This window comes from Carassius carassius, chromosome 1, assembly GCF_963082965.1.
Source record: "Carassius carassius chromosome 1, fCarCar2.1, whole genome shotgun sequence".
NCBI lineage: Eukaryota > Metazoa > Chordata > Actinopteri > Cypriniformes > Cyprinidae > Carassius > Carassius carassius.
The window spans coordinates 4181241-4320801 of record NC_081755.1 but is presented as its reverse complement, the minus strand read 5'-3'; the positions used below and the strand labels follow the sequence as shown (position 1 = coordinate 4320801).

The 139561-nt window shown below is 39.6% G+C and overlaps 1 protein-coding gene, 1 long non-coding RNA gene and 1 pseudogene across 2 annotated transcripts; 1 reads left to right on the top strand and 2 right to left on the bottom strand.

Moving 5' to 3' along the window:
* The first annotated feature begins 7848 nt into the window (after positions 1–7848).
* On the top strand, positions 7849–9876 carry LOC132139898 (uncharacterized). Its single transcript, XR_009433684.1, has 4 exons — positions 7849–8327; positions 8474–8540; positions 8709–8879; positions 9702–9876. It is a non-coding gene; the product is annotated as an uncharacterized LOC132139898 (long non-coding RNA).
* A 30063-nt stretch (positions 9877–39939) lies between these two features.
* LOC132139888 (integrin alpha-L-like) lies at positions 39940–75033 on the bottom strand (annotated as a pseudogene).
* Positions 75034–87968: 12935 nt separating this feature from the next.
* Positions 87969–131910, bottom strand: LOC132139885 (integrin alpha-L-like). Its single transcript, XM_059548569.1, has 18 exons — positions 131776–131910; positions 121330–121444; positions 121142–121236; positions 114616–114674; positions 114433–114547; positions 114104–114234; positions 113807–113949; positions 111541–111697; positions 111296–111431; positions 111130–111194; positions 97433–97562; positions 97190–97332; positions 95329–95475; positions 94941–95135; positions 94643–94773; positions 93802–93950; positions 93559–93731; positions 87969–88247 (listed from the first exon to the last, which is right to left on the bottom strand). Exons 1-18 carry the CDS (start codon positions 131807–131809, stop codon positions 88131–88133), a joined length of 2235 nt encoding a protein of 744 aa, XP_059404552.1. The 5' UTR covers positions 131810–131910; the 3' UTR covers positions 87969–88130.
* Between the last annotated feature and the right edge of the window lie 7651 nt (positions 131911–139561).

The window sequence follows — 139561 nt, the reverse complement described above, 5'->3', positions numbered from 1 at the left end:
AGAAAAAAATTTACGTAACTAGGCTAATGTAACTAATTACTTTAGAAATAAAGTAATCAAAACAGTAATGTGATTACGTTTAAAAGGAGTAAGTCACTTGATTACATTTTAAAAAATGAAAAGAGATATACGTATAATGTCAGAAGAGAGAAAATTTCAAATTTACTGTTACACAGACACTGTTTTAGAAATATCCTTACTGCAGTGTTAACTAGTTTTTGTATGCGTCTTTGTTTTGGTAACCTGATGCAAAGGTAATACAATTAAAGGTGCTATTAATGCAGATACATTTTTCTAAAATTTTAAATATAAAAGGACTGATGGCTGTTAAAATGCACCACCCAAGTCTGTGAAAAAGTTCCATTGATATAAATACAATGAAAATATTACCATCACTTCTGAAAAAAGTCAAATGTTTAGGTTTATGTGCTACAAGCGGACAGGATATCAGCAGTCAGCCAGCAAAGTAGTCTTATACCCAAAACCTGTTAACAGCAAGTCTTTTCTGGTACCCAAAAGGATTATTGGTGCTCCCCTGCTCAATTTATTTATTAGCAAATTGTTTTTTTTTTCCTATGTTGTTGTTGTCTCTATGTACTGGAAGCTTATGTCACTAAAACAAATTCATTGTATGCGCAAGCATACTTGGCAATACTGTCTTCTGTCAGCCAAGAAGTTCGCTGAGCAAAGCCAACGAAGAACAGAAACAGGAAATGAACTGATGATAAAAAAGCAAAGCAAACTTTACTGAATAGTCTTCGCTGCTTATGTCTCAATGCTCAGACTTCGTCTGACCAGCACAAATTCACCATGTACTGTTATTCCAAAACTGCTTCAAAACATCATCCCCACTTATCTCTTATTCATGAAGACAAACAGCCCTTGAAAGACAGTTATAAGACTAAACAACAATAGAAAAATAATAATGATAATAAAAAAAATAATAATTCTCTATTTAAACAAATTTTACAAAATAGACATGGCTAGATAAAAGCTATTGACACTGGATGTCTTTTAATCAGGTATTGGAAAATTGGTAAAGAGGATGTTGGTAATGTGTTCCATAGACTAGGACCGGCAACAGCGAAAGTTCAAACACACCTATAGTGGAACAGAAAACAGACCAGGATTACTGGATCTTAGCGACCTATTTGTTTTGTGAATGGAGATTGCTTCAGGAAGATATGATGGTGTTTGATTATGAAGAGATTTAAATACAAAAGTTACAATTTTACAAACAATTTTAAATTTGGTAACCGCCTGTGTCCTTGCAGCAGCATTTTGGACCTTCTGTAAATGTCACGGGGAGATGAAAGCCGGAACTATAGGCCGGGAAGTTGTTGTGGCTGGGAGCACTTCCGGTGTAACACAAGGCCGGTTCTGGGGATAGTTACTAGCATTTTCCAAATCTTTTGTGTTCAGCATAAGAAAGAAACTTGTACAGTTTTGGAACAATATGAGGGCGAGTAAATGATGACAGAGTTTTCATTTTTGAGGTGAACTATTTCTTTAATCTACTTATTTTCAAACATTACAATAATATTGCACCTACTTTTCCCCCAGAAATGCATAACTACAACTATTTGTTGCATTGAAGTTGCTGTAAATACTTCCTCATTCCATTCCTAAATATAAGAAAAGACAAGAAAATGTAGGCATAACTTTAAATTATACAACAAAAAACAAATAAGTAAATAACATTTGCATATGTTAACTAAACAATACACTTAACCATAAAATGAATATTGTGGCTATGAATAAAACATACATAGTACATTCTTCCTTATACGCATATACATATATTTGACATGTTCCTAAACAAATATAACTATATAATACACTTACATTGTATCGCGGCCAAACAATTTAAATTTCTCTTTCGGGTGCCAGACAGCTTAAATAACTGTCGAGAAAAAAAACATATATAATGACCCCACTCAGCTCTTCAACCAAATAAAGACCTCTCTAAAAAAGTTCAGAAAACAAGAGTTATTATTTCAGTTCATTCATGCATACAATTAACAAAATTCTTCCAGGCATTCGTAGAAGAACAATAAACATATAGAAAGAAGAAAAAAATCACTTAGATCACAGTCTCATAAAGAAATATAAAAATAATCAATTAAACAAAGTTTGTCAAAAACAAACAATGATATATAGACTTCTGTCTAGGGCCTATACATTTTGTAAAGGAATGAGAGAATGACAAAAGATTTAAAAGCGTGGAAATAGTATTTTATCTCTTCTAGTTTGGTGCAGGAATAATTTGGCCAGCAGTCGAGTTAAATGGGAGTAGAAATAGAAATGCGTTTTGATGCACTCTGCTTCAGGTATTCTGCTTCAATTTCTTCAACTCCTCGTGCAGGTACATCCAAAGATACCAGCGCGATCTTTCTGGTGTAGTCCCCTAGTATTGAAACTCAAGTGATAACAGTTATACTCCAAAGACTACCTCAAATATTCCATGCAGAGGCACCTCAGTTCTTCCATTTCCACCTGACTCCCACTTCCTCGACTCGACTCCTTCACTACCTGTTCTTTTTTTTGTCTTCTTTTGTAGACCACACCCTTTTTTCATCATCATCTTTTATGATTTTCATTCAAATAAATAAATAAGGATAATTAATATAATGACTTGGTCTGAAAATCTGTTATTTATTTACTTATTCGTTTGTTGAAAGTGATAAAGTGAAAAAAAGAAAACCTGACAGCGTCAGTGTAATGATTTGTTACAACATTAATATAGACTGCTCATTGCACATATTCTATACTAGTATTCTTATACCTATTCATCCAAAAAATACATTCTCTTTGTTTATTTTTTATTCGTATTTTCTTGCATGTTTTGTCTATTTTTACTGCTTTAGGAACCCAAACATTAAATTAATTGTAATGTAGTGTTTCCATGTGTAATATCATATCATAAAACCACAAAAGATTAACACATTCAATAAATGTCCATTGACATTTCTGATATTAAACCTGCTAGTTCTTCCTCAATCTGCATTGCAACTGCAACCACTTCAACAAATGTATCTTCATCTAACTCTTGGTCCACAACTGTTGCAATTGTCACCTCATGCTCCTTAGAAATTGCAGGTACTGTACTTCACCATCATTTGAGTCTTCAGTTACTTCTCTCACCATTGAGACTGAAGCTACTTGCTGTACAGAGCCTGTACCTTGTGCTTCTTCCTGAATAGACACAGTAGATGTATCAATTCCCGGTTTCTCTAGAGAAAAAACAGTTGTTTTCTGTTTTTATTTAGCATTTTTCCATGCTCAACAGGTGCTCTTCCACATCTTGACTGTCTGCAAATAAGTGCAAAAGTTTCTCATCATCCAAATACCGTTTCAGCACAAGTTTGACATCATCTTCACCAAACCTGCCTGCTAGGGACACTTCCCTTTTGCAATACATTCATAGTTGTATAACTATGCAAAAGTGCACATCTGTGACAGCAATGGAAATTTCCTTGAGGATTGAAATCCATTTACCAAGCCTGGCATTTTCTGCACTTTTGAGAAACGATAATCTCGACAGCATTGTTTTCACCAATGATTGTTTTCACCGCATCTTCTTCCACTGCGAAATCTTCATTATGACCTCTTCAATCTCAGTACTACGTGAATTACTCAGAAAGAGGATTCCTGCATATTGCCTAGTGGATACATTTCGGATGCAATAAGTCTTTCCATTGACTAGCTTGCCTACTAGGCTATCCCACAACTGAATTTGTATGCATCCTGTTATGTCTTCAATATTTATATATAATATTCTTCAATATTTTATTCAATATGTCGGCATTTCAATGTATTCACCTCAAACTTCCACTGATTCAGTTTGGTGGTTTTATATGATTCACTCGAATCTCCAGACTGCCAATCTAAGAAAAAAACAAAACAAACATTTTTTTAAATTGCAATTAACCAATAATTTGTCATGTACAAACAACACATGCGTAATGCACTGTGTAAACATAAAAAAAGTTGTTAATGTTCACTTTTCTCCATGAATCTGTAATTTTTTTTTAATATATATACTTTAGAAAAAAAACATGTCACAATATCTCTGCATGTCTTTCAGAAAATAAGCAACTGTCTGTAAAGACTAATTTAATAATAATCTGTAAGTACAAATATAATTCATAATAGACTGTATTCGAATGAATTTACATCTTTATCTTTCGTTGATTTGAATATCATACTTCAAAAAAGACAAGACTACATCCCTCTACTTCCTGCAGTAATGACCTCACTAAAACAGTTTTTTGACTAACCTCTGCCCACAGGAATACACAAAAAAGGGGGCGTGGTCTTGTTGCTACGACGGAGAAGAGGAAGAGCTGCGTTTGTGTTTGTCACCATCGTTGAAACGCTGTTATTTTCATCTCGGAGTCCAATCATCTTTGTTTGGGCTTCCCAGGGACGCTGTACTTGGAGATTAATGGTTACAATTTATGTTTAACTCAATTCCCGAAAATTATAATCCACATGTAAAACTATGTGCAGCACATTTTGCTGAGGACAGCTTGCTCAATCTCAATCAGTTTAATGCCGGATTCGCACAAAGATTATTCTTGAAAGATGGCGCAGTTCCCTCTTTTTCTGGAGAAGGCGTTGTTTATGGACCACAACCGGTAAGTGTATTTTATTATTTAAGTTGGTGCGTTCAACAGTTTCTGTAACTTATAACACAAAGGGCAACACTGTTTATCTTTGTTATCTAGATGTTAGGGCTGTGCACAAAAATCGAATGCGATTTACATGCGCATCTTGTCAGTAAAAACACTCCTGTGATTATAAGTACATCTCCAGAACGTGCGTTCAGATCAGGATTGACAGGATTTCAAAACAAATCCTGCCGACTTGCTTCTCAAAACTAGTCCAATCACGTTTCCAGGAGGGCAGCGCGCACTCAGCTGGTGTCGAATCACAACACAGGAACCGCTGGCACAATCACAACTCGTTACGTATTTCTGCACTGTTAAAAATTACCAGCATTTCACAATAATTAACAGTATTAATTTACAGTAACTTGTTGTAATTAAGTTTCCCTGTAATATCCTAATGAATACCTGTAAAAACTACATTATCCTTGGATTTTACAGCATTTAACTCTTATTTTACAGCAAAATCTTGCAATCTAAAACCTACTGTTATATCACAACAAGGTCTGTAATATCACAGTAAAAAATAGTGAAAAAATAGTAAATTGTATTATTACAGTGAAATATTGTATTGAAATATGCCTTTGGAAGTCACATGACATAACCGATCTGTTTTGAATTGAAAGCGCCATCGTCGTGTCCCTCTTCTATTCCAGGCTAAATGGAGAAGGTGAGCAGTATGCATGTTTGCAGCACTTACACCCATGTTATTTTAATATAATTATAATATATACTTTCAAATAAACGTTTATCGCATGACACAGTTCACATTTTGTTAGCAAGTGCCCGGAATTGTTGAAAGTTCTCTCACAGCATTTGCTAATAGTAGTAACTTAATGTTAGTAATGACGAGAGTTTCGCTATAATTTTTCATGTCACTATTTTATACTAGTTTATAAAACCAATGATGGGACAAACATTACTATACGTGCACATTTCTATAATTAGTCAAGGTTATCATAGATTAGCAGGCCTAACCGTTAGCTGTTTAACTTTAATGACTTAGTGATTCAAACCGATTTTTTTCCCCAGCGGATATAGTTAGTTACAACCGTTCACATTTTGTTAGCAAGTGCCCGGAATTGTTGAAAATTCTCTCACAGCATTTGCTAATAGTAGTAATGTTAGTTATGACAAGAGTTTCGCTATAATTTTGCATGTCAATATCACCGTTAAAACAAATCTGGTATTTGTAAAGTTTATAAAACCAGTAATGGGACAAACTTTACTATTTATGTGTGCACATTTCTGTAATAAGTCAAGGTTATCATAGATTAGCAGGGCTAACCGTTAGCTGTTTAACTTTAATAACTTAGTGATTCAAACGGTCCATGAAATTTTTTTTTTTCCCAGCAGATATCCTAGTTACAACATAACTGAGCTAACTGGAGTAAGTTAGTCTCACGTTGTGTTCGACAACGGGAGGGTTTTAACACTAGGGTTCCCACTTGTCCTGATATGAATGAATAATAATTGTAAAAGTTGTAAATGCAATTTACATTGAGTTAGCAATCTCAAAGTGCTACAGAAAAAAAAAAAACACTATATATATACCACTATCATTTTTGACATACGGCTAAAATTAAATTACAATGATAAATGATCATAATCTGCATTCAAACTGAAATTCTTATTGTTGGTTGCCTTTGTGTAATTTCTCCTTTTTCTTTCCTTTTCTTAGTTCTTTCCTTTAAGTAATCCTTACATTAGCTGTACGCTTCTGTCATAGGTGCCACAATGGTGCCATCCAAAATCATTTGGCGACATTGGCAAGCACGATGATACTGCTGGAGACGGATGTCACTCTCTTCTGCAACAAGTAAAAACGAGAGTGGAGTACAAAAATAGGAATAAAACTCTTGCTCAACGACGCAGAGAAAGAAGACCGCGCATGGGAATGGCAGGAGAGGCCAGACTGGCAAGAGGTCCTGTTGACCAATAAGGGTATGTGGCAATATGTATGTGGCAATATACATGTAAAGTCTGTCAATATTTGTTTGAAAGCATTGTATATGACCATGAATAACCCTGAAACAGGACAAAACATACTTTTCTCTTGATTAGTTTATTGACACTTTGACATGTACCCCTTTTCACAGCAATCATGTTGCGATGTTAATAGTGTAGTAAACACAGGTGTAATGACCTGTGATTATGGCCTTGTTCCATTTAGGATTTATCTGAGCCAGGGCGCTGATATTGTGCATAGTGGCTCTCTGGCATGCATGGTTGTGGTACACTAAATACATTGACCTTAAAGGGATATTCCACCATTTGGGGAAATAAGCTAATTTTCCACCTCCCCTTGAGTAAAACAATTGATTTTTACCTTTCTCCCGTTCATCCAGTCATTCCCTGAGTTTGGCGATACCACGTATAGCTCCATCCTAGCATAGATCATTGGATCGGATTAGACCATTAGCATCTCGCCCTCAAAGTGACTAAGATTTCAAGAATTTTTCCTATTTAAAAGTTGTCTTTTCTAAAGTTAGAACGTGCAATAAAAGTAACGGAAAATGAAATGTGGCGATTTTCTAGGCTGATTTGACATGGAACTATACTCTCATTCTGGTGTAATAATCATAAACGTTGCTAACTTACCATGGGCGCAGTGATATCACGCGGCAAGAAACAACTTTTAAATAGGACAAATTCTGGAAATCTTAGTCACATTGCGGGCGAGATGCTAATGGTCTAATCTGATCCAATGATCTATGCTAGGCTGGAGCTATACATGGTATCGCCAGACTCGGGGAACTGCTGGATGAACGGGAGAAAGGTAAAAATTAATTGTGTTTTACTCAAGGGGAGGTGGAAAATGAGCTAAATTCCCCAAATGGTAGAATATCCCTTTAATTAGTTTGATAAAATACACCTGTGTTTACAACACTATTACACTTTAACATAACTTCTGTGGGATGGGTCTATTTAGACAGTCACAACAGGGAATCAAACTGCTGACCCTTCAGTCATGAGACGACTTGCTCCACCTTCTGAGTTATAACCGTCCCCAATAGTATTGTTACTCTGTGATGCCCACTCCTAGGTGTGTCAGGTGGGGCCCAGCAGATTTGCCAGAGGGGGAGACCGAGGCAACGTTGGAGAATATAAAGAGGGATCTGCTGAACATCTACTCAGGCATGCCATCTACTGTCTTTTGGGGTAATTTTCTTTAGAATTTAGTAATTGGTCAAGATCTGAACACTGTGTGTGTTGGGCGGCTACAAGACCAAATTGTTACTTGGGTACTAACAATACATTTGTATGTCTGTATACACAGAGGAAGGAATGAGTGGGGCAGAGAGAGCAGAGCCAATGATGGTAAAGACATACGTCATCCTGCGGAAAAAATACTTTAACAAAGTGCCTGCTGCAGCAATGTCTGAGATCAAACAGGAATGGCCATTTCTCTTCTCTCAGAAATGCCTATTCTCAAACATTGGCCTCCTGATGGACGTTGATGTCCTTCAGAAGCTACAGGAGGCAATTAGTCGACGAGGACAGACCATCCTGGATTACTGTGCAACACTGGACAACCCCAAGATCCGTGATGTTCTGGCCTGCTATGATCCAGACTCTGACAAGGCTGCCTGCATTCTGCTGCTCCTAATGTCGTAATTCAAAGAGCCGAACGAGAGTTTGATGCTTGAAGTTGATGTAAGATTTTTTATTCAAATATTTAAAATGCAAAATGAGTGATTAGATTATCAACATTTACCTTGCATGATTTACTACATTTGACCAATGAACAATATTTATCCTTTATCCTAAATCCATGCTATTGTGTGTTAACTATGTTACAGCCATGTGCCACTGCTGTGGACGTCAATACTGCAGAACTCCCCGGAACCCCCTGCTTGATCATTCAAGGTAATGTTACTTTGATCTAGTATCGACATTTCTAACTCATTATTTTGTTTTCATTCTAGAAATCTAAATGACCACAATAAATATCAATAATTACATTTGTATAGCCCTTTGTATCTTAAGCAGATCCAAAGTGCTCATAACACATAATGTTGTATCTGTTCATTTCAGGTGACATGATGAAGCCCTCTGGATGGCTTACTGTATATCCATTGTGGGACATGTCGTGATGGGCCCACACCCTTTATTTTTACATGGAGTAGCTGCTTTCTTCAGCAGCTATTGCGTATTCAACCTTGAGTATCCTACCGCTGGATCTTCGACGCTGGAGTTCATTCAAAGGTATTTTATAAAGATCACATAATCTTGTAATTCACATTATAGTACAGGCTTCCAACTCAATGATTGTCTTGAGGTCGAAAATGCTGACAAACTAGGTACATGAGGCTAGCCTGGTGAGACCATCCTGATCTCGCGAACTCATTCAATTTCGCTCTGCAGATCAGTCTGGGTTTCTACACGTTATTCTGACAAATACCTGCTGGTCCAATCACAGCTATTTATTTTGTTTTGCTACCTCTCATAGTAAAAAATCAACCACTTTGCCTCAGGCAAACCTAACCTGAGGCACCTTGGCTAAAAATGGCAAAAAAAAAAATTATGGCGAGAGTAAGATCTAACAAGTTTTTAATTATAAATCTATTAGGGTTCTATGTGGGGAAAAAGCACAGCAAAAAGCACACCTTGATAAATGCTGTCTGCAATACATACCGTAAAGGCCAATTCACACCAAGCATGATAACTATAAAGATAACGATAAAGATATAGTTCTAAATATCGTTCTCAATATTAAAGAATAGCAGAGTCCAGACTACAACTATAACGATAAAGGCATAGAGAAACGGTATCGTTGGAATCATTTTCAGAACTATTTTTTTCCAGCCGATGAACTATACAAACATTGACATCCAATCAGCACCCTGCTATAACTAGCTCGAGGATTTAAAGCGGCAGACGCATGTGCGCTCAGAATAAACAGACGATATGGTTCGCTGGTGTGGACGCTAATATCATTATCTTTATAGTTATCATTATAGTTATCGTTCTTGGTGTGAACGGGGCTTAAGTCTATTTAAAACTGAAACTATCTTTGCTTATTAACAGATGCTTCCTGGGCATCAATCCTGAAAGAGGCTCAAATACCAAGAAGTGGACAACAATGAACCCTCATGTGAGCACCCTTTTGAGGAAACTTATTGACTTTGAGTGGGCATCATAGTTTTTTTTTTTGCAGCAGTAGTTGTCAGGCTCAGTTTTGAGTAGCCTTGTTCTTTTTGTAATTTTTTCAAGACAACTTTGCACTACAAGATTTTTACACAATGCTGTTGCGTGTGGACTCATTATAATGTTTGAGACTGAAAGGAGCAAACTGCTGTACAATTGAAAAATATTTTTTTTGTTAATAAATATGCCATTGGGCTAACGTTGACTTTACCTCAGAGTTGTTTGTTGGGGGGAGGTGGATAATTGTACAATGATTGTAAATTCACAGTAAATGGAAGCTGCATCTGCATTACTTTTACAGTAAGTTATTGGTTAATTTTAGCATGACTTCCACAGTATACATTGTAAATTCACAGTAAATTACTGTCAACTTGTACATTACTTTCACAGTACACACTGTAAAAGTACAGGGCCTTGTTGTAATGATGTACAGCAAAAGATTGTAATTCCCCAGTAATGTACTGTAATATCACAGTAATTGCTGTGTCATTGAAGCTGTGAAGTTACAGTATACAGTTGTGCTTTTACAACAATGCATTGTAATATCACAGATATAAAATTACAGTAAATTGCTGTGACTATGTTTCACAGTTTTAACTCTTTTGAAATACTTCTGCTAAATGTTACACTGTCAGACATGCAAAAGAAGTCTAATGTATCTCTTGCTCTGGCTACTGTGTATAGACCACCAGGGCCGTATACAGAATTCCTAAAAGAATTTGCAGATTTCCTCTCAGACCTTCTAGTTACAGTTGATAAGGCGCTAATCATGGGAGATTTTAATATTCACGTTGATAATGCAAATGATACATTAGGACTTGCGTTTACTGACCTAATAAACTCCTTTGGAGTCAAGCAAAATGTCACCGGGCCCACTCATCGTTTTAATCATACACTAGATCTAATTATATCGCATGGAATCGATCTTACTGCTATAGATATTGTACCCCAATGTGATGATATTACAGACCATTTCCTTGTATCGTGCATGCTGCGTATAACTGATATTAACTATATGTCTCAGCGTTACCGTCTGGGCAGAACTATTGTTCCAGCCACCAAAGACAGATTCGCAAATAACCTGCCTGATCTATCTCAACTGCTATTTGTACCCAAAAATACACATGAATTAGACGAAATTACTGACAACATGGGCACTATTTTCTCTAATACATTAGAAGCTGTTGCCCCCATCAAATTGAAAAAGGTTAGAGAAAAACGTACTGTGCCATGGTATAACAGTAATACTCACTCTCTCAAGAAAGTAACTCGTAGTCTTGAACGCAAATGGAGAAAAACTAACTTGGAAGTTTTTAAAATTGCATGGAAAAACAGTATGTCCAGGTATAGACAGGCTCTAAAAACTGCTAGGGCAGAGCATATCCACAAACTCATTGAAAATAACCAAAACAATCCAAGGTTTTTATTTAGCACAGTGGCTAAATTAACAAATTACCAGACGCCACCTGATTCAAATATTCCACCAACGTTAAATAGTAACGACTTTATGAATTTCTTCACTGATAAAATAGATAACATTAGAAATACAATAGCAAATGTAGATTCTACAGCGTCTAACACTTCAGTTTCATCCATCGCACCCAAAGATAAACTGCAGTGCTTTACAAATATAGGACAGGAAGAGCTAAATAAACTTATCACTGTATCTAAACCAACAACATGTTTATTAGATCCTGTACCCACTAAATTACTAAAAGAGCTGTTACCTGTAGCCGAAGAACCGCTTCTCAATATCATTAACTCGTCGTTATCTTTAGGTCACGTCCCAAAACCATTCAAGCTGGCGGTTATCAAGCCTCTTATTAAGAAACCAAAACTAGATCCTAGTGTACTGGCAAATTATAGGCCTATTTCAAATCTTCCATTTATGTCTAAAATTTTAGAAAAAGTTGTGTCTGCTCAATTGAGCACCTTCCTGCATAAAAATGATCTGTATGAAGAATTTCAGTCAGGTTTTAGGCCCCACCATAGCACAGAAACTGCACTTGTTAAAATTACAAATGACCTGCTTCTTGCGTCAGATCAAGGCTGCATCTAATTTCTAGTCTTACTTGATCTTAGTGCTGCGTTCGACACCATAGATCATGACATACTCATAGATCGATTACAAAACTATACAGGTATTCAAGGGCAGGCTCTAAGATGGTTTAGATCCTACCTGTCCGATCGCTACCAATTTGTTTACTTAAATGGGGTGTCATCTCATTTATCATCAGTAAAATATGGAGTGCCACAAGGATCCGTCCTAGGTCCCCTTCTATTTTCAATATACATGTTGCCCCTTGGTAATATTATTAGAAAATACGGAATTAGCTTCCACTGTTATGCTGATGATACTCAGCTATATATTTCAACGAGACCAGATGAAACTTCCCAATTATCTAAGCTAACAGAGTGTGTTAAAAATGTAAAAGATTGGATGACAAATAATTTTCTCCAATTAAATTCGGATAAGACAGAGATATTAATTATTGGACCAAAAAACACCACACAGAATCTTGTAATTACAATCTGCAACTAGACGGATGTACTGTTACTTCCTCTACAGTCAGAAATCTGGGTGTTATATTGGACAGCAATTTGTCTTTTGAAAATCATATTTCCAATGTTACAAAAACCGCATTCTTCCATCTTAGAAACATTGCCAAGCTACGAAACATGTTATCTGTTTCTGATGCAGAAAAGCTAGTTCATGCTTTCATGACCTCTAGACTGGACTATTGTAATGGACTTCTAGGTGGTTGTCCTGCTTCGTCAATAAACAAGCTACAGGTCGTCCAAAATGCAGCAGCTAGAGTCCTTACCAGGTCAAGAAAATATGATCATATTACCCCTATTTTACAGTCTCTGCACTGGCTACCTATTAAGTTCCGTATCAGTTACAAATTATCATTACTTACCTATAAGGCCCTAAATGGTTTAGCTCCTGCGTACCTAACTAGCCTTCTACCACGCTACAACCCATCACGCACCCAAAGGTCACAAATAGCTGGACTTTTGGTAGTTCCTAGGATAGCAAAGTCCACTAAAGGAGGTAGAGCTTTTTCACATTTGGCTCCCAAACTCTGGAATAGCCTTCCTGATAATGTTCGGGGTTCAGACACACTCTCTCTGTTTAAATCTAGCTTAAAAACGCATCTTTTTCGCCAAGCATTCGAATAATGTATCTCTTAAATTGTGAGTGTAGTTGCATCTGCATTTTTATTCTTTAGCTTGGGTTAAACTAATTTTACTTTGTTGGATCAGCAGCTATGCTAATGATGTCTCTATTTTGTTTCTATGTTTTGCCACGGGATTTACATCCCGTGGTAACTAGGATTTACACAAGCTCCAGTCTGGATCCAGAACACCTGAGAAGAGATGATGCTGACCCTCAGAGGACCCCAGATGATGCTAACCTTGAATCAACAAACAGAACTAACAATTATTGCTACATGTGTGACTGCATCCTATAAATTACTATTAATTAATCATATTGATAGTTCATCATCTAGCTGACTACGTCTTGTATTATTATTATTATTATTTTTATTTTTCTAAAATCCTGTCAAACGTGCACAAACTACTAGCTACTACTAAATATTGTAGAAACATAATTTTCTGTAAAGTTGCTTTGTAACGATTTGTATTGTAAAAAGCGCTATACAAATAAACTTGAATTGAATTGAATTGAACAGTATATTGCTGTAATCCTTACTGTGAAAGTCATGCAAAATTTATCCAATTATTTATTGTAAATTTACAATGAAAAATTTTGCAGTGTGAAGAAGGGACTTTATAGAACAAGGAAGACATCAGCCCGTTTTTATGACAGTGAAGATAAGTGATTTATACAGATAAGTGAATTGTGTGAAAATTACTGTTTTTTTTACATGCGAAAAATGAACACGTTGTATTGCACACTGTAAACACAATCAAAGCTTCAAAAAAAGCATGAAAAACGGGACCTTTAATAAATATTTACCATGAAATTACTTTCCAAATAATAAATAATGTACTTTTGAAAATCAATTATATATTTTAGAAAACTAAATATGAGAAAGTCAATATATCAAATTAACTTAATTAGTTATTTTTAAAAAATAACACAATTAAGATATTTTAATACAGTCATACAGACCTGTACATCATCTTACATTTTATACAGTTGACTGTTAATAAATATTATGCAGGGCAACAACTCCATTAATACAGTAATGCCATAAAATTCAAGATATTGGTGTAAAAAAAATGCTCCTGAGTTTTTGTCATATTTATATTATATTATCCATATATCATAGGCAATATCACATGACTACTATTTTTGTCCCGAATGTCACAAATTGAAATGCGATTCTATTCAACAGTTCAGTAAATAAATGTTGTTATATTTTTGCTCAATTTTCCAATAAAAGTATCTATACAGCAACAGCAAAACTTAGTTCTCCAAGCAACTCAGAAATGGTTCGTTTGTGAATGAATCCATCTTTTAAATGAATCAAAGAACCAATAATTCAAAGACCCATTCATAAATGAATCCGCTGTTTAAATTAATCAAATGAATGTATGACTCATAAAGACATTTACTGCCACCTGCTGAACATTTTAGTTTCTAATTTAAAATATTATTTAATTAATAATGAAGACATATTAAAGTAATTTTTCAGACAAAATGTTTTAACACTAACAGTAGAACATTAAATACAGATAAAACATAAAGTACAACTATACAAAATATATGATCCAACTTCAAACTTGTATGACTTTCAGTCTTTTGCAAAACAAGGTATTTTGATGGTTGGTAACATAACCAGTTACTTTACCAATGACTCTTATTGCATGGACATACAAATTGGAGATGTTTCTCACTTTCTCTCTTATTTTTTCATTCCAAAGTTTATATTAGCCTGTTATAGTCTACATTTTTCTAAATCTTGATTTAAATAAAATATTTCTTTCTAAATTTACTATATGTAACCCTTACTTGATACTTTGCCATTTAACACAATAATAGCTTTAAATTATTTTCTGTGCCTAATTTAGTCAAATTTAACACATTCAATTAACTTGTTCAGGTTTCCCTGAACCCAGGTGTGCATTCTGATTCAGAAATGGAAAAGGACAATTGAGGCGAATCCCCTCAGATACGGGACAGAATGCCAGGAATAAGTAAAGGAGTTGAACTGTTGCTGTCATTTTGGCTGCCAATTCAACAGCTATGTGAAAAATTCATACAAAGACCAATATAAAGGACACCTAGTCAATAAATAACCATGCAGATCACGTTAGAGATGTTTGTAAAGGTCATGGACACTAGATAAAGGTCTGCCAGTATTGCTGTTTTCCGTAAGGGGTTTGCAGGGTAAAACTTAAAAAAGGCTTTTGACTGGCTGAGCAAAGATCGTATTGATTTGGCCCTGTGCCGGAGACCCACTTACTGTAAATGACAAGGAGCACTTTAGCCTTAAACATAATAGCACTGGTCAAGTTTATTTTTCTTCCATTACGAGTAGTAGGGCTTAGTTATCTTTAATAAAAAATTAACCCTTTGAGATTTTAAAATGCTTTAAGGATAAGCAGCGTTATTTATGTATTTACATTATGATGAGTGGTGTATAGATCCGCTGCTGCCTCCTCCTGAAGTCCACAACCAGCTCCTTGGTTTTGCTGACATTCAGAAAGAGACTGTTTGTTTGGCACCATGATGTCAGACTCTACCTCATCAAGGTAGGCAGCCTTATGGTTGTTGGAGATGAGGCCCATCACCACTGTATCATCCACAAACTTGATGACAGAAGTGGAGGTGTAGGGGACACAGACTACGTTTACATGCTGTTAAAATTCGGGTTATGGTTGGGTTAAGGTCACCATTCGGGTTTCTGAAACATTCGGGATAACCCGTTTACTTGCGTGAGCAGAGAGAGTTACTCCTGTATACATGGAATGTGTAATCAGTCGCCAATATCCCGATCTAAACGGCGACGCACGGTTAGCGTCTGGACGTACGGACAACAAAACGCAATATGCGTCATTTCTGATTCTTCTTCCTGTATCCAAAGACAACAACAGCAGCAGCAGGCAGATAATGAGTAGTTTGGGGCAGATAGCAATAGTGTTTGTTTTCGCTTTGGCGCTGGTCCTGATCCACCAGCAGCAGTTGACACTACTGTGCCTCATGGTCTTTATTAATAGAAGGAGAGAAATTGAGCAAGAGATGGGAAATGTAGCTGGAGCTGTGCCACACATATCCACGATACCCGTTACCACCAGAGCCAACCGGACACTCTGGATGAGGGTGCGCAGTCAGGACTGGTGGGAATGGGTTGTAATGATAAAGTTCACCGACACGGACTGGCGTGACGATTTTCGTATGTCACGCCAATCTTTTGTTAAACTTTACCGTATGATGGAGAGAGTGATGGAGCCCTGTGAAGTAACCATTCGCACACCAGTGCCTATAGGGATGCGTGTTGCCATGGTGCTATACAAACTAGCAAGCTGCGCAGAGTATCGTGTGATCGCAAACCAATTCGGAGTGCACAAGAGCACCTTGAAGAAGATGGTGTATTTATTTTGCCACGGAATGGTCGACTCTGTCATCAAAACACTTATTAGAGTACCCACTTTGGAGGAGGCATGTGCCATCGCAGAAAGATTTGAACAGACCCACTCCATTCCTCAAATCATAGGTAAAAATATTTCCTGCTCTTTTGTCTTGATAATTTCAGTGCAGTTTTCTAAAAGTAGGCTAAATGTGAACTGTACTATGTGTGTAGGCTACACTGCTGTGTAAACTTATTTTTATTAAAAAAAATTTTTATCATAGGCTGTGTGGATGGGAGTCACATCCCTTGTTGGCCTCCAAGTGATGGCTACAGGGACTTCATAAATAGGAAGGGATGGCCCTCCTATATCCTCCAGGGAGTCTGTGATGACAAATACTGGTAAGTGTTTTGCCATTCCCAGCTTTTATATTTAAGTTTATGATGATAATAATTTGTATAATGTTGACAGACATACTCCACTAAGCTATAATAGAACCCCTCCTTAGCATCTATTGAATGTTTTACAGAGTTTTTGAAATTAGAGTTCAAGGAGGTCCACTGTTAAAAAGAAAAATAGAAGTTTAAAAAAAATATCACACTCTTCATGTTCAAATAATTATGATCTCATTATTGACCTGAAAGAATTGGGATTATAATTTTTGCCATAATCAAGCAGCCCCAATTACACTTTGATTCACTGTGATAATTTTTCGATAGCTTCTGGAATGTGAGCTGCAAAATGCCTGGTTCTGCGCATGACGCCAATGCACTCAGGCAGTCCCATCTGTTCCAGAATGCCCACTCCTTCCCAAAGGTAGGTAATGCATGAAAACAGCATTTGAAATCTTGTTTGGTTGTTAAATGTAAGAGGTATGTTATTAATTTTCATTATTAATTTTTTTTTTTTATTGTTATTAATGTTATTAAACCAGAGATTTAGATTTTATACTTGCGACAAAATGAAAATGTGTGATGACATAATTTCGGACACTAATATTTATATCTCAATGTCCCATTTAGAGAGCAGTGCAGATCGAGGGGTAGGATGTGGATTTTTTCCTACTGGGAGATCCTGCTTACCCACTAATGCCCTGGCTAATGAAGGGCTATCTGCAGTCTCCAAGACTGACACCCCAGGAGGAATCCTTCAATGTGTATTTGAGTTCTGCTAGAACAAGTATTGAGATAGCATTTGGTCGACTGAAATCTCGTTTTCGTGTTCTGTTGAAGCGCAGTGATTTCCCTTACACATTTGTGCCATACATGGTAGCAACATGTTGTGCTCTGCACAATTTTTGTGAGATGGAGAAGGAGCATGTTAATCCCAGATGGGCAGAGGAGGCAACATCTGCAGGAAGGCAGTTTCCACAGCCTGTGTCACAGGCCAATAGGGCCAATAACAGTGCAGCCACAGCCATCAGACGGGCATTAACAGATTACCTTGCTGCACATGTCCCACTCCGTAGGCACTTATAGGAGGAGAACGCAAGAGAGTAAGATGAATGGGGGGTGATGGGAAAGAAGCGGATCTAAGCTAATGATTTGTTACTTGCATTGCATTGTTTCAAAGGTCTTTAAATATTGATCTGCTCTCTGGAGTGTGAAACCAGCTTGAGTTTGTTGCTCCCTACTTAGGAAAGACAGAGAAGAGGTATCTAAAAGTTGTGTTTACAATTTTCAAATAGAAGTTCAGCACATGCAAGTTTAAGTAACTTTTATATAACATTTGTTATTCAAAATAAATCATATTACATAAAGTAACAGCTTTGTTTGTTTTGTTTTTACAATGAGGTAAAACTGAGGTTCAAATAAGGGTCAACTTGTAGTAGCTTTAAACATAAAGAGCAAGTGTGTCACAAAGTGCCTCTGAAAATGTTTTGTAATAAATAAAAATTGTAAAGGTGTAAACCTTTTACAAAAATACTTTCAAGAACATCGTAATAAAAGAACAAAACTGACACAATGGTCTCAATTTTTTACTTGTCTTCTACAGTTGGAAGAATCTTGTAAAACCTTGGTCACCATCGTTGTGGTCATCACGTTCAGGCTGAGGTGTTTGTGAGTAGGGGACACGATGTGGAGGAGTAGGGGGTTGCCCATAATTGTCAAAATGTTTGTTGTATGGATGATACATTGGCTGGGGCTGGGAATTGGTAAAGACAGGTTGAGGAGTTGGCCGCTGGAATAAGGCACCTAACACTGTGAGGAGTTGGGTTATTAAGACACTTGTTGAACGGGTTGTTTCTGCGATCAGTTGAGACATGAGTGCTTCAACCCTGGCATGGCTCAACTGCCTTTGCTGCTCTCTCCATTGGTTCTGTGCGTGCTTCATTCTCTCCATGAACTGTTGTTGTTGAGCCTGGACCTGCGACTTGACCCACCTAAAGCAGACAAGACAGCCCTTAGCTTGCACCATCAGCTATTCTACATAATATCTCTTATTAATCACTATAATCAAAGTGACCATTAAAGAAACTGATTATTTTCAGACATTACACAAGGAAGAGGATTGACTTAGTGTTACAATACTATGCTCTAACCAGTTATGCCTTAGTAATACTATTTAGAAATCCTACCAGGAGTAGCTGCAGTTGGATTCGATGGCTGTGTAGACTGAGGAGGCGCAGTGGCATCCGATGGTTGTGTAGGAGGTCCACAAGCTCCATTCTCTGCATCTGGCCAAAAAAGACACCAAAAACAAGCAAAACGTTAAAGCTTGATGTTAGAAAAGTAGGGAAGGCAATTGTTTGGTGACTTCTCCTATTAAGCTACTATTAAGCTACTTCTCCTATTAAGATGATGATCCACACCATCATCATCCTCTCCTTCAAGATCTAGTGAGCCACTTCCACTTGTTACGTTGCTTGCTGCGTCTGTCAGGTCAAACGTTGCATCACTCTCTGCAAAATAGCATAAATACTATGTGTATAAAATTAACAAAAAACAAGAGATGTCTTTTTACCCATCATCATTAGGAGACCGCAAAATAGCAATAGACACTGACATAACTTTACATTAATTTGACTTTTATTTTACTTATTTATCAGGGACAGTGCATGTTACTCATACACCAAAGAAATATATTTAAAATATATTTTCAGTATATATTTTGGAATATATGCAAATATTTGAAATTGGCCCAATAATGATATATTTCACACTCAACATCATATATTTTTGTTATATTTCAGAATATATTTCAATGTATTTGGAATATATGCCACATATATTTTGACACTTTTGGGGACCCATACAGATAAAAATACATTGAAATATATTCTGAAATATAACAAAAATATATGATGTTAAGTGTGAAAAATATTTATTGGGCCAATGTCAAATATTTGCATATATTTAAAAATATATACTGAAAATATATTTCAAATATATTTCTTTTGTGTATGGGTAGGCAGCAGTTGTGGAACTAATGAGTAGCATTACTATTTATTATAACAATTGACCTTAGTTACGTAGCTATTTTGCTAAGATAAGGCGAGCTAACCTACCTTGGTTGTCAGGTAACTGTTCCTGTTCGTCCTCAAAGCCGACATCTACCCCGCTGTTTTCGGCAGTAGTGATGGGCCTATTCCTCAAAATCTCATCCATTATGTCGAACTGGGGGAAAGAACACGGGTCGGACCCGCTTGTACCGTTTTGTTTCTTCGCCTTGAAGTATGCCTTTTTCAGCGTCTTCCAGCGGTACTTGATTTGGTCAGTGGGTGCAGTAACCAGTGATGCACCCACTGAGAAACCTGATGAAAGTGCTCTAGTTATTGGTGATTCTATTGTACGGAACGTGAATATAGAGACACCAGCCACCATAGTCAAATGTTTACCGGGAGCCAGAGCGCCTGACATCTTGGCAAATTTAAAAGTGCTGGCTAATGCTAAACGTAAATACAGTAAGATTGTTATTCATGCCGGCGCTAATGATGTTCGACTTCGCCAGTCGGAGATCACTAAAAATAACATTAAAGAGGTGTGTGAACTTGCAAGCATTAGGTCAGACACTGTAATATGCTCTGGTCCCCTCCCTGCTTACCGTGGTGATGAGATGCATAGCAGATTGTCATCACTCAATGGCTGGATGTCTAAGTGGTGCCCACAGAATAACATAGGTTTCATAGACAATTGGACGAGCTTTTGGGGCAGACCTGACCTGTTTAAAAGAGATGGTCTTCATCCCTCCTGGGGTGGCGCCGCTCTTCTCTCTAGAAATATGACATGTGAAAATTAAATATGAAATATTTCATAATAGTCATGAAATATGACTTTATTAGTCTAAGAGTTTATACTTGACTAACTGGGGCCCAGGTCAGGAAGCAGACAGACTGGCTAAACCGACCGTCTGCTAACTGCCTCACGTCACAAAGGTCAGTTAATTCTCAATACATAAAGACTCTTTCACCTAGATATCACACTATAGAGACTGTGTCTGTTCCCCGAACTAGAAAATACCAAACATAATAACAAATAAACAGTCTTTGCAAGACCCTAATCCTATCGTGGAATACTGTATATCTTGAAAGTATATGAAAAGCCAAGCTTTAAAAATGTAACGGGACAAATTTATAATATTCTAAATAATAGTAATGATGACCAAATTAATAATATTTTAAAATCTTGGGAGAAAGACAATGGAATAACAGTGACTGAAGAGGAGTGGAGTCAGGCATGTAAAAATGTTTTCTGTTATGTAAAGTCCCCCTATTGGCAGGAATATGCTGGAAAATATTGGTTAGATTCTTTAGAACACCCCTGAAAATTTGTAAATATATAAACCAAACACAATATTGTTGGAGAGAGTGTGGTGAATGTAATGTTGATTTGGCTCAAGTTCTTTACACTTGCTCAAAAATCCAGCCATATTGGGTTAGTGTGTTGGAATTAATGAAGCAAATTTGTGGTCAAAATGCTAATTTTGAACAACTACATGCCATGCTTGGCATAGAGCCGAAAGGTTTAAACAAAGAAAATTATTATATCTTCTGGGTGTTGAGATACTGCTTACTATTTGAGTAAATGAATCAGTTCGATTTGGTTAACTGGTTCAAGAAGAACCGGTTAAATCAAATGATTCGTTAGCGAACCGGATATCACTATACTGCAGTGAACGCGCTGACAACAGACCCGGAAGAGAAGACAATGTTGAATAAAGTCGAAGTTTTTGTTATTTTTGGACCAAAATGTATTTTCGATGCTTCAAAAAATTCTAACTGAGCCTCTGATGTCACATGGACTACTTTGATGATGTTTTTCTTACCTTTCTGGACATGGACACTATACCGTACATTTTCAATGGAGGGACTGAGAGCTCTCGGACTAAATCTAAAATTTCTTAAACTGTGTTCTGAAGATGAACGGAGGTCTTGCAGGTTTGTAACGACATGAGGGTGAGTTATTAATGACATCATTTTCATTTTTGGGTGAACTAACCCTTTAACACTGAAGAACATGGCTCTAAGTTCAGTCAGGATTTGAGTAGTATGAAGCTGCAGACTCGGAGCCTGCTGCATCTACAGTCCCGCACCCAGAGTCCCGCATTCTCAGACCCCTCGTTTTTCGAGACAGCGCCACCTATCAAATTGGATCGGATAAACACATGGATAAACACGTGAAGAACCGAAACACGGTGAGTATCGTCAATTTTATTCAATGATTTCTTTTTTAATCAAACTGCTTTATAGCTCATCGATACACCAACATATGAACAGTCTATTTAATATTTGTGGAGGGGAAATTGTGTCTCATTAGAGAGGAGTTATGGAGCTTGGGTTTGCTGAGGGATATGGATTCACACGTAAGCAGTCTGCATTTGGAAAGCTATATTTGTATTTAAACATTCACTAATGAGTGAGTAATTTAATTATTTATTGCAGATTGGAAACGCCTGCATGCAGCTTATTATTGAAATGGCTCGGAATATTGTATGTATATAAAATATTACAATGTAAACTCTCAAAAAGTATACATGTGTCTGAATTAACCTGCATTTTTGCTTGCTTTCTTTTTCCATAGGGCAAAGATATATGCATAGAGAACTTTTATGTTGTTCCTACTTGGAAGGAAACCCCAAACATTGTTACAGCATTACCGGTGAGTGTATATAGTGAGTGGGAGGTAAAAACTATAAAAAGGCATAAATTCTTATTTAAAAAATTTCATAATTTCTGAAATCAATTTTAGGAGGATGCAGATATGAAAGACTTGATAGTCTTTCCAGCATGGACAAAAGCTAATGGCCCTGACCATTACATTGTCTGTGTAAGGAATTATTTCTTACTAGATATTGAGTGTCTCATAGATATGTTGATTACAGCGTAATTGTTGTGTTTCTAAAACTAAACTTATCATCAATGCTTCTTCCAAGAACTTTAGAAATAAATCTTGTTACACCTTAACACATTATAGATTATGAGGCCACTTCGAAGGGAGATAGTCTTTTTAGACTCTCAGTATGCAGAGCACGAATCCGGCTTTGGAGATGTGGAATACAGAGCAATTTTTAGGTCCACCTATGAATTTAGACATGCAGTTTCAGGCTCTAATTTTGGCTATGTTCCTTTAGCCATTTCTAGCTTTTGTTCTACTATACAATTAGCTTTGTTCAAAGTTTAAAGGCCATGTTCTATTGCCTTAACTCTAATTTTTGGCTATGTTCTCCTAGCCATTTCTTGCATGTTTTGGCTACGTTCATTTAGCCTGTTTTGCATGGTGTGTCTGACACTGTTCTCAGGTTACAGATGAGCTGTCATTTAAATTTGATCAGTCATATTCATGTTTTTTTGTCTACAGACAAATTGCCAACCAAATTGATCCAGGGATCTGGACAGAAATGACTGGAAAGGATTTTTCGGTGATAATTCTACTGCACAAATTATTATTTTGCATCCGTACCTTTTATCTATTATTAATTTCTAAACTGACTTTCTCATTTTCTCAATCATAGGCTTTGCCACGTCAGACAAGAGGGAATGACTGTGGTGTTTTTGTGCTGATGGTAGGGTCTTTCATTTGTTTATAAGTAAGGTCTAGTGAACAGTGTTAACAACAGCTTGTCTCCTGTATTTCAGTACACCCTCTCAATGGTCTGTGACATCGAGTTCGATTTCCAAGAGGTAAGTTAAAAAAAGGAAATTTATGTTTATTTTATTTACTTTAAGTTTATTTGGTAAAAGTAGAAAACAGTATGACCTTTAACTGGGCATTTCTTTCAGGTTGACATGCCCATGATTAGAAAATGGTGGTGCCTTATGCTAATGGAACGATTTCAAATTGACGGGTATGTCAAAAAGTATTGTACATTTTGGTAAAATATTATTCAGAGGTCCCATATATGAGTTAAATTTATTTAAATTAATTTACTTTTGAATATTTTTTCAATACAACATTTTATTTAGCATGAGTAACTAAACACCCTTAATAACTCTCTTAAGCGACAATTTCTTTTCTTTTCTTTTTATTATTATTCCTATAATTTATTTATTATTGTTTGCAAGCTATGGGCGCAGGTTTGCCTTCTGGACAGACGAGGCAAAATGCTTATTGGAGGCAAAAACTCAACCTCTGTATAGGCTAAAAAGAAGCAGAAGCACCACACAAGATGTCCCACAGCACGTCCAAGCAGTCCAAGATCGGACAAGAACTGAAGAAGCACTGGTGGACTGCATTGTGTCTTCAAAGGGAACAGAGCAGCATTTAGTGGTACTGAAATGCTCATTTTTCACCATTTAAAGATTAGCATTCCTAAATGACTCACCCAGGGCTGTGATCATTGTCAACTACAACATTGTCAATTGATTATCCAATAAGCTCTTTAGCTATATTTTTAATGGTTATGCCAATTATTCATTGATGGCTTGTGTTTATATAAAACAACACTTTTTGTTTGCACCGCAGGATGTTCTCAATGGGAAACCATCAAAGTGGTTCCCCCTAAAGCCACGTGTGCCAATCTTCATGGACAGTGAGCAGCAGTGTGCCATTCTTTTTGAACACCTAAAAGCTCTGCTACACAATTGTAAAACTCAACTGAACTTCACAAATGAAGTGGAGTTCATTTGTAGTTTTCTTTTTCCTGAGGTAGGCCCGCACATGTTTGTCAATTGGATTGTTTCTAATATTGCCATAAGTTGAAATGTTTTATACATTAATTAATGTATTTATTTATTTATATGGACAGGCCATCATTCATGGCCTATGTGAGCTGCAGGCATTATCCTGGCAGGAGGCTGAGGAGGTGTTCCTTCGTGGCCCTACTTATCACCTTAGGTATGCTTGTAATTTGCATATGCAAAAAATATTATTATTACACAATATTTTTGACAATGGCATTCATCTTTTATTTTAGTGAAGTTGAGGAATTTGACCGGGTGATTGCAAAAAGAATGAGAAAAGAAGCAACATTTGCCCCCCAGAAAGTAATTATTTTACCTTATGCATTTACTTTACATTTTACATTTATTCATTTAGCAGACGCTTTTATCCAAAGCAACTTATAAATGAGGAGTTTTTTTTAATTGCAATTGAAGAAGAAAATAAAGTCACTAACACAATTCTTTCTTCCCTTTTTCTTTGCTTTGTCCTGTTTACAGCAAGATGACAGTGATTAAGGTGATCGTTAAACTAAGTACAGAATTGTTCATTATTGGTGTTTTGTCTGTTATTTGAGTTTTGCTTCACATTCAAAATATCAAAAAACAGGATTTGTAATGTTAGCATGGTATAATGTTAATTAGACCATTATATGTTGAGCTGAAAAAATGTGAAACATTGTACAAAAACAAACTAAAACATTGTAGCAATGTAATGTCACATAATATTTTTCAGATGATAGTTCAATTTGTATTTGTATCGGTTGCATCAGTAATTTCCTTTCAATTACACCCACGCTCAAAATATAAATACTGGGTAATTAGTTAGTTTGAGAACACAATGATTTTTTTTGGCACATGCATTAAGCAGGAAACACAAATATTTATTTGGATAACTTTAAATAAAAAGAGACCGTAATATTGCATTCTGATATGTTTTCAATGGCATTTGGATAAGGGTGTTATACGATCTTCCGAACAGCAGGAGGCGCTGTCTCGAAAAACGAGGGGTCTGAGAATGCGGGACTCTGGGTGCGGGACTGTAGATGCAGCAGGCTCCGAGTCTGCAGCTTGATAATATTGCAGGATTTTTTCAAATAAGTGAAATCATTGGCGTTTTAGTACACAGATAAATATGTGATTTTGTGGATTTTGTACTTGTGTGTGTATAATAAAGTTTAATGATGATGATGATGTGAAGAAGAAAAAAATTCACACTGAAGGTCTTTGGGGTCCCCATGCAACAAAATGTAATTTTGTAACAAATTAATAGTTTTTTTTCTTCACTTTATAATATTCACTTTATAAAAGACACACATTTCTAACTTTCATTCATGGGGATAACATGGATAATTTGACATGTTTTGGTGTAAGATCTTTTGGAAAATGCAGTTTTAAAAGTAAAAAATGGTTACTTTTACCACTGAATGGTTGCAGAGCTCCACTATTTGCTATTTGACTAACTTAAAGATATTTTTCCAAGGTTTTTTTTTCAGTTGGGTTCATATCTACATATTATGAAATCACAATTTTAACAATTTTTTTTTACATTTGTTTCAAAACCTATTATTATTTTATTTTTATCTTTCATTAATTTCATGTCAGTGAGGCAGGTGGCAAAAGTTGCAAGGAGAACACAACACATGCTTTTTTTTTTTTTTACTGAATTTTTATAACCTCCAGTTAATTGCATCCACACCATTTTCCTGCCTCACTGTTGGTTTATACTCACAGTTTTGTTCATGTTCATCTGTTTTGTTTAAAGTCTATCAATCATCTGCTCAGTCATGTTCTCAATAAATTACTTTGATTTTATTTTATCATTGTTGTCTGAGTCAGCCTAACACTGATTGCTGTGTAATAAATCCAGTGTTTCAATGTTATCTGTAATCTGTACACTTTTCAGAAGACTTGAGTGATCTCTGTCAGTTCTGTGGGGGAGACATCAACCCAAGTGATCCAGTGTTGACACCTGCTTGGGTAACCTGCTTTTATTTTAAAAGGTTCTTAATGAAAAAATAAAATAAATTACATCTATCTGATTGTCCTTTGTATTGCCCCATCAGATTGCGACAGGTGGTACCACAGTCATATGTTGGCAATCCACCATTAGTGGAGGACTTTTAGTGCCCTGTGTGTATACTGAAGACCTAGATTAAATGTTGAAATTTTTAAATGATATAAAACTTTCCAGTGGATGTCACGTTAACTTTTCAAAATTTGTTTTTGTAATAATTGCATGTTGTTATTATTAAATATAATTGTTAAAGTCTGTTCTCCCGATGTTTTCGGTGTATGGGACTGTTCTGTAGATGAAAGTTGTTACACATAATGAAGACCCTTAAATACATCACCAGCATCATCTAATCTAAAACCTAATGGACACACACACACACACACACACACATACATACATACACACAAAGTTACTGAAGAGAATGATAACTAATTTGAATGAAGTCCCAGGAGTAAGTTATTAATTAGATCGCAATCTGGACATTTCATTCACTCCAAGTTTAAGCAAATAACGTGAGCTTTCGTTCAATACTAAACTTTCCATATCTTACACACATTAACAGCATTAAATGTTGTTATAAAACATTAAAGTTGCACCGATTACCTTGAGCACATCAAACATATATAAGACATAAAACATATTATTTTTGAATATAGTTAAACCTTCAGATTTCTCAATGGTTGTCCTTTTGAGATTGTTTATTGAAAAGTTCAGTTCGTAGAAAGAGTAACAAATAGGCAGGAAGCAGACTCATAGGACACTGTATGGGTCCTTTGTGTTGAGGTCCATTAATTAGACGCCAAGCACTGAAGGTCACCGAAGGTGCGAGGCACCTATTGTATCCGTTAGCGTCATTTTTTTCTTCAGCCGCAAGTCTATGGCAGCCCATAGAACCGCTTGTGTGAGAGTTGTATAATTTGGCACACTGATAGAGGACAGTCCCAACATTAACTATAGCAAATTTAAAGTCTCTAACTCCAACTCTCTAGTGCCACCACTTGCCACAATATTTTTATGCTAATAACTTTTGAACTGTAAGCCAGAAAATGAAAATTCTTTTTTCCTTTGAAACCTTGGCTCATGCCAAGTCGAATTAACCCCCCAAATTTAAAAAATTGCAAGGTTTATTTTTTTCGCTATTTTAAATTTTTCAAAAAAACTACTTTTTCGTACTCGTCCTAGACGGTTAGTCCGATTTTCACAAAAATTGGCTCAGATCTTCTTCAGACAAAGCTAGCAAAAAGTTATGGAATTCAAATTGATTCGTCCAACCGTTCTCGAATGACACGTGAACAAATTTGACGAAAAGCACGCAAATATGCATGTGAGGCTATATCTCGGCAACGGTTTGGCATACGGACCAAACTTGGTGCGTGTTAGAATAACCACGACCTGAGACTACCTGCAGTGTTTTGATACAGCGCCACCTAGTGGTCAGTAGATATGAAAAATGCATATTTCTGCTTATAACTTCTGAAAAGTTTGGCCAAAAATCACACAACTGCTCTCTTTAGATTCAGTGAGTAATGCTGAGTCGAATGATATCCATATTTCCCGTATCAGCCGTTTTAGGTGTCTGCCATTTTGAATTATGTTTTAAAATGCTGTATTTTTTGAACGCATTAACGTATTGTTATGAAAATAATTACAAAAATATTCGGCTCCATGCCCTGAAGGTACTCAAAAAGTTTGGTGGCAAGAGTTATAATGAAATATCAAAAAATACTAATAACTTTTCAATAGATTAGACTATTGAAATGAAAATGGTCTCCCTATATTCTTTTTGTCATGCCGAGAATATTGAATACCAATTATGCCAAAATTGGCCATACTTCCTGTCCGCCATTTTGATTAATGTTCAAAATCTACTTTTTCGAACTCCTCCTAGACCGTTAGTCCGATTTTCACCTAATTTGACGCGGACCATCTTCAGGTCCCACTGGCCAAAAGTTATGGATTTCGTGTCGATATACAAAACAGTTCTCCTTTAGCATCAATGAATTTGCTGGAAGGATGCCAAAATGCATTTGAGGCTGTATCTCAACAAAGCTTCGACATATTTGCACCAAACTTTGTATGTGTCACACTGACCATGCCACATCAATTTGGTAACAGAGCCACCTCTTGGCCAAAAGTAATAAACCATTCGTTAACCTTCAATTATGAAATTTCCAAAAATGCTAATAACTTTTGATTGCATTAGGCTATTGTAATGAAACTGATCTCAAAATATTCCTTGGGTTGTGCCGACTATAGACATACCCATTTGTTAAGTAGGAAATCTGAACTCCCTGTCTGCAATTTTGATTTATGTTAAAATCCTACCTTTTCTAACTCCTCCTCAACTGTTGGTCTGATTTTCAACAAAATCGAGTCAGATCACCTTCAGAGAGTGCTGACAAAAAGTTAAGCATTTTGTATTGATTGACATAACCGTTTTCATACAGCACCGTTACAAATGTTAGGCACGGTGCCCAAATTCATTTGAGGATATATCTCTGCAAAGCTTTGACACATTTGCATCAAACTTTGTATGTGTCACTGTCACTTCACACTGACCATACCTCATCAATTTAGTAACACCTATTAACGCCACCTATTGGTCAAGAGTGATAAACCATTCATTAACCAGTAATAATTACATTTATAAAAATGCTAATAACGTTTTATTGCATTAGCCTATTGTAATGAAACTGGTCTCAAAATATTCCATGGTTTATGCCAGCAACATAAATATCAAATATGCTAGCTGGACTTCCTGTCCGCCATTTTAATTTATAATGAAAACATACTTTTTTGAACTCATCAATCATTGGTCCGATTTTCACCAAAATCGAGTGAGATAATCTAGAGACTGTGCTGACAAAATTTTATGGGTTTTGAAACGATAGACAAATCCGTTTTCGCATACTACAGCAACGAATTTGAGGCATGATGCTAAAATGGCACTTTTAGCTGTAGCTCTGCAAAGATTTGGCATATTGACACCAAACTTAGTGTGTGTCAATGTCAGTCACACAGAACACACCATATCAATTTGATAACAGCGCCACCTATTGGTCACACTTGATAAGCCAATAAATCATGCTACAAGAGGTTGTATTTATGATTTGTTCACCATTTCGATTACAATCATCCTAAAATTGCTGTAATTGCTCATTGTTGCATTTGGTGTGATGCTCCATGCCAAGCTTAGCTCCTCAATTTGCCAGTGGAGTGCTTGGCCCCGTAATTGCTGCTTGCAGCTATATTTATTAATGATTCCATTACCATACATTGTGGTCATGAGATGCTTCTTAAAACACAAGTTCCTTGTATCTTGTGCAAAGAATTAATGTTGTCAACTCTTTTAATTGGAATACAACAAGGCTGACAGGAAACCAGCCCAGGATTTTGATGTCACATGGTTAGCTCAAGATTCGTTTTCTGATGAATGGGACAGACGTCCTCTGTTAGGGAATCACGTTATCAATGCTGACATAGGTTTTTTTTTAGCAGTTCTCATTGACAGGAAACGGGTCCAGACAGTCTAAGCATTGTCAATCTTCAGCTAATCATTAATGGTGTTCAGATTTGTGCAGTTAACTTGTGTGATTGTTCACTCAGGTCCTACAGTTGTATGGGACTGCTCTGTAGATGAACGTTCTTCTAGAGGTAAGAAGCTTCATAATAATAACAACAAAGTATTGTACATTGCAATATGGTTTATTTATGGAAAGCATAAGGTTGTGTGAGAACCTTGACACACACCACCAACAACAACATAATAATATAATAATGTAAATGACCATCGAAATTTGTTTATTAAACAACGCAACAGCTGTTTTATAGTGTTTCTCAAAGGTAAAGTTAACTGTAGCCTAAACCAGGAAGGACTGAGCTATTAAACCTCAAAAAACAATACATTCTTCTTATGTTTTTGATGTTAAGTAGGAAATAACATAAAAAACTGAAGCTTGAGATAATAAAGCATACAATTTTTTTCGCATTGAAATCATGATGTTGGTTTTTCACAAATGCGCGCCGAAGAGGAAACAGGGAAACTGAATTCACCGGAACAACAGGTGTTGATCAAACAGTGTGGGAGGCACACCATACACAACTAAATGTTGACAGGATTAACAAAAACACCTATGTTTGCTCCAAGGTAAGAACATGCTAATATAAACTAGCATAATAATAAAAGCTGATGACCATGGATTGAATAAATATTTTTAAATAAGAACTTATTTTAAAATATTTGTCGCAGGGTAACATTAAAAATAGGTTATTCTTATTAACAATGAAAAATATTACATATAAACATTTACTAGTTGTCATAGCATACAATGCTGTAAAATTGTGCATGTGTTGGAGAAACAGCATGAGTGTGGCAAAAAGGGGTTTGTGATGATGGATGCTTGCCACATGCTGAAGCTGGAAAGATTCTGCTGTAGGCTTACAGTATAATAACCAGTGGCACAGGCCAGATTAACAATATTCATCTAAATGATGTCAAGTCAAAGATGGACTGCATGCAGTTAACAAGGTAACAGACAAACGTGTTCTTTAATTTGTGTCCTTGGCTGCACAGACACAAACTCATTAGCTACACTGTACAAAATGTCAACATTGTGGATCGAGTGGCCCATGGTGGCGGTGAGGTTATGGTAAGGGCAGGTGTATGTTATGGACATTGAACACAGGTACATTTTATTGATGGCACTTTGAATGATACCGTGACGAGATCCTGAGGCTCATTGTTGTGCCATTCATCCATGACCATCACCTCATGTTGCAGCATGATAATGCATGGCCCTATGTTGCAAAGGAACTGTACACAATTCCTAGAAGCTGAAAACATCCCAGTTCTTGCATGACCAGCATACTCACTGGACATGTCACCCATTGAGCATGTTTGGGATGCTCTGGATCGGCCTATACGAAAGTGTGTTTCAGTTCCTGCCAATATCCAGCAACTTCGCACAGCCATTGAAGAGAAGGCCACAGGCCACAATCAACAACCTGATCAACTCTGTGTGAAGGAGATGTGTTCCACTGCGTGAAGCAAATGGTGCTCACACGAGATACTGACTGGTTTTTGGACCCCCCAGTACAGTAAAACTGCGAAACCATAAACGAAACTATGGTGACACGGCGTGTGGTGTGGACTGACGTGATGGAGGGAAAACTTGTGGAGTTATGGCAAAGAAAAATTAAAGAGGCAAGAAAACGCTTCCTTCCAAGTTCGCGTTGCAAAATGGATAAACCATATTGACCACGTCTTCCAAGCCACCTGTGTGTCCATTACGCCGGCGTCTTTTTTTTTTCGGGCCGTTTCAGCACACAGAATTGCGCATATCACCAAAGCAGTTTGTTTATCCCGGGAAAGCATGTTTATTCTGAAACAGCCACAAATATCCGGGTTCTGAGGGATTCTACGTGTTGATTCCCCATGTATAGTGTAAGCAGTCAAATCACAGCTCGACGATCTGACCGTACAGTGAGCGCATAAAAATCGTGAGCTTTGGCTTTACATCGCATGCGATCTACTTGTACAGTGTGAGTTGGTACCTTCCCGAAATCGCACAGAAGTCGCACAGTGTATGCCCGGCTTAACACAGATTTGTGAACAACATTTGAGAGAAATAAGCCTTTTTGTGTAGGCTACATAGAAAAAATCTTAGATCTTTGAGTTCAGCTGATGAAAAATGGGGGCAAAAAAAGTGTTGCGTTTATAATTATGTTCATTTATATTACTGCCCCTTAATCTGCATGTTTCTACCCACTGCACCATCACTTTGATTTTGCAAACTACAAAATTGTAGTTCTAATACCATGGTGAAATTTTGAGCAAAGCATGCCGTCTGTTCTGTCCACTAGAGAGCAGAGTAATTGATTTATTTACTGTATATTACGCTGCTGTCACTAGAGTTGGGTAGTGAAACCCTATGTAACCGGTATGAACAAAATCAAAACGCAGATTTCGGTGCCTGCTTGATCAGTTGAAATATTTGTTCTGTTTCTCCGAAATGTACACAAGAAGCATGGGCATCGCTAGGCTATTTTTAGTGGGACTATAGTGTTTAGCTCCATAAACTGTACACAAATTTGTGATCACCTCAGGGTCAAACTGCGGCAGACCTGTCTCTTCCCCATATTTCAGTGCACGCCTTAACCCGCAGCACGAGGTGACTCAAACAGAAACAGTGAACACAAGATGTGTTTATCAATAGGTTGTTACAATATCTGTATCTGTGCAGTTCTTCTAAGGTCACAAGGGAGCAATCAGTTTCTCATCTCTGTACAGTTTTCACTGCGTTCACTGCTCATCACACCACAGCTGTTTCCTCCAGCAAAAATCTAGCCCTTAACTAATATTAATGCATACTTTATAAAACAATCATGTTGCTACTTTATAGGGCTGTGTATTGGCAAGAATCTGGCGATACGATACGGTTGCGATACGGTATATTGCAGTACATTGTGATACTGTAAGTAAGCTCGACATGAGCACAGCTTCAGCTGCACAAAACACCACCACCAAGAGAGAAATCTGCAGACATCTGAGGTTCTGCACCTGGCAGAACCGAGGTGCCATCCACGCTGTAGTCCCAGGGCAGACATTACCACAAAAGCCCAATTGACGACACAATTGAAACAATTCTTTCATCCTCCATTACTAGCAGCAAACTATATTAATGCTAATGATGGTGGCGTGCTTTAATGCTAGTATTTCCTGTCACTGTTTAAGTTCAGAGATAAGAAACTGCTATCTAGCTGTCGGGATACAAACTCAAAATGAAATTTCAAGAATCTTGTAAGATTAAAATATTGATATTAAATTTTTGGAATCGATACAGATAAAATAAAAGCAACAAAATATTGTGATATGTTAAAAATAAAAATCTCGATACTCACGTGTATCGATATTTTCTTACACCCCTATTACTTTATTAATAATGCACTCATTTTAACTAAATATGAGAGTGATTTGACAGAGATACAGTATAAACATTATGTGTGGTTTCATATTAAATAATGACCCAGATCACAAAATATATTAGTTTATATCATATAAATTTATTAGTCTTATTGAAAGGGTGTAACGACTGGGTGAAGGAGTGGCAGGAAGCAAGTGCGAGATTAACACAGTTTAATGGAGACAATGATACAAGACAATATTGGAGACACAAAGATGAAGCTGAGAGGAATACACAGTCCAGGATGATGGCGGTGGTGAAGTATCTGGAAGGCGAAGGTGAGTTGGCAGCAGGAGAGGGTGACACAGGAACTGCGGGGAAGCGAGCCGAAGGTAAGTGGTGTTGCGTAGAGTGGTGGTATGCGTAGAGTGGACGGGGTTCCGGGGAGACACGGACATCCAACGCAGAAACACACAAGAAAGCAAAGCATAGGTCACAAACATGAAACAACGCTCTCACGAACACAAGACGCTAGACAAGCCAATATATAGGGATGAGTAATGAGTGACAGCTGTTGCTGATGACAATTAACGGAGACGCCCACAAACTAATCAGTGCTGACGCGTAACACACAGACTTCACCCACATAGTGCAAAACCCTGAGATTACGGTTTACCAACCGTGACAAAGGGAAGCACAACTACGGATGAGAGCATCTTAGGAGCATGTGAATGCTATGTATATTTATTTTAAAAAAATTTAATTGTTCTTTAATGCACCAGTAGCATTTTAAAAGTATCGATATGGCACCGTATCGTAAAAAAACAATTGACACCCTATCCTAACTGTCACATAGATCTAATATAAACATGCAGTTTGATAGCTAACCCTTTAACAAAACACACTAATATAGTAGTGTACGTATATGGGTGTGTATGTTCAGTTGTTATAATGTAATGTAGTTGATGTAATATCTTCTGTTTTTCCAGCCATCCAGTTAAATTGAGGATGTTATGAAAGGAATTGAAGTGGGCATTCTGATCATAACTGAGGAGCCGCAGTGTGATGTGCTTCCCATGGAAATAATCGACATCGCTCTCGTTTTGCAAGATCTTATCATCACTGATGTGTCTCCAAGGCATTTGCACTCTTAATGGATCTTTTATATGTGGTGAACATCCACTACCCTAAGCACATGGAATATAACTTTGAGGCTCTGCAAAAACTTGTCATGAACATTGGTGGGAGAAGCTGTTCTTCACATGTTCATGGGCTCCGCAACAAGCTCTTTAGTAAAAAGTAGCTCTTTTTTTTTCTCCAAAGTGCTGTAGGCTCTTTTAGTGCCTTTGCTACTTCAAGAACACAGATTTAAAGTTTGTCATGTTATGACTTCGATGCTTCACATCTCCTTTTCTTAAACGGTAATGTAGTATTTACATTACTTTGCCTACAAGTGTTTTCCTCTTCCTGTTTCTTATTTTATGAAAACTAAATTGCATTATGATAGGGGTAGAGTTAGAACATTTTCAAGTTTAATCTGTGATGATGTCTTGTCATGTTGTGCTGTGAAATTTACAATCAGTTTTGTGCTTTTTATTGTATCTTTTGCAATAAATGAATGTGGTAATGTAACATTTTAAATTTTAAATGTGGTAATGTAACAATTTATTTGGTTGTTGAATTCTAAATGGAAGAAATTGTTTTGCTGTCTAAGATTAAGGCAGTGTTTAAATGCTCTGTTTTAATACACAGAGCCATAGTTCACTGACAAGCTATATCTAGTTCAGTATTGAAGGAGATTCATCTTCAATAATGAACTCGATATAGTGTATCTTCTCAGTGAACTACGGCTCTGTGCAAGGCCGGACTTACCATTGGGCTTGACTGGGCTCAAGCCCATGGGCCCCGCCCAATAGGGGGCCCCGCCCGTTTACATCAGATTTTTTCAATAATATATCAGTCATTTAATTTTTCATTTAAAGTTTGTTGATTGGTCTAGCATTGTTACCCGGTCCTGCCCTGCAATGAAAAATGTAATTTAATTAGCTAAATTAAATGTCAGTCATCTTGAGGTTTGCTGATTGGTTATTGGCAGTTACGCAGTGCCTCGTTTACTGCCGTTGGAAAAACCTGTCTGCATTAGACAGTGATGTTATGGTGGACAAACGGTATCAGAGTGGCGCGCTTAAAAAAAAATTAAAAAATGAAAGACAGCAACGCAAAAAGGAAGTTATCAGTAAAATGAAAAGGATTACTGGATTTTTACACCCATGACACCACAGCTTGATGTGCAAGTGGAGAATCCAGAGGACAACAACCCAAACCCGCTGGAAGGAACGTTTGGAGACGATTTGAATTCACGAGCAGGGGAGCCCATCAATGAATCCTCATCTCTTCAGTCAGAAACAGCGACTGAACAATGTCCAACTACAGATTCTTTATCCACTGATCCTGCTCGCTGGGGTAAAATTGATGAAAGCGTGCGTGCTTATTGGGCGCAAAAAGGTCCGGAGTCCGTTCAAAATAAGGATGCTAATGTCAAGGCTTCTGAACGCCACTACAAACATCAGAAGAGACTGTTTTCTAAAACTCATTTCAAACGCAAGCATTTGAATGGTGAGTACTTGCCCAGAGAATGGTTGCTCTAGTCACCATCCACCGGTTGTGCGTTTTGTTTTGCTTGCCGCCTTTTTGGCGAGGGTGACGGTCAATCCCTCTTTGAGTCTTGCTATAATGACTGGAAACATGCTACCAGACGCATTGCCGAGCACGAGAATAGTGACAGTCATAGAAAGGCTATGTTTAATTACATCAACAGAGCAGCAGCTGAGTTATAGATTCTCAACCTAAAAAGCAGTTCGAGTCGCAATGCAATTATTGGAGTGAAGTTTTGCACAGAGTGGTTGCAGTTGTAAAATTTCTGACAGAGCGGGGATTGGCTTTCCGAAGCTCCAGTGAAATATTTTGGTCGAGCTGACAATGGGAATTACATGGGAATCCTGGAACTGATCAGTGAATTCGACCCAATGAGATGACATAAATGAAGTCATAACCTGATTACCTTTCTCTCTCTTTCTCTACCTTGCCTGTTGTTGTTTTAAATGATCAGCCTCTGGATTCTGTTGTAGATGTCTTGCTTTCATAAGATATGATAGTGTACTATTTTTATTTTATTTTATTGACTGTACATTTCTAATTTGTGTGCATAGTTTAGATTTTTCACTACAACACTTACGTACTGCACACACACACAATTTATCTTTCACTTTGTTCAATGAGTTATTTTGCTATATTCTTGCAATTGAAGGCACTTCCTATATTATAATTGCTATCTTATATTAGCCTACCACTAAATTTGAACAAAGTTAGGCATGTGCTATGAAGTTCTATTTATGTATTTTTGCTAGAGTACTAAATTACATCTAATGATCTTTAAAATGCCATGGTAATGAGAATTTTGCTTATTTAATTATGTTATATATTATTCTCTAAGATTGTAATTTATGTGATGTAGTAGACATACTGTAGGTCAAAGTCAGCCTAACACTGCCTATATGTATACTGGAGATGTTTTTTTTTTTTTTAAGATTTAGGCCTAGTCCACACGGACACGGGTATTTTTATAACCAGAGTTTTTCCTCCTGCGTTTAAAAAAAAAATCCCGTCCACATGAAAACGCAAAAACATGCTATCAAGCGCTGTCAAGAGCATGCCACACCAGCAGGCGGCGATATAACCCAAATCGTAAAGTCACCTTGGCCAATCAGAAGCAGTCAGCAGCACACAATCTGACGTCAAACACAGCGGATAACGGCGCACACTCTGACGTCGCAAGGCAAAAACCCCGGTTATACTGTCCACTCGACAACACTGCAACCAGCGTTTCTGAAAATGCTCACCCTGGCCGTAGTTTTCAAAAATGTTCGGTTTCGGTGCCCTGAAACTGCGTTTTCGTGTGGACGAAAGGCCGAACCGCGTAAAAAAAGTCACAGTTATAAAAATACCCGTGTCCGTGTGGACAGGGCCTTATACACTCATAGATTTAGCTATTTATATGTAATACAAATGATTTGTTATGATTCCAACCTTACAAGGTATTTGTTTGTTTGTTTGTTTTTCAATGTTTTCCAGGTAAATAAGTGTTTTATTCTCATTCTGACCAAGACATTTGTGCATTGCAATAAACACATGATCACTTTGAACTTTTTGTATCATTATTTATTTATTATAAAAAAAAAATCAAGCTTCAATCAGTGGTCATATAAATAAATTATAACGTTTTTTAACATGTAACACTGTATACTGTACTAGTCACCTTTTGAAAGTAGCTTTGCACTTCAAATAACGATTGGATTGATTATATTATTACGCCACCAGATGGCGACAAATGACTTTAAAAAAAAAAACATTTGTCATTGAATCGTTCATTCAGGAGATTCGTTCACAAATGCTGATTCATCTATGAAACAAGTGTATTTGATTGAGGAATTGAATCATTCATTCAAACCCAAGTTTTTTTTAATAAATGATTCAGATTAATTAAACATTTTTATAGACTTCAGCAATTAACATAAATTATGTTATTTTGTTTAGTTGTTTGTTCTCAGTTTATCCAGAATTGTGTAGCTCTAATACATAGCTTGTGTATGTATCATTGTGTTCTATTTAAAGTAATGTATAGAAGGTAGGGCCCGAAAGTGACTCAAGCCCAGGGGCCCCCACCAACCTAAGTCCTGCCCCGGCTCTGTGTATTATATGCTGCTTCATTTGGAAGCTGGTGATGGGGATTTGCCTGCTAATCATGGAACCGGCTTTACTGACGAGATGCACATGATCATATTGTTCGATATATTGTCCAGTCCTATGACCAAAAATCATTCCATCTGCTGAAACACAGAGAAAGTTGTGGCCAAAATAAGACTCAACTTTACCCCCCTAGTGGACGAAAACATCCCCAACAACGCATAAGAATTAACTGTGAGCGTCAATATGAGTCAATATCATTTTTTATTTTTATTTTGGGGGGGGGGGGTTATTGTAGAAATTAATACTTCTATTTAGCAAGGATGCTTTAAATTGACAAAGACATTTATAATGTTACAAAATATTTCTATTTCAGATAAATGCTGATCTTCTGAACTGTCTATTCATCAAAGACACCTGAACAAATGATATTCAGTTTTCAATAATAATAATTATGTTTTTTGGAGCAGCAAATCAGTATATTAGAATGATGTCGTATACAGTTAAGATGACAGAACAAGACGACGAAAGAGACGACAGTTAAGACGAAAGAACAAGACGACGAAAGAGACGACAGAACAAGACTACAGTTAAGATGACAGAACAAGACGACAGAACAAGACAACGAAATAGACGACAGAACAAGACGACGAAAGAGATGACAGAACAAGGCGAAAGAAAGAGACGACAGTTAAGATGACAGAACAAGACGACAGTTAAGATGACACTGAGGACGACAGAACAAAGAACATACACATCAACATTTAGTAATTTACCTGAAAAAGTAGGATCAATACAGTAAGGATGACAGAACAAAATGACATAAACAGAGCATACACATCAACATATACTAATTTATCATTTTTGGCACAAATGGAACCCCATAGTGAGCACTTATTTAAGATCAATTGTTGTTAATGTGTTTTATTGTAATTTGCTTGTTGAGCAGATGAGTGTTGTTTTTTGTTAAATAATTGTTATTATTGTATTAATGTTTACTTGTTATTATTAAATGAACGTGTTACATGTATTAATGTAAGCTAGTATTTTCATGATTTTCATCATACCAAAATTCAATGTAGCTGTCCAGCATTCCACCCAGGTGAACAGACTACCATCCTTAACATCTATTACCGTTGACCAGCATAGTTTCCAATGTGTGTAACCAGCATCCAATGTTGGTGCTTGTGTGACATTTAATAGATGCATACAGCAAGCATACCAGCACATCAGCATCCCATGCTGGTCACCAGCAAACCAACACCAAAACACAACATATGCTGGTCTAGCTGGTATGACCATCTATGCTGGTCTGTGCTGGTTTTTCCAGCAGGGAAACGAACAATCTAAAAGTGCCCACGCTGCCACCATGTTTTAGGTGTCATCCCTATTCAATAAAGACATACTTCTGCAACTAACTTGACTTTTCTTTTTAATAAACTTGAAAGCCTCTACACTCATTTACATATGCGTTTACCCATAGCATACTTATAATTAGCTTATTTTTATATTACAGATTTATACAATGTTTATTTAATTATTGTCTTAAAATGAACACTAATACTCAGTATGAATGTTACTCCCAGAATACTTTTCTTTGATATTTGAGAAAAAAAAAACATGAAGCTTAAAAAAAGATTCAGTCAAGACAAAAACTGTTTAATGGAAAAAAACACCATAAAATGTAACTTAGGATATTATAAATAAACTATAAAGACACTGGAAAGAAGAAGTGGAAAAGCCATTACAACACACACTGAACATCATTAAACTAAACATACTGAACACACTGAAAATTAAGAAAACCTTTTTATTAACTTAAAAAAGAAACTTCAGTTTTGAGGCCTCCATCAAAACACTGACTCAGACTTCAGTTTTCTTTATTGCTGAATTTGAGGAGAACCACCATCCTATTTTCATAAACTTTGGGGGACTTTACTGTAAAAAACACACACTACACACACACACACACACACAAATTGGATTGAGAATTTGAGAGGTGAATGATGAGATCAACTGCAAGGTGACTTGATTGGTTCTTACTTTCAGCAGAAGGATCAATATGATGAGGAAGATAAACCCGCCCACTACACCAGTGCCAACAATCAGCATTCGACTGGGAGGAACGACAAACTCCACCTTCACTGCAGTCTGAGGAAAATCATCACAACCACTGGCACTAGTAACATTTTCATACTTAATGAATAATATATAAAATCACTTTTAAAATGTACAATTTACGTTGAAGATGTAAAAGATGAATGAATTGCTGAAGAAATGAGATGGCAGGTACCTGGGATCTGTGGGGATCATCCTGCAGAATGGAAGAAATATTTTCTACTCTAAATTGTAATATTATATATGGTGTTATAAACCTGTAGATCTCAGAAGTGTCTGCAGCAAACTTGAGATAACAGCGGCTTATTATTGGTTCATCTCCGATTCACCTGCTTGTTTGACATCCGATTGTGGCGGCTTGTGTTGAATTTGAGCTCAGCGCTGATGTTGAACACGTAATCCCTCCTGAACTCGTAGAAGGAATATTTCTACAGCAGAAGAAACAGTTTGGGATCGGAATCAGTTTTAATCTTTGAAACTCTTAAACACCCTCCGTTTGGGACTGTTTCTGTCAGCCGAATGACAGCATGTGTGTGTCTGTTTGTGATTGTGCTGTGCTGTAGTTCAGAGGGACATCCTAAAAAGCTGGTTATGTGATATACCTGGGTATGTTTGAGGATAAGCAAGTGGATAACCTTAGCTGTCGGTTGTATATATATATATATATATATATATATATATAAAACAATATATTAATAATGAAGCGTTAATTTAAGTAATAAATAAGGCAATATACTAATAAGGTTTTTAAATATATATTGTGGTGCTGTAGTTCAGGTGTGTGTTTCACGTCTTTGTGACTGTGCTGTAGTTCAGGTGTGTGTTTAACACTTACACTCTTGAATTCCTTGACATTTTGTAAAGCTGCATGTGCCATCAGGTTGAAGTGAGCTACTGAAGATTTCTGCAGAAGAAACGGATGACACTCAAACTTCCCGCAGTTACTGTCCTGAAACATCAACAAAAAACCGAGTGCAATAAACCAGAGTTAAAGGGGAAATCAGTTAAACAGTGATGAAAAGGAGGCAATAAACATGAATGTAACAGCTCACGTCAATAATGTGACCTTTTAAAGAGTCAGAGGTCACACTGCTGCCCTCTGTTGACTGACTGAAGAACATCATCTTTGATTGATATGAACAAAAGATCTGCATATTGAAATGCGTCTCATTGTCTGTTTCAAGTAGGGATGTCATAGTTAACGCATTAATGCATGCGATTAGTTTTACAATCCTTAACGCATTCAAATAATTTAACATAGTTAATTAATGAAGCACTATTTATATTCTAACCCTTTAACCCAATTTTGCTTCTCTGCTTGTGATTAGATAAATTTAAGCTGCAAACCTCTGGAAAAGTTTTCAGTTCAATGGTCCAGGAAGCGAATGCATTCAAACAAGCAGTCCAAAACAGCGCTAATATAAAATAATCCAAGGGTGTGAGTTTGAGTCTTGAGCTGGCAGGTATGGTAGGTGGGAAGAATGAATGTACAGTGATCTCTCCACCTTCAATACCATGACTGAGGTTCCCTTGAGCAAGACACCAAACCCCAACTGCTCCCCGGGCGCCCACTGCTCCATGTGTGTGTGTTCACGGTGTGTGTGTGTTCACTGCTGTGTGTGTGCACTTTGGATGAGTTAAATGCAGAGCACGAATTCTGAGTATGGGTCACCATACTTGGCGGTATGTCGTCACTTTCACTTTTTACAGAAAAAAAGTGATAAATCTGATTAAAATATTTTTATCGATTGACAGCCCTAGTTTCAAGTGTGCAGCTGAATCACTCCTAATGTGTCGTCATCTGATCACTGCCAGCTTGGTGCATGCTTTTGTTTACGATTGCCAGCATACTCTAATTTGATGCAATAAAATGTTAAACATAAAACATCTGATGCAGTGTATAATAATATAAGTCTTCAACTTAAGCTATACTTCTACTGTAAATCATTTAAACATGGTTTGGTTGTTTTTGCAACTCCTGTTACAACAGCAGCATAGAAAAAAAGACATTCATTATTGGTTCCAAAACTATGCACTGCTAATGCTTCTATTTAAGGTCTCTCACACTAAGGAGAACTATAACTATAGCTATAACATTTGGATGCCAATACAGTTTTCATTACAGGTATCATTATAGTTATAATTGTCATCACAGTTATTGTTATTTTTTTTAGTGTGAATGTGTCACGGTGTCTCGTCTATGTGTCCCTGGGTGTCCACTAGTGGTCTCACTTCCCCATTGGCACCCCACTGCAGGCACTACATTTCCAACAAAGCCTTGTCCCTTCATCACGGTTAATTGCACACCTGTTAATTGCACTCAGCTGTCTTCACTTTCATCGTCATCACCTGTCCATAAATATCGGTCTGTTTTCATTCTTTTTCTTGGAGTCCTTATTTTCCGTCACCCGGTTTTCTCGCGTTCCTTGTGTTTTCTAGTTTCTTGTTTGTTTTGTTTCTGAACTGATTTCTTGGTTATGACCTCTTGCCTGTTTGGATACTGTATTTTGGATTACCCATTAAACACACTGCTTCTGGATCTCTCGTTTCCTGCGATCAATCGTTACAGAAGGACTCCATCATGTCCAGATCCAGCGGTGTGGGACTTCATATCCGTTCCCCAGCCAATATGAAGGAGCGGAGGGGGAGATTCCTAAAATTAACCACCTTCCGTCAAAAGGGGAATGAAGTGGGTGGTGTGGCACAAGAATTCTGAACCCTGGCGGTAGGATTGGGGTATAATGATGCAGCCTTGAAAGACATTTTTAATGCCTGCCTAGACAACCCTGTACCTGAGCGGGAGATGGATGAGCTGGAGATCTTTGATTTTTGGGGGTTCATACTGTACCTGCAACATCGGTCTCAGTGGGATACCCCAGCCACACCTGTCTCTCCAGGTGGGATGGCCGACTCTAGACCGGGGTCTCCAGACAGGAGGACCGCCAGCCCAGCGCCACTGCACAATATGGCCACCAGTCCAGTGCCACAGCACAAGGTGGCCGCCAGCTCAGCGCCACAGCACAAGGTGGTCGCCAGCCCAGCGCCACTGTGCAAGATGGCCGCCGGCCCTGAGCCATTGCACAAGATGGCCGCCGGTCCAGCACCTCTGCACAAGATGACAGCCACCGTTGGCCCTCCAGAGTCGAGTCAGGTCCCCATTGACACTCCAGAGTCGAGTCAGGTCCCCGTTGACCCTCCAGAGTCGAGTCAGGTCAAGTCACCATTAACACTCCAGAGTCAGGTCAAGTCACCATTAACACTCCAGAGTCAGGTCAAGTCACCATTAACAGTCATGAGTTAAGCACTACCTCAGTTAGACCTCAGGAGTCAAGTCAAGTCACTGTTGATCTTCATGGGCAAGGTCAAGTCCCCAGTGTTCTTCATGGGCAAAGGCAAGTCATCGTTGATCTTCATGAGCAAAAGCAAGTCAGCATTGATCTTCATGAGCAAGGGCAAGTCACCGTTGATCTTCATGAGCAAAGGCGAGTCACCGTTGATCTTCATGAGCAAAGGCGAGTCACCGTTGATCTTCATGAGCAAAGGCGAGTCACCGTTGATCTTCATGAGCAAAGGCAAGTCACCATTGATCTTCATGAGCAAAGGCAAGTCACCATTGATCTTCATGAGCAAAGGCAAATCACCAATGATCTTCATGAGCAAAGTCAAGTCACCGTTGATCTTCATGAGCAGAGTCAAGTCAGCGTTGATCTTCCTGAATCCAGTCAAAACACCACGGATCTACCAGTCTCTCCGCGTCTCTGCTGAACTACCAGAGTCTCTCCACGTCTCTGCTGAACTACCAGAGCCTCTCCACGTCTCTGCTGAACTACCAGTCTCTCCACGTCTCTGCTGAACTACCAGTCTCTCCACGTCTCTGCTGAACTACCAGAGCCTTGTCACATCTCAGCCGAACTCCCCGAGCGCTCGACTTATCCTGTCGTGGCCACGGAGGCCATCCAGGAACTCACCGCCTGCCCTGTCATGGCCATGGAGACCATCTACCATCTTCTCAGGGACACGGAGTCCACCCTTAACCTGTTCTCTATTTCAGACTTACCTAACCAGACTTGCTCTCCTCTGCCAGGGATCCCACTGTGGTGGTCTTCTGCGCCGCCCTGGTGGGATTCTGTCTCGACCGCATGGCTGTGGTGGTCTTCTGCACCGCCCTGGTGGGCTTCTGTCTCGACCGCACGGCTGTGGTGGTCTTCTGCGCCGCCCTGGTGGGCTTCTGTCTCGACCGCACGGCTCCAGTTCCACCTGATACACCCTGGATACCTGCCCTGTAGGCTCGGCCCTGGGCCCCTGAACTTTCTGTTCCCTCCTGGCCTTGTGTTTTTGTTTTGTTTTTTGCACTTCCGGTCTCTGTTGCCCTCTATGAACCTGGCCCTCCGTCCCTCCCCCTGGTCCTCCGCCAGTCCACCTCCCTCCTGATCTCCTTGTTGTTGTTTTGTTTTTTGCACTTCCTGTCTCTGTTTCCCTCTATGAACCTGGCCCTCCGTCCCTCCCCCTTATCCTACACCAGTCCACCTCCCTCCTGGTCTCTGTGTTCCTTGGTTTGTTCTTGTGTTCAGGTGGAGCATCTGGTAGCTGCTCCGTAGAGGAGGGGGTAATGGCACGGTGTCTGGTCTGTGTTTCCCTGGGTGTCCACTAGTGGTCTCACTTCCCCATAGGCACCCCACTGCAGGCACTACATTTCCCACAAAGCCTTGTCCCTTCATCATGGTTAATTGCACACCTGTTAATTGCACTCAGCTGTCTTCACTTTCATCGTCATCACCTGTCCATATATACCGGTCTGTTTTCATTCTTTTTCTTGGAGTCCTTATTTTCCGTCACCCGGTTTTCTAGCGTTCCTTGTGTTTTCTAGTTTCTTGTTCTTGTTTTTTTTGTTTCTGGACTGATTTCTTGGTTATGACCTCTTGCCTGTTTGGATACTGTATTTTGGATTACCCATTAAACACACTGCTTCTGGATCTCTCGTTTCCTCTGATCGATCGTTACAGTATGACCTTTACACCAACTAGCAACATCTGTCTCGGGTTCTTTTATACTGTCTATCAACATCAAATGACAAGCAGTCATAGAATACATATATATGACCTCTTACCTGTTGTTCTGGCTTGAAGTTGCACTGCAGCGAGTTCTGGAGAGAAGAACAGAAGAGGTTTATTCAACATTCAACAATACATGATGATTTGATGGTATGAGCTGATGAGCGAGTGATGCACCTCCTGCATGCTGAAGCTGTGAGGTCTTAAAATCACATGGGTAGTCTGACAGAGCAGGGTGAGCGTGACAGACACCGGCAGACCTTTAACACCCAGATTCTCCACCTGCAAACACACAGATACACAGCAATCTGATCATTCCAAATCACTTTGAGTCACATCTGTAAATTAGTTAATCTGTAAATACTGGTGAAATCTGAAGCCTGTTTCTGATTAGTACTTTATTTCAAATAATTATTGTGAAGATACACACTTTATTACAATGAACCAGTTAAAAAAAACCTTGTAGTTGATGTTGAGAGGTTTTGGACCTCTGTCCTCCAGAGAGAAGTTCAAGTACGTCACAGAGTCTTCAGCCACTCTGATAAACAGACAATAACATTTTTTTTAGTCACTTTCTCCGTCTATCATTTTTATCATGTTATTGTTGTAGTTTGTTGACTGCTGGTAATAATGATGTTTGTCTCTCTAATGAAGCCATTAAAACAGAATCTACAGGAGAAAGTGAGTAAGATAAGGACAGAACAGAGCAAGACATTTTGATTTTAGTTTAATATCAAATGTCTTGTGTTGAGATTTCAGTCATACAGAGGTGAAGAGCAGATCAAGAAGGACAGATGTTTTTGATAAATGTGACTCACAGACTGATCGCCAGATCAATAAAGAACTGCACCGGGACGCTCTTCCTCACAACCGTATCACTCATGTTACCATTGTTATCACTGTGAACAAATACAGAATTTACTCACAGATGAACATGAACTGCAATAAAGTCATTCTTCTTAACCTTCATGACATATGGTATCTGCAGAAGTATGACAGAGTCCTAACAACAAATTAGTTAATGAACTTGATTCACCTGTTGGCAGTGATCATCATCTCCATCCGGTCAGACCAATCGTTATCCCATTTTGTCACACGGAAGGTTCCCAGAAACTGAGTCTAGAATAAAGTAGAAACCAAAGATGTTGGTAACAACACCAAGGTCATGGGTTCATGGGCTGTAGTAACTATAAAGATATATTCTGTTCATTTTGCCACTATTATAACACCTATAGCAATAATATGCAGAAAATGTGTATGAAAAGAAAACTGGAATCTGTTACTTACTGTGGTGCCGCTGCGGTACACTGGTAGATTGATTCTGCAGGTTGTTCTGTTCGTAGCACCGCTGTCTCGATAAGAGAGCTGTCTGAGCTGATAATTCAACACAAACACAATTTATTCAAAGTTCTGTCATGAAACTCTAGATGGTGCAGTCTGCTAGGTTCTAGCTCAATCTGATGTAAATCACATGATTACTCACATGGTGCACCTGACTGATTTCTTTTGCATCAGCAGCCAATGAGCTTGCTGCACAACATTCAAATACTTGGGTTGAGTGCTTCAGAACCCCTCCACCTTCCTCAGCTCCACCTGTATAGATCTGCTACAGGGTGATTTCGTGTATTATATGTGAGTAATATCATATATGTAAAAGTGCAGCAACAGTATTTCCTACATGCTCACAGCAGCATGTCTTAAATTTATTAGCAGTACTAAGTCTCGGTACCTGCTCTGCCCCAGCAGCAGCAGTGTAGCAGATCTATTACAATATATTTAGAATTTCAGAGAAAGTTTTCAGAAAATCTGCCTTTAATTTGTTATTTTTTAGTATTTGACAAATATCTTAATAGCGCTGTATGAGTGCAGAATTGGCTGCCTTTTGGAATTTGAATTGGCCACGCCCCACAGGAAGCTCAACTGAATTTAGAGGAAGAGGAATTTACTAAAATTCAGCACAGGTGATGCATTAACAACAACAAAAACTATCAAACAAGTCTCTGTTGACAAACATTGTTTTTTAAATAAAAGAAGTGTCAAAATACATATTTTTAATTTTAAACTTTCTGATTCTGATTTCTGCAATATTGCTGTTCCTGCAACATCAATTCAAAATCAGCTCATATTGACTGAATATCAGAAATACTTCAAAACTAAACTGATTTAAGGAAAAACTTGTTTTTAGGATGATTAGATGTTTTTACTACATAAGTCTTTAGTTTGACATGCAGACAGCTGTACCTTAATAGCATCAAATTTAGCGAGCGAGAGGCCTTCTGGGTAATGCAGCACTATGCTGGTGTTGAAGGAGTCGTCGCCTGGGTTTGCCAGCGATACGAGGACCGTGAAATGAGCTTGATTCACCACCACTAATGTGTCGTTCCTGCAGAACAAACTGTCATTTCAACATTTCAACCCTCATTTCAAGCAAAACCTGTTGAAGAATGCCAATATTCAGAAGCATTTACAATCATATTTCAGATAACAATAATTTGTGATTTATTTATCAGTTGTTTCTCACATAAAACTTAAGTTCAGCTTCAGATCGGCCACACAGCTGTTGTTTGAATTACATCTCCATTGAAACGGCACCTGATCAACAAAAGATAAACTTTTACAGAACTTTTAAAGTTCCTGAAACATTCAAGAGACAAAAATAAAACGTAGCATTAGTTCTGGCAGGTGGCATCATTCAAGCATAAATCCGCTGACTCTCAGCTGATCCATGTCTACCTATAGGAAATACAACAGCCATCACATTATCCCTATATAAGGTGTATTCAGTATTATTCATGAACTTTATCTCTTTCTCAGGAGGTAATTACCCTCCTCCATCCCCAGCTCCTCCTCATCAACAGTCAGAAATTGGTCTTCTGATATTCCTCAATCAGACTCATTTATGCTGAATTATGTTGTTTCATTAAATTGGCATTAAGAACATTAATGATTTCTGCCAGGGGTGTGCCATATCATACAGTCCACGATAATACTGGTATAAATTTTTACATGATAAAAAAAGTGTCATATCACAATATCAATGACAGTGGATATACGTTCCCCTAGTGCGCACAACACTACCACCGCAAACCCAATAGGTGTGTTCAACTTGAAGCAGCGCTGCCAAGATTGATCGGTGAATGACAACAAAGTATTGCGAGAGCGGTTCTAGAGCATATTTGAGATCACACTCTTACCTTCAAAAATAGGCGAGGAGCATATCTTTAGTAAAACGGTGTGGAGAGAGGGGAGGGGGCCCTGAGGCAAGCGTAAAAAGACAGCCTATGCGTCTTCACGAAAGCTTATCAATTGCACATTTTAAGCCTTTCCACTTTAAAACATTCAAACAGAAGATGCGGAAAAACTCAACGGACAGTTCGTTGTCTAGTTCGGTGCGTGTGCTCAGAGAGCCGCGTAAACACCAAACCAAGTTCTTCTTCATTTCCTCCCATGCCTGAACAAACAAATACACCTCACCAGTTTAAAAATACAAAGACAAAAAGACATGAAAAGGTTAATTCAGCTTTTCGGTGAGTACAGAGAATGCAGAGAGACGCGTCTCCGTCTACAGCCCTTAAACACCGAACTGAGTTTTGTCTCGAGTCTTTGCTCTTGAAATGACAAATACATACAAAATTGTCACCTCAAAAGTATCTTCGAAAAATGGTTGGTTATGTCTTAAGTGAAAGTAAACAGTTGCAAAAGAAATAGAATGTGCCCTAATGGATGTTCTATCTCTTAAAGTGACCACGCCTAATTTACTAGCTTATGTCAATGTCCTTAATGTTAATCCAAGAAATGAAACAGGAGAAAACCACTCACTGCTCTTTACTGTATATACTTTGTATAGTATTTACTGTATAAATTAGATTAATTCTTGTTAAAACTACAAAGTTATTAACATTTGATTATTCAGTTTCTGTACCTGGACACCTACAAACTTGAAAAAAACTTTAACTTGTATATTTGAACATTTACCTGTTAAAAGTTACACGTATATCAGTGATGCATGGCATACAACCTCATGGTTAGATCACTGCATCAGCACAACTGGTGCATATGATTCTGTCATGATCCGGTCACTTAATTTCCGTTAATTCACCACCACAGGTCATTATCCACAACACAGACTCTCGTACTACACAGTACACCCTGTACTACATTTCTCATGCTCCATTGCACCAATCAAGTCACCTGATAACAATCACACCATGCACCTGAGACCTGTCACACACACAGCACAATCATAAAACACGCTTTATAAGCATTAGACTGTTGGTATGACTGCTTCTATTGTTCTCCTGTTTTGTAAGTGGCTTTGGATAAAAGCTTCTGCCAAATTATTAAATGTAAATCATGTAGTCACTTAAAACACACCCATTCCTTAGTTGACTGCAAATCACTTTTAGAACTGCCACCAGAGAAACAACCCGTGTACTCAAGCAATTGCCTGACCTGCACTTTTTTACTTTTTTGATAATCCATTTCAATATGGGAGAAAATATCTGTCACAACCTCAGTCGTGACTTTAATAAAAGAACAAATACAGAAACTACACGTTTAATGGTATTTGTAGATTATATGTATTAGCTTACTTTCATAAAACAATTGCAATTGGCTTGTAAAGGGTGTCTTTCTGTATTTTTGGTCTGATTTCTCACTCTGGACTCTTGTTTGTCATTTTCCTCTTGACAATACCCCACAGGTTCTCTCTGGGGTTCAGGTCTACTGAGTTTGCTGGCCAGTCAAGCACACCAACAGCATGGTCATTTAACCAACTTTTGGTGCTTTTGGCAGTTTGGGCAGGTGCCAAATCCTGCTCAAAAATGAAATCAGCATCTTCAAAAAGCTGGTCAGCAGAAGGAAGCATGAATTGCTCCAACATTTTTTGGTAAATGGGTGCAGTGACTCAAAAAAACAAAACAAAAAAAAAAAAAAACACACAATGGACCAACACCAGCAGATGACATTGCACCCCAAATCATCACGGACTGTGGAAACATAACACTGGACTTCAAGCAACTTGGGCTATGAAATTCTCCACCCTTCCTCTAGACTCTAGGACCATGGTTTCCAAATGAAATACAAAACTTGCTCTCATCTGGAAAGAGCAAATTGGACCACTGGGCAACAGTCCAGTTCTTCTTCTCCTTAACCCAGATAAGACACCTCTGACATTGTCGGTGGTTCAGCAAATTCCTTGACACGTCTCTGTGTGGTGGCTCTTGATGCCTTGACCTCAGCCTCAGTCCATTCCTTGTGAAGTTCACTCAGATTCTTGAATCGATTTCACATGACAAAATCCTCATAAGGCTGCGGTTCTCTCTGTTGGTTGTGCATCTTTTTCTTCCACACTTTTTCCTTCCACTCAACTTTCTGTTAACATGCTTGGATACAGCACTCTGTGAACAGCTTCTTTGGCAATCAATGTTTGTGGCTTACCCTCCTTGTGAAGAGTATCAATGATTGTCTTCTGGACAACTGTCTGATCAGCAGTCTTCCCCATGATTGTGTAGCCCAGTGAACCAAACCGAGAGACAGTTTTGAAGGCTCAGGAAACCTTTGCAAGTGTTTTGAGTTGATTAGCTGATTGGCACGTCACATTATATTATAATTTGTTGAGATAGTGAATTGATGGGTTTTTGGTAAATGTGAGCCAAAATCACCACAATTAAAAGAACCTGATTTGAATTGATTTAATACACAAGTTTTACAATTTTAATTGAATTACTGAAATAAATTAACTCTTCCACAACATTCTAATTTATTGAGATGCACTTGTATTTCTCCCAACACTATGTCTAACAAACCTATATAATTTAAACTGAGATGTGTGAAGATATGTTAAATTGAGATGTCACCTCGACATGCTCCTCCGTCCTGCTGTTGATGTCAAGAACAGCCACAGAGTTTCCAGACAACTTCTCAGTTTGTGAGAAATTAATTTGTATCTTCAGAGGAGATACTGTGTCTGCAACACAGTGCTGAAACAAACACAACGTTCAATGTCAGACCGAGGCTGCTGTGACTGGCTGAAGTTGTGATAGACCACACGTACCAGCATGAAGATGGAGAAATTGGAACAGGAAAACCCAGAATCCAGCAGAACAAACTGCTGCAGAGTCCTGGACGACACATTCCTCTGATCGAAGAATCCTCGACTCATTCCTCGTACCACATCCACATTCAGATTTAGAGAAACATTCAGATTCTTCTCCAGAGATCCTGAGAGACATGAGGGGGTAAGACATATTCTTCATGTGACAGAGACTCTCTAAAACTTCATTGATGTTACCTATGCTGCTGGTTCTCTCGGTAACCGTGAAACATGACGTGAGATTAAATGCATTAAATGTGTTGTCACCCGGACATTCAACGTTGTTCAGACTAATTTCCTTTGGACTGAAACTGAGCTGTGCAGATACAGACATCACAGGCCGAGCCCTGAGAAGAAAGAAAAAAGTAAAAAGCTCATAATACTAGACAGTCAGACTGACAAGGCTAACACCTAATAGATTTTACTTTATTCTCGATTATTCTACAAAGTAAAGATTACTTTAAAAACTGCTCACTGATGTCTAACCCACAGATGATCCTGTGTTGAGATGGTTAGAGAATCTTTACATTATTTCTAAATGTGTTGTGAAATGACATACTTGAGCAGGACGATCCCTCCTTGTGCTCCGATCACGATATCTGTCAGATTATCATCATTCATGTCCATCTGACCGGACAGAGACACTCCAAATTGCTGCAGACCGGGCAGAACTGACCGTGCTGGGATCCGCTGCACACACACACACACACACACACACACACACACAAAGATCTACTGTGTGAAAGTGGCTCATCATTATGCAGGTTTGTTTATCTGTGAACGTCTGGCTCGTCTGGGTTTCTGAGATAAACGTGAACACAAACACAGCATTTAGGATTGATAGAAGCACAGCAAACTCTCACCTGAGGAGTGTGTTCAGGGTTTATGCCATGCGTCCCATCACCCAGGTAGATGTAGACAACGCCTTCATTCTCCAGCGGCGCGCCGACTGCCACATCTGACAGACTGTCTCCATTCAGGTCCTTTAGTGAGGCCACAGATGTAGCAAATCTACCTGTGCTTGACTGGCTCACATCCAGTGTCTTCTGAAAATACTTCTGAAAAAGTGAACAGCATATTTCTTCATCAGCACATGATCAGCACTAGAACAATTTCCACAACTTTCATGTCATAGGAACCTATTACAACAGCAATCCCAATGGAGTAACACAATGGTGACGACTAGCAGACTTCCAGTTACAGGCAGAAGCTTGTTCATTAAGATCATAATAGTCATGAATCTGTGTGTACCTGCTCTGATAAAGTGTAGACGTACAGCCTCCCTTCAGCCTTTGGCTGAGACTGGTAAAATAATGGAGCTCCAACCAGCAGGAAATCTGAGTCTCCATCCGAGTCCACATCCAACAGACTCAGAGACGCTCCGAAATATGAGCCAATCTGATGCCAGAAATCAATCAAAATGAACAGAAACTGCATTCTAGCACATGCTTTTATAGCCTGATTTTTATAGAAGAAATGAAAACTTCATGTTCTTCTGCTTCACAAACACAACGTCACATTATACTGGCAAGAAACTGAAGAGGTCTTTAAAAACTTACAACCCTAAATAAGAAAAAGTTAGGACATTTTGTAAAATGCAGTGAAATCAAGAATTTTAGATTTGTTAATTCTCTTTAACAAACTTATTTAATTGGCAAAAAATGAAAAGATTTCCAATGTTTTCACTGACAAACTAAAATGAGGCTAAATAAGTGTTAAAAGGTTATAGAATATCAACATTTCACATTTCATAATGGAAAATAGCAAAGCATTTAGAAATTTCACCAATTTTATGTTGTTATTAATATTGTGAAAAGATTTGGAGAATCCAGTTAAATCTCAGTCTGTGTGGAGCAAGACAGGAAACCTCAGGTGAATGTGTTTGACCTTTGACCCCTCAGATGGCATTGCATAAGAAACCATCATGCTGTCCTGTGAAATATAGCAACATGGACTCAGGAGCACTTGAGAAAACCGCTGTCACTTAGCACAGTCTGCTGCTGCATCAAGAAATGCAACTTGAGTCTCTGTTACTCAAGGACAGCGTTTCTCAAACTGTGGGGCGTGCTCCACTGGTGGGGAATAGAGACGTGACAGGTGGGGGGCGCCAAATGGGAGGAAATTTTCCTTTTTATGCCTTATATGGTAACGTGAGATCAAATCTTCCAGAATCTGGAGCAAGACCGCACACTAGACTAAAGAGTGACTGCGAGGTGTGTGTGTGTGTGTGTGTGTTCAACACGTCATCTCTGTTTAATTTTTGTATTAATGGTTACAAATGAAATGTTTAACCTTTTGAGCGGTATCTGGTTTGGTCCCATATATAGGATTTTTATTTCTGTGCCCCTGAGAGTACGGTCCCACATATGGGATTTAGAATGTTCAGTGACGTGACATCACTGCCAGAGTAAAATTGTGCTTTCGCGCGTTGGTTGGCGCTGAGCCAGAGACGGACGCGCTCAGCGCTGTGATATATCACAACTATGCAGTGTTTTCAACCTCATAATGTTTATTTTAGGTTTCAGCCATTTTAATACACATAAGCACTAGTGAAACAATACATTTGGAGTTTGTAATACACACTGATGTCTGCGGAAGCAGCAATAACAATCTATTCAAATATAATTTGCCGACGTGTGTTATTCACATCAGACAAACATAGTGGAAGTAACTATAAAGTTTACTCTATTCTTCTCGGAGTTCACCGGCCACTTTCTTGCATGTATTTCGGGAGAAACTGATGGCAGACAGGATTCTCTGAACTGCGTCGCAAAGAAACATTGCAGCGTCCATCTCACGTTATATATCTATATTATTTATAAAGGTTTTTAAACGACCAAACACACTCACTTACACATTTTTGAGAATCGGAATATCAGATAGTTGATGAGATGGTAAGCAAGTTTGTGAATATTTTGAAATAAAAAAAGGAAATTAAGGCGATCTGTTATTGTGGTTGCGGTGTGTCATGTGACAAATGACGCCATGGAAACATTAAGCGGGAATGTTCTAAAATAACAGTCGCCTTGAAAAAAACAATATCAAAACATGGATAAATTTGTGACACGGACCTCAAAAGTTGTCGAGCCAGCGCCAGCAGAGAGACACAAGCCAGACAGACCTAATGAACCAAAAAACCAACCGAAAAGAAAATATGATGATGGGTATCTTGCTCTTGGATTCACGGCAGCGGTGGTGGGGGCAGAGGAGAGACTGATGTGTGTTCTGCATCTTAAACCGCTAGCAGCAGATAGTATGAGACCCAACAAATTAAGACGACACCTAGAGACCACACACCCCAGTCACGTCAATAAGCCACTTGATTTCTTTCAAAGAGAACTTGAAGAATACCGTCAACAGGAGACTCGCATGGTAAAAGCTGCCTCAGTAAACAGTAAAGCACAGATGGCGTCATATAGAGTGGCATACAGAATTGCACAATCCAAAAAACCACACACAATTGCAGAGCAGCTCATTCTCCCCGCTGCGCTAGACATGGTGTCAATTATGCTCGACGAGACAAGCGCAGCAAAATTAAAAGCTATTCCCCTGTCAAACGACACAGTTGCAAGACGTATATGCAACATTTCAAGTGATCTTGAGGAACAACTCATAGAAAAATTAAAAGACAGTCGTTTTGCATTACAAGTGGACGAAGCTCCTGGCAGCAATAAAGACTACTTGTTCATCTCGTACGTCCGCTTCGTGAATGGCGAGTCACTGTGCGAGGATTTGCTGTTTTGCAAATACATAAAAAATAGAGCCACAGCTGATGAGCTGTTTAAGATCATGGACAGTTACCTCAAAGAACACGGCCTTGAATGGGAAAACTGTGTGGGCTTTTGCTCTGATGGCGCACAGACCATGGCAGGGTCAAGAAACGGGCTGCAGGCACTAATAAAGAGGGTTGCGCCAGATGTGCACTGGACGCACTGTGTCATTCACAGGGAAGCGCTCGCGTCAAGGCAGCTCAGCCCTAAATTAAATGAGGTATTGACAGAAGTAGTGAGCGTGGTAAATTTTATCAAAACCCGACCCCTGAAAGCGTGACTGTTCTCCGCACTTTGTGAGGAAATGGGAGCTGATCACACATCTGTGCCGTTTCACAGCGAAGCAAGGTGGCTGTCCCGCGGCAAAGTGCTATCGCGCGTCTTTGAGCTCAGGGCAGAGATTCGGATGTTCTTGGAGGAGGACCCCATGTATGAGGCTGCAAGCAAGTTCAGTGATGAAGAATTTCTGTTTAAACTGGCCTACCTCAGCGATATGTTTGGCAAGCTGAATGAATTAAATCTTCAGCTTCAAGGCAAAGACAAGCACATACCTCACCTGGCAGATAAGATCAATGCATTCAGCCGAAAGCTTGAGGTATGGGGCAGGCGCCTCGATCAGCAAAACATAGATGTTTTTGAGAACCTGAGTGAAGTTGCTGAAAACACTGATTCTGGAGCCACCACAGTTATCCCTTGTATTAAGCAGCACATCTCTTCCCTCAAAGAATTGTTTCAAAAATACTTCCCGAACAACAGTGCTCAGTATGCCTGGGTTATGGATCCATTCAATGGAGCAGGTTGGTATTTTGACATTTTATTGAATATTATACATGGATTTTATTTATGGTATGCTACTTACTAACTGAAATAGACAAACATATTTCTTTGTCTTTATTATGCAATGACAAATAAAGTAAGCCTATTTATTTATATTCTGTCTGCAGCACCTGCTGATTTTGGGTCTGCTGAGGAGGACCAGTTTATTGATCTGACATCTGACTCCACCCTGAGGCTCAGGTTTAAAGCTCAGAATCTTAGTGAATTCTGGTTGTGGAGTGGAGAGGGAGTATCCACTCATCGGGCAGAGAGCTGTGTACAGATTGCAAAGTGGCACTTTTATATCTTATCTATTTTTGAAATTAGTAAAAAATTTGACACAGCTGCACTTTTATTTTCTCTTTTTTTTTATTTCATGCAAGTTATGATTTCACAGCTGCACTTTCATTTTCTTTATTTTTGAACATTCTGTTATTTTATGTATATAGTTTGTATTTTAGATACAACTTGTTACTCTGATAATACTTGTTAGTTCAATAAATTGGAACATGTTAAGCTTGTTGCGCATTTCATTAGCATTGTGTTGGGGCGATGGGGGTAGGTGGGGCTTTAAAATTCCCCCTTGTCTAAAGTGGGGAATGACAAAAAAAGTTTGAGAACCACTGCTCAAGGAGAAAGCAATACATCAGCTGTATGCAGTGATGCCGCAGGCTTCTCTTGGCCAGAGCTCATCTCTGATTGTCAAAAAGTGTGTGCTGTGCTCAGATGAGTCCACCAGGAAAGACTGACATCAAGTTCTCAGTCCCAAAGACCAAAGAGTCCATCCAGACTTTCACCAGTGACAGACGCAATAACAAACGGCATGGGTGACTGCAATATGTGTGAAGGTACCATTGACATGGGGGCATATATTGGGATTTTATAGAGATATATAGTGCCATCATAATGAAATGTCTTTCATGGGAAGTCCATGGTTATTAGATCGAGACAAGGCCATGTCTCATTCTGCATGTGCTCCAACAGTATGGTTTCATAGAGACATAGAAAATGTATAAGACTGCAGCCCTGATCTGTCTCCTACTGAAAGTGTATAACCAGTAATGAAAAGGAGAATTAGACCATGACGATCACAGACTGCTGCGCTTCTGAAGTCTTGTATCAAGCAAGAATGGACAAATTAACAATTAGTATTCTCAATTCCCCAAAACTTAAACATTGTAATTAAAAGGAATGTTGATGTGGCTTAGTGTTAAACATGCCTCTGTCCAAACTTTTTGAGAGTTTGTTGCAGCCATCAAAATGAAAGTTTGTTTATATTTACAGAATACAAATAATTTTTTTGGTTAATTTGGTGAAACAGTAAATCTCATGTGTGTGTGTGTGTGTGTGTGTGTTTGAAGGGTCTGCTGATCTTCTCAGTGGACTGTAGGTTTGGGAGTAGAGCTTAGATCGGGCCCAACAAATCAAGCCCGGCCCGGCACGACACGTTCACTGTAATTATGAGCCCGAGCCCGGATTAAACCCGACCATTTTTAATATGTGGGCCGTTATAACCAGGGGCGGCGCCAGATTTTTTATTATTTTTATTATCGCAGGTGCTGCTGTGCTAGATCATTTAGGCTACGGAGGAGCTGCGCAGTTTTATATATATATATATATATATATATATGCGTGCCACATTTAATTCACGAGACAAAGCCAACACATATGTTGTCACTCCCCACGACTAGTTTAAAATGTTTCCATACCTCCGATTTTCCTCCAAACTTGCTCAAAGTTAATTCTCCTGTTTTAATTTTTTTCTTTGCTTCTTCAAGCTCCATGTTGCAGTTATTCTACTGAACAGCAGGTGTGATGCGTCATGCATGCGAGACTGCGAGTGGACGAGACGCTGCGCATGACACGTGACGTGCTTTATCAAGGGCACGACCCGGGGTCGGGTCGAGCCCGAGCTCGGGCAGAGAATCTAAGCTCTATTTGGGAGCCCCTGATCTCACCGGTGGAGAGAGATAATATTGTGTCTGAGGGATTTTCACTGACTTGTTCTCCATTGATGTTGCTCGTCACTGTCCATGTGCTTTCATTCTTGGTGAAGAGGGTCACAAGACCCCTGTGTTCAGCCTGCGGTGCTCCAGAGAACAGAAGAGAGACGCCGCGTCTCATTCCCAGCACAGTAGAGAAACCTGAACACCATCAGCATCATTAAAACACACACACACTCTTCACATCACAAAAGGACAAACAAAAACTCCAACATACCCATGTACGAGTCTTTATTTAAAGCTGGACCGAGGATCTCTGTCTGTCTGAATTCAGATCCTGATCCCGTCACTTCATACAGAGCTCCACGCCAGTCATTCAATCCGACCGAACCCATGATCACAGAGTCCTGAAACAAACACTGCAGTCTCAGCTTCAGTCTCAGCAGCCAAAGAACACCAACCATTTGCATTTTACACAGCCTACATTAAACAGACTTATGAAAACAGCAGTTCTGATATGATTTGCTGTTTTAATACATTTCCAGGAGTGAGTGTGCACAGATTTACCTCGATTCAGCGGTTTTCATGCAGCACTTGTTCGAGGTTAGTGACCGCTCTTTGAGTTTGGATGGATTTTTAGCAGAATTCATTTTTACAGCAGTATCAGATTTAACATCAGAGACCAAGTGTTGATTATCAGATTGTATTGTAAACAAAAAAAGTCCTTAAAAACAAGTGTATTATCTACATTAAAATTGCTGGCCATTAAGACCCTGACAACGGCCGTCTTTGAACCCCTCTCACTGTAAGACACAGGGCCATCGATTATGAGCCACGATTACAGAGATCGCCAAAATTGTTTCACGATTCCAATCTTTCATCTGAAATGATCAAACTCCTGCAGTGTGTCCCAGGCTTAAGGCAATGGCAAGACTGTGACAGGTTTCCAAATATTTCATACAATCTATTGGTTTTATGCTCTTGGCAGTCAACAATTCGCATCACGTTCAGCACAAGCCATGAGTGTCTCTCAAACAGCTCCGCTTTCAAAGCACTGACTAACAATAAATTACATTCAGTTTTTTGCAGTTCATTGAAGATCTATTCCTTAGCTTTTTTTATTGTAGGAGATAATTAATTTTGGAAAATTAGATTTATTTTTTTAATTTAAGTTTTTATTACAGTAATTACAACATTCACATACAATTAGATGGTACCTTAATAGACATTCAATAGTTGTGTGTATTAGCTGAATGAAAAAATAAATAAATTAAAAGAATAACAAATATATCAAGGTCGCTTACAAATATTGGTAGCCACGGGTCGCATTTTTTTGGGCTTATTTCTAAAGTTTAGTTGCTTATTTTGGGCTTAGAAGTTGTCAAGCAGAAATTACTATTTTGGGCCATAGAAAGTTGTCAAGCAGATATTTTCTATATGTTATTTAAACATAGGAGTTTGTTTAGCCTGTTCTCTCTGTCCCTTCTCTTTTCCCAAACACACAGGAGACATAAGAATTTTTTCCCACCCACATCCTGCTTCTAACTGGCTCTGACCCAGATGGCAACGAGTACTAGCCAATCAGAGGCAGAGCACGGCCATCTGTTTTTTTTTTCTGGTTAAGAAAAGTTGTGAGTGACGTAAACTTTAAATGAATGCACCTGAGTTGCGACTGATGGTGACTGACTGGACTGTAGGAGAGAGCGTTGGCGGGAGAGTTATTATTATGCAATAATAAATAAAGAATTTGTAAATTCAGGATGATATTCATTTGTGTGCAAATTTAAATGATCAGATGTTTACTGTGTATATAATGTACTCGGTACATCAGTCTATATTTGATATCCCATCAGTTTTCTAATGTTAAATAATGTTAAAAGGTGGTTTAACTCCCAGTTTACCAATCTGTCCACATGGATGTAAAGTGACAATCTGTACCCACATTTTAAAATCCGTCACCGCGGATTGTAAAACCATGCACATAGTTGATTTATTTTTCTCTTCCCGGAACCTAGGGGGGCTCCGTAGAAAAAGTTGCTTGTTTTGGGCTTGTTTTCACAGGCCCGGTTGTTTACTTGTCTCGCGAGATCTGGCAACACTGATTCAGTTAGTCACAAGCCAATGTCAGCCAACACATTATTACAGCTGTTTGTGATTTAATCAGTAGTTTGGGTACCTGATCTGATCAGTTTTTTTACAAAAAATAAAATAAAATAACGAAATAAATAATAATAATAAAATCCCTTGAGGACTCTCATTCCCAATGTGGGTATTCTTTCCCCTACCATTGCTTTCTCTTTTTATTCAGTAATATTTTTACCTACTTCCCTTAAAATATCTTAATCTATATACTAGGTCTGGTCTTAGTGGGCGAATATAATCTATCCATTTTCCCCATATCTTGACAAATTTCTCAGACTGTAGCTGACGATTCATTGTTAATCTCTCCAATGTGTAAATTTCGTTCACAGTTCCCAGCCAATTTCACAACAGCTAATTTCTGGTGTTTCAGGTTGCAACCATTTTCTGGTTATAACCTTTTTGCCAGCTACCAACATAATTCTCATTAAGTATTCATCAGATTTGTCTTCTGATTTAAGACTTCTAAGACCAAAGTATAGAGTTAAGAAACTAAATTGGATGGGTTCCATGAAAATACTCTCTAAGCTCTTATGGATTTCCTGTCAATATTTCTGAACTTTAGGGCATTCCCAGAAAATATGGCTATGGTTGGCTTGATTTGAGCCGCACAATCTCCAGCAGGTCTTCTGCTCAGGGGTGAGGAAAAATCTAGTGATATTTTTCCAACCAAATTCTCTCCAAGTTGAGGAGTATGTTGTCTTCCACTGTGATTTAAGAATACTTTCCCAATCTTCCTCTAGGATATTCAGATTTCCTTCCATTTCCCATTTATTTTATATATATTGCGTATTTTCTAATTTTTGGTTTTGTAGACTTTTATACAATTTTGATATTTTTGTCATGTCACCCGTTTTATATATTGCAATAAACATTTTAATTTATACTGTTTTCCTTGTCATTATATTGCCTTAAAATATTATTAATTTTGTGTCTTATTTGTAAGTACCTATGGAAATCCTTATTACACAACAGGTGTTCACGTTTGAGTGTCTCAAAATACAATACTTGCCCTTTATGTAAAAACCTACAGTATGCTGTGAGGCGTCGTTTAGTCCAAGCTTTAAAGCTATCGTCTACAGTATTTGGAGCAAATGTTGAACCATAGGCGGGCCATCTCAAGATTGATACCAAATCTATCAAATTATTTTTTTTAATTGTATCTTGCCAAATCTTTAATAAGTTAGTTGTCCACGGATTTATTTCATGTATATACATTTTATTCAAGTGTTCGTCTGCCATTATAGCTTGGATTGGAGGTCTTTTCAGGTTAGCATTTTCTATTTCTTTCCACCTGGCTTTAAAATCTGGATTACATAGACATAATAAAGGTCGTAGTTGAGCTGCACGATAATATTCCTCTAAGCATGGCAAGGAAAGACCTCCTCTTTCTTTCTGTAATTGTAGTGTCCTAAATTTTATTCTTGTTTTTTTTCCTTGCCATATAAATCGTTATATCAATCTATCTCATTCAATAAAGTTTTGTTTGCTTATCTCTATAGGAAGTGTATGGAAAAGATACAAAAATTGTGGAAGTATATTCATCTTAATTGATTGAACTCTACCATATAATCAAGATATGGTAGAAGATTCCATCTAGCCAAATCTGATTTGATTGTAAAATACAGTGGTTTGTAATTCACATCAAATAGTCTTGTGATATCTTTGGGTATTTGAACCCCTAAACTAGATATTTGGCAATTAAAAGATTATTTAAGATTAATTAAGATTTAAGAAGGGTTTTTTGGACATTTAATTTATAGTCTGATAAATCTCCAAACATAGTTAATGTTTCCATCAAGACTTCTAATGATTCGTTTGGTTGACGTAAATAAACCAATATATCATCTGCGAAAAGTGATAATTTCTGTTCTTCACATTTATGTCTATTCCCTTAATATTTGTATTTAGTTTTATATATTGGCTTAAAGGTTCTAAAAATAAAGCAAACAAAAGAGGGGAACATGGACATCCCTGCCTACACGATCTTTCTAAGATAAAGGCTTGTGAAAGGTTTCCATTAACTTTTATTCTTGCTGTAGGTTTATTGCATAGTCCCTGGAATGCTTTAATAATAGTGCTATGAAATACAAACTTTTCTAATACCTTATAAAGGTACAGCCATCTAACTGTATCAAATGCTTTTTCAGCATCTAATCCCAAAGAATTTATCTTGTGATTCTATATATGCCATAAGATGTGCAATTTTTGTCTAATAGTATCTTGTGCCTGTCTCTGACAAATAAACCCTGTTTGGTCTAATTGAATAAGGTTAGGCAATACATTCTCCAGTCTTTTAGCCGAAATCGATGTGTATATTTTATAATCTATGTTTAAAACCGAAATTGGACGATGGTTTTTTACACTCTAATTTATCTTTTGCGTCTTTAGGAATTATCGTTATTGTAGCTTCCCTCCAGGATAGGGGAATCTCCCCCATTTGGAGAGCCCAATGTTTAATTTGGAGAGCACACGTTTAATGTGGAGCTGAAAAATGTGTATAATCTTTTCCAGTTGGATAAACATTTCTCCAAATATCAATGATACCACTTTCTCTTAACATGATATTGACTTTCTTGCTTACCCGGTTTTGAGGTATAGGATTTTTCCCTGATTTTCAACCGGCTCACGGTTCATGGTTTTAACTCAACAAAAGCCACTTTCTGAGCGTTTTTCTGAGCAAATTAATGTTCACAGTTCTCGGAATAATGGTTAATGTTCACAAATAAATTTAAATTGTTTTCTTTAAAAATAAAATTTATTTTTCTTGATATTATCATTAGCTTTTAATCAACTCACAAACCCGCTGCAGTTTCCTCAAGAACCGACAGAGGCTCGCAAACTATAGATCTGGAGTCCTTGAATCAACAAAAAATCAAATAGTTAAAATGTACTTTATATAATTCATATCTCTCACCTCCTGGTAGACGACACTGAATCCACTCTGTGATAAATCTCTCTGTCTACTTCTTCTGTGAGCTTCTATCAACCCCGAAACACAAAACCAATCTTACAATCATCTGTGGATTCTTCATTAGCTGCTTCGATTTAAAACTTTTATTTACTGTCCATTTTCTGTACATGTACATTTTACCTTCAATATTGTGAATCTTTTCTTGCAGGTTGTCAAGAAGTCCTTTGAGCACACTGTAGTTTTGAGTGAATAAGGTGTTGTTCTGCTTTGGTTCTGATGCCATCTGAGAGATTTCAGTTAAATCAAATTTTCCCACCTGAAAAACAGTGTAAGGTGTCATTTCTGCGTGACTAGAGACACAAAATCACCAAACTATTTGAACATACAGAATAAATGACATGCTTGAGCTTTAGAAAACCGCACCCCGATGACGTAACGGAGTATATTCTGCTCATCACACCTCTTGAGGACATAATAATCATCGTTATCACTGGGATCTCCATCTGTGATGATCACCAGAACTTTCTGAGCGTAGGGGTCGGCTCCAGACGACACGCTATTCAGCAGATTCTTTCTGATGACATAAATCATGACATATGAACAGATTTCAGCCTCAGGGTCAATGTGTCTGCATGCCAATTTTTTATTTTTTTAACTTTTAATTTAAAGAATGACAAACAGTGTTTGATGGAGAAATATATATATATATATATTTTTTTTTTTTTTTGATAGCAACAATTAGAAACTCATCTAGTGAATTCAGTGAATGCTCATGATCATATGAAGGTTTCACTCACAGAATGTAGTTGATTGCTTTATATGTGTTTGAGAGAGATTTCATGTGTTTCTCTCTCATGAGTTTCTCTTCAGCGGAGCCGTTCTGATAATCGTTGAAGTCAAACACAGTTCGGACATCTCCTGAAAACTGAACAGCAGCAAACTGACAACAAACAACAACAACATTATCATTATTAGTCGTAATTTTCACACCTCATTACACATGTTTATAATATGAACATTCACATGCTGATTCTGCTGGTTAGTGATCAGATTTTTGGTGATATTCCACATTATTAGCTGATGTATTATTTTACCTTTATGGATGAGTTAGAAAGTTTTTTCATAACTTCTTGAATTAAATTTTTGTTCATTTCAAACTCGTGTTGTTTCATACTGCTGGATCCATCAAAGAGAAACACCAGATTGACTTCTCTATTGGTGCATTCTGCAGAAACACCACAACATGCACAAACTCTGCTGTTACTTCAAATATAACAAGTATAACATAATATTATCTATTTAATCTTTAATTCAGATATCAACTAATAGATCTCCAAAAGAAATGAAATAAAGCAACACAGGGTTTACAATGTCAGAGTCTGAGATGGTTAAACTGAATGAAGCCTTGGTTTGTGTGAGACCTTGGTAAGCGGCGGTGAAGTTAGAGACGATCTGTAAGCTGCTGTTGAACTGATAGCAAACACTGTTCAGATACGAGTTTCCATCACACTCATGAGGAACATACGGACTGCAGCTCTGAGAAAGAGACACACACATCATTAGCCTCTCATGAAGGAGGTCTGACTGTCAGAGACTCTGAACTTACAGTGAGAGCAGCAGAAGACACAGCAGCAGACATGCCGAAGAAGCGGACGCTCTCTGAACCTGTCAAACCCCAGAGAGAGAGAGATAGAGAGAGAGAGAAAAACTCAGTATACAGGTGTTGGTCATATAATTAGAATATCATCAAAAAGTAGATTTCACTAATACTATTCAAAAAGTAAAACTTGTACATTATATTCAGTCATTACACACAGACTGATACATTTAAAATGTTTATTTCTTTTAATTTTGATGATTATAACTGACAACTAAGGAAAATCCCAAATTCAGTATCTCAGAAAATTAGAATATTGTGAAAAGGTTCAATATTGAAGACTGGTGCCACACTCTAATCAGTTAATTAACTCAAAACACCTGCAAAGGCCTTTAAATTGTCTCTCAGTCTAGTTCTGTATGCAAAACATGGGTTTCAGCTGTCACATTCCTTGTCTATGGGGTATTGTGAAGAGGAAGATGTGATATGCCAGACCCAGGAATGCAGTAGAGCTGAAGGCCACTATCAGAGCAACCTGGGCTCTCATAACACCTGAGCAGTGCCACAGACTGATCGACTCCATGCCACGCCGCATTGCTGCAGTAATTCAGGCAAAAGGAGCCACAACTAAGTATTGAGTGCTGTACATGTTCATACTTTTCAGTTGGCCAAGATTTCTAAAAATCCTTCCTTTGTATTGGTCTTAAGTAATATTCAAATTTTCTGACAAACTGGATTTGGGATTTTCCTTAGTTGTCAGTTATGATTATCAAAATTAAAAGAAACATTTGAAATGTATCAGTTTTGGTGTAATGAATGAATATAATGTACAAGTTTCACTTTTTGAATGGAATTAGTGAAATAAATCAACTTTTTGATGATATTCTACTTATATGACCAGCACCTGTAAAGCAGTGAAAGTCCAGAGAAGTCACTGAGGGGCCGTTTACACCTGGCCACTTCATGCGTTTTCTCAGATCGGATAGCTATCCGATCGTGAAAAGACCAGGTGTAAATGCCCTCCGAAACTCATTTGAGACGGATTTGAATCCGATCGCTCAAACCACTTCAGGAGGTGGTCTGGGCCGCATTCCAGACAAAACTAGACAAGTGTAAATGCATCTGGTTGTTAAAACCACATATGTAAATTTTACTCCTCCCCAAAATGCTAAAAAAATAAACGTGTGAGGGCGTGTTATAGGCTATATGTAATGTTATAGCCAGATATGACGACGCTACTGGAACACGCACCACCAGATGAGAAGCTGAGCATATATTCATTAAACCAACGTGCAAACTATCGCAAATCAAAGTGAAAGTAAGTCGCGAACGCTTAACACACAATCATCATCATTAATAGTAGAGAAACGAAATGATCTTACCAGTGCTGTTGCCGCTCTCTCTTATTACAGTCTTTGATTTTGAAATTTTAGCTGATGATCAATAAAATGCAGCTCATATCTGTTGCTTTCGGTGACGTGCACTCCATTAAATCTGCATATAGCGCGGGAATTGAAGATCGGATTTAAATCCGTTTCGCAAAAACACATTCATGTGACCAGGTGTAAATGTAACCGTTTTGATAAATCAAATAGCTATCCGATCTGAGAAAACGCATGAAGTGGCCAGGTGTAAACAGCCCCTGAGAGATGGCTGTGATGCTGATACCTGGCCGCTGCAGCCGTTTGCAGGACTGCAGATCTGCTGTGCAGCTGTACATCTCCCCTGTTGAGTTTCCTTCCAATGGAGCTCCAACAATGATCCTGAGAAACACAACCAATCAGACATTCAATACCATCAGGAAACACCTAGCAACCACACAGAACACCCTAGCAACCAGTGTGTGTCTGACTCACTGCTTCCTGTTTCCAAACTCAGTCTGATAAACGCTGTAACCAAAGAAATCTTCCGGCGTGCCGTTAAATCTCAGTGGATGTTCAGTGTCGATGTTGAAGGCCTCTGAAAGAGATGCTGGAGAAGCAAGAGAGAGACTGTTGAGACATCAGGAGACGCCTGTGAGATTTCTTCTAAATGATTCTTTCTGGTCTTGAGAAAGTGGTGTGAGGAACGTTGGAGATCTCTTTATTGACTCGCCGGAAAGTACCTTCAGTCAGACTCAAACTCCTGCTGTCTGAGGAGCAGTTGAGCCTCGACGTCAATACTTAGTGCTAGTTTTAAACGGTTACTAGTTTAAGTTTCTCTTCATTGCCCAGCACTGTATACAGTATGCAGCCGTCATGAACTGCACGGTGACACAAAGGTAGAGGATCCAAAGGCAATATATTTCATTAATATTATAATCCCCAATCATACACACAGGTTATGAGTCCAGACAATAACAACAGGGCAAAAATCACAGGCTAAAGGCTAATCCAAAATCAGACAGAGTAACAAGAGCAGGAACCAAGGCTGACACGGTTTTCACACTGCAAGCATTTGTACAGCGTCACAGCAGCTCCAAAGCTACATATTTCTTTACAAAGACAACTATAGAAGGACACACTGTTCTCCGTGATGGTGATTTCAAATAATATAACATCTAAAAACCTCTATTCATTCTCAATAAGAGCTTCTCTAGATGTCCACAGAAATAAAGTCAGTCTGGCTAATAATGAGAAGCTGGGTAAACCCATTTTATGATTTGTTTAATCAGATCTGGAGAGATTTAATGTCTTTTTTTTCAGTTGATTTCATCTGCTGTGTCTGAAGTCAGTTGTATTTCTTGTGTTTCTCTTTTCTTCAGTGATTCTGCAGCTGAACGACAGTGAACAGCAACTGTTCATCATTAAAGCTCAATCATCACATAATCATCTTCTTAACTCCAGCACTGCTTCAATGCTACTTTTCTTTTTTTACTCTGTAGTATGGAAACACATGAACACTGAGCAGTGTGGGACTTTGCTGTGAACTATTACATGAAAATTATCTGTTTCATTCATGTATGACTGACGCATGTGAATCACATTACATAGTTTTAACATAAAATAAATCAACAAACAATCTAAATGAATGGAAAATTGTTATGTAATTGAATTACATAAAATGTAAATTTAGAACAAAACATTTGAGTGTACTGTGTGTCAACAATTTTACAAAGTGTGCACTGAGTCAAATGTCTCAATATGAGCTCAAACATTTCTATCATATGACATGTGTTAATAATACAATTAGTCAAAGATTAATTAATAAGACATTTATTGTGACTAAGAATTCTGTGAGTCAGTTTTGATAAAGTCATTGGGTACATTACTTTCCAACAACAAATGTTGTGCACTGTAAACTGTACAGCTCTATTCTCTTACCGTGTGTCAACAATTATGACTAACGTAACCTTATTTCTGCATAATTACACATCTTAATATAGCCTTAAACTCTGATTTTATTGGTTGTTTCTACATCATTTATTAGATGTCAAGTACTTGAATTGGTGTACACTTTGTAAAGTTGTTGAGATCACCTCTGGAAAAGAGTCAAATGTGACAGAAAAAGTGTAGGAGAAAATGATGATGATGATGATGAGATGTCTTCTAAAGCTTTAAAGGAGATCATTGGGAGAGTGTTAGAGTTTTGTCTCAGGAGACAAGTGTGAGAAGCAGGAGACTCAAACAAAAATCTCTATTTGATAATTAACCTCATTTCTGTCTAGGAAAAATATTTGAGATGTCACTCTAAAAAATGCTGGGTTAAATAGAACCCAGTGCTGGGATAAAAAGGGACCAACCACGCATTTGGGTTGTTCTGCCCCAGTGTTTGGGTTATTTTGACCAGAGGTGGGTAGTCCAGGGGCCAAACACTAAAAGTCCTGATATCTTTTTGTTCCACTCATGAACAAAGTAATTCCAAGTCTTTTAGAGTGGTTCAAGTCTTATCTGTCAAGTAGATCATTTTCTGTAAAGTATGTTAAATTTGTTTCAACGGCAGTGCCTATTACTTGTGGGGTTCCTCAGGGTTCTGTTATTTTCTTTGTACATGATGCCCCTGGGTTCAGTTTTTAAAAGATATGGCATATCTTACCATTTGTATGTGGACAATACACAGATCTATTTGCCTATAAGAATGGGAGAGAATAATGGTTCTAATTTGTTATCTGCTTGTCTAGAGGAGGTTAAGTGCTGGATGATTCATAATCTGCTTCAGTTGAACCAGAGTAAAACTGAGATTGTTTTTTTTTGGCCCTGCCAGAGGATGTTTAGATAGGTCCACATGTTTAGGTTATTTAGGTAGATGAAATTTGACAAGCAGATTAATTTGCAGTAAAGAGTTGTTTCCAGTTTAGATCTATTGCTCGACTAAAGCATATTCTGTCAAGAAAGGATTTAGAGAAGGTTATTAATGCCTTTGTAAAAATATAAAACTCATGCATGTTTTTAAAGCAGTGCATGGGTTGGCCCCTGCTTATGTGTCTGAGCTCATTGCTGTTCGTCAAGCACCTAGGTCTCTAAGATCTAATAAGTTATTAAGAGAGGTCTAACTAAGTTAACTAAGAGAGGTCCCCTCTTTAAATGCTTTTAAAATTGAAGTCAAAAACTACTTGTCTTTAGCCTTTGAGAGGGTGGGCTAGATTTTGTTGCTGATAGGTTGTGTCTTGTTTTAAGTTGTGTGCTTTAATGTGTTTTAAAAGTGTTCTTTGATTGTACAGCACTTTGGTCTGCAGGTGCAGTTGTAAAGTGCTCTATAAATAAAGTGAATTAATGAATTCATGAAATAGAATGCTTTATTAAAAATTTTGAGTTTAGTCTTTTTAAAACACATTTTAATGCATTACGCCATGTTAAGCGTTTTCCTTTAGGCCAATAGTTTTCTTATGGGATGAAAACGCTTACAACATGGCTTTTTCAAGGATGTGCATTTATTACATGGACGGAGTAAAAACATAAAAAAAAAAAGTCTAAAATGTGTGCGCATCACTGATCTCTAAATAGTACCACTGAATGATATATACAAGTTTAACTTAACTCTGTTACAATGTATGAAACTTTTTGCTGAAGTAACCACAATCTTTAAATTAAATTAAATTTATGCATTTAGCAGACGCTTTTATCCAAAGCAACTTACAGTGCATTCAGGCTATCAATTTTTACCTATCATGTGTTCCCGGGGATTCAAACCCCCAACCTTGACAACTTGACAACGCAGTGCTCTACCAATTGAGCTACAGGAACACTATCTTAACACAATTAACATATTAACACAATTTTAACAACTGCACTAAAATAAGAGCACAATGTGCATGAAATTGCTTTTGTTATTATAGCAACAGATTACATGTATATGCTTTCAGAATCATCACTGGCCAGTAAAAATAAATGTTTAGATTTCTTCACTTTAAAATTCTGAGGAGCAGCATATTTTCCTGAAATGAAGGGGAGGAAAAGTTTATGCTTTGCAATTTATTGGTATGGCCGGCAGCCATATCACCCTGAAGCCCAAGACAAGTTTCCCACTGAAGCTAAGCAGGGCTGAGCCTGGTCAGTACCTGGATGGGAGACCTGAGAAAACTAGGTTGCTGCTGGAAGAGGTGCTAGTGAGGCCAGTAGGGGGTGCTCACCCTGTGGTCTGTGTGGGTCCCAGCGCCCCAGTGTAGTGATGGGGACACTATACTGATACCGAGCACCGTCCTTCAGATGAGACGTTAAACCGAGGTCCTGACTCTCTGTGGTCATTAAAAATCCCAGGAAGTCTTTCGAAAAGAGTAGAGGTGTGACTTCGGCATCCTGGCTAAATTCGCCCATTGGCCTCTGACCATCATGGCCTCCTAACAATCCCCATATCTGCTGATTGGCTTCATCACTCTGTCTCCTCTCCACCAATAAGCTGGGGTGTGGTGGGTGTTCTGGCGCACTATGGCTGCCGTCGCATCATCCAGGTGGATGCTGCACACTGGTGGTGGATGAGGAGATACCCCCTGACAATGTAAGCGCTTTGAGTGCCTAGAAAAGCGCTATATAAATGTAATGAATTATTATTATTAAAGAAAAATAAAGTTTCATAAAAATGTAAATGCACACAGCAGACACATTAGCCTATTGCAGTGTTTATAAACTGCATGACAGATAATTATATTTAACAATAATTGTCTTGCGCTATATAAATTAAAACAATACTCATACATCTTTATTTCCTTTCTTATACTCTGATGATATGAAATAATCAAATGTATAAAAAATATTTAATTCCTAATGAATTCTAATCTGAAGACCTGATCCTCCTACTGTGGAAAATAAACCCAATTCATTTATTAAATGTAGTGGGATGTTTGTCTGTTAGCCTAAATATCAGCTTAATTTAGCAAAACAATCATTTTAGGGACAGGAAGGGTTACAGGCTAATGTTTTTTCTTCTTTTGTGCATTATAATATAGGCTTTTGTAAAACTGCACAGCATTTTTAGCTTTTTAAACAACATACCCCATCCTACACAAACTACGATATTTCCTATCATGTATGTCTATGAAAGACAATCAAACCAATCAGAGCAAACTCAGGCCAGCTCTCAAAGCTTATCTCAGCAAATGATAACAGCTAGGATCTCCATGATGGTGGCATCATTTTAACCAATAAAACGTCTTGGTTACGTATGTAACCCTCGTTCCCTGAAGAAGGGGACCGAGACGTTACGAATGGGATCTCGCCCAAGAGCCCAATCACCTTCGAGTGGTACAAAACAAGCCAATGGTACACAAAGTACCTTGGTCTGCAGGATTTGCATCGCGAGCTCCGCCCCGCAGAGCGGGTATATAAGGAGCAACGCGAGCAACTCGTATTCAAGTCTTCGCTAAGGATCTGAGCCAGTGACCCGGCCATTCAGCGGAACAGCAATGTGGCAAGGGGACATAACTTCTCCGTTCCCTCGTTCAGGGAACGAGGGTTACATACGTAACCAAGACGTTTTATTGGTTAAATTGATGCCACCATCATGGAGATCCGTGTTTGCTTTAGTTGATCTCTTGACCCCTGGCTTGCTGTGTTAGATCTCTCTCTGTAGAAATGCACGTGGTGTTGTACATACGTAACCAAGACATTCCCTTTCAGTCTGTCATGTTCGACATTACGAATTACAAAACGCCACATGGCTGTCTTCCAGCAACCTGTGTGGCTGATAGCACCCTGTCGTAAGGCCAGCACGAGTGAGGACCTATAATTTACACAGAATACACTGGGTAGCATATTCCAGCTGGACGTATGCTAGCAGGCTGCCTGCCGGTGGGAGGACTTACAGAAGGCAGGTATCCACCAAGGTGGTGATACATAAGAACTCTGAGGTACCCAGCCCGCAGGGTGGAAGTTTCAACGACAGAGCTGGCAAGGGGCTTGCCAAGGGAAAGATACATGCTGCGGAGAGACTTACTGTGGACATACACACATGGGCTTGCCCAGAAAGGGCTCTATGGCGCCCTTTGCAAGCAGGGTCACGACCTCCGCGCGCATGACAGGGGCATCTTTGCCCACCATCGTCGCGTGGACACCCAAAAAACCTGGGGGGACGCCGGGTGAACTGAATCGCGTATCCGAGCCTGAACGTCCGGATGAGCCAGCAGGAAGGCCTGGGGAGCTCTAGCCAGGCTCCCAGAAACCGAACCAGCGGGGTCAAGGGGACTACAGGCGTACCCACAGTGGGGCAGCGTGGTGGAGCAGACAGCCCCGGCATGGGAGAAATAGCGTCCCTTAGCGGGGACGGAATGCGGGCACTCGTCTGACTCTAAGTAGCAAAGAGGGCATGAGATGGCGAAGCATTCTCGAGCCGGCTTTGCATGGAAACTGGCAAGGGGAGAGGAGAACGAGGGCGGCGAGGAAGCACGAAGCGGCCTGGCCCGCAGGTCTGTAAGCCTTGGCCAAAAGCGTGGATTGCAACTTGCAGGCCTTGGAGAGCAGCTTGAGACCACCACGCCAAGCGGAGGCGCTCTGTGGACACAGTTGCATCGCAACAGAACGCTCTACCAGGGGAATCCCAGCATACCCCTTGGCCGCCCCGCCATCGAAGGCAGTGAAGGCGGAGGAAGTTCCAGAACGGTTGCGGGCAGTTAAAGGTGCCTTCCATGAACCGGTTACTTCCTGATGCACTTCCGGGAAGAAAGGAACCAGAGGGGGGTGCTGGTGATCCGCATGAGCAGCCCCCAGGAACCAATCATCCAGTCTCGAGCTCTCAGGACAGGACGGAGGATTCCACTCAAGCCCGATGCTCTCTGCTGCCTGGGAAAGCATGGCCGTCAGCTCGGGATCGGACTCGGACAACGCTGGCACTCCCGAGGGAGGCAACGCAGCCGAATCCTCATCTCCCGAGGACTCAAGCCCGCCTTGTGATGTGGCAATCGACATACGGTCCTTTTCGCGTGCCCCGAATGAGATGTCAGGAGCCTGAGAGGGTCCAGGAAACTCAACGGGCTGCGGCGTATGTGAGGGGGGTGTGGCCCGAGGAGGTTGGCTCGTCGAGGAAGCCCACACAGTAACCCCCAGATCACCCTGGCCACCAGCCGAAGTAGCCCTCTTATGAGAAGAAGAGCTAGAACGGGGTGTGGCAGAGGGGACTCTATACCTTTTAAGAGATCGAGTCTTGATCTCAACGCCGAGATGGTCATGTCCCCGCAATGAGAACATGAGCCATCCACGAACGCAGTCTCAGCATGCTGGAAGCCCAGACATGTGACACCGCGATCATAGTCATCACGAGGAGCGATGTATTGACCGCACCCAGAAACACACGGGCGAAATGACATCTTTTAAAAGACGCAAATCGGCCCGTATCTCTTTTGTGAAATTTTTTTTGCTCTTTCAGAGGTGTTGAAGCGCTCAGGGGAACACGGGAGCTGTCGCAGGAAACCCAGACGAACCGCTGAATCGTGCCGTCACACCAACACCAGTGACTTTGCTTGTAGCAATCCGGTGAAAGCAGCATGTGCTCGGCTCCAAAGCGAAAGCTTGAATGTGAGTTGCTCCTTATATACCCGCTCTGCGGGGCGGAGCTTGCGATGCGAATCCCGCAGACCACGGTACTTTGTGTTCCATTGGCTCGTTTTGTACCACTCGAATGTGATTTGCCTCTCGGGGGAGATCCCATTCGTAACGTCGAACGTGACCGACTGAAAAGGAACATCAAGATCTGTTCCTCTGTAATTCTCAGTAACAGCAGGCGTTCATCACTAACACACAATCATCATTTAATTAGTCACTTAATTATCTCATTAACTTTAACTCTTTGAGGACTTGGATTTTACTTGAGACTCGTTTATGACTTGGAAGGAATAATTTGGTTCCTTCTCTGGTGAAATCAGCTGCTGAGTTCCTGAGTGGAGCAAAAATATGTCAGGACTTTTACTCTTTGGCCCCTGGACTACCCACCTCTGGTCAAAATAACCCAACCGCTGGGTCAGAACAACCCAACTGCTGGCTTGGTCCCTTTTTAACCCAGCATTTTTTTAGAGTGTAAAGAGATCTCACTTTTGATTTTTCTTTCCTCTGAGGGAATAAGAAGTGTAGTGTTTTTTTAAATATTAACAGTGAGTCTGGTTTTGCAGAAGGTGTTCATTCACACAGAAGAGAAAATGAGGGCATGTAGCTGTTGAGGTTGGTGAGTTTGATGGTTTGAGGAAAGAAACTGTTGTTTTTGGCTGCTCTGGTTCTCAGTGTCCGGAAGCCGTTCAAAGAGGAAAAGCCCTGCTTGTGAGGCAGCCCTGACCTCTTTTCTTATTCTGGGTGTGTTCAGTTCCTGAAGGGTGAGCAGGAGCAACAATACTCGGAAAACCTTTGGAGAACCAAATTCACTATTAACTAAGAGTTAATAATGAATGTGTTTTCAGTGATCCCTAAACTAAAACCTCAGCTGATACTCTTCTCTGCAGTCTGATATTAAACTAATGAACAATCACAACCATCAACATGCTGCAGCATCAAGAGAAGAGCAGTGTGTGCGTGTGTGCGAGAGAGAGACCCAGTGCGTGAATAAACTGTTTCAGTTTCGATATCACTCAGAACAAAACAAAGTTCCACCAGTAAATATAAGAGCTACAATCTCTCCACTGCAGTGAACGGTTTAACAACAGAAGTGCTGCATTACTTGCACAAAGACCGGGATGCGCAGTGTTTGTTTGACACTGATCATAGTGAGGATAACACACACACAGCAGAGTTACGACACCGTTCCATTCTCACAAGAACGAGCTCTGGCTCTAGAACACAAGCCATTCAGCCCCACTTCAACTTAATGTAAATGTAAGAAAACATCTAGATGAACACAAATTGTTTTGCATAAACTTCTCATGACTCAGACCAACACAAACCAACTAAGAAACTTAAACATTATTTACTAATTGATGATTTGTATCTTATGGAGAAATCTCTCACCCCACATGAAGATAATCCAGATGTGAGTCTCCATTCTGCTACTGCTGGTCTGTATGTGATGAGATTGCTCAGATTCCTCACAGCTTCAGGTCAGTGCCGGCACTCCTCCTTCGTGGTTTTAGATGCTATGTATAACCCTGTCAGGTTTATCTTGTACATATTAAAAATTGGTATAGCAGAATTATAAGAGACAGACAAGCCAAGAGCAAAAGTCATTGGGTGATGATAATTATGTTTTAACAAAATCATTGTTTGACCTGAATTTATCTAGAGTCTGCTCTCTGAGTTATGTTTCCTTTATTGACTTGAACAGCTTTGATTCCACAGTGAAAGAGTCTTCGTTTTCGATATTTTATGTAAGGGTCTCTTGCAAGCTGTTCTGATTTTTTTTAAAGAAGTGTTTATTTTAGGCACACACAGACATCAAGAATCAGCATATGAATCTCAACAATAGTGACAAACAGCATATTCAGATAAACAGATCAACTCTGAACATCACAAAACAAGCTACTAAAGTGTCACATAAAAACAGCAAAAATAAAACAATATAGTGAGAATAAAAGGACAACTCAGCTCATAATTTATTCATGCCGCAATGTCCGATGGGAGTCATGGATGAGTTTTTATTGGCTACAACATGCTTTTTTGATGGTTACCATTGTTGTGATGCTCATGCTGATTCTTGATGTACTGTATGTGTGTCTAAAGTAGAGAACTCATTAATTTTTTTTATGATGAGGTAACTTTTAAAAACATCTCTCTGATTATGCCAGAAATGTCAGATCTTGTATTATTTCACCTGGTCTATGCAATCGATAAAGAAAACCCATCTCAGATATTCAGATAAATACATGACAATTAGTTCAAAACATAATCAATACCACATGATCGCCTTTCATCTGGTTTGTCTGGCTGTTATAATTTAGTTATTACAGCAACACAAAATCTAAAGTTAACAACTTAATGGTCAAGATCACAACTAAACCAAACAAACACTGATCTTTATAATGGTGACACATAAATTGTGATTTTCTTCTTTGGTGATTCTGCTTGTTATTATCAGGTGTCTTCAATAATGGTCAATCATTAAACAGTTAATCATCTAATTATCTCATTAACTTCAACATTGCTTCAGTGTTCATTTTTAACACTACTTCAGTGTTTATATGAGTCCACACTCAGAGTGTTAAATTAACACTGGGGATTTTGCTGTGTAAAACTCTGGCAATTGCAGGGAAAGAGTTAATAATAATATTATTTTTTAATATTTATATTTAGATTATCATCTCCTATTTTCTTCATTCTTTGTTTTTGTTTTACTTTTCTTCTTTTTGCTGACCTAATAGACTGGATTCTCACCTCTCTGGACTGCTTGCTGTTATCAGTCTGCTCTGAACTGTGAGTTTTGGATTCCCTGGTTTTGACCTTCTCACCTGTCTGACCCTGATTCTTGTCCTTCGGTTGCTGGTGGACTGTCCTGGACTCTGACTCTACATTCTCCCATCTCCTCCTGGTCCAGAACTGGTCTGGAGCCGTTTGCCTCGTACTGTTTATTATTGTGCTTCAGTAAATTGGAGTTGAGCATTCCCCTGGATGTGTGAACATAGGAAGGTGCCTAGAATGCCTATGCATCAGTCTGGACTAGAGTGTAGATACAATGCAACTCTGAAATCCACACCTCAACTTTAACGATAATGGCACAGAGGAACATTGCTGTTTGAATCTCTTCCAGAGAGTTAGTTTTGTTTTGCTTCCAGCTGATGAGGATAAAAAAAACATTGACAGCCAATCATCATCCATCTGACTTTATAAAGTTTTATATTCTCTGTTGATTAAAAATGTGTGTTGTCTGTGTATTTTATGACATTATAATCTTGAGATTTTTAATGAGAATATGTAATTAGTAAGAATTTTCTTGTAGCACCTGGACAAACCAGACACAGAATAATTTTTTTATACTTAACAAATAATCCCTAACACTCAACCAACAAGTCAAATATGAGAATCTATGAACCCTTCCCCCGAATTTCAACTAACACCTCAAAAAGGCAGAACAGGCCTCTGGTTCCATGGTAATCAAAGACAAATCATTTGATAACACTAGTTTATTGCCCAAAGGAATCTGGGCAGAGCAAAGTTTGCTATATTTCCACATAAAAATAGAACCTTTTCTAATTAATTCATGAACAACTCTTTCTTTGAATTAACACATATATCCTCAGGTCATTGTGTGTATTATTATTGTTCTTGTATATTGTCTTTTGAATTGCATTTTGATTTATGCATGTTTTATGAGTCAAGAACTAGTTAATGTAACCCCATCTACATCGTGTCTCCTATCAAATTAATGCTCATTTAACAATGCACACTTTGCTGTACATCCACCTCCAGGTAGAATGCCATGGTTGTTTGTAATTTTATCAGAGTATGGACTGCCAGATCCATTCGAACCATGCTCTCAGACAAAGGGTCGTAAAACTCACAGTATTTCCAACCTCCCGCATGAATATATAGCATTTAATTGGTCAGGCCCATCCTGAGAGGCGTGACTCTTCCCAGACTTTAAAGGGGTCATGGACAGTTCCAGTTCCCAGTGGGCACTAACATATATGCCACATTCTAGGCAACCCGTAACCCATGTTTTTCCAACCTTCTACCTGTGAAAGTGCACCAGAACGGCAGTCAAACCCCTGATTTCCCACCCGTGAACTCTTACCAGATTGATGTGCTCCCAGTTCCGAGCCCTGACATCACATAGCCCACGAAACAACTATTGGAGCCCCTTCTGATAATATTGCCTGCGGGTGTAATGTTTATGCGAGTGGTACACGGTAGAAATAGACTTTAGGACAAAGTAATATTGCAGTAAATGTAATAATCTAGCTACAATTCCTGGAACGCTACAAAGTCATGAGTCGTGGTTTGAAGTCGTGATTTACGGGCTAAAAAAACCTGCCTGGCACACAGCAATAGAGCCATGTGCATCCATCCCAGCCTGAGGAGATGGCTCTCAACTACAAAGAGTTAGACTAATACCACTTGAGTTCGCCTTCACTCAACCCTGGAATTCACCATCATGGAAAGTCTTTACAAGACTCTCATTCCACAGCCAAGTCAAATGCAAGTATCGTTCCTTTCACCAGACAGACATTTGATGTAAGCTATTTGAATTAGAGGTTGTCGGTTCTCTTTAGATGTTCAACTGGTAGATTTATTGGATCTTAGTGCTGCGTTTGACACAATTGACCACAACATTCTTTTGCATAGACTTGAACACTTTGTTGGCATTAATGGAAGTGCATTAGCATGGTTTAAATCTAACTTATATGACCGCCATCAGTTCGTAGCAGTGAATGAAGATGTATCATATCGATTCACCTGGAATTCACCATCATGGAAAGTCTTTACAAGACTCTCATTCCACAGCCAAGTCAAATGCAAGTATCGTTCCTTTCACCAGACAGACATTTGATGTAAGCTATTTGAATTAGAGATTGTCGGTTCTTTTTAGATGTTCAACTGGTCTCACTAACCCCCACTGCTTCTCTAATGGTTTCATTCATCCATTTCAATTCTCGTTTGTATGTATGTGTGAGAGTGAATGTATGTTTTTTTCTCTAAGACTAGTTATGTGTTCGCGTTTAGTTAATAAAACTTTTTTGCATGAATAATGAAGCTCTGGTTCTGACACCGCTTGTGAATAATGACCCTTTTATGATTCCAATCTAGCTACGTACATGCTCTAATGCATTAATGCTGTAAGAAAGTTATTTTCTGTGGCCACTAAAAATATTTCTTATAGTTGATATGAAATTGCACTGAATGTTTACTGGACAAACAGATTAGTTCAATGTAATAATAATTGTGCTACAGTTACTACTGTCAGTGAAATAAATAATTTTAATGAATTATAATTTACTGTAATTATTTATATTAATTTCCCTTTTAAGCTAATTTGCTACATTTCATTTGTGTAGTCATAGTGCCATAAAAACATCAGCTTAACAATAAACAATAACTCAGTATCTCATTCAGTTAACTGATTTATTTATACTGATTGATTATACATTTATACATTATACATACTTTGATATTCAAAAGATAGATCAAAAATAAAATAAAAAATAATCTAAAGAAAATCAATAAAAGCAATATTAATACAATACTTTTTCTTATAGAAAAAAAAGTCCATATAATTGAATATCAGAATAAAACTGGGTTATTATAAACATGCTGCATATCATTGAACTAAACATACTGAACCTTAAATCATATCTTTATTCAACTAGACCATTAAAACACAATTTTCAGCTCCATCAAAGCAAATATCTTTACTTTTGTTGTTGTGTAATAAAGTGATATTTTATTGGTCTGTGTTTGGAGGATCAGGACTGGGGCACGACTCCTTCACTCTGTTCTCTTTCGCTGTGCTGTTGTTCTCACAGACTCCGTTTTCTTTTGCATTCACGTTCATGAGAGGATAGTCTTCATACCAGTTATTTTCTGAATGAGCTCTTCAGGGAGATTTCGTTTAAAAAAACACACTACAGACACAAAACACACACACACACACACAGAGATTAGATTGAGAATTTGAGAGTTGAATGATGAGAACAGAACAAACGACTCCCTGCCTACACAGACTTCATAGACTTCATATAGCCACAATTATAAATTCTACTTCTTGTTACAAGTATGGTAGAACCATCACTTCTAACACAAAAGGCTGCTTTTTAAGTTATCTTCCTGATGTATCCAAATAATACCAACCAAGATGGCGCCGCACATGGCTGCTTCAGTGCTTGGCTCTCCAGTGTTTGTACTGTTTTTGTTCGTTTTTCCTGTATTTTGTTTAACATACACAATCAGTTTCACCAGGGAAAACTGCTGAACATTCGGCAGAACACACCACATGATATTGTTCCGGATTTCTATTATACAGACGTTTTACTTAACATTGTTATCGGAGGAGCAGCGGCGCTGATCAAGCGCTTCAGGACGCGCAGACGGGGAAAGTGAGCTGGCGCGCTCGTCAGACTCAGGAAGTGCGGATTTCGAATGCCGTTGCCTAGCATCCATATCGCAAATCTCCGCTCTCTACCCAACAAAATGGACGAACTCCTTCTGCTCTCTCGGACAAATAAGGATTTCTCTCACTCTGCTGCTCTGTGTTTCACGGAAACCTGGCTGAATGACGCCATACTGGACAGCGCGCTCCATCTGCCGGGCTTTCAGCTGTTCAGAACGGACCGCGAAGCAGAATCAACGGGGAAATCGCGCGGCGGCGGGACATGCTTTTACATCAATGAACGGTGGTGTACAGATGTAACTGTGTTAAAGAAGATGTGCTGTCCTGATCTAGAAATGCAGTTTGTCAACTGCAAGCCGTTCTATTCGCCGCGGGAGTTTCACTCGTTCATTCTGGTGAGTGTCTACATTCCTCCGAAAGCGCACATGAGCTCAGCTTTACAGAAACTCGCTGATCAGATCACAGACACTGAACAACAACACCCGGACTCTGTTTTAATCATTCTTGGGGACTTTAATAAAGCCAATCTCTCCCGTGAACTGCCAAAATACAGACAGCATGTTACATGTCCCACCAGAGACAGTAATATACTGGATCACTGTTACACCACAATAAAGGATGCATATCACTCTGTTCCACGAGCAGCTTTGGGACGTTCTGATCACTGTCTGGATCATCTTATACCGACCTCCAAGCAGAAACTTAAATCTGCTAAACCTGTAGGAAAGACTGTGAAGAGATGGACCAGCGAAACAGAGCAGGATTTACCATCTTGTTTTGACATCACTGATTGGAGTGTTTTTGAAGCTGCTACCACCGATCTGGACGAACTCACAGAGACTGTAACATCCTATATTAGTTTCTGTGAGGATATATGCATTCCTACCAGGACTTATTTAACATTCAACAATGATAAGCCATGGTTTACAGTAAAACTCAGACACCTTCGTCAGGCCAAAGAGGATGCCTACAGAAATGGGGACAGGGTCTTGTACAATCAGGCAAGGAACACACTGAACAAAGAGATTAGAGCGGCTAAAAAGACCTACGCTAAAAAGTTGGAAGACCAGTTTACTTCCAACGACTCTACTTCAGTTTGGAGAGGACTGAGAGCCATCACAAACTACAAGACACCATCCCCTTGCACTGAGGCTAATCAACGACTTGCTAACGACCTGAATGAGTTTTATTGTAGATTTGAAACCCCCAACACCCACTCTGACCATCTTTCTACACAACCATTAACACCTCCTGCAATCCCCCTCTCCATACCTCCTGCTCTTCAAATCTGTGAAGATGATGTGCGCCAGGTCTTCAAGAAAAACAAAAGAAGAAAAGCACCAGGCCCAGGTGGCGTTACACCAACCTGTCTGAAAATCTGTGCTGAACAGCTGGCCCCCATCTTTTCACAGATCTTCAACAGATCTCTGGAGTTGTGTGAAGTGCCTTCCTGCTTCAAACGCTCCACCATAATCCCCATTCCAAAGAAACCCAAGATAACAGGACTTAACGACTACAGACTTGTGGCTCTAACGTCTGTCGTCATGAAGTCGTTTGAAAAACTGGTTCTGGCTTATCTGAAGGACATCACTGGACCCTTACTGGACCCCCTGCAGTTTGCGTACCGAGCAAACAGGTCCGTGGATGATGCAATCAACATGGGATTGCACTTCATCCTGCAACATCTGGACAAAACAGGGACTTATGTGAGGATCCTGTTTGTGGACTTTAGTTCGGCTTTCAACACCATCATCCCAACAACCCTCCAGACCAAACTGACCCAGCTCTCTGTTCCTAGCTCTATCTGTCAGTGGATCACCAGCTTTCTGACAGATAGGCAACAGTTAGTGAGACTGGGGAATTTCATGTCAAACAGCTGCTCCACCAACACTGGTGCCCCTCAGGGATGTGTTCTCTCCCCTCTGCTCTTCTCCCTGTACACCAACGACTGCACCTCTAAAGACCCCTATGTCAAGCTCCTGAAGTTTGCAGACGACACTACAGTCATCGGCCTCATCCAGGACGGTGACGAGTCTGCTTACAGACAAGAGGTTGAGCAGCTGGCTGTCTGGTGCAGTCTTAACAACCTGGAGCTGAACACGCTCAAAACAGTGGAGATGATTGTGGACTTTAGGAGAAACCCCCCTGAACTTTCCCCACTCACCATCATGAACAGCACTGTGGCTGCAGTGGAGTCATTCAGATTCCTGGGAACCACCATCTCTCAGGACCTGAAGTGGGACAATCACATTGACTCCATTGTGAAAAAAGCCCAACAAAGGTTGTACTTCCTTCGTCAGCTGAGGAAGTTTAACCTGCCACAGGAGCTGCTGAAACAGTTCTACTCAGCCGTCATTGAGTCAGTCCTGTGTACTTCAATTACTGTCTGGTTTGGTTCAGCAACAAAATCAGATATCAGAAGACTACAGAGAACTGTTCGGACTGCTGAAAGGATTATTGGTGCTCCCCTGCCCACCCTCCAAGAACTGTACACATCCAGAGTGAGGAAAAGGGCTCAGAAAATCACTCTGGATCCCTCACATCCAAGTCACCCCATCTTTGAACTTTTGCCATCTGGCCGGCGCCTCAGAGCCGCAAATACCAGAACAGCAAGGCACAAGAATAGTTTCTTCCCCCAGGCAATCTACCTCATGAACAGTTAAATGTTTCCCACTTAAACTTATGCTTATGCAAAAAAATTTGCAATTTCCTTATATTTATTTGTTACCCCTCCATCCTAGAACATTCCTGCATCTCAATTAATCCTATTCCATTATCATTTATAGCACAATTGTTTATACACTTATTTATTTGCCAATTTGTAATTCTACATTTTTGTAATGTTTTTTTTTTTTTTTTTTTGTCTGTGTGTTGTTGTCTCTGTGCACTGAAAGCTTATGTCACTAAAACAAATTCCTTGTATGCGCAAGCATACTTGGCAATAAAGCTCTTTCTGATTCTGATTCTGATTCCTTAGCATATCCAAAACCTCAGAACAACTTGATGATGTAACAGAAACTACGGACTCTCTCTTTCCTAGCAATTTAAATACAGTTGCTCCTTTACACTTAAGGAAGGTTAAGGAAACCAGTATGACACCATGGTATAATGAGCATACTCGCACCCTAAAGAGAGCAGCCCGAAAAATGGAGCGCAGTTGGAGGAAAACAAAACTAGAGGTATTTCGTATTGCTTGGCGGGAAAGTAACCTATCCCACAGAAAAGCATTAAAAACTGCTAGATCCGATTACTTTTCTTCTCTTTTAGAAGAAAACAAACATAACCCCAGGTATTTATTCAATACAGTGGCTAAATTAACGAAAAATAAAGCCTCAACAAGTGTTGACATTTCCCAACATCACAGCAGTAATGACTTTATGTACTACTTTACTTCTAAAATCGATACTATTAGAGATAAAATTGCAACCATTCAGCCGTCAGCTACAGTATCACATCGGACAGTGCACTATAGACCCCCTGAGGAACAGTTCCACTCATTCTCTACCATAGGAGAGGAAGAATTGTATAAACTTGTTAAATCATCTAAACCAACAACATGTATGTTAGACCCTATACCATCTAAGCTCCTAAAAGATGTGCTTCCAGAAGTCATAGATCCTCTTCTGACTATTATTAATTCCTCATTGTCATTAGGATATGTCCCCAAAACCTTCAAACTGGCTGTTATTAAGCCTCTCATCAAAAAACCACAACTTGACCCCAAAGAACTAGTTAATTATAGACCAATCTCGAATCTCCCTTTTCTGTCCAAGATACTAGAAAAGGTGGTATCCTCACAAGTATATTCCTTCTTAGAGAAAAATGGTATATTTGAGGATTTCCAGTCAGGATTTAGACCGTATCATAGTACTGAGACTGCTCTCCTTAGAGTTACAAATGATCTGCTCATATCATTTGATCGTGGTTGTATCTCTCTATTAGATTTATTGGATCTTAGTGCTGCGTTTGACACAATTGACCACAACATTCTTTTGCATAGACTTGAACACTTTGTTGGCATTAATGGAAGTGCATTAGCATGATTTAAATCGAACTTATATGACCGCCATCAGTTCGTAGCAGTGAATGAAGATGTATCATATCGATCACAAATGCAGTATGGAGTACCTCAAGGCTCAGTACTAGGGCCGCTACTCTTCACGCTTTATATGTTACCCTTGGGAGATATCATCAGGAAACATGGTGTTAGCTTTCACTGTTATGCTGATGATACTCAGCTCTATATTTCTTCGCGGCCCGGTGAAACACACCAATTTGAAAAACTAATGGAATGCATAGTCGATATAAAAAACTGGATGACGAGTAATTTCTTACTGCTAAATTCTGAAAAAACAGACGTGTTAATTATAGGATCTAAACACTCTGCATGTAATAACCTAGAACACTGTCTAAGACTTGATGGTTGCTCTGTCAATTCTTCGTCATCTGTTATGAAGCTAGGTGTGCTATTTGATCGCAATCTTTCCTTAGAAAGCCACGTTTCTAGCATTTGTAAAACTGCATTCTTCCATCTCAAAAATATATCTAAATTACGGCCTATGCTCTCAATGTCAAATGCAGAAATGTTAATCCATGCATTTATGACCTCAAGGTTAGATTATTGTAATGCTTTATTGGGTGGTTGTTCTGCACGCTTAGTAAACAAACTACAGCTAGTCCAAAATGCAGCAGCAAGAGTTCTTATTAGAACCAGGAAGTATGAATATATTAGCCCGGTCCTGTCAACACTGCACTGGCTCCCTATCGAACATCGTATAGATTTCAAAATATTGTTTATTACTTATAAACCCTGAAGCCCTGAATGGTTTAGCCCCTCAGTATTTGAATGAGCTCCTTTTACATTATAATCCTCTACGTCCGCTACGTTCTCAAAACTCAGGCAATTTGATAATACCTAGAATATCAAAATCAACTGCGGGCGGAAGATCCTTTTCCTATTTCGCACCTAAACTCTGGAATAACCTATCTAACATTGTTCGGGAGGCAGACACACTCTTGCAGTTTAAATCTAGATTAAAGACCCATCTCTTTAACCTGGCATACACATAACATACTAATATGCTTTTAATATACAAATCCGTTAAAGGATTTTTAGGCTGCATTAATTAGGTAAACCGGAACCGGGAACACTTCCCATAACACCTGATGTACTTGCTACATCATTAGAAGAATGGCATCTACGCTAATATTAATCTGTTTCTCTCTTATTCCAAGGTCACCGTAGCCACCAGATCCAGTCTGTATCCAGATCAGAGGGACACTGCAGTCACCCGGATCCAGTACGTATCCAGACCAGATGGTGGATCAGCACCTAGAAAGGACCTCTACAACCCTGAAAGACAGCGGAGACCAGGACAACTAGAGCCTCAGATACAGATCCCCTGTAAAGACCTTGTCTCAGAGAACCATCAGGACAAGACCACAGGAAACAGATGATTCTTCTGCACAATCTGACTTTGCTGCAGCCTGGAATTGAACTACTGGTTTCGTCTGGTCAGAGGAGAACTGGCCCCATAGTAGTTCATAAAGTCATTACTGCTGTGATGTTGGGAAATGTCAACACTTGTTGAGGCTTTATTTTTCGTTAATTTAGCCACTGTATTGAATAAATACCTGGGGTTATGTTTGTTTTCTTCTAAAAGAGAAGAAAAGTAATCGGATCTAGTTTTTAATGCTTTTCTGTGGGATAGGTTACTTTCCCGCCAAGCAATACGAAATACCTCTAGTTTTGTTTTCCTCCAGCTGCGCTCCAATTTTCGGGCTGCTCTCTTTAGGGTGCGAGTATGCTCATTATACCATGGTGTCATACTGGTTTCCTTAACCTTCCTTAAGCGTAAAGGAGCAACTGTATTTAAAATGCTAGAAAAGAGAGAGTCCGTAGTTTCTGTTACATCATCAAGTTGTTCTGAGGTTTTGGATATGCTAAGGAATTTGGATACATCAGGAAGATAACTTAAAAAGCAGTCTTTTGTGGTAGAAGTGATGGTTCTGCCATACTTGTAACAAGAAGTAGAATTTACAATTTTGGCTATATGAAGTTTGCACAAAACTAAATAATGATCTGAGATATCATCACTTGGCTGCATAATTTCAACACTATCAACATCAATTCCATGTGACAATATTAAACCTAGAATATGATTTTGACAATGAGTAGGTCCTGAAACGTGTTGTCTAACCCCAATAGAGTTCGGAATGTCTATAAATGCTGATTCCAATGCATCTTTTTCATTATCAACATGGATATTAAAATCACCAACTATTAAAACTTTATCTGCAGCCAGAAGTAACTCAGATGTAAAATCACCAAACTCTTTAATAAAGTCTGTATGGTGCCCTGGTGGCCTGTATACAGTAGCCAGCACAAACATAACAGGGGATTTATCATTAACATTTGTTTCTCTGGATAATGTTATATTAAGCACCATTACTTCAAATGAGTTATACTTGAAGCCTGCCCTCTGAGAAATCCTGAAAACGTTGTTATAAATTGAAGCAACACCTTTGAAATACTTCTTCGACAAGCTGGATGCTTATGAAGAAGCGCTCACTGATTCTGAAGACGATCTGAGTGACAATGAAAGCGGCATAGTAAGACTGAATAATATCCCTAATCTACAACGGAGTGAAGATGAAGACAAGGAAGAATGTATCGGACTGGCGTCAGACGAGTTGGAGTTGGACTGTAAGAAATCAGAGGCTATATCGATAGTAACATTTGATGGTGATAAAGACAGAGAAATGGGGAAAATCCATAACTTTGACCGTTAATGCTACACAAGGAGAAAATAGAACTCTCTGCATGGGAGACAGTCCTGTAGCCAGAAGCTTTCTCCAGACATCATGTACAACATACGGCTGGATTATTTAGCTGCGGAAAAAGAGTGGCAGGGCATGCAAATTATTGGACATTTAGGAGACAAACAGACGCACACTACAACCTTCGGAGATGGTTACATACACAAAGAAGACCCCGACAAAGAGAAAGTGTGCCCGAATTACTTATTTCATTGGAGGCAACGAGATCTGCAAGATTACTTTTCTGTTTCTTATGGGGCGAGTTTCCATAAACATCAAAGTTTGTCGTTTTGTGTTCATACTAAGAACACAAACACGTTATTTCATGTTTAGTCCATGTTCTTGAATTTGAAGTTCACCAAGCTTATTACAAGCATATTATACTATAAAAACACATAATTATAGTTGATTTTAGTTTATCATAGTTGATCATAACTAGAGATTAAATGGCATGAAAATTTAATTTAATGATTATAGTGACCAAAATTATCATGGTTATAACAGAATCCTGTTCAAAAAGTCCTAATGCTACACAATGAAATCAATTCACCAAGTTTTATGTAGAAAACCAGCAAATAACAAATTAAATTAGAATCAATATGTACTTTTTGTTTACATAAACATGAAAATAATAACATTAAAAATGATGGCCAGATTTTAAATGAGTGTCTTGCAACATGTTATCTACAATGCACAATTTCAAATAGAGTTTTGACAAAAAAGGTTTTATAAAAAGATAAAACTCACATATTCCAGCCTCTAAATCATTTTTATAAAAGTAAAAAAAAGACAAATTACTGACATTACAATGCGCATTATCTTTTATTATTAATAGTATGCGGTCCGATTTTTCCCATTGCATCTGTCATTGCTATGCAACCATGCAGCTTTACAGGGGGAGCTTTACATGGGGTATGGCTTATGTAAATTAGATGTAAATGAGCCCTATTTTCACTCCCAGCAGTGAGAACAGGTGAGAACTGCACAATCTTCAGAGGCCATTTTCTCCCTTTTGAGCTTTTATGAGTGCCTACCTTCAAAGGGCCACAACTTCTCAAATTATGATCAGATTTACATGTTTTACACGTCGTTGGAATCTGTGAATAACTCAAAATGCCCCAGAACCAACTTGTGTCCCTGTTTTCCGTGATTGGTCACATATGTGACAATAACAACAACACTCTTTTTTTGTTTCAAATCTTTTGTTTCTTCTTTTGTCATAGTAGTTTCTCAGCTTGTCAAGTTTTCAAGGTTTCGCCACTGAAGGGGCATTGATCTCACTGAACCCATGAACTAGTGTCTCTGTAGTTTTTAACAGATCAATTTTATTAAGTACACATTTTTGATGTGTATATTTAGTTTTTAAATCGGCTCACCTCAACTTACTCCTCCCTCCTGCTGTGGACATCAAGAACAGCCACAGAGTTTCCAGACAACTTCTCAGTTTGTGAGAAAATCATTCGTATCTTCAGAGGAGATACTGTGTCTGCAACACAGCGCTGAAACAAAGACAACGTTCATGTCACGGTTGGTAAACCGTGATCTCAGGGTTTTGCACTTTGTGGGTGAAATCTGTGTGTTACGCATCAGCACTGATTAGTTTGTGGGCGTCTCCGTTAATTGTCATCAGCAACAGCTGTCACTCATTACTCATCCCTATATATTGGCTTGTCTAGCCAATTGTGTTCGTGAGAGCGTTGTTTCATGTTTGTGACCTATGTTTGCTTTCTTGTGTGTTTCTACGTTGGATGTCCGTGTCTCCCCGGAACCCCGTCCACTCTACGCATACCACCACCAAGTAACATCACTTACCTTCGGCTCGCTTCCCCGCAGTTCCTGTGTCATCCTCTCCTGCTGCCAACTCACCTCCGCCTTCCGGATACTTCACCCATCGGCATCATCCTGGACTGTGTATTCCTCTCAGCTTCATCTTTGTGTCTCATTATTGTCTTGTATCATTGTCTCCATTAAACTGTGTTGAATCTTGCACTTGCTTCCTGCCACTCCTTCACCCAGTCATTACAGAACGCTCTCACCAACATGGAAGCAGCGAGCACCACTTCACTTTCTGAATTCATCCATCACAGCGTCAACCGTATGGATCAGCAGCAGGAGAGTATCGTGAACACCGGACGCGCGATCCAAGCGCTGGTAACACAGGTGTCCAAGCTCACCCAACAGATCCATCAATTCACCTCTCCCACTGTGCCCACCACACCCCCGGGAGACCTCCCAGGACCACTTCCGGCCAGAGCCGCGACTTCCAGCGCCAGAGAGCTGATCCGGTGAGCCTAACTTTTGCAAGACTTTCCTTAACAAATGTTCCATGCATTTTGTATTGCAGCCCCGCACCTTCGCAACAGAAGAGTCCAAGGTTGCATTTGCTCTTACCCTACTCTCTGGCAGGGCCGCCTAATGGGGGACGGCAGTGTGGGAAAATCAACATCCGTGTTGCACCTTGTTCCACGCCCTCTCCGAAGAGATGAAATGTGTGTTCGATCGAGCCGCGGCCGGCAGGGAGGCCGCTTACCAGCTCTCGGAACTCCGACAAGGGAAATCATCGGTGGCGGATTATTCCATTCAGTTCCGCACCCTGGCAGCCGCGTGCCAAGGGAAGGAGGCGGCGCAGTGGGATCGATTCCTGCATGGGCTGGCCGACCATGTTTCAGAAGGAGATCTACCTCCTCAAGCTGCCCCCAAAGCTCAACGGTCTCATCGACCTGGCACCCTGGGTGGATGCTCGGATTAATCGCCGGGGTAAACAAGCCAGTCCAACACGCCATTACAGCTCTCCGGAACGGGGCTGCTCGAGTCGAGAGAACATGGTCAGTCCCGTCTACGATCACGAACCCATGCAGGTGGGTAGAGCTCGGCTTTCCCGGAGGGAGAGAGAGTGGCGGAGGTCCCAAGGACTATGCTTATATTGCGGTGGCTCGGAGCACTCCATCCATTCATGCCCAGTAAAAGAGCCAGCCCGATAGTAAGTTTGAGGCTACTATCTGGTGGGATCTCCGCCGGGAAGTCCTCAACTACATCTTCGACTCTCCTTCCAGTAAAACTGCTGCGGGAGAACCACACTCACGACTGTCACGCCCTTCTGGACTCTGGGGCAGAAGGTAATTTCATTGACTCTTTCCTTGCACGTCACTTGAACCTTCCTGTCCTTCCTGTGTCTCATCCCAATCCATGTCACCGCACTCAATGGCCAGGAACTGCCACACATTACTTACTACACCGAACCCATAACTCTGCTCACCTCAGGCAACCACAGTGAAACCATATCCTTTTATCTCATGGACTCCCCTGTCGCTCCCATTGTTTTAGGTCACCCCATTTTTTTTGTGGGTAAGAAGGATGGTTCTCTGCGACCTTGTATTGACTACCGAGAGATAAAGATAAAGAACACCTACCTGTTGCCGTTGATGTCTTCAGCTTTCGAGAGGTTACAGGGAGCAGCCGTATTCACAAAATTGGATTAAAATTGAATAACGCTTATCATTTGGTCCGCATCAGGAAGGGGATGAATGGAAAACCGCCTTTAACACCCCTAAAGGGCACTTTGAATATTTGGTGATGCCGTTCTGGCTCTCCAACTCACCAGGGGTTTTCAAAGCACCCGTTAATGACATGTTGAGAGACATGGTAGATCAGTTTATATATGTTTACCTGGATGACATAATGATTTTTTTTTCATCTCTCCAGGAACATTTGCAACACATCAGACGAGTGCTCCAGAGATTACTCGAGAATGGGCTTTTTGTCAAGGCGGAGAAATGAGTATTCCATGTACAGTCTATCCCCTTCCTAGGGTATATCGTCTCGTCCGAGGGAAAATTTATGGATCCTGACAAGGTTAAGACTGTGATAGATTGGCCATCTCCAGATTCCCGTAAGGCCCTACAGCGGTTTCTGGGGTTCGCCAATTTTTATCGACGTTTTATTCGTAATTTCAGCCAACTAGTCTCAACTAGTCGACGCATCAGAGGTGGGGGTAGGAGCAGTTCTTTCCCAAAGTGCTGCCTAGGATGATAAGATGCATCCCTGCGCGTTTTTCTCACATCGTTTATCTCCTGCTGAACGCAGTTATGACATTGGTAACAGACAATTGTTGGCTGCAAATTAGCTTTAGAGGAGTGGCGTCACTGGTTTGAAGGGTCAGGGGTACCTTTCATTGTTTGGACCGATCACAAGAATTTAGAGTACATTAGAACTGCCAAAAGACTCAATTCCAGGCAGGCTCGGTGGGCACTTTTTTTTCGGTCATTTTGATTTTACTCTGTCGTACTACCTGGGTTCCAAAAATGTCAAACCCACGTCTTTTTGATCCTTCCGCACGCCCGGTGACTCCCGAGTGTATTTTACCTGAGAAAATAGTCGTCTCAGCACTCGTATGGGAGGTCGAATTCGAAGGTCAAGACAGCCTTAGAAGGGGTAACGCCTCCGCCCGGTTGCCCACCGAATCATTTATTTGTGCCGGAGGAGTTATGGTCCGAAGTTATTCAGTGGGGTCACTGCTCTAATGTTGCTTGTCATCCAGGGATAAGCCGAACCAAGGGTTTAGTTAAACAACGATTCTGGTGGCCACTTATGGCTCGCGACGTCCACGATTTTGTTTTGGCTTGCTCAGTTTGCGCCAGTGGTAAGTTATATAACCGGCCTCCAGATAGGCTTCTTCAATCGCTGTCTGTCCTTTTGAGACCCTGGTCACATATCGCGCTAAATTTTGTTACCGCCCTCCCGCCCTCTAATGGCATGACGGTCGTTTTGACCGTAGTGGACCGGTTCTCGAAGGCGGCACATTTCATTCCCTTGCTCAAATTACCTACAGCCAAGGAGACAGCGGTCACTGTCCTAGATCACGTCTTTCAGTTACATGGCCTCCCGGTAGACGTGGTTTCTGACAGGGGATCCCAATTCATATCCAAATTTTGGAAGGAATTTTGTAAATTGTTAGGAGCAACGGTTAGCCTGTCTTCGGGTTATCATCCCCAGAGTAACGGGCAGTCTGAGCGAGCTAACCAAGATTTAGAGAGAACGTTGCAATGTTTAGTCTCCAAGAATCCTTCTTCCTGGAGCCAACAACTCTCTATGGTGGAGTGCGCTCACAATTCGTTACCAGTGTCAGCCACGGACCTTTCTCCGTTTCAGTGCAGCTTAGGTTACCAGCCACCAGTTTTTCCTAGTCTGGAGTCTGAAGTCGCGTACCCTCCGCTCATGCATTTGCCCAGAGGTGCCACCACACCTGGACCAGAGCCTGCGAGACTCTGCTCCGGATGAGGGAGCGCACTAAGGCCAAGGCCGATTGCCACCGGTCAAAGCCTCCCATTTACGTCGTGGGTCAAAAAGTGTGGCTTTCTACTAACAATATTCCTCAAGATTTTGTTACCGCCCTCCCGCCCTCTAATGGCATGACGGTCGTTTTGACCGTAGCGGATCGGTTCTCGAAGGCGGCACATTTCATTCCCTTGCTCAAATTACCACTAAGGCCAAGGCCGATCGCCACCGGTCAAAGCCTCCCATTGACATCATGGGTCAAAAAGTGTGGCTTTCTACTAACAATTCTAACAATACTAACAATAATATTCCTCTCTGCTCCGGAGATTTCTAACAAATTAGTTCCCTAATTTATTGGCCCGTTTACTATCACCAAGATCATTAGTCCTTTGACAGTCCATCTCAAACTACCTCCAGCGTACAGGAGAATACATCCCGCCTTCCATGTGTCCAAAATTAAACCCGTGTTTTATTCACGTATTAATCCGCCTACCCCGGTTTTGCACTTTGTGGGTGAAATTTGTGTGTTAAGCATCAGCACTGATTAGTTTGTGGGCGTCTCCGTTAATTGTCATCAGCAACAGCTGCCACTCATTACTCTGCCCTATAGATTGGCTTGTCTAGCGTCTTGTGTTCGTGAGAGCGTTGTTTCATGTTTGTGACCTATGTTTGCTTTCTTGTGTTTTTCTACTTTGGATGTCCGTGTCTCCCCGGAATCCCGTCCACTCTACGCATACCACCACCAAGCAACATGACTTACCTTCGGCTCGCTTCCCCGCAGTTCCTGTGTCACCCTCTCCTGCTGCTAACTCACCTCCGCCTTCCGGATACTTCACCCATCGGCATCATCCTGGACTTTGTATTCCTCTCAGCTTCATCTTTGTGTCTCATCATTGTCTTGTTTCATTGTCTCCATTAAACCGTGTTAAATCTTGCACTTGCTTCCTGCCACTCCTTCACCCAGTTGTTACAGTTAACTGTCAGACCGAAGCTGCTTTACATAGATAGGCCTGTCGGGTAAGCAAATATATCCATTCATCTTTTAGTGGAAAGGAATTATGGGAACGTTGGAGTGGTATGGGAAGTATGGATTTATGAGTAAAAGAGTGTGATGTGCTTAGTGCAACTGCACTTATTAAAAGTGTATATGTGTGTGTCCTCTAGACTTCTATGGATCTCAATAGATTCAGTGGTTGACAAGTTCTGATTATGTTTCTGGCTACATAATCAAAACATATTGATCATATTATAATTGTTGTAATGCAAATATTTTTGTTTTTCAACTTCCAAACAGGAGTCAAATGATTGATAAATACATATTTGACTGCTGAATATCGTACCCTATTTGAAGTAGCTTGTCAGTAGGATCATGATTTTGCATACCATTGCATAAATGACTGGCTGACAAATAATGTATTATTATATTTTTAATAATGCTCCCTTGTAAAAGTATTTCTAGTATTTTTTAAAAAAACAAATAATACAGTCGTTTATTGTAAAATAAATTTTGCTGCATCTTTGCCAAACCCTGCATACCAGCATGAAGATGGAGAAGCTGAAACAGGAGAAGCCAGAACCCAGCAGAACAAACTGCTGCAGAGAACTGGACGACGAATCCATTGGATCAAAGAATCCTCGACTCATTCCTCGTGCCACATCCACATCCACATTCAGATTCAGAGAAACATTCAGATTCTTCTCCAGAGATCCTGAGAGACATGAGGGGGTAAGTCATATTCTTCATGTGACAGAGACTCTCTAAAACTTCATTGATGTTACCTTTGCTGTTGGTTCTTTCGGTCACCGTAAAACATGATGTGAGATTAAATGCATTAAATGTGTTGTCACCCGGACATTCAAAGTTGTTCCGACTAATTTCCTTTGGACTCAAACTGAGCTGCGCAGATACAGACATCACAGGCCGAGCCCTGAGAACAGAGAAAAGAGTAAATAGCTCATAATACCAGACTGTCAGACTGACCTGTCCAGTGGTTCTCAATTCCAGTCCTCGCATCCCCAGCTCTGCATATTTCACACGTCTCTCTTTGTTAACACACCTGATTCAAATAATCAGCTCTTTAGAAGTGAGCTCCGTGCACAAACTGTGTTCCCATAGGCATGGTCCATACACAATGTTCATTGCTCCCTACTCCCTGTGCAGGGGATATCTGTTAAGGTTTACCTCTCTTCTGAACATTCATTCACAGATTTAAGTTGTACAACGTGTGACATCATATACCTCTAAAACAAATACAATTTAAATTCACGTCTTGCACACTTCAGTACATGTGAATAGACCAAATACATTCACTTCGGACTGGAGTCATGGCAGAATATCCTGTGATGTCCACTTCGCAGGACACTTACGTGTGAATACAACAAACAATCTGAAGCCATAAGAGACCCATACAAAATGTGCAGAGCAGGAGGGCGCGAGGAATGGAATTGAGAATTGCTGGACAAAGCTAACACTTAATAGATTTTACTCTATTCTCTGTTATTCTACAAAATAAAGATTACTTTAAAAACTGCTCACTGATGTCTAACCCACAGATGATCCTGTGTTGAGATGGTTAGAGAATCTTTACATTATTTCTAAATGTGTTGTGAAATGACATACTTGAGCAGGACGATCCCTCCTTGTGCTCCGATCACGATATCTGTCAGATTATCATCATTCATGTCCATCTGACCGGACAGAGACACTCCAAATTGCTGCAGACCGGGCAGAACTGACCGTGCTGGGATCCGCTGCACACACACACACAAACACACACACAAAAAGATCTACTGTGTCAAAGTGGCTCATCATTATGCAGGTTTGTTTATCTGTGAACGTCCAGCTGGTCTGGGTTTCTGAGTTAAGCATGAGCACAAACACAGCATTTGGGATTGATGGAAGCACAGCAAACTCTAACCTGAGGAGTGTGTTCAGGGTTTATGCCATGCGTCCCATCACCCAGGTATATGTAGACAACACCTTCATTCTCCAGCGGCGCCCCGACTGCCACATCTGACAGACTGTCTCCATTCAGGTCCCTTAGTGAAGCCACAGATGTAGCAAATCTACCTGTGCTTGACTGGCTCACATTCAGTGTCTTCTGAAAATACTTCTGAAAAAGTGAACAGCATATTTCTTCATCAGCACATGATCAGCACTAGAACAATTTCCACAACTTTCATGTCATAAGAACCTATTACAACAGCAATCCCAATGGAGTAACACAATGGTGACAACTAGCAGCCTTCCAGTTACAGGTAGAAGCTTGTTCATTAAGATCATAATAGTCATGAATCTGTGTGTACCTGCTCTGATAAAGTGTAGACGTACAGCCTCCCTTCAGCCTTTGGCTGAGACTGGTAAAATAATGGAGCTCCAACCAGCAGGAAATCTGAGTCTCCATCCGAGTCCACATCCAACAGACTCAGAGACGCTCCGAAATATGAGCCAATCTGATGCCAGAAATCAATCAAAATGAACAGAAACTGCACTCTAGCACATGCTTTTATAGCCTGATTTTTATAGAAGAAATTAAAACTTAATGTTATTCTGCTTCACAAACACAACGTCACATTATACTTAAAAAATTACAACCCTAAATAAGAAAAAGTTAGGACATTTTGTAAAATGCAGTGAAATCAAGAATTTTAGATTTGTTCTCTTTAACTTTTTATATTTAACTCTTTAACTTTATAATTAGCTTAGGTATGGTATGAATATTTGGCGTCCTGTCCGGGGAAGGGCTCTGAGCTCGGGAATGGCCCATACCTAAAGTACCCCCCCCCCTTCCCTGTCTTTTTATAAAGTGAACTCAAAGTGAGGGGATGGGGTGGAGGAGGGATGCTGATAAACCGTCAATGAATAGAGAGGTAAGTCAGCGATTTTTATACTATGGGATTGATTACTTGATTATGGTCCACCTGTGTTGATTAGGCTAAGTATCTGACGCACTCCTCCCGAATCTTGTTAATAAAGCATCATTTATTGACCAAAAAAAATACAAAAAAATTAAAAGAAAACATTGGAAAAATGTTTTCACTGACCAACTAAAATGAGGCTAAATAAAAGTTAAAGGTAATAGAATATAAAAATTTCACATTTCTTAACAGAAATTAGCAAAGAATTTAGATATTTCACCAATTTTATGTTGTTCTTAATAATGTGAAAAGATTTGGGGAATCCAGTTAAATCTCAGTCTGTGTGGAGCAAGACAGGAAACCTCAGGTTAATGTGTTTGACCTTTGACCCCTCAGATGGCATTGCATAAGAAACTGTCATGCTGTCCTGTGAAATATAGCCACGTGGACTCAGGAGCACTTAAAGTCTGCTGCTGCCTCAAGAAATGCAACTTGAGTCTCTGTTACTCAAGGTGAAAGCAATACATCAGCTGTATGCAGTGATGCCACAGGCTTCTCTTGACCAAAGCTCATCTCTGATAGTCAAAAAGTGTGTGCTGTGCTCAGATGAGTCCACCAGGAAAGACTGACATCAAGTTCTCAGTCCCAAAGACCAAAGAGTCCATCCAGACTTTCACCAGTGACAGACGCAATAGCAAACGGCATGGGTGACTGCAATATGTGTGAAGGTACCATTGACATTGGGGCATATATTGGGATTTTATAGAGATATATACTGCCATCAAGATGAAGTCTTTCATTGGAAGTCCATGGTTATTAGGTGGAGACAATGCCATGTCTCATTCTGCATGTGCTCCAACAGTATGGTTTCATAGAAACATAGTAAATGTATAAGACTGCAGCCCAGATCTGTCTCCTACTGAAAGTGTATAACCAGTAATGAAAAGGATAATTAGACCATGATGACCACAGACTGCTGAGCTTCTGAAGTCTTGTATCAAGCAAGATTGGACCAAAATTTTGCTTGCAAAACTTTAACAATTAGTATTCTCAATTCCCCAAAACTTAAACATTGTAATTTAAAGGAATGTTGATGTTGGAGTTTGTTGCAGCCATCAAAATCAAAATTTGTTTATATTTACAGAATACAAATAATTTTTTTGGTTAATTTGGTGAAACACTAAATCTCATGAGTGTGTGTGTCTGTGTTTGAAGGGTCTGCTGATCTTCTCAGTGGACTGTAGGTTTGGGAGCCCCTGATCTCACCGGTGGAGAGAGATAATATTGTGTCTGAGGGTTTTTCACTGACTTGTTCTCCATTGATGTTGCTCGTCACTGTCCATGTGCTTTCATTCTTGGTGAAGAGGGTCACAAGACCCCGGTGTTCAGCCCGCGGTGCTCCAGAGAACAGAAGAGAGACGCCGCGTCTCATTCCCAGCACAGTAGAGAAACCTGAACACCATCAGCATCATTAAAACACACACACACACACACACACACACACACACACACTCTTCACATCACAAAAGGACAAACAAAAACTCCAACATACCCATGTATGAGTCTTTATTTAAAGCTGGACCAAGGATCTCTGTCTGTCTGAATTCAGATCCTGATCCCATCACTTCATACAGAGCTCCATGCCAGTCATTCAATCCGACCGAACCCATGATCACAGAGTCCTGAAACAAACACTGCAGTCTCAGCTTCAGTCTCAGCAGCCAAAGAACACCAACCATTTGCATTTTACACAGCCTACATTAAACAGACTTTTGAAAACAGTTCTGTGACACTCGAGTATGGAAGACAGGAGACAAAAGCGAGTAAACAGAGTTTATTAGAAATGATGAGATGATGGAAGGTCGGAGAATGACGCAGGAACCACGATGGCAGCACAGACTGGTGAGTAGGAGAGTGACGTGCGCTGATGCAGATGACGGTGGCGGTAACTCAAAGTGCGGTGACGATAATCCGTGCGTGAAGGTGAAGATCCAACAGTAACCAGACAGGAGACAAAGCAAGGCAGGAACACACGAACGAGACATCAGACACGAACCTACAAACAACGATCTGACAAACAGGAGACGAAAGACAGGGCGTTAAATAGGCCGTTGGAATGAGTTGCACCTGCCGCTGATCAGACGATCAGCGGCAACACCCACATGAAATAATCAACATGACGTAACATGAATACAGCTGGAGACGGTGCATTCACGAACCGTGACAGTACCCCTCCTCCTAAGGACGCCTCCTGGCGTCCCCAGAATCTCTTACCTGTCGATTGTAATCATCGATAAGGGAGTGATCCAGGATGTCCCTAGCCGGTACCCAACTTCTCTCCTCCGGACCGCAACCCTCCCAGTCCACCAAGTACTGAAATCCGCCTCCCCTCCTTCTAGAGTCCAGAATGCGATTAACCAAATAGGTGGTCTCCCCATCTACGAGACGCGGTGGGGGAGGAACCGGGGTAGGCGGATTAATGGGAGAATGAAATACGGGCTTAAATTTGGATACATGAAAGGCGGGATGAATTCTCCTGTACGTAGGAGGGAGTTTAAGGCGGACTGCCACCAGGCTAATGATCTTGTTGACAGTAAACGGGCCAATAAATTTGGGAACCAATTTATTAGGTACGGAACGGAGAGGAATATTCTTGGTAGAAAGGCACACTTTTTGACCCATGACGTATACGGGAGGCCTAGACCGGTGGCGATCGACCTTGGCCTTGGTGCGCGCCCCCACTTGGAGTAGAGTCTCACAGGCTCTGGTCCAAGTGCGGTGACACCTCTGGACGAAGGCGTGAACGGAGGGGACCGCAACTTCGGATTCCATACTGGGTAAAATAGGTGGCTGGTAACCTACACTACACTCAAGAGGAGATAGGCCCGTAGCAGATACTGGTAAGGTATTGTGGGCATACTCCACCATAGACAATTGTTGGCTCCAGGAAGAAGGATTCTTGGAGACCAAACATCGCAACACCCTTTCCAAATCTTGGTTGGCTCTCTCGGTTTGACCATTGCTCTGGGGGTGAAACCCTGAGAACAGACTTACAGTAGCTCCCAGTAATTTACAGAATTCTCGCCAAAATTTAGACACAAATTGGGGTCCCCTGTCAGAAACCACGTCTATCAAGAGGCCATGTAAATGAAAGACGTGGTCTATGACGGTCAACGCTGTCTCCTTGGCTGAGGGCAACTTGGGCAAGGGAATAAAGTGGGCTGCCTTCGAGAACCGGTCCACCATGGTTAAAAAAACAGTGTTGCCCTGAGAGGGCGGGAGGGCGGTAATAAAATCTAGTGCGATGTGGGACCAGGGTCTCGAAGGGACCGGCAGCGGTTGGAGTAACCCATCAGGGTGTCGATTGGAAGTCTTACCAGTGGCACAAACCGAGCAAGCCAAAACAAAATTGTGAATGTCACGAGCCATAAGTGGCCACCAGAATCGTTGCTTGACTAAAAATCTAGTCCGGTTAACTCCTGGATGGCAAGCTACATTAGAGCAATGTCCCCACTGGATCACGTTAGACCTTAATCCCTCCGGCACAAACAAACGGTTCAGTGGGCAACCGGGCAGCAATTCTATTGGTTTTATGCTCTTGGCAGTCAACAATTCGCATCACGTTCAGCACAAGCCATGAGTGTCTCTCAACCAGCTCCGCTTTCAAAGCACTGACTAACAATAAACTACATTCAGTTTTTTGCAGTTCATTGAAGATCTAATTCCTTAGCATTTTTTTTATTGTAGGAGACAATCATTTTTTTTTTTTTTTTAAGTTTTTATTACAGTAATTGGATGGTACCTTAATAGACATTCAATAGTTGTGTGTATTGGCTGAATAAAAAAATATATATAATACCAATAAAGTTTAAAAGACTACACATAAAAAGAACATAAAAGACATCATTTTTTGTACCAATTCAGTTAGTAACAAGCCAATGTCAGCCAACACATTAAAGCTGTTTGTGATTTAATCAATTATATAGTTGTATATTTATTACCCTGCCAGTAGTTTGGGTACCTGATCTGATCAGTTTTGCAAAAAATTAGATTTTTTTTTTTTTCCTAACAAAAAAAATACCTAATTAAAAATAAAAAACACTTGAGAACAATACATTTTACTCCAGAAGTACTCTCATTCCCAATGTGGGTATTTTTTTCCTACTATTGCTTTTTTATTCCTTATATCTTTTGTTTCTCTTTTTATTCAATAATATTTTTACCTACCCCCCCTTAAAATATCTTAATCTCTATACTAGGTCTGGTCTTAGTGGGCGAATATAATCTATCCATTTTCCCCATATCTTGACAAATATTGAATCAGAGGCGGGTCATCTCAAGATTGATACTATATCTATCAAATTATTTTTTTTATTGCATCTTGCCAAATCTTTAATAAGTTAGTTGTCCACAGATTTAATTAATGTATGTACATTTTATTCAAGTGTTCGTCTGCCATTATAGCTTGGATTGGAGAGCTTTTCAGGTTAGCATTTTCTATTTCTTTCCACCTGGCTTTAAAATCTGGATTACATAGACATAATAAAGGTCGTAATTGAGCTGCACGATAATATTCCTCTAAGAATGGCAAGGCAAGACCTCCTCTTTCTTTCTGTAATTGTAGTGTCCTAAATTTTATTCTTGTTTTCTTTTCCTTGCCATATAAATCGTGATATCAATCTATCCCATTCAATAAAGTTGTGTTTGCTTATCTCTATCGGAAGAGTATGGAAAAGATACAAAAATTGTGGAAGTATATTCATCTTAATTGATTAAACTCTACCATATAATCAAGATATGGTAGAAGATTCCATCTAGCCAAATCTGATATGATTGTAGAATACAGGGGTTTGTAATTCACATCAAATAGTCTTGTGATATCTTTGGGTATTTGAACCCCTAAACTAGATATTTGGCAATTAAAAGTTAAGATCTGGGTTTTTTGGACATTTAATTTATAGTCTGATAAATCTCCTAACATAGTTAATATTCCATCAAGACTTCTAATGATTTGTTTGGTTGACCTAAATAAACCAATATATAATCTGCGAAAAGTGATAATTTCTGTTCTTCACATTTATGTCTATTCCCTTAATATTTGTATTTAGTTTTATATATTGGCTTAAAGGTTCTAAAAATAAAGCAAACAAAAGAGGGGAACATGGACATCCCTGCCTACACGATCTTTCAAAGATAAAGGCTTGTGAAAGGTGTCCATTAACTTTGATTCTTGCTGTAGGTTTATTGCATAGTCCCTGGAATGCTTTAATAATAGTGCTATGAAAGACAAACCTTTCTAATACCTTATAAAGGTACAGCCATCTGACTGTATCCAACGCTTTTTCAGCATCTACTCCCAAAGAATTTAGCTTGTGATGCTGTATATGCCATAAGATGTGCAATGTTCGTCTAATAGTATCTTGTGTCGGTCTCTGACAAATAAACCCTGTTTGGTCTTATTGAATAAGGTTAGGCAATACAGCCTCCAGTATTTTAGCCAAAATCGATGTGTATATTTTATAGTCTGTGTTTAAAACTGAAATTGTACGATAGTCTTTACACTGATTTATCTTTTGCGTCTTTAGGAATTATCGTTATTGTAGCTTCCCTCCAAGATAGGGGAATCTCCCCCATTTGGAGAGCCTAATGTTTAATTTGGAGAGCCCATGTTTAATGTGGAGCTAAAAAATGTGTATAATCTTTTCCAGTTGGATAAAAATTTCTCCAAATATCAATGATACCACTTTCTCTTAACATGATATTGACTTTCTTGCTTACCCGGTTTTGAAGTATAGGATTTTTCCCTGAATAGTCCAGTTTTGACAAACGAATATTCATATCTCCTCCACTTATAAGTGTGCCCTCAGATTCTGTAGATATCATATTAAATATTTGCTGGAAAAATGACCATTTACTACCCGGAGTAGTAAATGGTTTACCACTGCAAACACTCAAATTAACACTGATAGTAAAAAAAAATATCTAAAAAGATTTAAATAAAAGGCAAAATTTATAGAAGTCACAGCAATTAAATGGGCTATAGTCAGATTGCCCTTTTTGCACTACACCTTGTAACTGTGTTATTCCAAATGCACAGGTAAGGCAATTTAAACTTGATCCCAAGTCCGATGGAAAAACATTATCAAACTGTTCCTTAGATATTGCAATGCAACATAACTATATTAACTTACGTGGGCCCACTCACACACATACATACAATCACTCTCATCCCCGTTGCAGGCCTGTACCGTTGCTAGTGATCGTTGTGGCCATGAAATAAAAAGATGTGGGATTACAAATTTCTAAAATGTTAAATCTAGGTTCCAATGTAATAGCATATGAACTGAAAACGTTTTGATATACATTTTGAGGTAAATCAGGAAAATCAGGTGTCTGAGATAATGTCCTTTTGTCTCTTCCTTGCCATTTGGCTTTTTAAGCTCAAGACACAGCTGTGCCTTTTGTCTCTATGATAATGTGAAGGTAACAGCCATACTGTCAGGCACCTCTGTATTTAAATGACATTGTTATGCTGATGAGATCAAGGCTGGGAAGATGCCAGTGTCTGGCACCTTCCTGATTGCATTTGCATGCTTTGTTTAGGTTTGTCTCCACCTCTGTGTATCCCGCCCCCTTAAAATGTACATAAACTACAATGTCTTAGGGACAAGTTAGACTTTTGATGACTGCAGCGCCACGCAGACCGTTCTCAATAAAGAATCCTGCTGAAGAGTCTCTTGGTCTTCGTTTCTGAGTTCCCAACACAGACAACTGGCCCCTTCACTCTGAAGAGCCAAACGAAAGGTGAACTGATGTACCTTTTATCCAATGAGTTCTCCCGATTCAGGAGCCTCGAATCATGGGTGCTGATCTTCCCTGACAAGGGACCTCTCCAATGATTCCTCGTTGCCAGGGGAACCCTGAATCCTTCGGTGGCTACCTGGGCGTCGAATCCTGCCGCTCCTCTGAATCGCCTGTCGCTCATGTTGATAAACAAAGTCTACAGGACTCACAGTTTGCAACTAAACTACTAAATGACAGTAACAAAGTCTGTTTTAAGTTTTAAATAACTCGCACTGGACTCGCTTGAATGTAAATGAAAGCTGATCGATGACACATTACTTCCCCGCGCCAAACACAGACTATTGTGAAAACAAATAACATTAACCAGCGATCGGCTGGCTGAAGTAGTTACTAGTTCCCTCTTTCAAGGCTAAACAAATTAAATAAATCAAACTTGATTAGATTAATCTTGAATTTCGTCACTCACACACACCGCAGTGCCTTGCACACACCATTCTTTTTTTTTCTCCACTGATCTTTCTCCCTCAACTTCTCAAGAGCCAATAATACACCACCTTCACCTTGTATTTGGTGGGTTGATCGAGTTATAATCCAATGAATACAAGGTAAACAAGGTAAACATTCATTGATTGCAAAAACCACGTTTCACCATGTAAATTACAACCAAACCCTGATACAAACTTCTTAAAGGAAAAGATAACAATATCATTATATACTAAAGAAAAGCTAAATCAGTACCCAAACATTAAATAAAATTGTTTTTAACCACTGGGGTTTCACTCTCCCCACTGTAATCTCTCATGTCCTCATGAGGCTATAAGGAAACTTAAAATTCTGTCTGCATTGTGGCTAGAATAGCTAAATGCTTTGGTACACTTAGCACACTGGGCTAAAGGATGACACCAAAGTGTGTTACAACAGCTTTTCATCTAAAAAATTTCTAAGCTGTATGACCATGCCTTGGTATACAATCGACAAGGGTTTGTCTGAGGGCTGTCCAAGATCATCATAACTAAGCTTAATGACAGGTTTTACTGTTCTCTTGGGACAAGTGACTGTAGAGGCTGTGTCCACAGTTGGAATGTTACAGACAAAGATCCACAGGTGGACGTGGTTCCCATCCAAATAGGAGATTTGAGCGAGTAGCCAGTTGCATCATTTTTAGAACATTTACAACAAAAGCGTGGACCAATTGACTGATATGTTGGCTCCATTTGACTTTCTTTGCTGGATCAAGAGCTCCTAACATTAAAAGAAGGGTGCGATGAAACCGCTCCAGTTGCGGATCATCCTGCAGGTGGTAAGGAGTCGTGCAGGACTTTCGGATCCCCAAAATCCCAAGGAGCTCCTTAATGAGACGACTCTCAAAGTCTGTATTCAAAGAATGTATTCGTGCAGGGAGCCCATAGTGCATGAAGAATTTTTCACATGGAACGTTCCCGGTTACTTAACTGTAACCTTGTTCCCTGAGAAAGCGGAACGAGATGCTCCGCTGCTCAGCGCATTGGGAAACGTCTTATTCATGACCAGCTGTGAATAATGTGTGTAACACGTCGATAGAATTGACCCGGTGGTAATATAGCTTCGGTTGATGACGTCATCGGGGCGCGTGCCTGCAAAACAGGGCTATAAATAGATACTCTCAGGTGCATCAACAGGACATTTTGTCTGAAGAGCAGTCCTGGGACATATTCAGTATGGCAATGCAGCGCAGCATCTTGTTCCACTTTCTCAGGGAACAAGGTTACAGTTAAGTAACCGGGAACGTTCCCTTTCGAAAGCTTCAGTCGATGCTGCACTGCTCAGTGCATTGGGAACGAGAATACCCACGCCTCCGTGCTTGAAAAATGTCTGAATTTTAACACTTCCTTTTAAGGGGATGTTAGATGTTCTGTGTCCTGAACGACATCTGGAACGCTGGAACATCTAACATCTTGCTGGAAAACTACCAACCCCCGAAGCACAAGAAGTGGCGGGATGGAGGGGTTTTGTAAGGGTAACGGGAAGGGGCAAACGCTCCCTTGTGCGCCTAAAGCCACTAGCTCGGTGCCCTGAATCGGCGGACTGGCAGGGGACAACCATACTAGCTGCTCTAGAGACCTCCGTAGAGGTAGCGAGCCTCTTAGCACTGCTAGTTTCCAGGCGGTAATGGAGAGAAGCGCTCCTTGAAGATCGCTGCACCCTGAAACACCGGCAGGGTTGGCAGAACGGTCTCCTGAGGGCACTGAGGAGAGACAGGCACCGTGTAATACGGTGCCAATGGCCCCTCCCCTAGAGACAAATCCAGGTCTCGACAAAGCTCAGCGACCGCTTCCTTGTGTGCCCAGAGCCACTACCTCAGTGCCCTGAAGCGGTCGACCAGCAGGGGACGACTGTACTAGCTGCTCTAGAGACCTCCGTAGAGGTAGTGAGCCTTATAGCACCACTAGTTTCAAGGCGGTAACTGAGAGAATCGCTTGCCAGAGATTGCTGCGCCCTGAAACACCGAGAGGGTTGGCAGAACGATCTCTTGAAGGCACTGAGAAGAGACGGGCACCGTATAATGCGGTGCAGATGGCCCCTCCCCTTGAGTGTGGCAAGGGATGATCTGACGAATGCCTCTTCAATGCCTGTCAAATTAAGCCACAGATGCCCTACCCGTGCTGACTAAAGCTGTTACATAGAACGGCCGAAGGCACGGGCCGTTTGCTTAGTCGCACAGGGAGACAAATCTGTGGCTCGACGAAGCTTAGTGCGCCTAGAGCCACTAGTTTGGTGCCCTGAAGCGGTGGACCGGCAGGGGATCACCGTACTAGCTGCTCTAGAGACCTCCGTAGAGGTAGCGAGCCTCCTAGCCGCGTGCTCTTCCCCCTAACAAACAAAACAATAATCATGTGTATCCAGCTTATACATTGGATGAGAGCATGGAGGAACACAACACTTACCATTTTGTTGGCTCATCCTACGAAGATCTGTAGCTGACAAAAAGAATCTTCTTGACGCACACATGCACAGAATGATCTGAAGACAAAAGACCTGTTGATGCACCTGTGGCATATCTATTTATAGCCCTGTGTTGCAGGCGCGCGCCCCGATGACGTCATCAACTGAGGCTATATTACCACCGGGTCTATTCCATCAACGTGTTACACACATTATTCACAGCTGGTCATGAATAAGACGTTTCCCAATGCACTGAGCAGCGCAGCATCGACTGAAGCTTTCGAAAGTGAACCTTGGCAACAGTCACAGCTTTTTGATCCTTTGTGGGGAAGGCTTGTGCATACAGTGTAAAATGATCTGTTATGACCAGGACATTCGCAATCCCTTTTGAATCGTGTTCAATAGAGAGGAAGTCGGTACATACAAGGTCTAAAAGCCCACTGCTAGTAATGTGTTTTAGTGGGGCAGATCTCTGTGGTAATGTTTTTCTTGCAATACACCTCCCACAATTCCTTACATACAGTTCAACATCCTGGTTCATTTTGGGCCAATAGAACCTATCTCTTAGAAGTTCAACTGTCCACTCAACCCCTAGATGCCCAGCATCATCATAAAAAGACTTCATTATGACACTTGTTATTATGACACAGATGACACTTCTCAGGTAAAACTAACTGACATCTTTCTCTTCCATTCTGATCTGCGGTCTCCCGCGGTTACGAGTCATCCAAAAATATTTTTTATGATATTCGGGTCGCGGTCGGTCGAGTCGTTTGAAATAAAGATGCCAATTAAACCTTTGTAATTTATATAGTACTAGACACAATTTTGAAATACATAGGCCTACACTTTAGATTTGACACATTTAAAAGGTATGCAGTATTATTTATATTATATGAATTATGTGTTATATTATTCAAAAGAAATTGTAGTTTACTTTGCATCGGAGCATTAAAAGTGGTATTTTAGTGAGCAAGGCTACATGGATTAATATGCTAAATTTATTTTTCTTTTTTGCGGTCCGAGTTGCGGTTAGTTTATACATTGACCCGTGCATCACTGGTAACTAATAACAAAAATGCATGTTGTTTTATTAAAGGAATTTTAAGATATAAATTAAATTATAGGCCTAATATATGAAAATATTGACATTTTGAATATTAATCCATGTAGCCTAGCTCACTAAAATACCACTTTTAATGCTCCGATGCAAAGTAAACCACAATTTCTTTTGAATAATATAACACATAATTAATATAATATAAATAATACTGCATACCTTTTAAATGTGTCAAATCTAAAATATGGTTTAATACTATATTGCTTAGAGAAAATATAAGCTCAGGCTCAGGAACAGACTTGACATTTATCCTGCTTGAATTTGTTCTAAGAAATGCACATAACTTCATAAGTACCAAACTTTCATCTGTGTATATTAATTATTTTAACTATAGTGTTTTTCTTTCATTTTCCCCGGCTGCAGCCGTCAAATGTAACACATAGATGAGGCAAAACTGACTTCTATGTGCTTTGATGCGCTTGTTTGAAAACTTGGTTAAAGCACCACTCAGCGGTCAAAGCTGCAAATGCACTTTACAGACGCCGCAGCGGCTGTAGAACCAGCATTTTGGATGGTCACCAACTGTATATTGTTAGTATGATTTTTACATTTAAAATTTAGAAATAAAAGGCATTTTTATATCCTGATTTTAGCCCTCTGACTTGAATGCTCTGTTTGAATCGGTGTGTCTGCTGTAAGACTGTGAACCCCTCTCAAATACTTTTACTAGGTTTTTTTTTTACTATTAAAACTGTCGAGATTAACGAATTGTGGAAGTGTTGATTATAGCATTATTTTTTTATCTTTTCCCATCACATGAAAGGCTGCAGTGATGAGTATTGAATAGACTGTTTATCGAGCAAATGCAGTGATCTTGTCATTGCAACATGTTTTCTCTCACAAAATGCTTTCACCACAAATAACAGAAAACACAATATCGACATGAATAAACTTAGAGCTTCGCTGTGCAGCATAACAGCGTCATTGATTATAACGGCAGTTTGGGCAAGTGTGCAGATAAACTCGCGATGTGTGTTTGACAGCTCTGAACAATATAAAGGGAGCTTCTTTAAATCTCTCTCTGTAGTTAAATCACAATTTAAATAACATTTGTTTCATGCTACTAAGAGAAACAACATGAAGCTGATCGTTTAGTCACTGGCTTGATTCACTGATGCATAAACAGTATTAAACGATTTAAAAAGAAAGTCTGTGTGAACTTGAATAATTGTCTACACATCAGAAATCACTGATCACAGATCAGGCATTAATGAACACTGTTACTCACTGTTTGTGGTGGTTCTGTCGAATCAGTATCGTAAAAATCTGTTTGTAATGCCCGTGCTTGGTTTACATCTATCAAAATTTCTAGCCACTGGGGGATCATAGACAGGCTAGGGAAACTCATATGAATGTTAAAAATGTTCATGTTATGGGACCTTTAAATTTTGTGGCGTTCACTAAACCTTTCTTATTATGAAACAATTTATAGCGGTGTAAAGAGCATATATATAAAAAAAGAAAACTATTTAATACAATTTAAATTGTCAGTTAATTATACATACCAGTTACATTCTCCCCCCTGAACTAGACAAATTTTGACTATTTCAGGGATAGTATACACTGAGGTCATTAGACCAACTTTTTTCCAGAACATTGTGCAACAAAAAATGTTTCCCACTCTCAGGGAAGGTGAGTACGGCAGGCTGATCAGGCCTACTGCAGTCACCTGCAAAAGGTGCCTTAAAAACCATTAATCTCCGATGAAACTTCATCTTTGATCTGGAACAACAACATACTGAAATACATTGACTCATGTGTGCTGTATTCTAGAACTCAAAATGACAAAAATAAAAGGTTGTAATACATTACATTCTCATCTCAATAAGTATCTCACAACCCCATCAACTGGTTTCAGAGTTTTGATATGTTGAGTCATGTTCTTCATCAATCTGTTGACTGGTTTCACAGTCCTACCCACTCTGGTCCAAACTCTCATATCCCCTGAACCAGGAGGTGGCTCAACGGCTTCAACAGGTGAAACACAATGGTCACTATGGCAAACTACCTCAGAAACAGAACTGCGAGAATCACAACTCCGTCCTTCATCTGGACTGCTTACACTGCTTTTCTCCTTGGTACAATCATTCCTTTAACCAAATTGCTCCTGTCCGGTTGACTCAGGGACACTGTTCAATGATTCAACACTTTCAGATCTGCAGGACAACCTCTGCTGAGGGTCGTCAGTAGCTGCGGTCTTTTCCACCCAACTGACGACATGCTCAGACAAAGAACACAAATCAGATGCAGATACACTTTTACTGCCATCCACCACTATCCTCAGATGATTCAGGTTCTTTAAACTCAAGTGGAAGGAAATTTGCTAGCAACAGCAAGTTGCGGTGAACAGTTTTATCCTGATCTGTTTTGGTGCTATGCAGGGCCGTCGCAAGTGGGGTAAAAGGTGGTGACGATAGGGGCCCACGGCCAAGGGGGCGCCTCCGGCGATCTCAACCGTCTGGCTTAGGCTAGCCTAAAAAGACGAACAGGACAGCTGACAGGCCAACGCTGCGTGTCGTCACGAAAGCTTATCATTTTCATGTGCTTTTAAGCCTGACCACTTTCCAATTTAAACATTCAAAAGAGTTTAAATCATTCAAACACAAGACGCGGAAAATCTCAACTCGCGCGCTGTGTTCGGTGTGCACGCATCTCACAGTCTCAGAGTCACGTCTGACAGACAGCAACACTGAACCGAGCTCTCCTTTGCGAAGTTCTCCTCGAACTTCCTCCTGCACCTGAACGAACAAATACAAAATCGCAGTTTAAACAAACAGAACAGGATGTGAAAAAGCCCATTCCAGCACTGAGGTGTTCTGGTGTTCAGGACTCACGCAGAGAGAGGTGTCTCAAAACACTTTTTGCTATTGTACCGACAAAAACATACAAAATATGTCAAAATATCCGTCTTGGAAATTATGTTCGAAAAAACTGTCGGTTATGTCTTAAGTGAAAGTAAACAGTAAAGAAAAATATCAGATGTGTATTATATTGGATGCTTCATCATCTCTTAAAGTGACCGCGCCTAATTTAGCTACTAGCTGCTGTAATGTTAATCCAAGAAAATTAAAGAATTATTTTTTTTTAAGTTTTAATAGTAGGTGCAGGACACTATAATTAATTTAGGCAAGAGAGTATAGCAAAATAAAGCGAGCTGTGACATACTATACCCAAAAAATCTACTACTAATAGTAAACTAGTAAAATTGATAGAAAAAAAAATGGGACCAAAAATTATTCAGACACTTTGACCTCACCATGTTTTGCTTACGTGTTTTTTTCCTGAATTGCTAATGCAATCTTTTCACACCACAGACTGAACAATATTAAACATTGCTTGGTAATTGTTCAACAAAGTATTGATAGTTGTGCAAATATTGTCATACTAACAGTTGTCTGAAGTTTTGGTTGATTCCATTACATATCTTTCTATCAAAGTTATCTGACATTGTTCTAACAGTTCAACTCTGAGTTCTTGTCATATTTTATTACCAATTTATAAACTAGAGCAAATAAACTGTGATAATGTAAGAAATGCTGAAGGTGTCTGAATACATTTTGGTTTGACTGTTAATTTAATTTTTACAGTGAAGACTATGCAGTGCTATTTTATATTTAATTATTTGTTTTCTGTACCTGGACACCTACAAACATGAAACAACTTAAACATTGTGCAATTAGCACAAATAAATAAATAGAATGAACATATAAATTAAAAAATTTCAACTAGGGCCCACTGTTACAGCCTGCACCGGGGCCCCGCTCACTCCAGCAACGGCCCTGGTGCTGTGTATGTGGTAAATGCGACACAGTGGGTTCACCGCAACTACCCTAGGCGTGGACTCCCACCTGTTTGCCAGTTTTCTCTTCCCACGTTCACCTTTGTTGACCAGCAGAAATTGGTCACCCAACTCAATGTTATCACCTTTGGTCTTTTGAATGTACAACTCGATCTGATGTTGCTGAGCTGACTAGCATCAACGTTCTTCTGAGCAACCATAAGTGCCTCTTTTATATCATCTATTAATATCTCAACTGATTTGAATCCTCACATATTTGTACTGATTTTCAACTGGATCATGGTTCATGGTTTTAACTCAACAAAAGCCACTTTGAGCATTTTCAAAACTGTGGAGAGAACTTCTGCAGTTTCATGACTGCAAACAGCAAATTCATGTTCACAGTTCTCGGAATAATGGTTAATGTTCACAAATAAATTTAAATCGTTTTCTTTAAAAATAAAATTAATTTTTCTTGATATTATCATTAGCTTTTAATCAACTCACAAACCCCCTGCAGTTCCCTCAAGAACCGCCAGAGGCTCGCAAACTATAGCTCTGGAGTCCTTGAATCAACAAAATTCAATAAAGTTAAAATGTACTTTATATCATTCATATCTCTCACCTCCTGGTAGACGACACTGAATCCACTCTGTGATAAATCTCTCTGTCTACTTCTTCTGTGAGCTTCTAATACAAAAGAAATCTTACAATCATCTGTGGACTCTTCATTAGCTGCTTCTATTTAAAACTTTTATTTACTGTCCATTTTCTGTACATGTACATCTTACCTTCAATATTGTGGATCTTTTCTTGCAGGTTGTCAAGAAGTCCTTTGAGCACACTGTAGTTTTGAGTGAATAAGGTGTTGTTCTGCTTTGGTTCTGATGCCATCTGAGAGATTTCAGTTAAATCAAAATTTCCCACCTGAAAAACAGTGTAAGGTGTGTCATTTCTGCGTGACTAGAGACACAAAATCACCAAACTATCTGAACATACAGAATAAATGACATGCTTGAGCTTTAGAGAAACGCACCCCGATGACGTAACGGAGGATATCCTGCTCATCACATCTCTTGAGGACATAATCATAATCAGAATCGTTATCAGTGGGATCTCCATCTGTGATGATCACCAGAACTTTCTGAGCGTAGGGGTCGGCTCCAGACGACACGCTATTCAGCAGATTCTTTCTGATGACATAAATCATGACATATGAACAGATTTCGGCCTCGGGGTCAATGTGTCTGCATGCCAAATTTTTATTTATTTTTTTACTTTTAAAGAACGACAAATAGTGTTGTAATGATACAACTCTGATAATCATCGGGAAGAAGGAGGCGGGAACCGGCGGACAATCAAACAACATTTTAATAATACAAAATAAACACAAAACAGCGCACCAGCCCCTCACGGACGACTGGTGCGCTCAAATAAAAATCAAAACACAACTAATGCCCAGGCCTGGTCCTCTCTCGTCCTTCACTGTCGTCGCTCCAGTTTTATATCCTTCCATCTCCTACGTGGGACTCGAGACCGGCGGGGGGTTGCAGGTGTTGCTGATTTCCCAATCACTGCCGGCCTCACTCCTTGTTCCCACGTCCCTCGGCCCCGCCCCACTCGCCACATACCCCCATCGCCCCTCGCAGGCCGGGGGGTACCCTCGAGACTGCGCTCTACTTCCCCCCCCCCTCCCTCCGGGGGGGACCGCTCACGGGGACCTGCGGGAACCTGGGGGAAGGACAGACGAGGCGAGAGAAAAGGAGATGTAGGGAGGAGCGACAGAGACGAGAGAGTGGAGAGAGAAAAAAAAAAAAAATTCCGGTTCCCAGATGCACTGCTGCTCGGTCCTCCACCAACTGGGTGATCTCCTCCGCGGTGCCTGGCGGTGGCACTGGACGGCCCTCGGCGGACGGCACGACACTCCTCCGCCACCTGGTGGACAGCAACGTCTCCTCCGGTTTTGGGCAGCCGGCAGGAGTCCCCCATTCCCTGCTCCTCCCCGTTCAGGCGGACGGCAGCAGGCTCCGGCTCTCTGGCGAACGGCGCCGACTCCTCCGCTCCCTCACGGACGGCAGCCGTCCCTCCAGAACGCGGGCGGTCGGCAGCGAGCTCGACTGTCCCCGGCAACTCGCTCCAGTCCACCGCCTCGAGCGTCCATGGCGGCACACTCCTCGCCAGCTCTATGGCACCGCGGATTCACCACAGCGGCAAGGGATCTTCAGCAGCGCGTCCCTCCTTCTCCTGGGCTTCGGCACCACTGTAATGATACAACTCTGATAATCATCGGGAAGAAGGAGGCGGGAACCGGCGGACAATCAAACAACATTTTAATAATACAAAATACACACAAAACAGCGCACCAGCCCCTCACGGACGACTGGTGCGCTCAAATAAAAATCAAAACACAACTAATGCCCAGGCCTGGTCCTCTCTCGTCCTTCACTGTCGTCGCTCCAGTTTTATATCCTTCCATCTCCTACGTGGGACTCGAGACCGGCGGGGGGTCGCAGGTGTTGCTGATTTCCCAATCACTGCCGGCCTCACTCCTTGTTCCCACGTCCCTCGGCCCCGCCCCACTCGCCACAAGTGTTTGATAGAGAAATGATGATTCATGATGATGATGATTCATTATCAAGGAAACTGTCATGCCTGCTTAATATTTTTTCAGAACATGTGATACTTTTTTAGGATACTTTGATGAATAAAAAAAAAAAAAAAAAGAAAAAAAGAAGCTATGTTTTTAAAATATAATTATTTTGTAATAACAATATACACTACTGGTCAGTAATTTGTAATTTTTTTAATTGATAAAAGTGATAGTAAAGAAAATATATTATATATATTTTTTTTAATAAATGCAGTTCTTTTTAACCTTTTATTCATCAAATATATGAGACAGCAGAACTGTTTCCAACACTCATAATAAATCAGAATATTAGAATGATTTCTAAATGATCATGTGATCGACTGGATGTTACATGTGACACTGAAGGCTGGAGTAATGATGCTGAAAATTCAGCTTTGCATCACAGGAATAAATTTTTTTTAAGTATATTCAAATAGAAAACTATTATTTTAAGTTGTAATAATATTTCACAATATTACTGTTTTTTCTGGATTTTTGATCAAAGAAATGCAGGCTTGATTAGCAGAAGAAACTTCTTTCAAAAACATTAAAAATAGTAATGTTTCCAAACTTTTGGTCTGTATATATATATATATATATTTGATAGCTACAATTAGAAACTCTTCTAGTGTAATTCAGTAAATGCTCATAATCATATGAAGATTTCACTCACAGAATGTAGTTGATTGCTTTATACATGTTTGAGAGAGATTTCATGTGTTTCTCTCTCATGAGTTTCTCTTCAGCGGAGCCGTTCTGATAATCGTTGAAGTCAAACACAGTTCGTACATCTCCTGAAAACTGAACAGCAGCAAACTGACAACAAACAACAACAACATTATCATTATTAGTCGTAATTTTCACACCTCATTACACATGTTTATAATATGGACATTCACATGCTGATTCTGCTGGTTAGTGATCAGATTTTTGGTGATATTCCACATTAGTAGCTGATGTATTATTTTACCTTTATGGATGAGTTAGAAAGTTTTTTCATAACTTCTTGAATTATTTTTTTGTTAATTTCAAACTCGTGTGGTCTCATACTGCTGGATCCATCAAAGAGAAACACCAGATTGACTTCTCTATTGGTGCATTCTGCAGAAAAACCACAACATACACAAACTCTGCTGTTACTTCTAATATAACATAATATCATGTATTTAATCTTTAATTCAGTTATCAACTAATAGATCTAATAGATAGAAATGAAATAAAGCAACACAGGGTTAACAATGTTAGAGTCTGAGATGGTTAAACTGAATGAAGCCTTGGTTTGTGTGAGACTCATCAGACCTTGGTAAGCGGCAGTGAAGTTAGAGACGATCTGTAAGCTGCTGTTGAACTGATAGCAAACACTGTTCAGATACGAGTTTCCATCACACTCATGAGGAACATACGGACTGCAGCTCTGAGAAAGAGACACACATCATTAGCCTCTCATGAAGGAGGTCTGACTGTCAGAGACTCTGAACTTACAGTGAGAGCAGCAGAAGACACAGCAGCAGACATGCCGAAGAAGCGGACGCTCTCTGAACCTGTCAAACCCCAGAGAGAAAGAGAGAGAGACATTTGACATTTGAAAATCCCTTTATTAATAAAATAACATTTGGGATTTATCTGCATAAATATTTACAAACCCAAAGAAGGTTTTTTGGGGGGGGGGGGGGTTTTATACAATGTGTAAAAAAACAAAAAAAAAATTTTAAACTCCCTCCATTAGGCAATTCCACATATATTTGAAACTGTATATATTATAAACTGTCAGTCTAGCTCGAATGTCTATCAGTCCCTGTCCCCCTTCTTGAACAGGAAGATAGAGGACAGCAGCCCTCAGCCAATGCTGACCAGACCAAAAAAAATTTACAAGTCTCTTTTTAATTTCTTGGATTAAAATCACTAGTGGATCCATAACCATCATTTTATGCCAAAGCATGAAGGCAATGAGATTGTTTGGAATCAGTACTCTTCCCCTATATGATAACTGGGGTTGCAACCATTTCCAGCTAGACAACCTCGCACAGACCTTCTCCAATAAACCCTCCCAATTTTTCTTTTTATATTCCTCTTGACCAAGATATACTCCAAGATATTTCAAACCAAGTGTACCCCACTGAATATTATTTGGGAGTTTTGGTAAAACCATATTGGTATTTTCAGTAGAACCATACCACACAGCTTCTGTTTTATCCCAGTTAAGCCTAGCAGATGACGCTCTTTCATAGATGTCTAGAGCCCCCTTTAAATTTTGTACATCTTCCTGCTTTTGAATTATCACAGTAATATCATCAGCGTATGCAGATGATATAATAGACTCTTTTTTTAAACTACCATTTATAGTTAGATCTTTTAGTTTACGTCGAAGCATACACAATAATGGTTCAATCGCCAAACTGTACAGTTGGCCAGACATTGGTCAGCCTTGTCTGATTCCTTTTTGTATTTTAACTGGTACACTAAACCCACCTCCTATTTTTATCATACTCAAGAATCTTTTATACAACAATTTTATCCATGATATAAAACTATCCCCAAAACCAAAACACTTTAAGACATGAAACAAATACAGATGATCCACCCGATCAAATGCTTTTTCTTGGTCTAGAGAAGTGGTTTTCAACCTGCGGTGGTATTGCAGGTGGGCCGCCAATTATTTTCTGTTCATTGCCATTCCATTCTAGGGCTGTGCGATTAAAATAAATCGTTATAAAATCACAATTTGAGCGTGCGCGATTTTTAAATCTCTTTATAGCACGATTTTCCGCAGCCCTGACCTCCCGCAGTATGCTATCCGATCCAATCAGAATGCATTGCGCCTAGCGCGAGAACAGAACAGACTGGGCATATGCCTAACTCCAGGTTCACACACTGTCTGTGGTGCGCCTTTTTTCCGAGCCCATGTTAATGGATCAGAGCGTTCACACTGCACGCGGTAAAAGGCTAGAAATGAAAACGTGCAAAAATAATTAATATCTAATATATGAGCATAGAGAGAATTGTGAGTGCACAGGACGCATGTTTAAGTGAGAGGAGACACGTTTTAAGTGCGCACACTCTCTCCGCGCAGAGCAGCGTGTATCTGAGCAAGTACGTCTGGTTTTGTGACAGCGCAAAGGAAATCTGCGTGCGAACAGAGAGATTCGCGCTCGTGCATTATTTTAATGTGCTTTCGCGTTATATTTATGCGCTCTTGCTGCTGACTGCATACACATACTGTATACACAATGCAAACACCCGAGGCATCGCTACAATTAATGAGCTCTAAGAACAATGCATGGCAAAAAAGAAAAAAAAAACTCCCTGTACATGGGATTTTTTTTTTTTTGCCATAAGTCTAAACATTTTGTTACATCTTTACTATAGTGATAATTTTGACTCATGTCTGTTTTAGAGACGATACAACTTTTTGATAAAGCTCTAATTGGTTTTCTTTTGGAAATGTTTCAAATTAATCCTGAATGAATTTATGACTGTAAAAACATCGGTGTGTGTCACAATCGCAAAATTGATCAAAGAAATCGCGTTAGTTTTTTTTTGTTTTTTTGTCATATCACACAGCCCTAGTTCATTCAATAAATACAGTTAACTATCTAGCTTCTGAGTACTAAGTTATTAACCCAACAATAGCGGGGTCAGTTAATTTTTTTTTAAGTGGGCCGCGCGGGCCGCGAGTTGAAAAAGGTTGGGAACCACTGGTCTAGAGATATTAGACCAGCACTAACATTGTACATTCCTAAATATTCTAAAAGATCTCTCATTAAAAACAAATTATCATAAATACATCTTTTAGGAACACAATAAGACTGATCTTCATGAACCAACGAACCTAAAACCATCTTAAGTCGATTTGCAATTGATTTAGACAATATCTTATAGTCAGAGTTAAGAACAACAACAGTTCTCCAGTTTTTAAGTAAACACAAATCTCCTTTCTTTGGAAGAAGAGAGGGACTGCCCTTTGACAACTTTTTGGCAGTTCCTTCAGTTTAAAGCTTTCTTCAAGAACTTTAAAAACGTCCTGTCCAATTATTCCCCAAAAAGACTTTTTTTCCCAAAAAATTTTGCAGTAAGTCCATCAAGACCTGGTACTCGGCCAGTTGAGAGTTGTTTAACTGCATCTGTTACTTCTTCAAAGATAATGCTGGAGTCTAGAAAAAGTCTTTCATCTTCTTTCAAGTTTGGTAAATCTTTAAAAAGTTCACATGTTGTATTCAGATCAATGTCTTCTTTTGCAAATAACTAAGAATAAAAATCAACAGCAGTTCTTCTCATCATTGAAGGATCGGAAGTAATACTACCATCAGGTCTTCGTAAACAATGCATAAAATTATTATGAACAACCTTCTTTTCCAAATTAAAAAAATATTTTGTAGGTGCATCCATATCATTAATGGAAATAAACAGTGCTTTAACAAGTGCTGATTTCACTTTTTCATGTAAAATACCTCTTAATTCATGTTTTTTGGATAACATTTTCTTGGACTCCCATGTCATTCTTATTAATCAATGAAACATATAATGCAGAAATGTCTTCTTCTAGTTTAGACATTTTCCTTTTTAAACTAATCCAAGCTTGTGATGAATATTGTTGGCAGAAAAGCTTAATTTGAACTTTTCCCACTTCCCACCATTGAAGAAGATTTTCATAATTACTTTTTTGTTCTGTCCAATAGTTCCAAAAAAAGATTACATTTTTCATGAAAATCAAGATTCTCTAATAGTTTATTACTAAATAAGAGCCAATAAGAGCAATGAGGGGTTGTTTGTGTTACAATCATTTTTAAGGAAATTAAATGATGATCTGAAATCGAGCTTGGCCATATTTTTGTCTCTTCTATTCTACTGCACATTGTATTCTTGACATAGAATCTATCTAACCGTGCTGCACTGATCCTATTTTCTGTCACTTTAATCCATGTATATTGTTTTACTGTTTTATTTTTCTCTCTCCAAATATCAATAAGTCCAAATTGTGTGGTAATCTCTCTCAAAGATACTGCTGATAAAAAATGAGGTTCTTCTCCATTTCTATCACAAGTAAAATCTAAAGAGCAATTCCAATCTCCTCCAATTACTTTCCAACTCCCCAGCGGTCTTCCAGGCACTCGTCAACGACGTGCTGCGAGATATGATTGATCAGTTCATTTATGTCTACCTGGACGATATATTGATTTTTTCTTCCTCTCTCCAGGAACATGTGCAGCACGTCCGACGAGTGCTTCATGGGTTGCTAGAGAATGGGCTTTTTGTCAAGGCGGAGAAATGCGAATTTCATGCACAGTCAATTCCATTTTTGGGGTATATCGTGTCGACTGAGGGAATATGCATGGATCCCGAGAAGGTTAAAGCTGTGGTAGAGTGGCCAAGGCCCTACAGAGGTTTCTGGGGTTCGCTAACTTCTACCGGCGTTTCATTCGCAACTTCAGCCAACTAACCGCACCTCTGACTGCCTTGTCCTCCGCCAAGACTGCGTTCAGGTGGTCAGACACAGCTGAGGCTGTGTTTGCCAAACTGAAGAGCCGTTTCATTTCAGCCCCCATTCTGATTACCCCTGACCCTACACGTCAGTTCGTGGTGGAGGTCGATGCGTCACAGGTGGGGGGTAGGAGTGGTGTTATGACAACGTTCTCCCTTAGACGACAAGGTCCATCCTTGCGCGTATTTTTCATATCGTTTGTCTCCTGCAGAACGAAATTACAATATTGGTAACCGAGAATTGTTGGCAGTTAAGATGGCATTGGAGGAATGGCGACACTGGTTAGAAGGATCGGGGGTTCCTTTTATAGTATGGACTGACCACAAGAATTTAGAGTACATTAGCACCGCCAAAAGGTTGAACTCCAGGCAGGCTCGATGGGCACTTTTTTTCGGACGTTTTGACTTTACTATTTCGTACCGCCCGGGTTCCAAGAATATTAAACCCGATTCTTTGTCACATATTTTTGACCATTCTGAACGCCCGTCCACTCCCGAGTGTATTTTTCCTGAGACATTAGTGGTCTCCACTCTCACATGGGAGATCGAATCGAAGGTCAGAACAGCCTTAGAAGGGGTAACGCCACCGCCCGGGTGCCCACCGAACCGCTTATTTGTGCTGGAGGGATTAAGGTCTAACGTTATCCAGTGGGGACATTGCTCTAATGTAGCTTGCCATCAAGGAGTTAACCGTACTAGATTTTTAGTCAAGCAAAGATTCTGGTGGCCACTTATGGCTCGCGACATTCACAGTTTTGTTTTGGCTTGCTCGGTTTGTGCCACTGGTAAGACTTCCAATCGGCCCCCTGATGGGTTACTCCAACCGCTGCCGGTTCCTTCGAGACCCTGGTCCCACATCGCACTAGATTTTATTACCGCCCTCCCAGGGCAACACGGTTGTTTTAACCGTGGTGGACCGGTTCTCAAAGGCAGCCCACTTTATTCCCTTGCCCAAATAACCCTCAGCCAAGGAGACAGCGTTGACAGTCGTAGACCATGTCTTTCGTTTACATGGCCTCCCGATTGACGTGGTTTCCGACAGTGGAGCCCAATTTGTGTCTAAATTTTGGCGAGAATTCTGTAAACTACTGGGAACGACTGTAAGTCTGTCCTCAGGGTTTCGCCCCCAGAGCAATGGTCAAACCGAGAGAGCCAACCAAGATTTGGAAAGGGTGTTGCGATGTTTGGTCTCCAAGAATCCTTCCTCCTGGAGCCAACAATTGTCTATGGTGGAGTACGCCCACAATACCTTACCAGTATCAGCTACGGGCCTATCTCCTTTTGAGTGTAGTGTAGGTTACCAGCCACCTATTTTTCCCAGTATGGAATCTGAAGTTGCGGTCCCCTCCGTTCACGCCTTCGTCCAGAGGTGTCACCGCACTTGGACCAGAGCCCGCGAGACTCTACTCCAAGTGGGGGCGCGCACCAAGGCCAAAGCCGATCGCCACCGGTCTAGGCCTCCCATATACGTCGTGGGTCAAAAAGTGTGGCTTTCTACCAAGAATATTCCTCTCCGTTTGGTATATAATAAATTGGCTCCCAAATTTATTGGCCAGTTTACTGTCACCAAGATCATTAGTCCGGTGGCAGTCCGCCTTAAACTCCCTCCTACGTACAGGAGAATTCATCCCACCTTTCACGTATCCAAAATCAATCCCGTATTTCATTCTCCCATTAATCCGCCTACCCCGGTTCCTCCCCCGCCACGACTCGTTGATGGGGAGACCACCTATTTGGACTCTAGACGGAGGGGACGCGGATTTCAATACTTGGTGGACTGGGAGGGTTACGGTCCGGAGGAGAGAAGTTGGGTACCTGCTAGGGACATTCTGGATCACTCCCTTATCGATGATTACAATCGACAGGTAAGAGATTCTTGGGACGCCAGGAGGCGTCCTTAGGAGGAGGGGTACTGTCACGGTTCGTGAATGCACCGTCTCCAGCTGTATTCATGTTACGTCATGTTGATTGTTTCATGTGGGTGGGTGCTACTCATTCCAACTGCCTATTTAACGCCCTGTCTTTTGTCTCCTGTTTGTCAGATCGTTGTTTGAGGTCGTCCGTGTCTGATGTCTGGTTCATGTGTTCCTGCCTTGCTTTGTCTCCTGTTCGGTTTCTGTTGGATCATTACCTTCGCTCACGGATTATCGTCACCTCACTTGGATTTACCACCGCCGTCATCATCATCAGTGCACTCAATTCACCTTCTCACCAGTCTGTGCTGCCATCGCGGTTCCTGCGTCATTCTCCAACCTACCATCATCTCAAATATTATAATAATCTCTGTTAACTTGCTTTTGCCTCCTGTCCTTCATAATCCAGCGTCACATAATCATCAAAATTAAAAGAAATAAACATTTGAAATATATCAGTCTTTGTGTAATGAATGAATAAAATATACAAGTTTCACTTTTTGAATGGAATTAGTGAAATAAGTCAACTTTTTGATGATATTCTACTTATATGACCAGCACCTGTTAAGCAGTGAAAGTCCAGAGCAGTCACTGAGAGATGGTTGTGATGCTGATACCTGGCCGCTGCAGCCGTTTGCAGGACTGCAGATCTGCTGTGCAGCTGTACATCTCCCCTGTTGAGTTTCCTTCCAATGGAGCTCCAACAATGATCCTGAGAAACACAACCAATCAGACATTCAAGACCATTAGGAAACACCTAGCAACCACACAGAACACCCTAGCAACCAGTGTGTGTCTGACTCACTGCTTCCTGTTTCCAAACTCAGTCTGATAAACGCTGTAACCAAAGAAATCTTCCGGTGTGCCGTTAAATCTCAGTGGATGTTCAGTGTCGATGTTGAAGGCCTCTGAAAGAGATGCTGGAGAAGCAAGAGAGAGATTGTTGAGACCTCAGGAGACGCCTGTGAGACTTCTTCTAAATTATTCTTTCTGGTCTTGAGAAAGTGGTGTGAGGAACATGGGAGATCTCTTTATTGACTCACTGGAAAGTACCTTCAGTCAGACTCAAACTCCTGCTGTCTGAGGAGCAGTTGAGCCTCGAGGTCAATACTTAGTGCTAGTTTAAACGGTTACTAGTTTAAGTTTCTCTTCATTACCCAGCACTGTACAGTCGTGGCCAAAAGTTTTGAAAATTACATAAATATTGGAAATTGGAAAAGTTGCTGCTTAAGTTTTTATAATAGCAATTTGCATATACTTCAGAATGTTATGAAGAGTGATCAGATGAATTGTATAGTCCTTCTTTGCCATGAAAATTAACTTAATCCCAAAAAAACCTTTCCACTGCATTTCATTGCTGTCATTAAAGGACCTGCTGAGATCATTTCAGTAATCGTCTTGTTAACTCAGGTGAGAATGTTGACGAGCACAAGGCTGGAGATCATTATGTCAGGCTGATTGGGTTAGAATGGCAGACTTGACATGTTAAAAGGAGGGTGATGCTTGAAATCATTGTTCTTCCATTGTTAACCATGGTGACCTGCAAAGAAACGTGTGCAGCCATCATTGCATTGCATAAAAATGGCTTCACAGGCAAGGATATTGTGGCTACTAAGATTGCACCTAAATCAACAATTTATAGGATCATCAAGAACTTCAAGGAAAGAGGTTCAATTATTGTAAAGAAGGCTTCAGGGCGTCCAAGAAAGTCCAGCAAGCGCCAGGATCGTCTCCTAAAGAGGATTCAGCTGCGGGATCGGAGTGCCACCAGTGCAGAGCTTGCTCAGGAATGGCAGCAGGCAGGTGTGAGCGCATCTGCACGCACAGTGAGGCGATGACTTTTGGAAGATGGCCTGGTGTCAAGAAGGGCAGCAAAGAAGCCACTTCTCTCCAAAAAAAAACACCAGGGACAGATTGATCTTCTGCAAAAAGTATAGTAAATGGACCGCTGAGGACTGGGGCAAAGTCATATTCTCCGATGAAGCCTCTTTCCGATTTTTTGTGGCATCTGGAAAAAGGCTTGTCCGGAGAAGAAAAGGTGAGCGCTACCATCAGTCCTGTGTCATGCCAACAGTAAAGCATCCTGACACCATTCATGTGTGGGGTTGCTTCTCATCCAAGAGAGTGGGCTCACTCACAATTCTGCCCAAAAACACAGCCATGAATAAAGAATGGTACCAAAACACCCTCCAACAGCAACTTCTTCCAACAATCCAACAACAGTTTGGTGAAGAACAATGCATTTTCCAGCACGATGGAGCACCGTGCCATAAGGCAAAAGTGATAACTAAGTGGCTCGGGGACCAGAATGTTGAAATTTTGGGTCCATGACTTGGAAACTCCCCAGATTTTAATCCCATTGAAAACTTGTGGTCAATCCTCAAGAGGCAGGTGGACAAACAAAAACCCACTAATTCTGACAAACTCCAAGAAGTGATTATGAAAGAATGGGTTGCTATCAGTCAGGATTTGGCCCAGAAGTTGATTGAGAGCATGCCCGGTCGAATTGCAGAGGTCCTGAAAAAGAAGGGCCAACACTGCAAATACTGACTCTTTGCATAAATGTCATGTAATTGTCGATAAAAGCCTTTGAAACGTATGAAGTGCTTGTAATTATATTTCAGTACATCACAGAAACAACTGAAACAAAGATCTAAAAGCAGTTTAGCAGCAAACTTTTTGAAAACTAAAATTGTATAAATCTCAAAACTTTTGGCCACGACTGTATACAGTATGCAGCCGTCATGAACTGCACGGTGACACAAAGGTAGAGGATCCAAAGGCAATATATTTCATTAATATTATAATCCCCAATCATACACACAGGTTATCAGTCCAGATAATGACAACAGGGCAAAAATCACAGGCTAAAGGCTAATCCAAAAACAGACAGAGTACCGTATTTTTCGGACTATAAGTTGCACCTGATTATAAGTCGCATCAGTCCAAAAATACGCCATGGCGAGGAAAAAAACACATATAAGTCACACTGGACTATAAGTCGCATTTATTTAGAACCAAGAGAAAACATTACCGTCTACAGCCACGAGAGGGTGATATATGTTTTCAGTGTAGACTACAGGAGCCCTGAGCAGCATAGAGCGCTCTCTCACGGCTATAGATGGTAATGTTTTCACTTGGTTCATTTGTCTTAGGTCATTTCTCTTTGTTCATGTCATATTAATTTTGATAAATAAGTCGCACCTGAGTAAAAGTCGCAGGACCAGCCAAACTATGAAAAAAGTGCGACTTATAGTCCGGAAAATACGATAACAAGAGCAGGAACCAAGGCTGACACGGTTTTCACACTGCAAGCATTTGTACAGCGTCACAACAGCTCCAAAGCTACATATTTCTTTACGAAGACAGCTATAAAAGGACACACTGTTCTCTGTGATGGTGATTTCAAATTAAACAATATAACATCTGAAAACCTCTATTCCTTCTCAATAAGAGCTTCTCTAGATGTCCACAGAAATAAAGTCAGTCTGGCTAATAATGAGAAGCTGGTAAACCCATTTTATGATTTGTTTAATCAGATCTGGAGAGATTTAATGTCTTTTTTTCAGTTGATTTCATCTGCTGTGTCTGAAGTCAGTTGTATTTCTTGTTTTTCTCTTTTCTTCAGTGATTCTGCAGCTGAACGACAGTGAACAGCAACTGTTCATCATTAATGCTCAATCTTCACATAATCATCTTCTTAACTCCAGCACTGCTTCAATGCTACTTTTCTTTTTTTACTCTGTAGTATGGAAACACATGAACACTGAGCAGTGTGGGACTTTGCTGTGAACTATTACATGAAAATTACCTGTTTCATTCATGTATGACTGACGCATGTGAATCACATTACATAGTTTTAACATAAAATAAATCAACAAACAATCTAAATGAATGGAAAATTGTTATGTAATTGAATTACATAAAATGTAAATTTAGAACAAAACATTTGAGTGTACTGTGTGTCAAAAAAGTGTGCACCGAGTCAAATGTCTCAATATGAGCTCAAACATTTCTATCATATGATATGTGTTAATAATAATAATAATTAGTCAAAGATTAATTCACAAGACATTTATTGGGATTTTAAGAATTCTGTGAGTCAGTTTTGAAGTCATTGGGTACATTACTTTCCAACAACAAATGTCGTACACTGTAACCTGTACAGCTCTATTCTCTTACCGTGTGTCAACAATTATGACTAACGTAACCTTATTTCTGCATAATTACTTAATATAGCCTTAAACTCTGATTTTATGGGTTGTTTTTACATCATTTATAAGATGTCAAGTACTTGACTTGGTGTACATTTGTAAAGTTGTTGAGATCACCTCTGAAATAAAGAGGAGTCAGATGTGACAGAAAAAGTGTAGGAGAAAATGATGATGATGATGATGATGAGATGTCTTCTAAAGCTTTAAAGGAGATCATTGGGAGAGTGTTAGAGTTTTGTCTCAGGAGACAAGTGTGAGAAGCAGGAGACTCAAACATCTCTATTTGATAAGTAACTAAATTTCTGTCTAGGAGAAATATTTGAGAAGTCACTCTAAAAAAAGCTGGGTTAAATATAACCCAGTGCTGGGTTAAAAAGGGACAAACCAAGCATTTGGGTTGTTCTGCCCCAGTGTTTGGGTTATTTTGACCAGAGGTGGGTAGTCCAGGGGCCAAACACTAAAAGTCCTGACATATTTGTTCCACTCATGAACAAAGTCATTCCTTTCAAGTCACAAATGAGTCTGAAGTCAAATCACAAGTCTTCTAAGAGTTAAAGTTAATGAGATAATTAAGTGATTAATTAAATGATTGTTAACAGCAGATGTTCATCGCTAATGTGCAATCAACATCATTGAAGAAAAGTGAAGCAAGAACTACAACTGACTACAGCCACAGCCTTAGATTTTTTCTTGTACATGTTGCCCCTGGGTTAAATTTTTAAAAGATACGGCATTTCTTACCATTTCCGACCACTAGGTGGACAATACACAGATCTATTTGCCTATAAGAGTGGGAGAGAATAATGGTCCTAATTTGTTATCTGCATGTCTAGAGTGCGGGAGTGCGGGATGACTCATAATCTGCTTCAGTTGACCCAGAGTAAAACTGAGATTATGTTTTTTGGCCCTGCCAGAGGATGTTTAGATGAGTCCACATATTTAGGTTCATGGTCTGACTGTTGCCATGACCAGAGATGGGCGTAAATACATGGAAATGTATTTAAAATACAAATACAAAATACTGTGTGGAAAAATGTATTTAAATACAAATACAAAATACTGTGTGGGAAAATGTATTTAAATACAAATACAGTATTTTGTATTCTGAAAATACTCAAAATACATGTGAAATTGAAGATTCAGTGCTGGCCTCATTGACTTCTGGTTTAAGTTGCAGAAAGCTACAGAATATGCTTCTGAAACCATCCAAAAGGTGAGAACAGTATCTGAAATTAGAGGAATGTGAAGCTTCAAGTTTAGATTCCACAGCAAACAGGGTGGGAAGAGGCTCAGCATAATAACAGGATGACTGGCCCTGTAGTCTCTCAATGGCGACTGCAATGGGCTTCAAGATTTTGGAGTACTCCTCCAGGTAATCCAGTTTAGCATCCCTGAAGGAAGGTAGGTTCAATTTCACCATAATATCTCCAAGTTTTTCTCTTTGAGTGTTTAGCTGGTTGAGACTGTCGTAGAGAGAGTTCCATCGTGTTGGACATGGTGTGATCAACCTGCACTTTAAGACCTCAGAGAGCTTCTCTGCACTCTTTGGTCTACCTGATGCATTCCACAAGGCAGAACATTTGCCCATTGTGCCATTGTTGAGACAAGAGAGACTGGGACTGTCTCTCATGGCTTTCTTCGCATCTGTGGTGGCCACTAAACTCAAGGTGTGGCATGCACACCTCAAGTGGGTTGGCAAAACAATTCCACTCTCATTCTCCTCTTAAACTTATGAATCAATGTGTACGAAAGACAGATCCTCATTGCCATCTTGCTCATCTTGCTCTTCTACAGTGACGCTTAACTCTTTAATGGCTTTTACGAAATTAGACCTGTTATCAGTCAGTGTGGACAGCCCAAATTCAGAGTGGATTTCATCCAACAGTTCAGCAATTCGGTTGTATGTGTGTGGACTTGGAAAATGTCGGCAAGCCAATGTGACAGACTGGCGTTCCAATGTGTCATTATGAACCCAGTGTGCTGTGACTCCTATGAAACTAGACACACTAGTGGACCAGATGTCAGCCGTGGTACAAAGATGTTTGGTAGTTTTCAACAAGTCTTTTACACTACTAACTTTTCATTCGAAGTCACAATCAATTCTTCTGCTCAACTGTTGAGAGTCAATGCATACCTTGAACAACATAGGAAAAAATCAGCTCATCTAATCTTTTTTGTTTTACCTCTGCGACTGAGGACCCTGCAAACAACTTGCTCTGCTTGTATTTGGTGGGGGCTGGAGTCTTTTTCTTTGCTGCTGAGGCTGTGAAATCCTGCTTGTGTTGTTCATAGTCCTGAAGTGCTTCAGGGTGTATCCTCTTTGGATGAACTTTGAAATTCGTCGTTGCAGCTAAAGAGCCAGATATGATGTTTTTCTTTTTTGTAATCAATTTACATTCGGCCTGAACCTGGCCCAGTTCTGTTTGTTTCACAATCTTAAAGTATCTGTCATCCAATATTGCCGACCTAACCCGCCCAGTTGAACAAGCTGATGGAATTTCTGGTGAATCATCATCATTCTGTTCTGCCAGATCAACACTGTAAAATGGATGGGATACTGTTTATTAATATTATGCATGAAACTATAATGTGAAACAATTAGATTTTTAAATAGAACAGTTCATAGAAAAGTTATGGGACAAGAACAAAACACAAATTTCTCATTTAGACACTGAATGTTATATAAAATTTGTTAAGCTTATTATAAATACATAAATTCATAAATCACAGTGAATTAAGAAACTACATAGGCCTACTGACTTTTAATTCCTTACCTCCTTTCTGCTCTCTCTGTCATTCTCTCTCTCTCTCTTACTTAAGTGCTTGCTTCCTTGCTGGTAATTACAAATAAACTTATGTAGTGCAAAATAGCAGCCATTTATATACTTACTTCTTACAAGGTTACAATGTAGTCTATTACTTATGATGAACACTACTAAAAAAACTGTGGGAATATTTTCTGCTATGTGGCAAAGAATAGGGATGGGTGATATGACCAAAATCTTAATTTTACTTCACAGTAACAATATATGGCATGGTTTCACAATTATCAATATCAGTTTTGATACCACAGCATGGAGACAGGCAATGATTAACCTAATTATTATAGTCTCTATCTAAACAAACATTTGCATAGATGGGTAAACACAATTACAATTTGGAAATGTGTCCAGTTACATTTTCATAAAGCACCATGTTTGTAAAATGTAAAAATGATTACATTTACAAAATGAGCCTGCATAGCAGAAATAATGAATAATGGTCGGTTTAATACAATCGTTAATTGAAATAAAATAATTAATGAAATAAAAAATATATATAATAGTATTGTTCAATTTAGTGCTATACATATGTTATCATATTAATATGTTTTGTTCTAATGTCACAAGTCACAATTTCAAGTTTACTGGGTTTAACTTGATTATTTGGTTAGGGTTTAAGAAGTGTACTAAAAAACTTTTTCACATGTGTTGTCAAAATGACCCACAACCTAATCAGTTTACATGCGAAGAAATCCATTTATTCACAAACTTCTCACGAGACGAGTGTTTGACAGACAGTATAAGATGTGTTTGACAAATTATTCGGCAAATTACTCCCTCTCATCGCTGCTTTTTGGTGGTTTGGAGAACAATTACTCAGAGTCGGCCTCTGTCGTTTCACAGAATTATACAACGGAGAGCACGTCAAGCATAAAAGCCTTGTAGGTTTACTGAGGAGCGAGTAGGTTCATGTCGTAGAGCCGTGCGAATTGCGAAAGTATAAACAAGGCTTCAACTGCACAAAGCTAAAGAGAAAGCGGAAAGTCCTATCTATGTAAACGATTTAGAAAATGTTCCATCGATTCACAATTTATATCATCGCTACGAATGTATGATATTGTCATATGATCTCACCCATCCCTAACATGCAGTAACGTTAATGCTTCAAACACATTTGACAAGCTACTTTAATCAACAAGTAGCACATCCTCACCTTATTCCAGAAAAGTTGCCGATCCAAGGCTGGGTTGTACAGCTGCGGCTCACGTGCATGAATGTTGGGGTTGGGGGGGAGGGGCGTGTCTGGTCTGAACTAGTTGACGCATGAAAACAGCACCCTGATAAAGAGGTTGCCTGTCTCAGAGTATTTTGAAAATACAAAAATACTCATCTTAAATATATTTAAATACAAATTACATTTGATTTTTTCCAAAGGCTTTAAAATACAAAATACAAAATAGTATTTTGTATTTCAAATACGTATTTTAAATACATGTATCTGAAATACTACCCATCCCTGGCCATGACCAAATAAGGAACTTAGGTGTGGTATCTGACCCAGAGATGAAATTTGACAAGCAGAATAATTTGCAGAGTTGTTTCCAGTTTAGATCTATTGCTCGACTAAAGCATATTCTGTCAAGAAAGGATTTAGAGAAGGTTATTAATGCTTTTGTTTTGTATCATCTGGACTATTGCAATGTGTTGCATGTGGAGTCCTGCCAGACCACTATTTCATGCTTGCAGTTAGTTCAGAATGCAGCAGCTAGGCTGCTAGTGGGTGCTAAGAAACTAAGAAAAGTCATCATATTTCTTCTATTTTAGCTTCTCTCAAGTGGCTACCAGTGAATTACAGGATAAAATATAAAATTCATGTATGTTTTCAAAGCAGTGCATGGGTTAGCCCCTGCTTATGTGTCTGAGTTCATTGCTGTTCGTCAAGCACCTTGGTCTCTAAGATCTAATAATAAGTTATTGCTTACTGTCCCTCGTACTCATTTAAAATAATGAGGAGCAGCATATTTTCCTGAAATAAAGGGGAGGAAAAGTTTATGCTTTGCAATGTATTAAAGAAAAAAAATGATTTTTATGAATGATATTTCATAAAAATGTAAATGCACACAGCAGACACATTAGCCTATTGTGGTGTTTATCAACTGCATGACAGATAATTATATGTAATTGTCTTGCGCTATATAAATTAAAATAATACTGATACATCTTTATTTCCTTTCTTATACTCTGATGATATGAGATAATGTATAAAAAATATTTAATTCCTAATGAATTCTAATCTGAAGACCTGATCCTCCTACTGTGGAAAATAAACCCAAATAATTTATTAAATGTAGTGGGATGTTTGTCTGTTAGCCTAAAGATCAGCTTAATTTAGCAAAACAATCATTTCAGGGACAGGGAGGGTTACAGGCTAATGTTTTTTCTTCTTTTGTGCATTATAATATAGGCTTTGTAAAACTGCACAGCGTTTTTAGCTTTTTAAACAACATACCCCGTCCTACACAAACTACAACATTTCCTATCATGTATATTTGATCAAACCAATCAGAGAAAACTCAGGCCAGCTCACGAAGCTCATCTCAGCAAATGATAACAGCCAATATCTCATCTTTCTACAACACCACGTGCATTTCTACAGAGAGAGATCTAACACAGCAAGTCAAGGGTTAAGAGATCAACTAAAGCAAACACTGATCTCAATGATGGTGGCATTTTATCCAATAAAACATCAACATCTGTTCCTCTGTAATTCTCAGTAATAGCAGGCATTCATCATTAACGCACAAGCATCATTTAATTAGTCACTTAATTATCTCATTAACTTTAACTCTTTGAGGACTTGGATTTAACTTGAGACTCGTTTGTGACTTAGAAGGAATGATTTGGTTCTTTCTCTGGTGAAATCAGCTGCTGAGTTCCTGAGTGGAGCAAAAATATGTCAGGACTTTTACTCTTAGGCCCCTGGACTACACACCTCTGGTCAAAATAACCCAACTGCTGGGTTGGTCCCTTTTTAACCCAGCACTGGGGTATATTTAACCCAGCACTTTTTTAGAGTGTAAAGACATTTCACTTTTGAAATTTCTTTCCTCTGAGGGAATAAGAAGTGTAGTGTTTTATTAAATATTAACAGTGAGTCTAGTTTTGCAGATAGTGTTCATTCACACAGTGAGGAGAATACGAGGGCATGTAGCTGTTGGTGAGGTTGATGGTTTGAGGAAAGAAACTGTTGTTTTTGGCTGTTCTGGTTCTCGGTGTCCAAAAGCTGTACAAAGAGGAAAAGCCCTGCTTGTGAGGCAGCCCTGACCTCTTTTCTTATTCTGGGTGTGTTCAGTTCCTGAAGGGCGAGCAAGAGCAACAATACTCAGAAAACCTTTAGAGAACAAAAATTCACTAATTAAGAGTTAATAATGAATGTGTTTTCAGTGATCCCTAAACTAAAACCTTAGCCTATACTCTTCTCTACAGTCTGATATTAAACTAATGAACAATCACAACCATCAACATGCTGCAGCATCAAGAGAAGAGCAGTGTGTGTGTTTGTGTGTGTGTGTGTGTGTGTGTGTGTGTGCAAGAGAGAGACCCAGCGCATGAATAAACGGTTTCAGTTTCGATATCACTCAGAACAGAACAGAGTTCCACCAGTGAATATGACAGCTACAATCTCTCCAGCTGCAGTCTGGACTGTCTTTTGTAGTTTTCTGACATCTGATTGGATTGCTGAGCCAAACAAACCAGCCTAGAAATTCATTTTGATTTTGGAGAATCAGTCAGTCTGTCTCTACCTAGACATGTGCACAGACAGACATTAGCATCATTCATCTGCAGTCTTGATATTAAATGAATGAAACAATCATAACCGTCAACATGCTGCATGCTGTAAGAGAGAGACCCAGCGCGTGAATAAACTGTTCTGTTCTGAGAGATATCGAAACTGAAACAGATTTCACAAGTGAATATGAGAGCTAGAATCTCTCCAGCTGCAGTGAACGGTTTAATAACAGAAGTGCTGCATTACTCTCACAAAGACCAGGACATGCAGTGTTTGTTTGACACTAATCACAGTCAGGATAACACACACACAGCAGCGTTACGAAACAGTTCAGTTCTCACAAGAATGAGCTCGGGCTCCAGAACGCAAGCCAGTCAGCACCGCTCCAACATAATTTAAATGTAAGAAAACATCTAGACGAACAAAAATTGTTTTAAACATTATTTACTAATGGATGATTTGCATCTTTTAAAGAAATCTCTCACCCCACATGAAGAGAATCCAAATGTGCGTCTCCATTCTGCTACTGCTGGTCTGTATGTGATGGGATTGCTCAAATTCCTCAGAGCTTCAGGTCAGTGCCAGCACTCCTCCTTCGTGGTTTTAGATGCTATGTATCACCCTGTCAGATTTTTCTTGTACATATTAAACCACAATCAGAGGCTACCTGTACTTTCTTTTTATTTTTTTATAATATACAGCAAAATCCCCAGTGTTAATTTAACACTGAGTGTGGACTCATATAAACTCTGAAGCAGTGTTAAAAGTAACACTGAAGCAGTGTTGAAGTTAATGAGATGATTAGGTGATTAATTGAGTGATGATTGACCATTATTGAAGGCACTTGATGTTAACAAGCAGAATAACCAAACGAGAAAATAATAATTTGTGTGTCACCATTATAGTGGTCAGTGTTTGCTTTAGTTGGGATCTTGATCCTTGACCCTTTTAAATTTTAAACATTGTCTGGCTGGTATAGCAGAGTTAAAAGAGACAGACAAGCCAAGAGCAAAAGTCATTGGGTGATGATGATTATGTTTTAACAAAATAATTGTTTGTCCTGATTTTATCTAGAGTCTGCTCTCTGAGTTATGTTTCTTTTATTGACTAGAACAGCTTTGATTCCACCGTGAAAAAGTCTGTGTTTTCGATATTTTATGTAAGGGCCTCTTGCAAGCTGTTCTGATTTTTTAAAGAAGTGTTTATTTTAGGCACACACAGACATCAAGAATCAGCATATGAATCTCAACAACAGTAACAAACAGCATATTCAGATAAACAGATCAACTCTGAACATTACAAAACAAGCTACTAAAGTGTCACATAAAAACAGCAAAAATAAAACGATATAGTAAGAATAAAAGAGCAGTTCAGCTCATAATATCCCATCGCAGATATTTAGGTAACTACATGACAATTAGTTCTAAACAATCAAACAATCAATACCACATGATCACCTTTCATCTGGTTTGTCTGGCTGTTATAACTAAATTACTACAGCCACACAAAATCTAAAGTTAACGACTTAAGGGTCAAGATCACAACTAAAACAAACACTGATCTCTATAATGGTGACACAAAGTGCGATTTTCTTCTTTGGTGATTCTGCTTGTTATTAGGTATCTTCAATAATCGTCAATCATTAAACAGTTAATCACCTAATTATCTCATTAACTTCAACATTGCTTCAGTGTTAATTTTTACACCACTTCAGTGTTTATATGAGTCCACACTCAGAGTGTTATATTAACACTGGGGATTTTGCTGTGTAAAACTCTGGCAATTGCGGGGAAAGAGTTAACCCTTGTGCGTTGTTGGGGACGTTTTCGTCCACTAGGGGTAAAGTTGAGTCTTATTTTGGCCACAACTTTCTCTGTGTTTGAGCTAATGGAATGATTTTTGGTGACAAATCTCATTTTGACCCATATTTTGGGAAAATGCTTTGAAATTTTTAAAAAACTCAACTGTACACTGTGGGCAAATTCAATACCCTTTCGGGATGTTCGGGGATGAAAACATACACTAAATTAAACTGCTGTAAAAATGTATCAGATAAATATTTTTTTAAATTTTTCTTTGCATAAATCTATTAATCAACCTCAGTCCTGATCAAAACTACCAAATGTTTTCAATATAAAAAGTGATTGTGGACTGGATTTTTTTTTTACTTTTATCACAGTCTTGGGCATGTCAAAGATTAGTAACAAGATTGGCTTTGATGCATTTTTAGTTTTTGTGCAGCATTAGATTTAAATTTTTTTTTCCTAGTTTGTTGTTGGTGGCTGTTTTTGCCCCATTGACTTCCATTATAACGACATTTTTTGATTGCAAAGCCATGACACCATATAATCATGCATTCTTGATTGTTTGTGGTTTTCACTTTTGGGAAGAGGTAAAATTTGTTAATTTTACAGTTGATCACTAGGTGGGACCATTAACCCTTTAGATAGGCCTGTGCAAAAAAAAAATGATTCTGATACATTTTTACAGCAGTTTAATTGAGTGGATGTTTTCATCCCAAACAACTCGAAAGGGTAGTGAATTTGAACAATCCACAAGGGTTAATAATAATATTACCACCCAAAACAGCAAACAAAAACATATTTTCATTCATAAAAGTGTTCAAATTTTCAGCTTTCAAATGTAGTTCTTCAGATAAGAGAGAAGGGCTGTTTAGTTAAGTAAATGAAACTGAGTGATGTGACGCCATATTGAGAATCTGTGCTCTGCATTTCAAGTGCACACACACAGTAGTGAGTAGTGAACAACCCCAACGCCACATTCCTCAGTTGGGTGTGCATTAATTTTCTTATTCAACAAGACGCTTATGTTTCATATGTTCATTAATGTTTTTTAGCAGGATTCAGTAGCACCGTCTCAGCTAATAATGAATCTTTCAGTTGAACTGCTTCAAGAACTGTTACTTTTCCACCTGCACACTGAGAAATTATCAGGACTTGGGTTTGATCTCCTGTTTACTGCTTGCCTCTCTGGACTGCTTGCTGTTATCAGTCTGTTTTGGATTCCCTGGTTTGATCGGTCTGCACCTTGCTTGACCTTCTCACCTGTTTGACCCTGATTCTTGTACTTCGGTTGCTGGTACTTCTCCCGTCTCCTCCTGGTCCAGAACTGGGGCCCGTTTCACTAAGGAGGTTCAACCAATTCTGAGTTTAAACTTAAACTCTGAGTTGACTTACCCTGAGATGGGAAACTCTGAGTTTTTGGTTACAGAACAGCTGAAATGAGTTGGTTTGATCAACTTTAAATTGACTGACTCCGAGTTAAGCTTGTGCACCACAACTATAAAAAGCCATTTCAATGGAGCACCGATATTATGATTCACCATGGCAACAGCTCCGCCAAAAAGCCGTCTGCATACTTTCGAGTCAATACAAATGTAATTCTACTCAGTGTTATAATATCACAGGTGAAAACTGGCAGACAGTAAAATTAATGAACTAATAGCTAATCATTTTATGGTATCTCATGGGCAAAAATAATTAATATTAATAATAATATTTTAATTGCATTTTTCTTATTTTACAAATGATTTGCCAATAGAGTAAGAAAAATATCGCCAGTGGCATTCCAGACTAAGTGGAATTAACATACTTTCTTAACGATATATCCTATTTACAGTAGGCTAAGTGCAAGTAGCTCTAGATGCTATTCACAGAAAAATGTACAGTGAAAATCGTGATATATTCTATTTACCATCTAAAAGTAGCAGTTCTTTGCAACAGGCTAAGTGTAAATAATAATTAGATGCTAGTTATACTTTATACTGACAGATACATTTGCACCTCAGTATTGTTATACACTAACAAGATGCAATAATAACAGATTGTAAATGATTATATTTATTACAATTATAAATAGGTGTATCCTTATTAAACCCCTTACCAGTCATTTCCCTTTTTTGGCATGGAGACATAAATGACATACCCAAAATAAAAAGGTTTCTGCTCATGATTCTTTCTGACTAAATCCATAATCAACATTTTTTCACAAAGCTGACACTTCAAAGTTTACTATTCAGGAACCAGAATCACTCAGACTGTTATGATAATAGAGATATATAAGCTCAAACATAAAAACAAAAATAAAAATATTAAAAACATATTTTTTAAATGTATTAAAAAATTGTTGATGTAAGATATGAGTTTAGAGATATAGTGTAGCTAAAGCCACAAGTCTTTCAAAACTTCATTAGAAATTTCATAATCTAATCTGTAAAACTGTGAATTTTATGAAATATTTTCTAAGGCCATGTCATGTGTGTTTTTAGAGAAGGCTAATCAGATTGATTCATGGCACTTGTCATCTCTGTAAGATCTCACATGTAAACCTCCTGTGTGCTTTGTCTGTGTGTTGGCTTTGAAAACTCCCCGTTTCATGGTTCTATTGTTCTCACCAAACGAGTCTTTCACACCTCCGCCAGGTATGACTGTCATGGTTCATGAATGCACCGTTTCCTGCTCGTCTCATGTTACGTCATGTTGATTGTTTCATGTGGGTGTTACCGCTGATCATCTTATCAGCGGCAGCTGCAGCTCATTCCACCAGCCTACTTAATGCCCTGTCTTTAGTCTCTTGTTTGTCAGATCGTTGTTTGAGGTCCTCCGTGATTTTTGTCTGTGTTCCATCTGGTCTGTGTTGACACTGCTCACTGGGAGGGCGGCATTATGGGGAACGGCGGTGTGGGAGAATCAAGATCCATGCTGCGCCTCGTTCCAGACACTCTCTGGAGATGTCTTCAGCCTTCGAGAGGTTGCAGGGAGCGTCGATCTTCACGAAATTGGACTCGCATGATGCTTATCATTTGGTCCGTATCAGGGAGGGGGATGAATGGAAGACCGCTTTTAACACCCCCAGGGGGCACTTTGAATACTTGGTCATGCCCTTTGGGCTGTCCAACTCACCAGCGGTCTTCCAGGCATTCATCAATGACATGCTGCGAGATATGATCGATCAATTCATATATGTCTACCTGGATGACATATTGATTTTTTCCTCTTCTCTCCAGGAACATGTGCAGCACGTTCGACGAGTGCTTCAGAGGTTCCTAGAGAATGAGCTTTTTGTCAAGGCGGAGAAATGCACTTTTCATGCACAGTCTGTTCCGTTTCTTGGGTATATCGTGTCGACTGAGGGAATACGCATGGATCCCGAGAAGGTTAAGGCTGTGGTAGAGTGGCCAAGTCCAGATTCCCGTAAGGCCCTACAGAGGTTTCTGGGGTTCGCCAACTTCTACCGGCGTTTTATTCGCAACTTCAGTCAACTAGCCGCACCTCTGACCCTGACCTTGACCTCCCCCAAAACTACGTTCAGGTGGTCAGACACAGCCGAGGCTGTGTTTGCCAAACTGAAGAGCTGCTTCGTTTCAGCCCCTATCCTAATCACCCCTGATCCATCACGTCAATTTGAGGTGGAGGTCGACGTGTCGGAGGTGGGGGTAGGTGCGGTGTTATCCCAACGTTCTCCCTCAGACGACAAGATGCACCCGTGCACGTTTTTTTCATATCGATTATCGGTAACCGAGAATTGTTGGCAGTCAAGATGTCATTGGAGGAATGGCGCCACTGGTTAGAAGGCTCGGGGGTTCCTTTTATAGTATGGACCGACCACAAAAATTTAGAATACATTAGTACTGCCAAAAGGTTGAACTCCAGGTATGCTCGGTGGGCACTTTTTTTCGGATGTTTTGATTTTACTCTCTCGTACCGGCCGGGTTCCAAGAACATCAAACCTGATTCTTTTTCACGCATTTTTGAACGTTCCGAACGCCCGTCTACTCCCGAGTGTATTTTATGAGAGACATTAGTGGTCTCCACACTCACATGGGAGGTCGAATCGAAGGTCAAGATGGCCTTAGAAGGGGTAATGCCTCCGCCCGTGTGCCCACCGAATCGATTATTTGTGCCGGAGGGATTACGGTCCAACGTCATTCAGTGGGGGCATTGCTCTAATATGGCTTGTCATCCAGGAGTTAACCGTACTAAATTTTTGGTCAAGCAACGATTCTGGTGGCCACTTATGGCTCGCGACATTCACAGTTTTGTTTTGGCGTGCTCGGTTTGTGCCACTGGTAAGACTTCCAATCGACCCCCTGATGGGTTACTTCAACCGCTGCCAGTCCCTTCGAGACCCTGGTCCCATATCGCACTAGATTTTATTACCGCCCTCCCAGGGCAACACAGTAGTTTTGACCATGGTGGACTGGTTCTCGAAGGTGGCCCACTTTATTCCCTTGCCCAAATTACCCTCAGCCAAGGAGACAGCGTTGACCGTCGTAGATCACATCTTTCGTTTACATGGCCTCCCGACAGACGTGGTTTCCGACAGGGGACCCCAATTTGTGTCCAAATTTTGGTGTGAGTTTTGTAGATTACTGGGAGCGACTGTAAGTCTGTCCTCAGGGTTCCATCCCCAAAGGCAATGGTCAAACCGAGAGAGCCAACCAAGATTTGGAAAGGGTGTTGCGATGTTTGGTCTCCAAGAATTCTTCCTCCTGGAGCTAACAACTGTCAATGGTGGAGTACGCCCACAATACATTACCAATATCAGCTACGGGCCTATCTCCGTTTGAGTGTAGTGTAGGATACCAGCCACCAATTTTTCCCAGTCTGGAATCCGAAGTCGCGGTCCCCTCCATTCACGCCTTTGTCAAGAGGTGTCACCGTACTTGGACTAGAGTCCGCGAGACTCTACTCCAAGTGGGGGCGCGCACCAAGGCTAAAGCTGACCGCCACCGGTCTAGGCCTCCCGTATACGTCGTGGGTCAAAAAGTGTGGCTTTCTACCAAGAACATTCTGATCATCTGATCAGCGGCAGCTGCAGATCATTCCACCAGCCTACTTAATGCCCTGTCTTTCGTCTCTTGTTTGTCAGATCGTTGTTTGAGGTCCTCCGTGATTCTTGTCTGTGTTCCATCTGCTCAGCTACGTTTGTGTCTTGTTCCTGTTCAGTCGCTATTGGAATTACAAGTCATCATACGGATCCCTCACCATCACCCACCTGCGCACTCAATCACCTCCTCACCAGTCTGTGCTGCCATCGAGGTCCCTGCGTCACCCACCATCAACTCAGCCTGGCAATACTTCTCTAATAAACATCATTTACTTGCAACTGCTTCCTGTCCTTAATTCCAACGTGACAATGACACGTTATCTGCATTATTCTTTTATCATTATTCTTATGTTTTTATTCCACCTTTATCAGCCTTTTTTGTGGAATTTCAATGTTAACAAAGCAACAAAGCAGCGATCTCACTTCAGTCTCTGTATGAATTTAGCCCTTATTTATCAAAAGTCTTACTATAAAAATACAACAAAACATTTTCTTACGACCTTACGTGAATTATTGTGACAGAAATGCATTATGAAGAAGAAATGCACCTGCTATTAGTAGCATTAGAGCTAACGATGGCATCAAGCTACATCAGACAATTTATTAAATTATTAGTACACTTTTACTCAAAACTCAGTTTGAACCCCGATCGAGTGTTTGTAATAACATCCTTTTGTGATCACGGGTAGAATTTGGTCGTTTACTATTGTAAAAAAATGCTATTTTTAGCCTTTTTCATCGCTGCACAAGTTAGAATTTCCGATGCATATTTTTTAATATTATTTATAAAATTATTAAATAATTATTATTTACAAAACATTACTGGCTACACCATTGAAACCGTTATTCACATGAGTCGTACTTAACCTTATGTGTCGATGGAGGGCAGAGCTACAGTAGATTTGCACTTATAGAAAATCAATCTTTATTTTATTATTTTTTTATATTTGTAAAAAAATTAAGAAAAAATAACACTTAGTAAGAAGAGCATTTTTCCAGAATGCATTAATTAAGTGTTTAAAAAGGGGGAGGAGACCGAAAGAAACTCTGGGTTTACCGAAGAAAACCTGCTCCTGACCAGGTTAGGTTCATCGAGTAAGTTACCATGGTAACTGACTCTGAGTATAAGTTAGCTCTGTTTCAGAAACGGACTTGACTTATCCTGCTTTCTCGGGTTTGACATACCTCCCATTCTGAAACAGAAAACCTAGAGTTTCCCTCATTTCATGTGAGCATAGGAAGGTGCCTAGAATGGGTTAGCCTGGACTAGAGTGTAGATACAATGCAACTCTGAAATCCACACCTCAACTTTAACGATAATGGCACAGAGGAACAATGCTGTTTGAATCTCTTCCAGAGAGTTAGTTTTGTTTTGCTTCCAGCTGATAAGTGATAAAAAACCATTGACAGCCAATCAGCATC

What these genes read in the sequence shown, in the direction of transcription:
- LOC132139885 (XM_059548569.1), bottom strand. Translation starts at nt 131,809, where the DNA reads ATGGAGACGCACATTTGGATTCTCTTCATGTGGG. An exon ending in AAAGATCCACAATATTGAAG is followed by an intron (nt 111,195 to 111,295) that starts GTAAGATGTACA and finishes CTTTTGTATTAG; the next exon opens with AAGCTCACAGAAGAAGTAGA. An exon ending in TCTACACTTTATCAGAGCAG is followed by an intron (nt 95,136 to 95,328) that starts GTACACACAGAT and finishes TCACTTTTTCAG; the next exon opens with AAGTATTTTCAGAAGACACT.